At 40.8% G+C, this 144179-nt stretch overlaps 1 protein-coding gene across 1 annotated transcript; it reads right to left on the bottom strand.

The window, feature by feature from the left end:
* Positions 1-36722: 36722 nt before the first annotated feature.
* Positions 36723-142843, bottom strand: LOC132591892 (glutamate receptor ionotropic, kainate 2-like). The gene is made up of 5 exons (XM_060272614.1): positions 142573-142843; positions 78887-79112; positions 55177-55427; positions 43360-43537; positions 36723-36867 (listed from the first exon to the last, which is right to left on the bottom strand). Exons 1-5 carry the CDS (start codon positions 142777-142779, stop codon positions 36854-36856), a joined length of 876 nt encoding a protein of 291 aa, XP_060128597.1. The 5' UTR covers positions 142780-142843; the 3' UTR covers positions 36723-36853.
* Between the last annotated feature and the right edge of the window lie 1336 nt (positions 142844-144179).

The raw sequence follows: 144179 nt of genomic DNA, 5'->3' as shown, positions 1-144179 counted from the left end.
GCAGCTATTTTCTATGTGGCTTGTTCTATTAAATATCTCTCTTCTGAAGGGAAATGCTAAAATGCAAGAACAAAGAGCTGGAATTAAAAACTCGTAGGGAGTGCAGGGAGGCAGGCAGGCAGGGGTTTCTCAAAACACACACACACACACACACACATATACACAAAAGCATGAGTCAGTAAACACTTCTGACAATGCAATCTTGTTCATGTCTGTTCATAAGTTCAAGAGAGTTTATCCCCAGCTATATGAACCTACGATCGCAGGCTTTGCACATTTATTTGACATGAGAGAAACATGACTTTACACTCATACTGAAAAAGGAATCCCAATTTCAGCAGCCCATTTGCAAAGCAGGAAGATAGAGGGGTGTCACATAGGCTATTTTTAGAAAGGACACGTATTGGACTTTGGCCAGCAATGCATGGTTAAACTAGGGTTACCAGACGTCCCCGGTTTCTGGGGACAGTCACCGGATTCACCAATCTGTCCCCGGACAAGATCTGTTCCCGGAATGTCCCCGGATTCTAATTAATGACCCCTGATTCATGCCCAGAGAGTGGCGGCTATTACGGTGTCGGCAGCATCAGCTTTGACAATGCGTGTGTGCGCAAGGCGAACCCCAGGCAGCGAGCAGCACGCGCCCATACTCCACTTGGTCCCCGCCCACTCGTCACTCACAGCCTCCCGGAGCAGCAGACAGGCACTTGGGCTGAACCTCAGCACACCCCACCACGGCCTCTCCGCTCCTGCTACCTCATGGTGGGCTGTGGGGCCAGTCAGCCATGCCCCGTGCTCCTTTCTCCCCGGAGTTTGTTACTGTTTCAAGTTACTGAGTACTGTATAAGCCAGTTGGCTAAGCTGTTGTTCAGTCCAGGACTCAGAGCTGAAATAAAGAGCTGGTTGTTTTAAGAGCTGTGTTTTCATCCATCTTTCCCACTACTCAACATTGCAGGGCCTGTCAATCATGCCCCGTGCTCCCTTCTCCCTGGGCCCCCCCTGCCGACGGCGCTGGTACTGCTTTGGCCTGGGCATGCAGCAAGGTCTGAAGGGGCTTTGGAGAGGAAACGTGCATTGAAAGTGGCGAGCAGGGAATTGCCTCTTCTTTTGCCACGCTTATTTTTAGAGCTCTCCGCTTCCTCCAGTCAAAAGCAGCCTCCTCTCCTTTCTTCCAGGTGCAGCTCTCTCCCTTTCCCACTCAGCAAAACGTTTCCTTCCATTCCTGGCTGCCTCTGCCTTCGTCTTCACTCAGTAGGCTCCAGGCTTGCTTCCCTCACTCGAAAAGGCCCGTCTTCTGTACGTGGCCTGGCTGTGGCATCGTGCGCCCTCTGTCTCTCCGCTCTCCCCGCCTTCTCTCCCCTGCCACCGCCGTTGCTGCTTCCATTTGGGCACCTGTCCCTGTGCTGTTGTCTATTTTCCCTGCTTGGGTGGATGGCGTGAGCTGCCAGGCTATGAAAGGAACAGGGCGCAGGAAGACCGCCTCCACCCTGGGGAAAAGTCATAGCAGGGGTCGCACAAAGGAAGGAGACGAGGGGTCTCTCGCAAACTAGTTGTGTTCTCCCAATATTGGCCCAGGTCAATTAATTAAAACATCCCCCTTCACGAAAACGCAGGTTCCAGTGGTTCCTTAGATGGCATGCTCAAAAGTAATCAAGTTTTTCCCCCCAGCAGGAGCTTTCGTTTTGCCTTAACCTCCACCCTACTCCTGAAAACATAAGATTCTGAATTAATTCCCATAACCTTGAGTGTGAGCATTAAAGAGGGGTTAAATTAAGGCATGATAAACTGGGGCAGAGGGAGGTGTATTCTTTCAAAGCATATTTATGTAAATATGCTCACCAAACATATGCAGAATGCCCATCAAGTTGGCCATAGCGTGAGCAGAGGAAGGTCGTTATTACTATACATCCATGGACTTCACATTTTACTCTCTGCACGTTATCCTCATGGCTGCAACTTTTAAGCTGAGTACTTATGGATAGATAGTTAGTTAATCCTGCAGAATCATGAGAACTCAGCAACATGATTGCTCTTACTCTGCTGCAGTTAATGTGCGTAGCAGGCACGGTTTTTTATTTTCCCATAGAAGTAGTTTATAGCCTAACACTTGGTGGTCTAGCATTGGGATGGAGACTTAAGTTGTCCTCTACTCCCAGTGCCCAGGGTGAGAATCAAGTTTTTCTCCCTTTCAACCAGGGCCAAGATCACCAACACTTTACACTGTCCCATAGCATTTGGGGAGCCATGGAAAACTATTTGTACTCGTGTTCTACCCTCTGTTCTGTTTCTTTGGCCAAGCTTAAGTGTCAGAGCTCAAGAACTGGCTTCAGTTTTTATACATTGAGTGGTAGAATGATGAGAACTTTGAGACCTAAAAACGGTCAAAAACTCTGGGCAACCCTTTCCTTTAAAAAGGTCAACAACTACAGCATGAAAGTAAAAAAAAAAAAAAAAAGTGTCCCCGGATTCATTGAAAAAAATCTAGTAGCCATAGGTTAAACCTGGACTGAAACTCCACTACACATAGGAGCCAACTCCTAGGAACTGAGGTTCCTTCAGCCCCCCCCCCTAAAATATTTGAGGAGTCGATGACCTGCTAAATTTGATGGGCATTGCCGTTCAAATGGTGTGCATGCACCACATCTTGCGATTATGTGGCTGCTCCCCCCTGCACCCCAGTATTTTATTCAAGTTAGCACCCCTGCCTCTAGGTTCTGGTAAAGCAGATTACCACCAAAAAGAAAAATATACTAGAAAAATCCTTAGTAAAACATTTGGTGAGTGTAGATCCAGGCATTTTGGAGAAGGTTTCTTGCTGGCCCTGTGCTGAATAGACTCAGACATGCAATCAGTCTTTCCTTTCCAAATTACCTATTTTAAATGTTAATTGTATCATTTAAAGTGGCTTATCTAAAGTCATGCTGCTCACTAGCCAAGTCAGAAAAATCACCAGAGGGTCTTGATTTCCAATCTTCCTCTCTAATTATTAAACACTAATAACTGTAATTACCAATAACGTGCAGGGGTTTTTGTTTGTGGTGGCAGTGCTGATAGCGTATGCAGAAAGTCTAATACAGAAAACCAAAACAAAACCAGAAACAGAAACAAAACCCAGAACTTCTTGAATGAGATTTCTAAAGATGTCCTCTCCCACTCTTGATTAACTGCTGATGATTCACAATAGGAAAAATAATAATACCAGTAGCTGCAAGTTGGCCAGGGTAGCCATAGCCTGTTTTGCATGGATTTCTCTCTCTCTGTGTGTGGATCTTCTCTATGTCGTCAAAGTGTGCTAATATATATATGAGACATTAGAATACTGTAAAAACAAACTCATGGGCAAATGTATGTAACTATTCTGGAGCAAAACTGCAAAATCAGCATTAGAAAATTGTTATATAGTGGGCCTGCAACTTTGCATAAGTGATTGCAGCCCTACCTGAGAGAGGGGGATAAAAAAATAAATGGAGAATGAGGGAAACCTGCTGTTCTCCACTCTCCAGTTATTTATCCCATCCCCTGCATACCCAACAGGTTTTCATTGCTTACCAGGCTCTGTGAAGTAGGCTTGCGGCTGGTAAGGAAGGCACCTCCTTCCTCCTCGTCATGGGGTGGATCCAGGGGATCTTGCCCTCGCACACAGCCCCCCCCCCGAACCAAAACCTCATGTAAGTGGCAGGCCAAATGTGCAAACAATTTAATATAATAGCCCGGTCTTCTAGCATCATGTGTTGAGGACACATAGTACAATTTGCTTTGTGAAGAGGAGGAGAATAAGGGGTGCTATCTGACATGCATTGATAACAGTGTTATGAGGTTTTTTGGGAGGGAGTAGGCTGTATGCTGAGACCCTTCTAACCCCTGGATCCCGGGGTTAGAAGGGTTAAAATATGAGCCAAGCTAGCTTTCCGAATAAAGCTGGGTGATGGGAAACAAAGAAAAGGGGCTCTGTGTGAGATAGCAAGTGGGTGGGATCCCTCCTGGATGGGACCCCCTCCCTCAGCTCATGGATAGCAAGGAAGACAGAGCCAATTTGTAGCATTAAACATGGCAGTGAAATGAGCTAGAGGCAAAAAGAGCAAGCTGGGGAGAAAGTCAGAGTAATGTTTGATTTCTGTTTGAACCCATGGCTTCAAGATGCAGGAAGCAAAGGTCTCCAGGCATGCTAATGCTGTGGGCCCTTCATAGGCTCAGGTTGTATATATGTGTAAATAAACCATATACAATAAAGACACTGCAGTCTCTGCTGTGCTTCATTCTGAAGGAAACACGGACCCTGGGTAAGCGCTAGGAACCCCTGGAATCTTGGTGTGGTGTGAAAAATAGGGATGCTTGAAGAATTCAATCTTTACAAATTTCAATCTGAGCTGATCAGATCCACACTTACCAAACCAAAGTACAGATCAGAACAGTTATCCTGGGGGTTTTATGCTTTTCCAGATTTTCCAGTGCAATTTGTGGCTCAAAATACATACCAAAAATAGGTATAAAATGCATATTTTGTAAACAAAGTTTTATTTAGAATTAATTGGTATATAAAATTGTTAAATAAGATATTGGGACAGAATATTTGCAAATGCACATTTAGTGGGTAAATGCATTAAAATACATATTTAAACATGAATCTTGGTGGGGGGTTTTTGTTTTAAAAAAATCACAGATTAAGGTGGTATTGGGATGGAAAGTATTTCTGAACTGACACATATGAAAGTCACCTGGTCAGGAAATAGACTTCCTTGTTCATCCCTTGCTGTAGTTATTGTGTGTTTTTAAAAGTTACCACAAGAAATGCTCTTAAATTATAATGTGGGTTGGTTTTTGTTTGGTTTGGAGGTTTTTTTGTAATTAAGTCTAGAATAAAACTCAACTCAGGAGCAACTCTTTAAAAGTTTTCCAGTGTTTCATGTCTTCCCCTTAAATCTGAAATGGCATTGTTTGTGAAAAGTTTGCAATAGTTTTACTCTCTGTCTCTCGTGTGTGTGTGTGTGTGTGTGTGTGTGAGAGAGAGTGAGAGAGAGAGAGAGAGAGAGAGAGAGAGAGAGAGAGAGAGAGATCTGACTTTATAAAGAAGATAAATTATAGGACTCACGGAAAACTTTTCTCACAATTGTCATAGAGGGATGGCTTCATTGCACTTTGATGTGTCCATTTGTTCCCTGGCATCTGTGAATGTCAAGCACTTCATAGATTGATGACTAATACAAGGTTTTGCCATTTGTGCTGCCGCTGTGCAGTCAGATAAAATAATATAAAATAATAACATCAAATAAAATAAATCCCAGGTTTCTGGAGGCTAGCAGTTATCTGCCCAAGCCTCCATGCCAAATTCTTTTAAGGGACACAAGACATCCGTTTATACAACATCCTAAGCTGTTTAAGTGATTTAATGGCTATTGAAATTCCTAAAAGTATTGCTGGATGGTATATTGACACTACCTGGGGAAAAAAGAGTATTGTAGCTGCTGTTTTATAAACCTCAAAGCTTTAAATCTTTTATATGCATTCTGAAACATAAAGGGAAGAAGAAATCTCTATGAGACAGGGGTGCTATGAGCCTGCAAGATTTTCAATATGTAGTGGGATTGCAGGGATTGGGGGGGGGGGGAAATGTTTGCAAACTGAACAGAAGCAGCTTGGACTCTCATTGCCTAGAACAGAATTGCACATCACCAGTAGTTATTAGAATGAAAGGTGATCACTTTGGCCAGTCAGCCTGGGAATAGTATGTCCCCATTAAGAGCCCAGCGATGGATTGCAGCCATTGCCGTTGTTTTGATTGGTTGGCGTTTAGAAACTTCATCTCTGCAAAAATAGTAAACAGATGCTAGAATGACGTTAAAAACACATACATATACAACTTGATTATTAAGAACATTGTGCTCAACTAGATCCCAGTCCCCTGGGATCATTCATACAAAACTCTGTGCACATTTCCTCTCTTCAGAATGGATGGAAGAGACCTGCACCATAGTCTCTAATCCGGAACAATAACCTACAACATACAAAACGAGGCAAAATGTAATACAATGCCACAGATTGGCCACTGTGAGAACAAGATGCTGGACTAGATGCAGGAATCTCATTAAGTTATTTTGGGTATTTTTTTAAATCTTATGAGAGAGAGAGAGAGAGAGAGAGAGAGAGAGAGTTTGAATACGGTAATTTAAATAAAGACTAAACAAACAATGAATAGATGGGAGAATGGGTGTCCAATGCTAACATCCAGTGATACATAGGCATGTTTAAGGGATCTTGATCAAAATAGTAAAGGCAAAGCCAGTGTAAAGAGCTGAGCAGCAAGCGCAAATAGTCCCTTGTGCATTGTGGATTTTTGAAGGGGTACTTAATGAGATCATTAACAGATGTCATTTGAGGTGCTAGTTGTGTGGCGATACCCCGAGTCCTCCCCAAGAGAAATAAGGACACAAAACACATTGTATAGGGTTAATGGGCATAAAAGGCCACAACTTTATTGATTACGGATGTAGAGAGGTATTGGCATAGGCATTGGATCTAACCGACTATATCTGACTCCAGCCCGCTCTGCTGGCAGTCTGTGGTTAACCACCATTGGATGAGTCCTGCGATGCACATCAACTAGGAACCCACCCTGGGGCCACCATTAGGGGCGTGCCCTCTGGCCCTCACCTACCACGGCTTCGGACTTGGCAACGCCCCGGACTCCTTAAGGGAGTACCCTTCCGCATTTCGGGGGAGGTGATGGCCGCAACCTCCCCCCCGCACCTGTACCTTCTAGAATTAATCCAATGCCTACCGCCAAACCCAAAGTTGTGACGATTTGCTACGAGGTAGGCGAAAAACCACCAGGCCTGAGCCAATTTGCCAAGTGGGAAAAATTCCTACCAGGACCCTTAACGGCGACCAACCAAAGTCCGCAGCAACGTCAGCGAGGAAACCCTGCCTAGAAGAAAAGGGTGGGTGGGTGAGAAAAGCAGGAGCCGGGTCCGGTAAAAGAGGCCGATCCCCGCCGCGCGCTCGCTTAATTGTGCGAGCCATGCCCCCCCCCCCCGAGGCACCCAGATTGGATGTGCCGAGGGCGCGCCACGGCGGGAACCTGACCAATGGGCTGGGGGAAATGCTAGCCATCCCCCCCCCATGTGAAGTCCTCGTGGGCCCACAACATCTCCTCCCCCTCAGGAGGGAAGAGATTTTGGCACACTGGTATCCACAGATGTAATGCTCTGTATTACAACAATGTTCTACACCCTCCACAACATCTACAATAGCTAGAGCCAATGTTAGCTACTTTTTCGTGCAAGCTGGAAAGATTTGTTTTCCACCAAATGCTTGGAGACCTATGGAGAGGGCTTTAACACAGAGAAAGACTGTGTAGTGATGGTTTTTAATTGTGTGTTTTTAATTGACTGTTTTGTGTATGATGCATTTTGCCGTGACCCGCAATGAAATTGTTTACAAGTAAAAGTATATGATTAATTATACTCTGTTTGATTTTATGGAGCCCACAAGAGGCCAAAACATGGAGTCTATACTGTAAATTGAAATGGAGGGGTCTTTTTAAAAGACCTTTCAAATATCAGTAGTTCAATAACTTTATAAAAGGTTACAATAAATACATGAAGCCAATATTTTAAAAATTCAGATAAAATTAAATGGTTGTTTTCTATAGCTCTACTGTTTAGGAGTTTAAAAAGCAAACAGATATAAATTCAACTGCCCCCCCCCCCGAAATGTATAGCAGAACCATAATACATTTTGAATTTGCACACAATATATTTCTCATCTCAACATACCTTTCCATTCTCCACCACCACCAGAATGAAAATATGCATGGTGGGGGATGACTATAAAATGCTCTGTGGGCCACGTTAATACATGCTAACTTTATGCAAACTAATGAAGTGTTTTATCTCTGTGTAACTAAATGAGTAAGTACTATAATTACCAATAATGTCAAAAGCACGTAATCTAACTTCGCTTTGCAAAAGAAAAAATCCTTTAAAAATTATTTAATGGGTAAAATGGCCTTAATCAACCTTAACTTTGGGAGTATATATATCTTATTAATATGCTTCTCAATTACTGGATAAGATATTTGAAACCATTTTAGTTAACATTTATTTCCATTTCCATTTCCCACAACTTGTGGGAACCCCCAGTCTCCTTTCCTGAATAAAAGAGAGATGGGCAATGTTCAAGTTTGACTGTTGCTTAGTGAAGAAACATGCACATCTTGGCGTTTATATTGCAGCCAGGACTATCTGAGTTTCCACCCATCATGCAGCATAGTTTTGTTCTCCTCAGAGAAAAGCTGTGAACATATTGAGTGCTGAGTAAGACCTGGAATCATAGAATCATAGAGTTGGAAGAGACCACAAGGGCCATCCAGTCCAACCCCCTGCCAAGCAGGAAACACCATCAAAGCATTCTTGGCATATGCCTGTCAAGCCTCTGCTTAAAGACCTCCAAAGAAGAAGACTCCACCACACTCCTTGGTAGCAAATTCCACTGCCGAACAGCTCTTACTGTTAGGAAGTTCTTCCTAATGTTTAGGTGGAATCTTCTTTCTTGTAGTTTGAATCCATTGCGTCATGTCCACTTTTCTGGAGCAGCAGAAAACAACCTTTCTCCCTCCTCTATATGACATCCTTTTATATATTTGAACATGGCTATCATATCGCCCCTTAGCCATTCCTCATGAGGCATCGTTTCTAGGCCTTTGACCATTTTGGTTGCCCTCTTCTGGACACATTCCAGCTTGTCAGTATCCTTCTTGAACTGTGGTGCCCAGAACTGGACACAGTACTCCAGGTGAGGTCTGACCAGAGCAGAATACAGTGGTACTATTACTTCCCTTGATCTAGATGTTATACTCCTATTGATGCAGCCCAGAATTGCATTGGCTTTTTTAGCTGCTGCATCACACTGTTGACTCATGTCAAGTTTGTGGTCTACCAAGACTCCTAGATCCTTTTCACATGTACTGCTCTCAAGCCAGGTGTCTCCCATCCTGTATTTGTGCCTTTCATTTTTGGAAGATGCTGAGAGTTCCCGTTGCAGGTATTCAGGTTCCACGTAGCCAACCTTTGTTGCCACATGCTGAACAGACAATAGATAACTGTCCTTGTGGCATACTGGGATCAAATTCATTGAAGTTGCCTCTCATTCTTGGAACACTTGGCAACAAAAATTAGCACAGTCAATTGGGTGGCTTATTTACACACACTGCAGGGAACCCAGGGTAGGTTGAGAAGGGTAATAGAAATTTATCCAGCCCTCCTTTCCCTGCTGTCCCATTGGTATGCAAGGTAAGAGTGGTTGGTGTTTCAAAAGCAGTTTTGGATCCGACCATCTAGGAACTGCAGTGTAGACCCTATATGAAGCGGCACTCATGTCTCTAGTATTGACTAGATACACAGTCTGTTGTTTTGTAGATGCTGTGATTTCTTTCAACTGTTGCCTGCTGCATTCAAGCAAATTTGAAAGCCACAACTGCAACTAAAAATCTACTCTGGCACATCCACTTTCTATTCCTTTACGACAGCAGCAATACAAATCACGTACGTTATAATGAGACAATGGTGTCGCGAAGCCCCAGGCAGCAATTGTACTGAATCCATTTGCCAAGTGCACAGCGGGTCCTTTTGACTTGTGTGGACACCATCAAGCTCGTAACAACCACATCACAGTTGAAATAAAGCCCTTAAAAAATAAAATAAAATAAAAAAGGCTCCAATATGCATGCAAAAACAATGCTTTTAAAAAAGGAGAGGCATTTCAGCAGCAAAAAAAGGAATATGGACAGTTGACAGGAACAACTGGGAAAAGATGCACACAATAAAAAACACAGGTGAATGCTGTAACTATAGAGAAAAGCCTCGGCATCCTAGGAAAATCACCTGCAGGGACAGCTGCTTGCCCAATTTCTTGACCAGAGGAAAGTTACTTATAAAATGGTCAAATAAATTATTAGCATGCCTTCAGGCCATTCATGAGCCGTGAAGGTGCAAAGTCAGCAGCTCGCTTCCCCTACAATCCTGCTTTTATTCTGTTCTTATAGCTGAATCAAATAAAAACTCATTCATAGCTTCGAGCTGTTTTTCTTCCACGAAAGGAATGAAATACAAACTGTTCTTGGTACGGACACAATACAGCAAGCAAGCTTAATAACTCCTAAAAACTGAGATTTCCCACAAGTCTTCATATTCACAGGTTCTCTATATGCCGGGGAATATTTCTCACAGTCATAGAATGTGTTAAGAGGGTAGGGTGGGGGAGTCATATTAAAGTCACACATGTTGCTTGTGTATGGAAAAGCTAAAGATTTGAATCCTACTTAGCCAGTTAATCAAGTTGACTGGTGCCTTAGTTTACAGAAAGGACATCTGACAGAAATTTGGAAATTAAAGAGTTCATTTTTCGTGGCAGCTGTAGTGCACAATACATTTTTTTTTTTTGCAAAGAGAGCTCATTTCCTCCTCATAATTAACATTTAACAGTTTCTCGTTGTGCTTTTCAATATTCACAGGGTGACATCCAATGTTGTTGCTCATGCAATGAGACTTACACTTCCTGTTACACCTGCCGCCACTGCCCCCCCCCCAATCACTGAAGGAATTTGATCTTTGTTAACTCCAAACTGGAGTAATCTGCACCTGCCAAACTGATGTGTGAATCAGAATGCACTCCCTAGCTCTGCATCTCCCCATTATTCCAACACAGTTCCCAGATAAACAAAAGGATTAAAAAGCATTTTTAAATTAAAAAAAATCATAGTTTCAGAGAAAACACACGTATATATTAGAGGGAGAGAGGAAATGTACACATACAGTATATAAATGCTTTTTAGAAAGTACATTTCGAACAGGTTTTTTTTTAAAAAAAATCAGATTAATGTGAAAATGAAATGGAATTGATTTATCGTGGAACACATATCAAAGGGACACATACTAGAAATGAACTTATTTACCATGTCTATTTTAATTCTGCAGAGGTATAACATTTTTATTTGGTAAGGTATTGGAGATTTATTCATGTTTCCTATATTTATATTAGCTACTTAGGGCATTTTTTTTTAACGAGAGCAGGATATAAACTAAAATTCGGTAAATGAACACAAATAATACAGTAAGCCTGGAATCCTAGTCATACTGACTTGAAATGAAACTAGTGAGACTTTCATCTGAATAAAGAGCTTGAGAATTCATGGGCATTAGAGACACAGGAGTCACTAAACGGTGATTAACATTTGGAGTAAAGGCTTTGCTTGGAAGCCCCCTCCCCCAGTAGCACCCCAATCTAATCTACAATCTAGAAGCAACATGTGCTTAAATGTGTGCAGAAAAATGGCATTGATATCGGTTTTAAATTCAGGTCACTGATGCAGTGCTTAACTCTACCTGCTGATATGTTCTAAGGGGGTAATTCCTATAGCACTGTTTTCATCTGTAATAAGCAATTACAGGAGTCCTGTAATCACAGTTGGACTGGCTTTGGGAGCAGACGAAAGCAGAATTTTTGCTGCATAAAAACACATTAAAAATACATTGGGAGCACTAAATTACCTTCAAAAACTGTAGAGGGCTTTATCTAGTTCAGTTTCTTCTATGCCTGGGGGAGGTGGGACCTCCAGGCCACAAGATACCTTGTCTTTGATCGCTTTAACCTTCTCTTTAATCTGCCTTCTCTGCAAATTCAGACTCCCATGTACTTTCCTGCTTTCTGTCATTTTTGTGGATGATCATCTGTTCAAAACACATAGGCAACAGCTACAAAGGAACAGAAGAGAAAAACTTGCTGGATCAGGACAGTCCAACAGTGGCCAAGCGAGAGTAAACAGGATTTCCAAGCAATTTCTCCAAATGGCTCCCATAGGATCATAGGTCCTGTGGCCAGTTGAACAGGCCTTCAGTTTGAGTAAGGGGAAAGAAAGCATATGGATTTGGAGTGTGTGCGTGTTAATCCACAGCCATATGAACTATTGAGTGTATAAATGCGGGTGGAAACTTTTTTTTCCACAATCTGCTTTTGCTGGGAGCATTGTAACACAAAGACCTCACTTTGAGCAAGATCCCTTCACCCGGTATCACATTGTTGCTTGAATGCAATGATACAGATCCTGCTAGATTAAACTGTAGTCCAGTAATATTTGGAGGGCACAGGTTCCCTGTCCCATTGTTAGTCTTATTCTTCTATGTGGGAATGCAGAAGCATGCATAACATATTAAGCCTTCATCCTGATTTGCTTACACAAAGCTTACATGGATGATAGACTGTGTCCTGTCTATTGATAATCTGTTTACACAACAATGAACTGGGCTGGGGTATCGTTTACGGTTTATGTTGCCATTAATTGCTATTAATAGTTTGTATCTTTATTTTTAGACCTTTTTTATGATTGAGGCGGAAATTTTCAATATGGTTCAATATTGTACGCTTTTTGATGTCTTTTACTTATGACTATTTTTGTTAGGTTTGTGATTATGTAAATTTTCGCATTGTAAACCAGCTTGAGCATGGTTCTAACTATGGTAAGGTGGCATACAAATAAAGTGATGAGGAATGAACATCCATCCTGAATTGTTTATAGTCCCATTAATAAATAGTTTATCTCACACTTTTTAGTGCATTTCCCCATCACTTCCCTTGCCACAAAAAGTCAAAAAAGGTGGATTTGTTGTGCTAGGGCAACAGAGAACTTTAATCTCCAATTCACACTTTTGCATTGATCACATCACATTAAAGTTCTGTCTGTGTCAAACCTCATCCTTCTTACCCGTTCTGGATTAAATTCATATGGTCTAACATATTTAAATGTTTCCAAGCACTTATAGATGCAGTTAGATTACATGGTCAGAATTTGGTTACAATTTGGGCAGAGCAGACACCAGAAAGAGGAGAAAACCAAACCTCTTAAATTCTCAGGCTATCAAAAGAAAATCAGATTGAAATCAAGGACTCTTTCCCCTTGGTGCTCAAGACAAGGAGGTTTGTTGGTTCCACTTTGAAACAGGCAGCTGTTTGTTTAAAAGATCTTTAGGCTGCATTACAGGGCAAAGACTTCTCCAGGTGGATACAAACACACATAATGTACAAAAACACAGTTCCGACAATATCATACCGAATCCAAAATTACAAACCGTCTACCGTACTTTTACTGTACAGCAAATATAGTGCACACCCATTTCAGGAATGAGCTAAGTCTTCCCCTCTCATGAGATGATAGGTTTCCATTTTGTCAGCAGCACCGGCAGACTAATAAAATTAACATTGATCTGCATATAGCTGCTGGTTGCCAAAAAGAATCAATGGCACCTGTAAGGATTAAATTACCTGCTGCTTGGAGATGTCAGCATGCTATGCGTTTAAAATCTTTGTACACCATTTGCTAATCATATTGCATTCTTCACAAGCCTGCCTGTACTTTTAACTATAGTTACTGAAGGTGCACATTGATTCCAGCCATATTGATATGCAGTATGCAACACTATGTTAGACACTCATGAATCTGACCATAAGAATCTTGAGAGCAGAACTGGATTTGAAGAGGGGCAGGGGTTCCCCGCTCAAAGTCAGATAGATAAAGACAGGTTTCTGAAAGGCAGGAAGCGGAACCAAAGTTTGATATTTATGTATTGGCAGGATGAGCACCAGTCTGCAAACCTTGTGATCTTGAGTTGTGCTTCAAGAGGTAGGGAGGAGGCGAGGCTGGGCACCCACCAACACCCTGCCTTCTCCTGCAAAGATGCAGCTTCTGTGTATGTAGGGCCCTCTTTTTCATGGTTTCTCCTTCTTGCATGATGCCTCCTGCCTACTGACGGCCTCACAATGATCTGAGGCTGTCTCAGCCTGACTTGATTGAGGCCCAGATTCCCTCCAATTAGCCCAGTTCATTTGGGACTTAGACTCGGCCAAATCCAGTGCATGGCCTTAATAAGCAGGTCAGTTATTCTGAATAGTTTGCAACATATCCATGCAGAGGACCTTTGAGATGTGTTAAGACAGAAAATGAAGCTTGTTCTTCTGCTGTTTTGATGCTTGCCTTTTGCTTTGAGTAATAGTTGAAGGAGTGCAACAGAGGCAATTCCATTTGTCACAACAAAGGACAAAGGCCACTCTTCACCATCCTTCAGAGGCAGACTAAGCCTAAAGCAAAAAAGCACAGGGCATTTCATTCTTCAAAATCAAATTTACCTTCATTGCTATAGGAGCACAGATAGGATTATACTCAAAGGAGTTGTCGTTTTATTGGACTTTTATTGGAGGTTCTGTCCCCATAACCCAAGCCTGTGTCTTAGCCAAAAAGAATACTAATAAAACTACATAAGGAATGTCATTCCTTATGTCTCCGGTGATAAATATTCTTCCCATTAAACTATGTCACTATGTGCATGCTAAGCATATCTAGTTCTGATGTTTTGCAAGGCGTTTGTTGTTGTTGTTGCCAGATTATGGGTAAACATTGGGGTTCCTTCAAGCCTTCTGATACCTCCATCTTGTACACTGGTAGTGACATTTCGGCTAAATATACATTGGCATGCACACCTGGGCATTGGAAATAGATGGGGAGATACAAGAAAATGTGTTATTTTCTGAGGATAGATCCACATGAATGCATGTTCTCCTTTCATCCTAACATAGGCTAAACTGAGTCGGGTACTATAAAATATGGACATAGTGGTGTTGTGAATGTGCTACATTGTAGCCCGTCTATATTTAGAAGACTGTTTCTTTACAAATTCTCATTCTGACAGACATCCACACACTCTTCTTGTTAATTAAAATTCGGGGAGGAAGTCAGGTAGGCACATGCCAGCAGCAGACTGGATATTTATTTTTCTGCTCAAATCCAAGAAGACTGTTATGATGTCTAGACAAGCAATATTGTGATAAGCAGACACAGAGTAATAAGAAAAAGGATATTGTATCACATCTTGGAAGAGCTGATTATGGGTAGCATACTGACTTGCCTGCTGAAATTTGTCAAAACAGATAGGCGCACAAAGCAAACAGAAAGCCAAGTATTAAATAAAACAACTGCCTGGATTTAGCCAGGGAGAAATTCAGACTCCTTATATAAATTGGAAAATGTTATTGAAAATGTTATTGTCACGTCCCCTTTTCTTGCTTCCCTGAGAATCAAATTCAGAATAAAATTATAAAAACAAAACGAAAAGATTCATGGGCATAAAAAGAGTTCTTAGCAAATGGGGCCAATGAGTTTCTATAAAAAATTTAAATAGTGTGATACGGTTCTAGATAACTGGCCTATAAAGTCCACATTATAGATAACTCCAGTTTGCATGGAAAATAGATAATAAAACTCACAGCTGGTTACAGAGGTCTAAACAGCAGGAAAATTCCAGGTTTAAGTATTAGTAATTTAATAGAAACTCCATATCTAACTTGCCTTCAGAAAATTGTGAATCTGTTACTATTTTTCTATCTTTTTATCCATTTTAAAAATTCACTTTATCGAGTTTCACATCCTAGCTAAGCAGAAGAACCTAGACTGAAGCTATATCTGACCCAGGTTGCCATGATTATTTTCCAATGGGAAAATGTGGATTAACCAGTGAATGTGCTTTGAGTTTTCCACTGTTTAGAAGAGAGAAAACTGGGTGTCTTCTCCAGTATCACCCCTTCATACAGTTTTCTGAAATTGTTTATTTGTTCATTAAATTTATATCCCACCCTTCCTTGCAAAGAAGATCAGGGTGGCAAATTAACTGTGCTTTAACACTTAATCCTGAGCTGGATTGCAGTCCCAAGGTTTTGTGGATGAGTTTGAATATAACTTGCAATTTTTCAAACCAGAACTCTTGTTATACATAGTATACGCATGGGTATCGAGGCTCTGATCAGCAAAAAAATAAAAGAATTAATAGTAATGGTAAGTGTAATCAGAGATTTCAACTACTGAAACAATTTTAGATCCAGTAAGTAGAAGAAAGAAATTGACCAGCAAGTTGTGAATATAGCATGAATTAGTTACAGAGAGCATTCAGAAAGTAACTACAGTGAGTGTAATTCAGTCTCTACTGGTTTATAGTCTGGAGTGAAGGAAGACCTAAGGATAGTGAATTACAGCAGAACAAATTTTGGAAGTATGCAGGAAATGATGGGTGAAATTGAATGAGCTTGAGTAATGGAGAGAAATTTAAAGTGTTCCAAGATAAATTTCTGTATGCCCAGTGATTATGCATGCCATCTACCAATAAATAGAGGGAAAGTGAAAGAGAAAACCAATGAAGATGAACAGGGAAGTGGGGAAAAAAAAATAACTACAGGCAAGAAAGATGAGCATGGTATACAAGCGGATGTTCTAGGAGAAAGTATAAGCAGAGAGTTAAGATACGTAAAATAACAAACAAAGATATTAATTCCAAATCTTGCTACACACTTGGCTATCTTAACCCCCCTTGGACATGATATAGATACAGATAAGCATTTTTTGGCTTTAATGCTTTGCACACTGATTTTGGACTTGTTGCTGCTCATGCATGCATTTTCTTCTTCTTTTGCAAGGTCCACCTGAGCCCTGTCCTAGTGTCCTATATTTCCCGACTTCCATTTTAAGGAGAGGTTTTTAATATGCATGCAATTTAGACAAAGAAAAATGCTCTCTTTGCAAATTATCTTTCTAGCGGAATCTGCTGTTTTCCTCACAGTCCTAAGCAAGTTTTACATGAAATTCAGTTGCTTTCAGTTAAATTTACACACCATGAAGCACATTTGAAATCTGTGGCTTCCCAAAAAATCCTGAGAAATTGTACTTTATCACTTGCAGTGTGACTGTTCCCAGTATGCTTAAAAAACAACAGTTCCAGGTATTCTTTGAGGGATTCATATGCCTTGAATGTGTTGTGCATGTAAACCCTTACTCCCTTATTTGTGCTTAGGATTGTAGTTCTAATACCCCATATTATGTCATCTGTGCCAGTTTGGAGCAGCATTTGGTGGCGATTATTTTTAAACCAGTCAACAAAAGGGGTAATTAGCTTTCACAGATCTATTGAAACAGCTAATGAAGTTGCACCATCATGTCAATATAGTGATACCTCGGGTTACAGATGCTTCAGGTTACAGACTGTAAGGTTTGGAGCTCCCCTTTACAAATCACTCGGCTAAGCCAGAAAGGTATTTACAAGGCTTTATTTATAAATGTGCAGAGCACAGATCCCTTTCATGCTGTTTCCCCATCAGGGTCAGAATCAGGGAGTGCTGCTTGTTGGCATTGCCTCCAACATAGTAGTCTCTTCAGCTTCAAAGGATGCCTCAGATCCCTCCTCTTTAACCCCCTCCTTTCCTGGGCTGAAGGAACTGGCAGCATCTCTGTGTCAGTGCTAGAGCTGGGTGGTGCTGACCCTCTGCTTCAGCATCCGAGAGCCTTGACACCTCATGACTCCCCCCTGCCCTCTCAACCATCACTTCCTGCTCGCCCCCTCCTTCCTGTTCCCACTCAGACAGCATAGCTGCCAAGTTCTCCCTTTTTTTAAGGGAAATTCCCTTATGCTGAATAGGCTTCCTCACGAGAAAAGGGAAAACTTGGCAGCTATGCTCAGACACTTCGCTTTTCTCCCACTCCAGAGCATTCTCAGGCAGCTCCCTGACACAGACACTTCAGGTTACAGACTCCACTAACCCAGAAATAGTACCTCGGGTTAAGAACTTTGCTTCAGGATGAGAACATAAATTGCGTGGTGGTGGTGCAGCGGCAGCGGGAGGCACCATTAGCTAAAGTGGTACCTCAGGTTAAGAACGGACCTCCAGAACGAATTAAATTCTTAACCTGAGGTGCCACTGTATATTGAACTCTGAATGCAACTAAAAGCCAGACATAAAATAGTTCTGTGTCATCTGGACATCAAGTGTTCAATTACTCCTAGGAAGTAGCTGTTCTTAGATTGAGTGTGATGAAGAAAATAGGTAGAAGTGAAGCACAGTACAGTGGAACCTCGGTTTATGAACACCTTGGTTTATGAATTTTCGGTTTACGAACACCGCAGACCCATCTGGAACGGATTAATCCACTTTCCATTACTTTCAATGGGAAAGTTCGCTTCAGTTTATGAACGCTTCAGTTTATGAACAGACTTCTGGAACCAATTGTGTTCATAAACCGAGGTACCACTGTACTAAGCACTGGAGCAGAATATTTCCAGTGCTAATTCACAACTGATTCACACTCAAGGGTTGTAGGCAGCGCCTAAATCGGTTTCCTGGTTTGGATGTCATTGAGAAAATGTGGTTTAAGGAAGCAGCCAGTTTCCTCTGCACCAGACATACAAGAAGAGGTGAGGAGCTTGTCGTCCATTGACTTTGAAATAAACCAAAGCCTGTGCAGCTGTGTTTCAGAATACAGCTGTGTTTCTGATTCTATAGGAGAAGTTGAAATGCCTGTGAAAACAAACAAATTCTAGCCAGCAGTCCTGTCAGGGATGCCATGCCAACTGGAATAGTAGACAAAATTCTTCCACATTTCATAAAACACCTGGTAATCCATGAGGGGCACGTATCTCTCTGGCTATTAGCTCTGCACACAGATTACTGTTAGAAACAATTAAATGGGCCTGTATACTGAGCCAGTATGTGCACCCAAATAACTAATCCATTTGTTTTTTAAATGCACGAAGCGAAGCTTGGCTATTCGATCTGCTTTGATAAAATTCTATTAGGCAGAGATCTGATTATAGGGTGTGTTTTTGTTTTAAGAGATACTATTTTTCTATGGAACATAGTGTACACCATTTAGTGATGTTTAGATTACTAAGTGGTTTAAAAATGCCCATAAATGAATGAATGAAAGTGGCATTCTGATATCTGTGGCACCAGAGCTGTGGGGGCAGGGAAGAGGATTCACTTCTTTGTTGATATCTGAGCTCTCTCTGCAATGTTAGAGAGGAAGGTCCAGTGTATCCTATGGCCCCAAGTACTCAATGGTATTGCAGCCTTAGTTATTATGGGATATAAAAAAACAGGAAACTAACAATAATAAGTGCCCCTAAATTCTTTAAAATGGATTAAGCATAAACATGTAAGCTGTTTTATAAATGTCCCACCACAACCTGCTCAGAACTGAAATCTCTTTGCCCCTCTCTTTCAATCCAAGGCTGTTCTTAACCATTTTCAGCACAATAGAAAGCCCCATTGGTATCAGATAGAGCAACCATGCAGGGAAAGGGTGTATTTTTTATATATATTACTGATTCATTGCAGGTCCATTCCATCACTGACAACAAATATCTATCTATCTATCTGAAGAAGTATACATGCACACGAAAGCTCATACCAATGACAAACTTTGTTGGTCTCTAAGGTGCTACTGGAAGGATTTTTTTTTTTTTGTTTCGACACGGCTACCTACCTGTAAATAAATATATAAAGTAGCAATTATGATCATACTCTTAAGGTTATCATGGCCTACACACACACACACACACACACACACACACACACACACACACACTTACTTCCTGGACATTATGGGCATTCCAGATAATTTCATTTTTGACAGGATTTCTGGATTTTCATCTAAAATGCTACTTTTAAGCTCTAATAAACTCAAGCACTTTTCCACTTGAGTGAGGAGCTTTTTGTCTTTCCCTATAAAATCGCCTCCAGGTTGAGTCAGTACTGGTGTTCTCAAGTCTAGGATTGCAATGCAAGGATTTAATTGTCTGCTTTGTCCTTGACCCTGTTGGGGATTTATTTTACTTTATTTTACCAAACCAGCCTCAAAGCCCAATTGTAGATTTCCTGCAAACTGAACAATTGACATAAAAAGCTGAATTCTTTTTATCTGACATTTACAGCTGCCAAAAGTGGATAAGACCTCTGGTTGAAACAGTAAAAACCCCAGTCGAATGACCCGATAGTCTACCTGATTAGATGCCATAAAAATGTAAGACAGAAAAAATTAAAGGCAATTTCCCACAGCTATTCAAGAACTGTAAATAGAGGAAGGCCTTTCTGCATTCCATTTAAACTCAACTCCACCATCAGGAGGAACATGGAGGTCACCCACTTGCTAATCCAAAATTGAGGGTGGGGGAGGGGGATGGCAGACAAGTCTTTGCTTTGTCTTGTCAGAGTAGACAGCCAACTATCCAGGGGAATTAAGTGATCTGTGAAATGGGGAGAAATCATTTAAAGTCTCAAGCAGAACAAGAGGGAAGCAGGAGGACATTTCTCTCTCAGAATCATTCTTTGAAACTCCAGATAAACACTTCCTTTAAAAATGGAGACCCTGGTGTAAGGCTATGCTCCTGTCCCCTCCTCTGAGGCTTTCTGACATTCTCCTTGTGAAGCTTTTTGACCACTCGAGTTGTACTCCTTTTCTCTCCTGCCCTGCTCTTTTCCCCTCTGCCTGAAAGGTATCCTTCATTGTCATGGTGCTGTCACTTGTGCTGTCATTTAAAGCCCAGGTAGAAAATGGAGTTTCTCGCCTGTGTGAGATCCCTGCTGTAGTGTTAAAAGCACCCCACTTCCAGACAAAGAGATGTTCCAAGGGCAGTTCTGCTACATATGTTTCTTCTGGATAAGAGAACACTGGACACTTCATGGGGAAGCCAGATACACTTCCATAAGCAGATTGTGGAGGACGAGGATATCGGTCACAGATAGTGGCTAATATCCATTGATAGGCTTAAGTTCTGCCTCCATGATTCTGAATACCAGTTCCTGGGAATCACAAGTGGAAAGAGCACTGTGCACTCAGGTCCTGCTTGTATACTTCCCAGTGAGATGCTAGATTAGGAGGACCACTGGCTTGATCCAACAAGGATCTTATGTTCTTATCTTCTTAGCCTGCTTTAGACTGGCAAGGAACAACTTAAGCAGCCCTCACTACCACTCTTTCTGCCCCTCCTAGCGTAAAACTACCAGCTGTTTCTCTTCCCCACCCCTTCAACTAATGGACTCACTTTCTCCAAGTTCTGATGGGTCAAACCAGCTACCAGGACACCATCTCCTACATACACAACGTTTTTCAGTAGCCTCATTTGGAAAACATTTTTCTACAGAAAAAAAACAGGTGTATCACTCCTTTAAAGAACAAAAATTATCCCAATTATGTGCTAAGTATGTAAGTATAGAGAACCAACTTCTTTTGAAACTTTTTAGTATTCGTGTTATATCTTTCGTGGACATTCTAGACTTCAGAAGACACACATGCAAAGAATATCATTTCTTCAAAAGGATTCAGCTCCAATAGTATGTTCAGAAACCTTTTATCTCTAATGAGAAGATATAGTGCAAGATTGCAGAGAAATCAAAGCTTAGAGTGCAGGGAGAACTTTTGAAGAAATATAAACTAAAAACAAAAGAGGGGAAAAAAAACCTCTTGAATTACCAATAAGATATTTGGAGCTTTCTGTTTTTATTACAAATACCGGTACATAGATTGCAGGTTGTAAATGGTGACCAGAAGCAAGTTGATTGCATTGATCATGTGGAAATTACGGGATGAATTTAATGTTGCACTCTTCAAATCGTTCCATTTGTGCAAGTATTTCTGCTTGGCAGACAGAATGATCCCCCCTCTTGTCTGTCTTCTATGGGTTTTCCTGATGCTCCAGAGTGGATTTGGGGAAGGTATAGAAGGAGTGGTAGCCCTTGCACTGGCTTTTGGTAGTGTGTCAGGTTACTTGAATCAAGCCTAAGACTGTTGTATACAGTACTGATGTTTTAATTCCCAATGAGTCCTAGGAAGATAAAGGTCGTGTGAGAGAACTGGAAGGTACAATTTCACTTTTTCAGGAAGAGACCTATGGGAATAGTTGGGCATTATTCTTTTATCTTTGTTTACCGGGGCATCACAATAGGGGGTGGGGGCGGGGCGCCCTGGGCTCCACTCTGTGGGGGGCTCCACTCTGCAGTGCCCCCTCACTGATGCCCCTCACCACTCCGCCTCCGCCTGAGTAGGAAGAAGCACAATCCACAGCGCACTTTGTGCTTCTTCCTACTCAGGTGGAGCGGTGAGGGGCATTAGCACAGACGCCCCTCGCCACTCCACCTGAGTAGGAAGAAGCACAAAGCGCACTATAGAGTGGGTTGCCGGCGGCAGTGCTCCAGCACCCGGATCCAAGGATCCCGATGCTAGAGTGGCGGTGCCGGCAACCCGCTCCGTAACTTGTTTTGTGCTTCTTCCTGCTCAGGCGGAGCGGTGAGGGGCATCAGTGAGCAGGTTGCCAGCGGTGCTGCTCTAGCATCGGGGTCCTCAGATCTGGGCGCTGGAGCACCGCCCCCTGGCGACCCACTCCGTAGTGCGACACGTGCGCCGTGCGTCATAACGCGTGCGTCGTGACGTGTGATGTATGCACGCAGCCGACACCCCACCCCCCCAGCGGGGTGCTTCGGGTTTGCCACCCCGGGCAGCCAGAAGGCTAGCGATGCCGCTGTTTTTTATATTACAATTTCTAATATTTTTAATGTCCTCAGAGATCTGAACATTCCAACAGTTACCAAAAGGCCCCAAAGTGGTTTTGAACAATCATAATTGATATAATAATTAAAACTAAATGCAGTTTAAAACTAGAGTCATCATTTTTTCTGTCCTTGTAAGGCTACCAGGCATATTGTATTTTGGGGTGGGATGTCTGCCCCCCTAGAGACTGCCATCTTTTTCTCTGTAAAATTTCCCAAGAAAAGAACTACACATTATGGTCTACATTTGCTTCCCAGCAGCATTTTAAAATAGCCTTTTTACTGCACAGCCATAGAAGAGATTTTGGCTGCTTTAGGTAGCTGTGAAATGTTAAAGAAAGAAAGAAAGAAAGAAAGAAAGAAAGAAAGAAAGAAAGAAAGAAAGAAAGGAAGGAAGGCAGCCCTCAGACTGCCTCCTAATTACAGTCCATGCACGCACATGGATTGGATTGTCAATAATCCACAGATCTATGCTCCATTTGGTGTAAGGGTCCAAGGGCAGCAAAATGAGATGGTTCGCTTCAAAATGCAGAGATAGTTGGTATCTTGCCCTGTCAGATCTGGGAGTACAGAAAAGTGTAAACTAGCTGGTAGAAAAGACCCTGATGTTGGGAAAGACCCTGATGTTGGGAAAGATTGAGGGCACTAGGAGAAGGGGACGTCAGAGGACAAGGTGGTTGGACAGTGTTCTCGAAGCTACGAACATGAGTTTGACCAAACTGCGGGAGGCAGTGCAAGACAGGAGTGCCTGGCGTGCTATGGTCCATGGGGTCACGAAGAGTCGGACACGACTAAACGACTAAACAACAACAACAGCTGGTAGAAGGTGAGTGACAATGTTACCACCTGCACCTCTAAAATGAGTGAGTATCCTCTCAGGATGCAATCAAAGGAAGAAACCCATATCATGTTGACAACTTAACAAATTCAAGCCAGTCTCTGGTTGCTTATTCAACTGGGCCCAGGATGCTTTAAACTGGGCCTATGCTTTAAAAGCAAAACACTGCCTTCCAAGTTGGATACTTATTCATTTGCTTAAATATTTAAGATCCCACTTCCATAAATGGGGAAGGGGGAAGCTAGATTGTGACTGAGTGGATTCCGAGACCTGTACTTTGTTTAAAGGGCCTAATAACTTAAATAAACTACTCTTCCAGAATCTACCACATTGAGTGCTTCCGACATTGAGTAGTGGAGATGGTGAAAGAGAAGTGGAGAGAAAACTCTTCTTTTGCAATTTGGTGCTGTTCCTGTGTCTTCTGTGTTTAAGAAGTTGAAGGAGACACAGCTAGGAAGGGAGAGTGCTTTTTCTTCCAAGTTCTTGGAATTTAATGGAAATAATGCATCTCTCAAGAGGTGTTGCCACAAACTAAATTGATGGACATGCCACTTGTGCAAAAAGCCACAGCAATGGGAGAAAATATATTCACTTCTCTTGCACTCCTTCATTGAACACCATCAAGTTCCAGGCCTAAGACAAGTTTATTTATGTATTACTTTAGGTGGAATATTTCATTCCTCCTCCTATCACCTTAACTCTCTCTTGCAATTATTCTAAACTCTCTTTGTTATGCTAGATAAATGAGCTGTGACCCTGGTGCTCTTCACAAACATATAGAGCTCCAAAACAAAGCAGAAAGTGTTTAAACTTGAATAACCAGCTCACAAATATAAATTAAGACATTGACCACATTGCTTATATAGAGGTGATTAGGTGAGAGACTCTGCTTAATTGTTTGGTTCATGCTCCAAAGCCTCGAGCAACCTATAAAACAAATTTTTCCTTTGGATGTACATTGGAAACAAAGTGCCATTGCAATGATTTGTTCATTTGCAAATGCATAGGTTGAACATAGTGGGGAAGTTGTGAACACCACATGAAATATGTTCTCAGTACCGTAAAACTAGCTTTCTGTACACAGGTACCCTAAATGACTTCTTGGTACACGTCCTGAAAGATTCAGGTTGGACAATTAGAATTAGCTCTCTACCCCAACCCTCTGAGTAGGTGTGAATCAGTGACCACCCCAACAGGCTGTGGTGATATACTGTACTTATTGTCTAATTAGGTTTGATTTTCCTGACAACTCCTAGGCTACACCAAAGGGTACAGAGAGACAGGGCTCAGGATGGGCAAATACATCAATTTTGTTTTCTCTGTTTCTCATGTTTCCAATATTCAGTTCTCCATATTCCATATTATTTGCAATTTTTTTAAAAAAACTTCCGATGAAAAATCACCTGCATTTTAGTGTGAATTTCTCTCTCTCTCTCTCTCTCTCTCTATATATATATATATATTTGTATGGTAATTTCCCCTGCTATCATGCCTTTGTATGTAGGGGGTTAGAAAAACAACAGATCAATGAGAATTGCAATGCCACCAAAACATTTCCCCTAGACATTAGCAGAACACTCCCATTCTGTTCCTTTATTGCTCAGTAGGTTCATACTGTGTGCATTTTGCTTCTCCTAGATTGTAGTTTAAGTGGGATAACTTCTGAATTAATTCTGGAATTGGACATCTGGTCATAGTATCTAGTTCATTTACATCTTTTCCCCAAATTCTACATTAGCAATCATACACATTAATGAAATCCTGCATAAAGCAATCTTGAATTATATGGCTGTAGTAAGATTGCTTTTAGTGTGGTTATATATACTACACTAAAAGCAACCCTACTGCAATGAAGCAGAGTTTGTGCTTAGCAATTGCATTAAGAGTCTTTGTATGTGTTGCCTTAAATAAGCACCCGTGTACATCAAAAGTGTTATTTTGTGATAGTCTATCAGCGCCCACAAGTACATGAATATATACTGTAGGTATATAAACAAAAAACATCTAAATGAATTCATACCTACATCAAGATTGGTTCTTTTTGCACCTTTTTTGAAATTTTTTATCCATGTCAAGGGGAAACAAAAGGAACTGGAAGCCCGATGAAATGGTGCATGAATAGTGCTGTCTGCAAAATGTGAAAATTAAAAATGGAGCAGTGGGGGATTCCTAATGCAGCAGCTCCACTCTAGAAAGACACAAGACCCAGGGAATTTGGAACTCCCAAGTCGCAAAGAGAAATAGAGAAGAAAAAGGGAATTAACAGGGTAGTGGAAACATTCCTAAATTCTCCCTTAATCAATCCATCTCTCAGAAACTATAGTGCCTTTTTACGATGCCAGGAGCTATATTTCTTCTTCTTCTTCTTCTTCTTCTTCTTCTTCTTCTTCTTCTTCTTCTTCTTCTTCTTCTTCTTCTTCTTCTTCTTCTTCCTCATTACCTTAACAGGTCTTTCAAAAATTTTGACTGCATCAGAAAACTCTGCTTATCACTTAGAGACATTTAATTCCAAAGCTTTTTTAAATGTTCAAAAGAAACTGGTTTCTGATAACAATGTCTATGAAAATAAATAATAATACTTGCAATACATTAGCTGTATTAACATCCCCTGTGGCATATGTGGGAAAAGGATGGTGATGAATTATTTTTAAACTATGACCAAAATTATCCCTAATTTTACCCAATTATTTAAAAACTGGAACACAATTACCCATCATGTGACTATCTGAGAAATAGATTCCTTAAAGAAACTGACACAGTGGCAAGGCAGGAATGTTGTAATTAAAGCAACATACATAAACCAAGTGGTTGTAATTATGAATAGTGAAGATTATTGAAAAGAAAATGTAAGGCAATTAAATGATGAAATCTCTTATCAGGCTCTTGCTGCTGATGCGACAAAGATTCAAGGCAAGATTGATGTCATTTTGGAAATAGGATTAAGTGCCGCTCCCAGAGATCTCATTACAGAATAACCAATGATGCTGGCCTCTCAATGCATTTTGAAGAATGTAGGTGGTATGTTGGGGACACGGGTGGTGCTGTTGTCTAAACCACTGAGCCTCTTGGGCATGTCGATCAGGAGGTTGGCGGTTCAAATCCCTGCGGCGGGGTGCGCTCCTGTTGCTCGGTCCCAGCTCCTGCCAACCTAGCAGTTTGAAAGCATGTCAGAGTGTAAGTAGATAAATAGGTACTGCTCCGGCGGGAAGGTAAACGTCATTTCCATGCGCTGCTCTGGTTCACCAGAAGTGGCTTAGTCTTTTTCTGCGGACAAACGTCGGCTCCCTCGGCCAGTAAAGCGAGATTAGCGTCGCAACGCCAGAGTCGTTCATGACTGAACTTAACAGTCAGGAGTCCTTTACCTTTACCTTTTAGGTGGTACAGTGGAACCTCGGTTTATGAACACCTCGGTTTATGAATTTTCGGTTTATGAACACCGCGGACCCATCTGGAACGGATTAATTCATTTTCCATTACTTTCAATGAGAAAGTTCGCTTCAGTTTATGAACGCTTCAGTTTATGAACAGACTTCCGGAACCAATTACACCCATGCTTCAGTTTATGAACGCTTCAGTTTAAGTACTCCGCAGACCCATCTGGAACGGATTAATCCACTTTCCATTACTTTCAATGGGAAAGTTCGCTTCAGTTTATGAACGCTTCAGTTTAAGTACCCCGTGGACCGTCTGGAACAGATTAATCCACTTTCCATTACTTTCAATGGGAAAGTTCGCTTCAGTTTATGAACGCTTCAGTTTATGAACAGACTTCCGGAACCAATTGTGTTCATAAACCGAGGTACCACTGTATGTTGAAAACACTTACATTTCCATGTATTTATATGTTTTGCATAGACAGTGAGGATTTAAGTGAAGTTACTCCTGAAGAAATTAGTGCAGAAAGTTTTTGTTTTTAAAGCTAAGATGAAGAACTTTACCTAAACCAAATATCAGTGTATGCACTGCTCTCACATAGCCACACCCCATGCTTAGTTGGGCGACACAAAAAAGCTTAGGGAAAGACATCATGAGATATCTTGAGACAATGCAGGCAGCTGGGCAGACTGCAGACCACTGGGGAAACGTTCGGTGGAAAGAAAAAGACACACCATTCACAACGACTGTGCAATGAAAAGGGAAGTTCAGCTTTCCAACCACCAATGCTTTTTTTCAGGGCGTACTCAAGGGTATGTAGTACGGTACCAGTACCTCTTTTTGTTGTTGTTTAAAAGCATGGGTAGGTAAACTAAGGCCCGGGGGCTAGATCTGGTCCAATCGCCTTCTCAATCCGGCATGCTGGGAATCAGCGTCTTTTTACATGAGTAGAATGTGTCCTTGTACAGTATTTAAAATGCATCTCTGGGTTATTTGTGGGGCATAGGAATCCATTCATTGTTATTTTTCAAAATATAGTCCGCCCCACCCCCACCCCACAAGGTCCAATGGACAGTGGACCGCCCCCCTGCTGAAAAAGTTTGCTGACCCCTGTTTAAAAGTGTGGCACTTACTGTAACAACTTTCTAGGGGGGGGGGGAGCCCTGCCAGCCACCTAAATTCTAAAGAAAACTGCCCAAGAAATAGAAGCCTCTTTTTTTGGTGGTGGTGGGTGAATTTCAAGAGATTGCAAGAGAGGTTTTGGCATACCACCAAACGACAGGGGGAAATGGCCTCAAAGCAACAACATAAAGAGGAAACAATGGCAATAATTTGGACTCAGAAATGACAGACATTCTCAATAATTATGGACCTTGGGCAGGAGAACATCCGAGCTTTTCTGAAAGCTGTAACTTCAGCTTCAGGAATCAAAACTGATGAACATTCAGCACATCCCTAGGATTTTACCTCATTTCATTGGTAGGAAGTTCAGTTTGCAGGATAGTATCGTTTCGGACATTAACTACAAATTTCACTTAAATCAAAATTGGAAACAATGTAAGAATGTTTCAGCAAGGGTAAAGCAATCTTCGGAGAGAAACTCCATATTGTGGGAAATGGCACTCAGCTGGAGTACCAGTCCCCAAGTACATTGATAAAGTGGTGCTTATAATTTTTCTTTAAGGGTGTGCTTATATACACCACCAAATAGAACTAAGGATAAAGGAATAACACCTGAGTATTTTGCTTGTTGCCCTGGTTCACAGAGTGGTAGTTTCCTCATTTCACTAGGAACTCAGAACTTAGTCTCTAGTGTCAGGTCAAAGGCACAATGCCATATGCAAGTGCCTGTGTGTCTGTTCCTTAACCAATGGGACCCTGCCACTTGTACTGCCTTCTGGATCTGGGATATCCTGGTGGCCTTCCAGCCTCTGAAGGGAAAGTAAATTAGACCCTTGTACTTTCAGAGCTCCACATTTGGTGAGGTTTTTGCACTTTCCTACTAAACAATTGGCCCCAGCAAAAAGACACAGAGCAGAATGGACTGCAACAGTGATCAAACCAAATGTTTCAGATTCCTACAATTGAATGGAAAGTGTCATGAACTGATAATTTTGAAATTCTACATATTTATTATCCAGATGGCACTTCATAAAATGGTTTCACAGCTTCATTCACAGCCTTTCAAGGTCAGCCAGAAGAGCAGCAGCCTGATTCTTCCAATGTAACCAGTAGGTTAATAGAGCTGTTACAGAAAGCCATATAAATTCCACATCTGAAGGGAACGGTTTCAGCCTTATTTAAGGGTGCTAAAGCTCCAACAGCAGCAACAAAGCTGTGTTCTAGCTAGCTGTAGGCCTGGACAAGTGGCATCAGCATCTAGAGAAACAGCTGTGCACAGCACAAACCACCATGATGGAAAGCCAGCCATGTATTTTGGCCTAGCAGGAACTTTGCAAGTCTCTAATTTTTAGTCTGAAGCTGGTAATGGAAGAATGACTTATCAAGCTTCTGGTGAGCCTATTGAATTTGGATTGAATGGTCAGAAGATGTGCAGGTCTAAACCCCTATGCATATTTTGAGAAGGATCAGGAACCAGTTTAACTAGTTTTCTCATATGCTGGGTATGGGAGTCTTACCATGATTGCTAGGCAAAATAGCACTGAGCCATAAGATAGAAACTAAATGTCTCTGTTGTTTGGTACACATATTTTGACACTAAATTGCAGAGTTTAGGTTGCCACAAAGTAGGAGTACAAGATCATCCTGTAGTCTCAGGAGATAGCCTGCCGTAGAACAGGATGGCATTATTCCTGGATTGAATATCAGGACTGGTCATATCACTAACATCGCATATCATCAGAAACAGGGTCTTTCCTCCATGCTAGTCTCTCTTCCATAGAGATGTAATTAATTTGCCCATTAATTACATCTCTATGGATGTAATTACATGTCCTCTGGATTTTTTTTTTTTTGAGAACAACACCCATTAGCCTAAGTCAGTGCTTGCTGGTTGGGTTTGATGGTGGTGTAGCCATAATCCCATTTTAAGAAATTATGTGTAGGCTCTGATTTCTAAAATGAAATCAGATTTCATTTTAAGCTTCTTTTTTTTTGTAAAAGGAGACAATTTTAATTGTCTGGTTCCGTTTTTGAAAAGGAAGTCACATCTCCACTGCTCAGACAACAGAACAATTCCAGAAAATCCAAGGCAGTTTAATGTCCATTAATAGCACTAAGAAACTCTTCACCCTTTCAAATCATGTGGAAGTCATTCCTAGAAATCAAAGATCAAAGACACTGTATTTCTTGGGGAAATGTTTGAAATGATATCCCTGGATAGTGGAAACAGAGGCTTAGATCTCAAAACACCCTCATCTCTAAGGTGCTACTGGAAGGATTTATTATTATTATTATTATTATTATTATTATTATTATTATTATTATTTTGTTTTGACTACGTCAGACCAACACGGCTACCTACCTGTAACTATGTGATATTGGGTTATAGATCTCTGGAGCAGGTACTGATGCTGCTTTGGGCAAATAGCTATACTATACTGGTTTCTGCTCTGCTCTGCATTTGTAAACAAACAAGGTTTGCCCCCTCAAAGACACCATAATGTATAATTGCTTCCCCCCCCCAAAAAAAAGGGTCAATGGACCTATACAAACCATTACATATTCTCTGTTTGGGGGATAGGCAAGTGAATAAGAGGCATACCGATTAAAAAGAACATTTAATTATTGTTGCACCATCTGTTTCCACCCCTCTGTAGTTGTGTACACAAACCTCTCCAATTGTATAACAAATGCAAATTTTATTATACTGTCACATACCCAATTAAACTCTCCAATTGACTTTTTAAAAAGTTTATCTCCATATTGGCACCTGCTTCTCTATATCTCTTGAGGATTGGCTTGCAGTTCCTTGCAAGGCTTTGTTTCTAAAGTAGCCTTAAATATATCTTCTTCCTCTGCTAATATGTGTAATGATTATCAATGAGCGTCACTCAAATGGCATGAGGGCACAAATACTGTATTCATTACACAGTGTGACACTTTGGGTCCTTAGCTAACATAAGAACATAGAGTCTGCTGGATGAGGCCAATGGACCATCTTGTCCAGCTTTCAGTTCTCATGGTAGCCAACAAGACACCTATGGGAAAAAATTTTCTTAAGGTAAATAGGTTAGTTAACTTGATCAACAGAGACAAAGTAACATGAAAATTAAATCAACTTAAAGGTTAAAGGTTGAGCAATATAAAGTAACAGGAAGAAATTTAGGCATTCCTCTTTGCATGTATAAATGCAATTTCAGACAAAGTTGTGTTTGCTCCAGTGTATGTCATCATGCCCAGGAAGGAAACAGTGACAGGACTAAGATTCTCACCAATAAAATCAGCCAGCCTGATTTGCAAATGGGATTTTATATATTATTCCTAGCGAAATTTATGGCTATGACTGTTGCATTATGGTAGTAGATTAATATGCTTGAGCTTCCTATAACAAATGTACAATGCTAGACGATCACACGAAATGTAACTCAAATATGATATTGATAAACAGTTCCTTGGCAGTGTTGTTCTATTCATTAGACAAATTCATTGTATAAATGCAAAATAGGGTTGTCAACTATTTTTAACAGCTCCCTGCTCCCCAAGCCTTTGACAACACATTGACATGGCCTAGTTTCATATTGTAATATGGAACAACATGGAATTTTGTATATGTTTGGTTAGGTTTTGTAATACTTATATGCCGTATGAAAGGTTATAATGTAACCAAGTAGGCCAGAAGTCTATTCTGCTGCTTTGCATTGAGAAGATAGCCGTGGCTGCCTTTGTAACAGTTACTTGGGTTGGGGGGGGAGGCCTTCAAGTTGATAATGTGAGAAGATACCTTTGTTTATATGTGGGCCAGAATGGGTACTATACTGTAATACAACTAGATAGGTGAAGGAGTCAACCAATTTCATTGGTGGTTAGAAGGTCTCTATTTTGGTTAGTCACCAAAACAAGTCCAGAGTAGTCACTGACAGGTGTATAAACATTTGCAGTAAGAGTGGAAAGGGTGTGTGGGGGGGGAATCAGTTGGAGATAGTTTGAGTCTGAGAGGGCATTCTGGGAGAGAATCTGAGGACTGATGCTGGTGCTGCAGAAGATCTCAGGTACCATCCATGGCCTCTCCAAGCAGGACTGAGAAAGATTCCCTGACTGAAGCCCTGGAAAGCTACCACCAGATGCTTTAACTGCTTTGAATATTATATTCCTAAATTGTTGTAACCCACCCTTGGACCTCATGGTGAAATTTCTTGTTGTTGTTTATATTGAGTCGGATGGCCCATTGGTCTGTCTTGGTGTAAGGCAATTCCTTATGTTCTGAGGAAAGGAAGGTGGGCTTGTTGTGGTGGGAGCTTCAAGCAGAGCAGGCACCATAGAGCTTCAAGCAGAGGCCTGACCACAGGGAGGACTTTATTAAGCAGACCCTGAAATATCTGCACCACCCTAGAAGCCAGAAACAGCAGGAAGACTGTGCAGCATCTGTTCCTGGTTATGAGCAGCTTGGCACTAGGGCGAAGGGAGAATGTGGAAAGGGGTTGAACGCCTTACCGTATTTGGCTGAAGGGATCATTCTCCTGAATCTTATGAATTGTAACTAAGCACATTTGAACCTGTTTAACTAAGAACTGTACATTGAAGAAATATTTTCCTGCCCACCACCGGAAATACTTTATTCCCTTACGGAAACAATTATCTTAATAAACATATGAACATTGTTCATTTTATAAGCCTGTCTCTCGGGATGATGTCAATGCCATACCTAAACCATAGGAATGAGGCAGCCGGTCGCCATAAGGTATAAAGTGATTATTTCAGTGGCAGCAGTTAAAAAGTTTATAGTTAATGTGGGATCCCCTAACTGAAAGGACTAGCTAAGAATTTCAGTAGGCACTGTGAGATGAAGTTCCATAGACCCAAGCCCCAGAGTTAATAGAGTCAGCATAAGTGAAATATCCACATTGTTACATCACATGTGGTAGCAGAGCAATGTGATATGATAGCTACATTTCAACTGGATTACAGCTCAGTTCTATGAACTGATGGGCATAGTAATTAAATAATAATAATTAATATTCATAATTTATTATTTATACCCTGCCCACCTGGCTGGGTTTCCCCAGCCACTCTGGGCGGCTCACAACTGAATATTAAAAACACAATACATCATTAAACATTGAAAACTTCCCTAAACTTCCCTAAATGTGTAGTGCAGGATTGTACTCATTGTTATACTGGGCCAGTTTCTGATCTGTGCTGTGGTGCTGATGTCAAAAACAAATCCAAAACTAGGATACAATGGTATCCTAGTAAACATACTCTGCAAGGCGGAGACTGGGACAAGGATAGTGAAGATTTCCTGCACACTCTCTTAAAGTCTTTCAGATCATCTTAGTGACTGCAAAGCTAAGTACTTAGGGTGTAATCCATAAAACGTTAGGTGGGCTCAAGTCCAATTGAAAGCACTGACACAAGTAAATCATGACTAATTTAAATCACATTGATGTCAGTGGGATTTCGGCACAACTTTTTATGGATGGGCGAGATAGGACAGGAATTGCAACCAAGACACATTTGTTTCATGTCACTTCTTGTGGTAAAAGGTGAAGTTCCCCATATCAGTTTCATATGAGAAATGTAGTCTCATGTAGGGCTAGATTCAACAAACTCCAGCTGGGGCAATCCCTTTGTCCTGGGTATCACTTCACCTCTTCCAGATCTACTCTAGAGGGTCAGAAAACCCCCCACAACAGAATGTAGTAGGGGGAGAAGAGATTGTTTTATGGGGCAACACTGAAGAACAAATTACTTAGCAATATATTGCATTCCAACCCTAGTATTGACCATGAAAAGGATACTGTAATTAAGACATAGGAACTATTAGTTCTGGTTTGACCATGCTAAAACAGGCCAAACGTGCAGGATATTGTTGAGACCGTGCTGGTTCTGTGGCAGTTCCACACATTTCCACACAGTGTTCTGCTGCAATAATCTGGGGATTATAAACTAGATCAAGGATTGTCAATGTTTGGGGCCAATGGGTGCCCCTGGAGTTTTGAGAAAGTGTCACAGACACTAGTCCCAAAATGGGCTCCATGGAGGTTTGGCATGACACAAAATGGCTGCTGTGGGTTGTGTGGCATTACAAAATGGCCACTACAACTAAAAGAGCAGAAAAAGATACAAGGACACAAAATGATGTGGATGTGCCTACCCAAGCAATGGGGAAAAAATGGCACATATCACCAGTCTTTGCAGAGTTCATTCACAGAGAGAAGCTCTTTGACCTTATCCCAGGTCTTTTGTGAACTCCATCTGGGAGCATTGGCAGACTCCTGAAAGATGGTAAATTCCCGATGTGACAATCTTTTAGGCATTTCTTTGTTGAAGCTATCTTCCTAGAATTGACAATCAGACCACAAGTAAGTGATTTGAAAATTACATCCATGGCTCTGATCCAAATCTATTTCTCAGACCTCCCCATTTGTGTCAATGGAGCAGGCAGCCTTACCTGCCTTTCACTTGAAGTGAATGTGCACCTTGAGGGCAATGGAGCTTTTGCTCATGCAAGTGCTCTCAAGCCCACACAAGGAACAGCTGGAAAGGTGAGGCACCAAGATTGATCTCATTCTTTTCAGGAGGCTGGTTTGTTTGGGGCTATGTGCACTTTGCAATGGAAACATGAAACATTTTAACAGAGAAACCTTCTGAATGCCAAGTGTGCCTTGAATCCACAAAGATTTCTGTTATCCACAGATGACTCATTGTTTATACAAAAACAGTGTTTGGATTCTGTTTATTTAAAAAAGAAAAAAGAGAGAGAAATGATATTTTTTTCTGGAATAAAAAGCTATATTTATAAACTGTGGGTGTAGGCAAGTGTCCCTACATATCTCAACATTATACATTTTATTTTCAGGATACAAATTTACAATAAGACTAAGTTAAAATTATTAGGATGGTATCACATCTGACTGAGCACCATAAGGGCAGCTGAAACATCTGTGTGTCTTTAAATGTCATTAGCATAGGTGTAACTGCACTCCCCCCTCAAAAAGAAAAGAAAGAAAAGGCTATGGGGGTAATCATCAGGTGCTTGTCCTGTGTATGTCTTACTGAAATTAACAAAAGTTGCGCAGGACACATTGTGCAACTGGTATTCATTCCCAAAAGTCTAGTACCCAATTGTTTAAAAGTATTTAAAGGAAGAGTAGCAAAAGCATTGTGCGGTAGCTAGGCCCCAATCCTGAACACACTTTTTTGGATGCTAACATTCTTGATTATAATAAGGACGGGAAGTGAGTGTTTGCAGAACAAGATTCTAATACAAGTACCAGTTTCGATGGCACCGCACACACATTGCTCAAATCACACAGCATTCCCAAGCCACCCTACCCAGAAAACAACTAAAAACTGACAATTTTTTAAAATGTGTGTGTGATTTTTTTTGTTTTTGTTTTTAATGTTGTGCATTGGATTCAAACAGCAAACTGTGTGCACTTCAACTGTTATCACAATGTGGCCAAGAGGTCTGTGTCTTTCATCATTTACACACATCAGTTCATGACAGTATGTTATCAGGCTAGTGGAAACCAGGGGTGTGGTATAGTAAGCGGTATTGGTAGTGCACCTAGATTTTATATTATCTAACTTGAAAATAGTTCTCTTCTAAGATTCCCCCCTTTTATTTTTATTTTACCTTGATAAAAATAGTTTTCACCAAACGTTGGTGGTGCGAACGCACTACCAGTCGCTCTTGGCACCACACCCCTGACTGGAACGCAGGTTCTTGAGATTGTTGATTTAAAAAGTATTACAAAAAATTTCCATACAAAAACTATTTTCATAGAAATCTTGCATTTCCACAAATAAACCTGAACATTTTTTTCCCCTTGCTTTTCTGGGGGGAGGGAAAAAATTGCTCAAGGGTTTTGCTCATTTGAACACTGTTGACTGTATTGAGAAATGCAGTCCATTTCAAAGTCCTCCACATTCTGTCCTTTTTATTATTATTATTTTTAGACAACCCATCCTATTTCCACCAGTAGCAAGAATTCCACAGGCTCCAGTGAGTTCAATTCGAAGCAGGAACATGAGTTTTCCAAACCCTCTCAGGCATTTAGAAAGAAGAAAGGGGGAAAGAAAACCCCACGCCTTCATTGTGTCTTTGCTTCACAGCTAGACAATGAAGAAATTGCTCAGAGACAAGCATCATAAGATACATCTTTCCTTTTAACTGGGGGAAACTTTGTGTATCATCTGAAGCACAGCCCCCACCTTCTTTGGGTTCTCTCACAACAGAGTTCCAGTATAGGTGAAATATTTAATTTTCTACTGCTTGACTTAAGAGTTTGTTTTTATTCAGGTCAGTGTCACAGAGACAGGTCAAGCATCATCTGTCCATTCTTCTCTTTCCAGGTTTCCATTTTTGTTGCATTGATTTTCCCACTGAATAAGCTCGTATCAGCTAGCTGGAACAACATCATGTAGACACTGGCCAGCAAATATAAGATCTTCAGTGCTTGGCAGTACACAGCAGCCTCCTTTTCTCCCCGCTAGTGCGCTGAGTTACTATTTTTCACAGAATCCTCCGGTAGTTAGTTTCTTTAGCTGTTCATTCCTTCTCCAGCCCCTGGCGACGGATGAACTTCAAAAAGGAGCCTGCTAGTTCTCACTGCGGCTGCGTTTGTAGCCAGCCATAAAACAAACAGAACCTTTCATTCATTAAGGAATGGTGGAACTCATGACAAATGGTGGAATGCTCACCCACCCCCCACCCCTCCCCTCCCCTTATAAACTTGGTTGATCCGTGACACTTGTGATTCGAGTCTGGCCTTTGCACCTGCTTAGATCACAGAGTCTCTAGTTCATAGACACAGCGGCATGAGGTAACTCATTTTATTTTTGAACAGCTTGCATATTTCCACAGGAAACATTCTCGCAAAAGTTGGTTTGGGGGAAAAAATAAAAAGGGAAAGGGAAACGACATCAGTTTGTGCTTGGGGTTGCTTGGTCTCCCAGCTCTATGCCATGGTTTCTTTACCTGGCAACCTTCTGTCATTAAATGTGTGCATGTTGATAACTTCTTCTGTTTTCACAATAACAGGAGCCTGTGGTTTGTGTTTTAACCGACGTTGACACTTCAGAGACATCCTCAGCTCCTCGACCATGGCACTACAGAAGGACCTCTACAGGGGAAGTTTGCAAAGGAACAAAAAAAAAGTGGAAATAAAGTAAGAATTATTATTATTGTTGTTATTAATGCATTGATACTTCAATATCAAAATTAAAATGTGCTTCAGGACTTCTTACCATATGAATGAGAGAGGAATACTGGAAAGATGTCTGCTATTCCCCCCCTCCCCATTAATTTCCACAAACCTTGAAAGGCAGGCCCGTTATTCTTATTTTTAGCTGAAGTTTGGACCACCCATGTGTGTCCATGGCTTGGCAATATCGGCTTCTCTGTTCCATTAACAACCCAAGTCTATGGACCAGTGAAAAAATCTGGCCGTATCACCTAGAATCTCGGCTAATATGGTCTTGTCAAGTCCACAAAAGTTTTCTATGCTGCTGCCAGAATCTCATAACAAAATTGTCATCTTTTAAAGATGCATCTCATACAGTGTGTGTGTGTGTGTGTGTGTGTGTGTGTGTGTCAAGCTGTTCTGGCTTACTGAAAACCCTTTCCTTTCCAAGTAGTGTCTAATGATTAACACTGCATTAAAAAAAAAGTTATGTCAGAATAGATCATTCATACATGCATGTAGCTCACTTGATGACTTAATGATGTGATGACTGAATGAATCACAGCTGAATTATTTTATTTAAAATATTGTGTTTGAAATGTACAAGGGATCTCTCAGTGTGCCCCTCCTACCCTGCAGTGAAAGCATCTCATCAACCGATATTGCAAGAATCATGAAGCACTGAGCACGCACGTTAGCCTCATTTGCTCTTTGAGAAATGCTCTCAAATTATGCTGCTTTGCATTTTCAAAATAACATCCATTTATTCTTAATCAATTTCTAAGTCACAATGTTAATTCCATGTCAAGTGGAGTTAAGTTCATAGTAAACAATAGTAACAAGAAACTACAGTTGAACATAGATGCAGTGGTGCAGGAGATGGTCATCACACTTGCAAAGGACAAATTACAATATGCAACAGTATTTTGTGCTGAATTCGTTTGATTTAAAATACTAAGGTATTTGTTTATAAAGGAAGTGAGCCAACTTAAGACTGAGAATGAAGCAATAAGACACACCTATGTCAGACAGTTCATATCTGGTGTGGGTTGCTGGAAGCGTCCTTGCAGAGCAGTAACAATGATGTATTTTCCCTATTTCTGTATCCCAAACTGCTGACCTAGAGCTCTAAGTACAAAATGACATGAGCAGCTAATTCCATTCTGTCCAAGATCCCTTCACACATTAGGCACAGCTAGTTTTGGAATTTGCCACTGAGCAAAGGGACTGAGGGACCTGCAGCTCATCACAGCTCATGACAAGCAAAGTGAAAAACATATGTGCTTGACACACTCATCCTTTACATTTTCAGGTGTACACCACCTGGAGTTACCTTACGAATGCACCTGAAAAACCTGTAATGCTTGAACTGGTCCCTTTTGTTGGGGCTGAAGGGTATGAACCTCTGTGTTCTCAGAATACACTCAAGTCCTGTTGTCAGACAAGCAGGTTTATAATACATTAGCACAGTCCAATGCTCTGAAGAATCTCATACCTTACTTTAGTGCTCTGCCAAAAATTTCTTCCTTTCAACTATTCTCCATCAATTAATGAGAAAAGAAACTACATTCTAAAATTACCAAAGGGCAGGAAGATTTTGATGAAATTATCATAGGTGTGCAGTTGTTGTTGTTGTTGTTGTTGTTGTTGTTATACTTACTGTACTTTTGAGCTGGCCAGGGAGTGATTATAAGTAACTTCCTTTAATTTGACAAATAAAATCATGATTGGCAAGAAGTAGCTGGTATAATGCAGGTCGACCTTTATCTTCCCCAGCTCTTAGGAGATGTATATCTTGAGACCGACCCTGAGGTGAGTGACACGACCCATGACATGACCCCATGCAAGCAGCAAACTGCTCTGGCAAACTAGAGAATATTATGAGAGATCAGGACGCTCGAGTCCAGAATCAGAGGGTAGTTTAGTCCTTCCCTCAAGCTAGTTTTGATGTAGATCTATTGGAAGCCACAATGTTTACCTGCAGAAGAAAGCATGTAGGTAACTGTATGGTGCCTATATGTTTTCTTCCTCAGGGCAATAATGGATTGGGTGCAGAAGTGACAGCCCCACCAAGAAATAGCACAGGAGGAAAAGGTTAAACATGCCTTCCCCCAGTGCTGTTCCTCTGAGCCAGTTCAGTTTCCCTATGGCAGCGTTGAACTACATGCAAACATTCATGCACACTTCCACACTTCACTTGAGCTGCACCTAGAAAGTGTGGGTCCAAGCAGTTTTCCAGTTGCCCCATGATTTCTAGGCACAGGTTTGAGAGGTTTTCCATTTTCATAGATCGAAAGCCAGAAGCTGACGATTACAAAGCAGAGTCTCCATTTTACCTTCCATTAACTGATTTTGCCTATCTACAGAATGGAATTTCTTTATTAAAAAAAAAACCCACACACCACATTATGGTTAATATTCAGCACAGAAATATAGAGAATGAGAAAATATTTTCTGAAATATTTTATGAGACAGGCAACTTAAGACTATTTTTGGAGAAGATGTCTAACAATGTAATCAAATCTTTTTTGACAACTTCAATTTGCCTTTCAAACTGCATTATTGTTAGAATAACTCCGAAAGGTTGCCAGGTAGAGCATCAGAAATCCGTTTGTAACTTGAGCTTTGTGAATATGTACAATACCCTGCATTCTACTTAGTCTAGATGAAATAACCTTTTGCCCTTTACTTCCCTTCTATACTACATTGAGGTTACAAGAATACCAACCTTTATTGAATTTTGATACGTGCTATAAAACAGCAACTGGCTTCCTGTAATGCTTCCAGAAAGTAAATGTTGCCTGAAAGTCACTCAAGATGTAATCAGATAGCAAGTAATTTTAACATTCTTTGGCCATTAGTATGTTAAAATTGCTACAGTAAAATGAAGCATTAGTCATTCATTTATAATCGGCATAAAGGAGCTTGCACTAAAGTTTTAATCAGCAATATCAATGCATACCCTTAGCCCACACACAGCTTGCCTGGTGCTCAGCTCCCTACACACACACACACACACACACACACACACACACACACACACACACAAAGATGGAAGTGGTTTCCAGCAATATCAATGCATACCCTTAGCCCACACACAGCTTGCCTGGTGCTCAGCTCCCTACACACACACACACACACACACACACACACACACACACACACACACAATATGGAAGTGGTTTCCATCTATCTGTAATTCTTTAACATCTCTACACAGGCAACAGTAGCCATAACAACCACGCCTTCTATGAAAATGGAGAAATCTATGTCATTAAAGATAATGTCTTAGGGATATCAGACTGCATTGTCCACAATGACTGGTACCTCTCGAGACTGGGAGTCTTCCTCCAGTCCTATCTGGAGAATGAACCTGGGACCTTGTGCATGCAAAAAGCAGCTGCTCTACCACTGGTGCTGGAACAGAGTATCTTTACTTACTGGCATGCGTCCTTGAAAGGGAGGGGCAGGAAGGGGCCAGAGCAGATCAGGGAAGGGAGAGACTGCTTACACTTCTTGCCTGAGAGCATGCAAGGGGAAACATCCCCTAATAGCAGTGTGATCCTAGCTTGGATCTTTTAGATCCAAGGCCAGCACACTGAGCTAGGCCAGTGACAAGGGACTAGTCACAGGAGGTGCCAAAGTATCCTTCCCTTTGGCCCCTCAGGCAAGCAATGCTGGGAGGTCATAAAGGTGACAGTGGCTGCTACAGCCACTTCCCACTTCTCTGGTGACAGCTGAGCCAGAAAAGGCTAATATTTAAAAGAAGGGGAAGGTGGTGGATCTTGACATTTGCCATGGCAGGTCTAACAGCACAAATGCAATGACTGCTACCAGGTATAGAATCCAGCATCTGTAGGGTAACATAAAGCATGTTGCAATTGGTGAAGGATCATCGGTCAGACTGATGGGAGAGTTGCCCATCTCACATTACTATTCCCTTTCACTTGTTACTGCAACTCCGTAACCCTTGACTCCATGTCCTTCCTTCCATTCCAGCCAAGAGCGTTGGCGATTCATATAGATTAGGTGTCAAGTTTTCATTGTTTCCCCTCCCTTTACAATGTACTCAAGTTGCTGCCCAATGAACTGGATTTTCTGGCACACTGGACACCTCTGGCAAACGTAGTCTACCCTATTCGTTGCAGTGTCTTGGCAGCTCTGTACACACAGCAGGGATCATGTTATTCTGTCAAGCGGCTTTTTAACATGTAGGAGATCTGATGCCCACCTAGCTGGTACACACATACAATGGTTTTTACACGTCTCTCACGCTGAGTAAACGGGGAAGCGAAGTGGCGGCATGCACCGCAACTGTGTATGCACCCAATCTACACATTCCACGAGTCACTTCATGGGTTAATATCTACAGCTGAAAAAGTGGAGAGTTTCATATGGACAAATATTTGTAGTGTGTGTGTATATTTTAGAGGGCTTATACCTCATACTTCTAAATTTAAAAAATGAATATAATCCTATTTATGTTTCCTTGCAAATTCATTATTAAATATCTATACAATTTTGCCTCCAATGATTAGGTGTGATTGGGCATTCCCACCAGTAACTGTGCATCTCCAGTGGCACATTTCCATCATTTAAAATGCTTTACCAACTATATTCTATTTAATATTGCAAGTGTTAGATGCCACCTCAATGGTTCCTATTGTGCCTTCTATACGATAAACGTCATTAAGATATTTGTGCATTTTGTTTATATAATGAAGAAGTATTTCTGGTTCAACATTCACTTACAAAGAAAATTAACAAAACATATATCTTGCCTAGTAGATATTACATAAAAGAGGGGAACCTAGCAAGGAATTCGTGCGCTTCTCTGTCTCTTGCTTTAATTCTGAATTGGCCTGCTATTATTTTCCCCCCTCTGGTTTTCTTAGAGAAACATATTCCAATTGTTTGCTCTGTTTAACATCTGTCTCCTCTTTACTTTGATGGAGTTCACACAAAATTGACTGTCAAAATCTAGTATGAATCTACAGGATTTGTTCAGAAGTTCATTACCTCCAGCCTTGCATGTCAGATATTATTTGAAGCCTTGTTAAAATTTCTTAACACAGTAATGGCAGTAATCCTGCAGCTTATAGCTGATGTTATGGGTCAATGTTCTAACATCTACCAGGACACGTCAATCAAAGTGCTTTTCATCTTCCTTCCTTCCTCCCCCCCCCCCAAGTTGACTAGGAATAGATGTACAGTCCTGGCCTTAGCCTCCTTTCTAATCAGCTTCTACTTCCAAATACCATTTCCCCAAGGATATTTAATAGGGAGAGATAGTTAGGAGCTGTCAGTCTAGGTCTTTAAACCCAAAGGTAGAAATGGACCCTAAGGCAATATTTAAATAGAAGATATACCATCTCTGATGTGAAGCATGGAATGTAAGGAAAAACTTGGGAAGTGCGAGTGCCAAAAATTAGTTCTGCTTTGTAGGACTTTGTAGGTTTGATAACTACTGTATCTGTATCAGCTGCATTTATGTTTTAGAACACTGATGCCCATTTTCATAATGTCAGGTGATCTGACAGATATTCTAAAGAATTTACCAAATATGGGAATTAGAAGCACTGAAAGAGCATATCTGAGAGCCAAAGAATGTGTTGCGTAGATTGACCCACCCTAAATTTCTAATCAAAGACACCACTTTCTATTCCAACTCTAACAATGAAGCAACAAATCTTCATGGGATATGAGCTGATACTCTTTGGGGCGTTTCAAAAATTATACAACTATTTTCACTTAAGGCTTTTCTTACCCCCTTGAAATTGACTATACAGTGAGGCAAAGTAATTGAGAAAATTGACTACCCTCTTAATCCATATAATATCAACGGAAGAAACCCACCTCCACAACACAATAGTTCTCCTACAGCAATGCCACAATGTTCAGGCCTGCAGATGGTTGACAACCTGGGGAAGCTGCAATGATCTTTACCAAGAAGATTTAACAGGAGATTGATTCCTGACTAGTTCAGATAACTTTCTAATTGTGTTTTAATGTGATTGTGGATCATCGGCTCATGACCTTCAGGGACATTTTCTAAGCTATCATTGGATATTCCAGAATGTTTGGGGGCCCTTTTTCCTACACCCTGCCAAAGCTTTGCAAAGAAGAATAAGGTACCACATATCCTCCACTGGAAGATACTAGACCAATGCCTAGAGAACTACTGTATGTACATTAATCTTCTGGTCTGCCAGTTTCCAGTCTCTGTCTTTCTTTTACTAACAGTTTTATATGTGAGGAGGAAAGCTGTGGCAAGGAAATTTTGGATATACCTGGCGTCTTCTGATGTCAACATTAGAGTGCAAGGCAGCTAAATTGATGCCATTAGTTGGAAAGATCTTCTTACTGACTGATGCACAAGGATTTGTCACTGCTGGACAACTTTTGATCAACTGAAGACCTTAGCTGACTCACCTGTAGATCTAGGTTGGGGTTGGTGGGACTGCACTTGTGGAGTTCCATTCTTGCCCCTCAGAGAGATCTCAGAGGATGATATTGGGCAATTGCTCACCTGCCCCGTGGTCTCTCTTTCATGCGGGATTCCACAAGGTTTCATTCTGTCATCTCTCCTTTCAACATGTATGTGAGGCCACTGGGGGAAGATAATGAAACAGTTTGGGCTGTGGTGCATCAGTAGGTAGAAGACACACAGCCCATCTTTTTCTCTCTCTCTTTCTTGACAAAGCAGAGTGATGAGGATACTAATGCTTCCAGGGCCATACATGCAGGTCTATCCAGAAAAGATGGAGATTAGACTGAACAAGTAAAAGACGATGTGGTGGTTATGGCAGTTTTCTGTGGTTCTGGATTAAACTTTTTTTCTCTCTCCCCCATCTCTGAAGTTCTTCCATATTCTCAAGTGTGCTCCTGGCTGCATTAATGATGGGTAGAGTATTTTATCACAGGAAAGTGCCAAAGTCTTTCACATTCCACAAGGGCAACCATAAAGCCATTATGAAAATATAGCTAGATGCATGTGGTGGCAGAGTAATAAATAACGGGACAGTGTAAAAACAATTGTCTGTCTGCTTCAAGGTGCACATCTAAGAAAAGATTCCAGTTCACTCAACGGGCCATGTTTTATCCCCATTTAAAGCAAGACTGAGAATATGAGACACGCCTGTAAAGGTTAAAGTCTTTTGTATCTTTAGATGTGTAGTGTGACAATTTATAGTGCTACTACTGAGCTTAATATTTTGCTAATTTAGGGGAGTGATGTTGAGAAATTCATAGACATTTATGGACTGTGTTGGACAGAGGCATTCTCTTTTGAAATGTAATGCTACAATGTGCCGAGAAACGTAAAAAACAAACAAACCCAATGTAAAAACCTTTCTTGGGAAATCCTACTTCATTTAAGAAGCTCTTCGGCAATATTTAGCTCTGCATAAGCATAAGCTCCCCATTCACTCCAGTAGAGGGGCAATTCTGCACATACGTAATTTTTTTAATGCTTGGCTCTTTCTGTGTCCCTAATGAAATGGAGAAGCATATCTTGTGCTAGGGTTAAAAGCTCCTATGCTGCCTGCAAAATATTGGTATTTTACAGCATTTATCAGCAGTCTATTTATGAATGCTAAATTGCAATGCTATATAAATAGGGGTCATACTTCCTAAATCCATGATGGAGTTTTCTCATGTATGTTATAGATTAGGTTGATAATATAAATCAAGGATGCTTTATAGAATCTTTCCTCATTTTGTGTTGAGAACTGACTCTTTATCAATCATGCCTTTATAAACAGTTGCTCGGCACACCATTGGAAAAACCATGCTAAGGAACCAGGCAGAAGGGCAGTAGTACAGTATGTACTACTGTATGCACAAGAGTGACAGTAATTTATGTTTTTAACTTCGTTTGTGGTACGCTTGCTAAACAGATTGCTGTAAGACAATGTAGCACCCAATTCTGTTCTCAGAACAACAGTAAGCAACTTCTTTCTTTGCAGCTGCAGAGAATGTAGTCATATCTGAGACAGGAGACAGTACATTAAGCTGAAGTGAGTCCCCAGGAGGTTTAAAAGAATACAATTTGGTTTATTTATCAGACACCACAGAGCAAGCAGTTAGTTCAGTACTGATAGTTACAATGGGAACAATAACAATCCTTGGCATTTGTATAGCTCAAAACCCTTCATGTACTATATCTCAGAAGATTTCAACAGTACCATCATGTTACAGATGGGAGAAACGGCAGCTAGCCTAAGGTTGTTCATTGAGCTCATGCCTGAGAATCTAAGATTTAAAGGACTTCATGCTCTTGACTAGGAACAATGCTCTTGCTCATACATATATTGAGTGGATTTTCTGAACTGCAGTATAAAATAATTATTCTTATTCAGAAATAACTTTCCTGAAATATGAAATGAATGAGAAGCAGACTTTGCTGCATTTTTTTCCTAGTTCCATTCTTCAATATACTTTTACTAATAAGGACAAGAAACCAAAAGCTGGAACTCCCAGAATTCCAGCATGAGAATCAGTACACGGTGCTCCCAGAGTTTGGTCACAACAAGCATTATGATCTCAGCAGTTTATTTTCAATTCCTTTTCTAATGATCCCTAACATGGAATTTGCCTTTATTTCACAGCTGCCACAAACTGTGTCAACATCACCTGCATCAATCTATCTGCTACAACCTTAAGGTCTCATTCCTGGTCAGCTATCACCAGTTCAGACTCCACAAGCGTAAGTGAAATTAGGATTTTTCACTCAATGTGCATCACTTTACAGTTGTTTACACTGCATTTGCCATTTTACTGCCCATTCACCCAGTTTGGAGAGATCATTTTGGCGCGCCCACAATCCCCTTTATTCTACCTGAATAATTTGGTATTATCAGCAAACCTGATTATTCCACTGCTTACTCAATTCTAGATAAATTATGAAGAAGTTTAAAAGCACAGGTCCCAATACTAATTCTCAGGGGAACCCACTTTTTACATCTCTGCATTGGGAGAATAGACTGTTCTTTCCTTTCCTTTTCTTAACCTGTTAATGATCCATCAGAGGATCTCTCTTCTTACTCCATGACTGCTAAGCTTTCTCAGGAGTCCTTAATGAGGAACATTGTTGAAGTTTTTTGGAAGTCCAATGTCACCAGGCTCACCTCTATCTAGATGCTTGTTGATACTCCCACAGATCTCTGAAAGGTTAATGAAACATGACTTACCATTGAAGAAGCCATTCTGGTTCTGCTTCAGCAAGACTTACTCTTTTATATGCTTCATAATTCTATCTTTGAAAATGCTTTTTGTCAATTTTCCAGCAACAAATTTAAGCTAACTGGCCTGTAATTTGCTAGATTCCATCTGTATCCCTCTTTTTAAATTGCTTTATGTTGGTCACTTTCTGGTATGGAAGCTGATCTTAGAGCCATATTTACATTTTTGTTGTAGTAGTAGTAGTAGTACAGTAGTAGTAATATACTACCTCATCCTTTTGTCTGACAGGGACTCAAGGTAATCTACCATTTGAGTTCTTTAAGCACTCTCAGATGTATGCCAACTTGGACTTAGTGATTTCTCAAGTTTTAATTTGTCAGAAACGCCTAGAACTTTGCCTTTAGTACCGTCTGTTTGCTCAGCATCTCACACACCCCTCCCTGTGTAAGTTAATTTGGGCCTCAGGATCTGCTCTTTGTATTTTGCTGTATGTTTTTAACATGCTACTCAATGGGCACAGAAAGCAGATCATCTGTTCAGGCTAGGTTCAATCCAGGACAGTTCAAGCTAGGTGTCCAAATGTGAACTTCTGCCTGGATAAATCTATATTACATGAATAAAAGGATATTATAGCCTAGTCTCATACTAACCCTCACGTGCCCACACGTAGCAAGAAAGAATTACTCTGAGGCAACCAAGCTGAGAAGCATTTGTAATTGGGAAAGAGAATTTTTAAAATCTTCTTCAGGCAGTGTGCCACTGTCTAACATAGATATGGCTACGGACAGGAATGAGGGGGAAAATTCAGTTCAGTTTGCATTTTAGTGTAAACTTAATTTGCAATTCCCCAAACAATATGCAGACAGAGACTCGCCTATCCTTTGAAATTTGCACTTCTTCAAATTTGGTGATGCAGTTCATCAACCAAAAAGTAAATGTGTATTTTAGGGGAAAGTGTGTGTAAAAATGCATATATTATTGAAAACAAGTTGCAAAAATGCATTATAATTATACTAGGGGACATAGCTTGCCAAAATGTGTGTTTTAGCCAAAACAGCATACAAATATATGTATATTCTGAGGAATAGGTACTGGAATGCTGTTTAATTTTTGTTCGTAAAATAAGAAGCTAAGAGAAACCAGAACTGACATACCCGTCTAACCTTATATGTGACTTAGCAGGCTAGATAGTAAAATAAAAATAAAAATCAAATCTGTGGGTTAGTAGGTTTTGTGGTCTTTTTTAAGGCCGAGAAAGCATGGTTTCAATATTTGAAAAGCAGGTTGCAGGGTGGGGTTGAACTGCTACACTAGTTAGGGAACTAGGCTGCTGCTGCTTACTGCAAGGAAGAGGATAACAGAGAGAGCAGGGCAGTGCAAATACACTGATAGGAATGCTGGATTGGCTCCATGAGTGCTGAGCTCCTCCCTGTTGCTTTGCTCCTCCTCTCATTCCTGGCAAGCAACAGTGATCCACCTGCCTGGATGCTAGCACCTGACAAACCACTGCTGATATTAAGTCTGGTATTTTATCTGTTATTATGATTTTATCCTGTCCTCCTTCAAGGAGCTCAAAGCATTGGGCATGTTTCCCTTGCAAAGTAGCCTTGATTATTAGAGAATGTCTAACCCAAGGTAAGGTAAGCAGGTGGGGCTGTGGTCTAAACCACAGAGCCTAGGGCTCGCAAATCAGAAGGTCAGCGGTTCAAATCCTCATGACGGGGTGAGCTCCCATTGCTCGGTCCCAGCTCCTGCCCACCTAGCAGTTTGAAAGCACATCAAAGTGCAAGTAGATGAATCGGTACCACTCTGGCGGGAAGGTAAAAGCGTTTCCGTGTGCTGCTCTGGTTCACCAGAAGCGGCTTAGTCATGATGGCCACATGACCTGGAAGCTGTCTGTGGACAAACGCCAGCTCCCTTGGCCAGTAAAGCGAGATGAGCGTCGCAACCCCAGAGTTGTCTGTGACTGGACTTAACTGTCAGGGGTCCTTTACCTTTAACCCAAGGTAACCCCTTCATTTCATAGCTGTGTAGAAATTTGAGCACCGCTCTCCTTGTCAAATACAAAGCACCACACTGGCTCTCTGTGTTAAAAGTATGGCATCCACTTCTTTGTCATACAGTTGTATGTGCGCTATGTAGGCATTAATCTACACCACATCAAATCAGTTATATTAACAATAAACAGATTGGTAATTGTTTAACGTGGGTTTGGTTTCTCAAATTGCTTAGTCAATGGCCTCTAAGTGCCAACATAATGTTACAACCAAGGAACGGGTTGTTTGCTAACAGAAGCAATTATAAAATGCAAATGGCTCTGCACTTATTGCCAAGGTTGTCTTAGAAAACAAATGTCTGCCTAATAACGTGTCTCCAAGAAGATTACATAATTATGTGTTTGCATTATAAATGATAAGGCAAGAAGAAAATGTTGGGCTTCTTTTCTCTATATACTGTATTTGCACTTGTTTGTCATCATGCTGACAAATGCATGTGTGGTAGGAGCAAGTGAGCAGGCAGACAGGTGACCCAAGCAGGCCTTTCTACTTTCCCCCTGTCACTGCCACCAAACTACCACCACCAAAAGGAAGCCTGCAGATGCAGACTTCTTCCTGGTGGTGGTGTGGCAGGTGCAATGATACAGGAAGCACTTGGAGGAACACCGCGATAGAAGGGAGGTTGTGGGGGAGCTGGGCGATTGTGCACAGGGGAAGGATGTTGGGTGAGATCTAAAGGGAGGTGAGTAGCAATGGGATGGGTTAGGGGGTAGGCAGGCTGGCAAGGAATGTAAAGAGAAGGAGTAGCCTCTTGTTGTTGTTTTTAAAGGGGGGAATGAACCAAATCTTTTAGGACATTGGCCTGGGTCTGGGTTGCTGGTCCGTTCCTCCAGTCGGAGGTGTGCAATACAGCACAAAGGAAGCCACCACCCCTTGACTTCCAGTACAGATTAGAAATCAAACACCCAATTAAGAAATTCCCATTTGACATTTCATGTTTATTCAGTCTCCTCTTTTCTTGCATGTTCTGCTTCAACTCAAACCATACATTTGCCAAGTTGATTTTCATTCTGTCAACCCATAGGTTTGTGTACAGCTCTTACCTAAAGAACATTTAGCACTTAAGCACCCTTTGTTTCATGGTATATAACAAATACATTCAAGTTTTCCTCAACTGTAGACATAGTCCATAGGTAAGAGTGCCAGCTTGGCCCCACAACCATGGGTGCCATGTAGCTTGCATGGCCCTGACACCATAATTTGTGGGTGCCTAGCCTTCTCATGGGGAATTCTGTGGGTGCTTGGACACCCAGGGCCCCAGGGAGTTGGCACCTATGTCCTATGTTTGTTTGTTTTAAATCACAGTAAAATCTTCTGCTATTACTGTTCTGATGCCATTAAATGCTAGAATCCTGAACTAGAGATCTGCTAGGAAAGCAGTTTTTGTAGGGATCCCTTTCCACCAGAGTAGACTGCAGCTACATTCCAGGGATATTGGTATCATAACCAGACCATATCTTCAGAAAGGATATTCTGCTCATTTGCTATACCTTCTTCGATCAGGGAATTATGAGGGAAAGGTAAGGGGGTTTAATTAAATCCTAAAGTCCCACCCACTAACTCCCCCAACTAAATTTGAAAGACCCTACAGATTTCTAAAAATAGTAACTACAGGGCAGCACAAAAGACAAGGACATATTTCCAGGATACAGTCTGAAGGCACACAAAGTTAGCACATTGCTGAAGTTAAGTAGGTCTGGTTAGTGCATGGATATGTGACTGCCTGGGCTCCATGTGTTTGTCCCCTTGGGTATCATGATGGGAAAAAGTGAAAGATAAATGTTCAAAAATAATAAGGACCTTCAGCCCCCTCTAGCCCCCCTAATTGAAGCACTGATCAAGGTTGTTTTGAGTACAACTTATATCAGAATTCAGTCTTTATCAGATCTGAGTGTTTGCACTGATCTCACAGTGAAATAAGACCCTGCTGAAACTTTTCAAACAAACAACCTAGAAACTATGTCACAGGTTGGCAGGTTCTCTCTGATCAAGTTAGGCTTGTCTTTTCTTTTTTTAAAAAAAGCATTAAAATAGACATTCCTTGCTGTCTAAAGAAAGCTGTTGTCAAAATGAACATCTAAAGTGTTCACACTGATGTCTGACTGTGTTTCTCACCCCAAATATGTATTTCCCCCCATGATTTTCCTTCCTTCAATAAAACCTGATACAATAAATAAAAATATAACGATTTAGCTGCCACTTATTAAATCTTATCATGCATATGTGTTTACTTCCTGAGCCAGACTATTTGCCTACAACTTCTCATTAATGATGTTTTGTAATGGTATAGCAGAGCACAAAAAGTATCCTATAGATTGCTGGTCTGGTCCTCTGTGCCAGCACATAAGACTCTCCAGAACAGAATAAAGTGACAGAGGACCATAGATGGATAGACAGATATTTTAGAGCACACAAACAATACAAGCACCAGATCGGGGGAAAGTAAATTCATGTCATATCCTTCATAAGATTACTGACTTGTTTGAAATGTGCAGTTGCACATCATGTCATATTTGGCAAACATATTGGCATTGTTGCCATACAATAATCATGATTTAAAGGAAAGGCGGTATTCCACAAACTAATCACAATAATCTCATCCATGGCAACAACACTTGTACATTTCACACCTGTAGTGGCCAATACTAGTGCAAATCAGAAACCTATGGTAGCATGAATGGAATGTAGTACCGCCTGAAGTAGGCTGTTAAAGGCCTTTGTGAAAATGCAAAATAGCTTTCCTATTGTTGGTTCCTTTGGCCACCAATAAGTGCAAGACCCTCTCATTCCATGTTCCCCAGCTCCCCTTCTGTTGGTAGCAAAAAATATTAGGATGCTCTGGAGCTTGGAGAACTGCAAACACTGATGACATGTTTGCCTGTTTCCTAGGCTTAATTCATGCATCTACTTGCAAAATGACAAGTTGTCATATTTCTGATAGGGCAAACCCAGTCAACTTACATCTTGAAGGGGAAAGTTTATAGATGCATAAACCTGACTTGTAGTGATGACTGTTTCACTCACATGATAAGCCATTGAGAGCTAGTGTTACACTGATGGCAAAAATCTTGAGAATCAAGAAAGGGTCAGTGAAGTGGTAGATGCAAAGTATTAACATTTACAACTCCATTCATAATTCCTGTCTTTGAAACTGATTCCACGTGGTGACCAAGACAGAGAAATATTTGTGTGTACTGGCTTGTCAAATGGATATGCTTTCAGAATATTGTTTGATAAATCTAATGGGGTGCCCATAAGACTGTCTAGTCCTGTCGTATTCAATGAGTTTCAGTTACTAAGGCTCAAGGATGTGGACAAGATGTTTGGATCAGTCAAGGTGGACCCTTACCCCTCTTGTTTTCCTCACTTACTGGGGTCTGGGAAGGTCATGGCCAGTAGAACCTCGTGGAAACATGATGCAGTTTCTAGACAGTCTTCAAGTCCCAAGTAGAGAACACTACAGTATCAAGTAATAATTATGTTCTGGAAGCTGATCTGTAGGACAAGCCAATGCACATAATATTTAAGCCACCACATGGAGCCAGCTTTGATCTCTCTTCATTGGCTGCCACTGTGCGAGAAGCAGTCTGTGGCTAAAAGTACTCAGGCATGATCAAAGCACAGTCTCCACTGATGAAATGACAAGGCTGAAATGGATATGCCATGTGTCACTCATGGAATTTGAATAAAGTGGAAGCCAATAGTCCAGGTAGAATTCCCCATTCTCACAACCACATGCTCACACCACTAATCTCCATGCAGAATAATTCAAACATCCACATCTGGGTGTAACAAAAACAGAGGAAAGAATTCACCAAGGTGCCTAATATCAGAGATGCTCAAACAATACAAGCGAAATTTTAGTACAATGTCTGAACTGATTTGTAAAATTAAACCACTGCAAGAGGCTGCAATTTTCCAACTTTGTATACTTTTTTGGATGCATCCAGAAATCATCCTGTTCACAAAATGTTTCAAAATGTCAAGTCAGATGCATCTAAGCCATTTAAAATGCAATTTCATTAGGAGTACAAAACTCACAATAAAAATGATCCAACTTTATATATAAATTAAAGTTTGTTTGTTTTTAAGAAAATACAGACCAACTGATACAAAACATGCTGCCACTCATATCTGACACATTAATTTTTCTTTTAAAAAATGGATAAAGCCATTGTGATGTACATCAATTATTTAAAATGAGCAGTCATTTTCTAAAATAAGAAATTGGTCTCAGTGATTAAAAGGAAAGCTGCAAAATTAGCTTGACAGAATTAATCATCCTACATGATTAGAGAGGAGCTGAATTTTTACTTAATAAATTCTTACTAAAGCACAGTTTAATGAAACACATACATGTTCAAATAATCCATAAGGAACTTGTGACCTCACCCAGTCTTAAGGTTTAACATCAAAAATTCCTCTAACAATACATTATATATATATTTTTAAAAATAAGATATGCATTAATGCTGAAAGTAAATTGGGCCGGATCCTACACACATTTACTTGTGCCAGTGAAATTAGCAGGGTTACGTCACAAATAAATGTGGTCAGGATGGAGGTTACTCTATGGGTGCTTCCAGATTGGGACTTTACATCATGAACAGGTTGCTCAAATCCATTTGTGTCTCTCTGGCATGGAATCATATAGAGTTGGAAGGGACCCTACCATGCAGGAATATGCAGCTGTCCCATACGGGGCTCAAACCTGCACCACACTGTAACCACACATTCTCATTTTTTCAGTCATAGGTATGTATGGTTAGCCTGCTACTTGCCATCCAGACCAGTGAGTGGAGTTTGATAGAATATATCTGGAGGTATCCCCTTTCCCCTAAATACATAATCTCCTACTCTCCATTGCCTTGTTATTCCTGTTCTGGGCATGAACAGATGTATTCATATTGTGTGCATGCACCTTAACAAAAAAATCCAGGAAATGTGCAAGAATAAATGTTACCAGCCTTATTTATCACACTTCACAATGAGGAAGATGAGGGGTTTTTGAGGGGAGGGGGTTAATAATAATAATAATAATGTTTACCTGACCAAGTCTTACACAAAAGTGTTAAGAGGTTTTTAAAATGTCCTCTGCATTATATTATTGCTAATTATTATTAATTAGTATTAATCAATAATTTATTATTCTCATTCCAATGTAATATTATCATCACCCCAATGTATGCTGCATGATAACAGTCTCTGAGGTAATTCACCCGCATCTACTGTGTGAAGACCATGACCTAGCAGCCCTCCCTAATGGTTATTGAAATTCAAACATGCCTTCCCCATGCGGTAATGAGTGGAGCAAGGGACCCTTGATTGTTGGAAACAACATGGGTATATTGTGCATTAAATACCACCCACTGAAACAACCCCACCCATGTGATAAATAACCTCCTCCCCACAAAAAAATAATACTACAGCGGTACCTTGGTTCTCAAACTTAATCCGTTCCGGAAGTCTGTTTGACTTCCGAAATGTTCAAAAATCAAGGTGTAGCTTCTGATTGGTGCAGGCGCCCCGGAAACAATAGCCGACTGCCACATCAAACGTTAGGCTTCTGAAAAACGTTTGAAAACTGGAACACTTACTTCCGGGTTTTCAGTGTTTGGGAGCCAAGGTGTTTGGGAGCCAAGGTGTTTGGGAACCAAGGGCACCACTGTAATCAGCTCCCTAAAACAGCCTTGACTTCTTGGTAGTGGGTCCATCCCTGTGGAACATCCTCCCTCCAGATGTCAAAGAGAAAGAACTACATAGCTTTTAGAAGACATCTGAAGTTAGCCCTGTATTGGGAAGTTTGTAAGGCAGCCAGATGGGTGGGGTATTATTATTATTATTATTATTATTATTATTATTATTATTATTATATTTCTTACTATTTATATTTCCATATAGCAAATTATTTTTACTTATTAGATTTTCTGCAGGAAGCAGACATCTGAATCAAATGTAAAGGGGAAAAAGATAGGGTGGGCAGGCATTCTGATGTCATTGTCTGGATTCTACCAAAACAAAAACAAAAACTTGCATGCATGAGCAACACCGATTTCACAATACACTGCCATCTGGAAGCACCCTATATCAGTGCAAATTCAGAAGTCCCAAAACTATTAAAATTAGTTATGTATATTATCCATAGCATCTGAAAAAGGGGTAAAAATCTACACACATACGGTTCTTGGATTTACTACCAATTGGAATAAAAGTAACGGTAATAAAAATAGGAATGTAAAGAAGTCACAAGCTCCTCAAGTACTGTATGCATGACATATTTTCTCCAAGTTGTAAAAATGTATATTCAAAGTAAGGCATAAAAACAGATGACATAATTTAGCTCAGATTTATATATTACATATATACACATAAATATTATTAAAACATAAATTATATGGATGCTTATGTTTCAAAAAGTGGTCATCCATCCACTTGTCGATCCAGTATAGAGTAGGTTCAACATTCTGAGTTTTAAAACTGGAATGTGTCCAAGTTACAAGGTATAAAATCATAATCAGTAGTAAATCCTTCATATAGTGATCTAAATGCTTTTCCAGATGCTACCAGCATACGTTTCAAGAGTAAACATCTTCCAGAAAGGACATATAGAAAGAAATTTTCTAGACTTCTGACTTTGGACTGAAAGAAGGTTGTGCCACTTAAAACCCAGATCTATCTGTAGAAGGTTAATTGTTTCCCATTACAGATTTCGCTTTCTTCTTCATCCATAAAATTAACTGCAGTGAACTTCCAGGAGCAAAAAGGTGTCTTTTTTCAAGCTTGAATAAGAGGAGAAATAGTCACTTGTCCTGAAAGCTGGCTACAATTAAAAATATTGAAGACAAATTAAAAGTTGTATAAAGATGACAGCTCCAGTGCTCATTCACTATGAACTTCAATGATGTGTGCTAGACTATTAAAGACATCAGAATGGCTTTTCAGTTGGTTGCCCAGAGGGCTACGAGTACATCATCATGGTAGAATTAATGGCGAAAAGGACAATATTTACCTTTTCCAACTGGGCATTTTTTTTGGATTTGTACAAAAACTCCCCCACTGCCACAAAGACGGAGAGAACCAATCCTGCTGCCAATACGATGAAGATGCCACCAATGTTTTGTACTCCAAGGGCACTTGCATCTTTGCTCTCCTCTTCCGGGCAACCGTTGCCTCGCCACCACTTCTCCTTCATCATGTGGAGCTTGCCTTCTTCTTGCAGGTGGAGAATTGCGATGGTGATTTTGTCTCTGTAGGGGGACCCTGCGAGAGGGAACACACCGGTTAATGAGTCACGCTCGCAAAGGCTTCATCCTGTTTCATAGTTATAAGTGGGACACTCTGACAAAATGTTGCTGTGGGGAATGCTTCTGCTAATTATAATAATAATAATAATAATAATAATAATAATAATAATAATAATAATAATAATAATTCCCCAGCCACTCTGGGTGGCTTCCAACAAAACATTAAAATACAATAATTCATCAGATATGAAAAGCTTCCCTAAACAGGGCGGCCTTAAGATGTCTTCTAAAAGTCACATAATTGTTAATTTATTTGACATCTGATGGGTGTTCCACAGGGTGGGCTCCACTCTATTTCACCCCCATCCCCTAAAACACCCTCCACAGTCAGCACTCAGTCACCACTGAGTATGCTTGGTCCTTGTGAGGGTTTAGGGGGCAAGTGAGATAGGATGGCAACAATAATGCCCAATACCAGCTGCGTTAAACTCTAGGATTTCTGCACTGGTTTCTATTCAGAGCTCTCACTTGCATACTGAGGCCCCGTGACCACCCTGCTCCCTAAAGTGCAAATAACTGGACAACACATGGGGTTGCATTTAAACTTCCCCTGGGCTGCAATTGCAACCAAGGGTTGCAATTGGTCAGTTGGTTCCGTGCCCAGGGGAATGCCCACTAACCCCTGCTGCCATTGGCCCGGCGGTGGCATGAAGACGATTTGGCCTGCAATAGGCTGGTTTACCAGGGGGGGCCTGGGGCCCGCCCACAAATAATGGATGGATGAACTTCTGTATATGGGGACATTGAAAGATAAGTTCACAGTTTGAACCAGGAAACTGCCTATTTAGACACTGAAATTTTATCATTCCCCCTTTTTTATATTTATGTGCCTCTCCCTCCTCCTGTACCAGATAAAACCTTTCCATTTTTATACAGTTTCCCATTTCTGCCCCCTCTCAAAAGTGAATCAGTTTTTTGTGGCCGATGGGCCACAAAATTTGGCTGTGGCTCTCTCTCACACATACACATTCCTTTTAATCTGCTGAAAACTCTCTCATGCATGGGTGTTGTTTTGGCTACATAAATGTGACCATTTCAAGACTTGAGTATATAGATTTGAAACTTGCCTACGTAATACTTTCACTTTCATATAAATATTGCTACCCACTGTTTCTTTCTCTTCTTGACATGTGATATAGGAATGGCATTCTTTACCAATAAACTTGTAGGAGAACAGGTGATAGAAGCTCTAATCCAGAGCCTCAACCACCCAGTAATGTGTAAAAAGAATGTCATGCCTCATGAAGGTAAAGGTAAAGGGACCCCTGACCATTAGGTCCAGTCGTGACCGACTCTGGGGTTGTGGCACTCATCTCGCGTTATTGGCTGAGGTAGCCGGCGTACCTCAGTGTCCTCAGTGGGACAAGAAGCTACAGTTAGAACTGGATATGGAACAACTGAGTGGTTCAAAATTGGGAAAGGAGTACGACAAGGTTGTATATTGTCTCCCTGCTTATTTAACTTATATGCAGAATTCATCATGCGAAAGGCTGGACTAGATGAATCCCAAGCCGGAATTTGTGGGATGGAACACTGGGGCAGACAAGTCACAACAGTTCCTAGAGTGTCCACTAACAGGAACTCACCTGGAGGGACACCTGACTACAGGTCAGTTCCTGTTCCCTCAGACATGCAAATGAGTTGGATTAGACAAAAGCCCTAGCCTGCAATCACTCTCTCTCTTAGCTACTTCCTCCCTCGATGAGGACACATCTCCAGAGAATCTCCAGTTAGCATGGTTCTCACTCTAGGCCTGCAGCCAAGAGTGAGACCAAATGGAGTCTTACTTTACTAAGTAGTCTCTAGATGTATATATACTTGTAACTTTTCTAAGCAAGCCTGCCTTTCTGAGATTATGCTGTAACTCAGGATGAAACTGTAAGTAAACTCTATCTTATTTTATAAACACTGTGTTGTGTATTTCTTTTAAGAGGGACAAAGGGGACCTTTGCCAGGAAGTGTAATATTGAACTATAAAGTGTAATATTGTTATAGAGATTCTAGCGAATCTAACGCACATGCTTTGCTGCGCACAAAAGGGGAATGTCACTCTGCTGATATTGGAAGCTTGCTAACACAAGCTTGGATAGGATCTATCTAATAATATATCCTAATCCACATCCCTAACATTCCCATAAAGGGTTATTACGGCCCAGGACTGCGTATTTTTGTGTATTTTTGAAGGATTGCTTTGGATTGTGATTTTGAACTGAGTAGGATTTTTTCAGTTAGAACTTCCTGGTAAGCACATGGTCTATTGTTCTCCAGTGTGCCTAGGGGATTAGCTACCCCTCCCCTCCCTCAGAGTTTACAGCACTGAGAACTCAGAGGCAGTGAAGATTATTTTGCATTTTGAGATATTTTTAGAGATTTTGATTTTGGAATTTTTGGCAAATTTTAGAATTTTGAGATTCCAAGATGGCTTTTGCAGATTTTGATAGTGGAGTTAAGCCAGGATTCATGGCTCTAGATGATGACAATTATGTATTTTGGAAACAACGCCTGATAGCATTTTTAGATGCAAGGAATGTTTTGGATGCCATTGAAAAACCTATGCCTACTGGCGAAACAGAAGAGGATTTAGCCAAGATAGCAACTTGGAAACGCATGAACAGCGAGGCCAGATACATAATTTTGAGTGGACTTCGCAACAGGCATCTAACATCAGTTAATAGCAAAGATGATGCAGCTAAAATCTTAAAAGATATTGAGCGCAGGTATGGAGCATCTACTAAGAACTCCTACAGGAATTTGATGAGCAAATTAACTGCGCTGAGGATGAATTCAAGAGAAGAATTCACTGACCATATCAGCAAATTTAGTGAAATTGTTCAGAGGATTGATCTTACTACTAAAGCCCTTGATGAAGAAACAAAGGTTTCATTTTTGATAGCATCTCTAGGACCAAGCTTCAGTTCATTCAAGAGTTGCATGGATCACAAAAGGGACCTGACTTTTGAAGAACTGATTGATCATTTGAGAGAGGAATGCAGAGATTACCTTGATTCTTTAGAAAGGAATACAGGGAGAAAGGACACTAATTATGCTTCCAAGCATTTCCAAAGGTCCAGACAAACGCCAAAGGAAATAATTTGCTTTAACTGCAATTTAAAAGGGCACATGGCGAAGGAATGCCGGGCACCTAGGAATAAATCCCGCCCCTTTCCACCAAAAGGCGAAAAGAAGGGGGGTCGTGGGCGTGCAATGATATTGCAAGAGAGAAATGTAGCTTTCCAGAGCTGTGAAGGAAAGCGCAATAAGTGGCTTCTGGACAGTGCAGCAAGCAGCCACTTCTGTTATAAAAGGGAATATTTCAATGAAATAGACAATAATAAACAGTCTGAGATTGAAATTGCTGATGGAAATGTTATAAAGTCAATAGGTGCAGGATCTTTGAACTTGAATTTCAAAGTGAACAATGAGTCTTTTGATACTACAGTGAGTAATGTTAAGTATGCACCAAAGCTGAACTGTAATCTAATAAGTGTGTCTAGCTTGGACAAGAAAGGTTTTGAAATTATATTTAAAAATGGACAATGCAATGTGATAAAAGATGGTGAAGTGTTTATTCAAGCCAAACTAATCAATGATGTGTATGAGATTGATATTTCAGAGAATGAGTCTGCAAGGGTTGCACAACCCAGCAGAAAGGATCAACCAGATCTGGAACTCTGGCACAAAAGGCTTGGACACAGGGACACCAACGTTATCCTGAAAATGCAGAAGGAAAATCTGGTAAAAGGTCTACAGGTAAAGAATTGCAGTACACCAATGCCAAACTGTACAACTTGCATAACTGAAAAGGCAGTCAAGCCTTCCTTCCCACGTTGTACAGAGAAGAGAAGCACAAAAGTCATGGACACTGTTCATAGTGACCTATGTGGTCCGCTGAATGTACCTTCCCTAGGAAACAATAAGTACATTCTGATATTTATAGATGACTTCTCAAGATATTGTGTTGGATATTTTCTAGAGGAAAAGAGTCAGACACCGGAATTGTTCAAACTGTACTTAAACATGGTGAAGAACAAATTCCAGAGAGCTCCTTCCACCTTAATTTCGGACAATGGTGGAGAGTTTTGCTCACGGCAGATGAAGGCCATCATGGCACAAGAAGGCATAGCACATGTAACTACAGTTGCTTACACGCCTCAACAGAACTCCATTGCTGAGAGAAAGTTTAGGTCTATTATGGAGATGACAAGGTGCATGTTAAAAGAGGCCAACTTGTCACAGAAGCTATGGGGTGAAGCGGCGAATACGGCGATTTATTTGCAAAACAGATTGCCTACAAAGGGTGCAGAACGCACACCATTTGAACTTTGGCACGGGAGAGTCCCAAGTCTGCAGCACATACGTGTGTTTGGAAGTGTCTGTTATTACCACGTGCCCAAAGAGCGCAGACACAAGCTTGACTCCAGAGCAAAAGCAGGTATCCTGGTTGGATATGCTCCTGGAGGAAAGGGATATAGAGTTCTAGATCCAAAGAGTGGCAGAGTAGACCCATACCATGTGGTTCATTTTGATGAACTAGGAAAGTTTGATACAAAGAACACTGTTATTGACTGTTCTAGAGAGTCACCAGAGGAAGAGTTTATAAGTTTTCCTTTAGCACAAGGAACTAATATACCTTCTAGTGTCACAACACCCCCTACAGGCGACACCCCAGAAGACGCAGAGGTCCAGACCCCTGGCGGCACCAGAGACGAAGAGGAGGAGCTGTACGTGGACATGCCAGCGTTGGAGGAGGATGAGGATGCTGATGCGGTTGCACAACCAGAGGTCAGATGCTCATCCAGAACCAACAAGGGCGTTCCGCCACTACGACTGTCCTACTTTGCAGGGTCGGCGTCTCCACCAGAACCTTCCACTTGGGAAGAGGTAGAGCAGATGCCAACCACCGAAGCCAGTCTCTGGAGGAAAGCCGCGCAGGAGGAGATTGACGCACTGCACAAGAACAAGACCTGGACACTCACAAAATTACCTGCTGGTAAGAAAGCAATTGGGAGCAAATGGGTGTTCAAGGTTAAAAGGGGTTCAGAAGGGGAGGTGCAACGTTACAAAGCAAGACTAGTGGCACAAGGTTTTTCACAGCAATATGGCCACGACTATGACCAAGTCTTTGCACCCACAGTGAGATACAGTAGCGTAAGATTACTTTTAAGCATCGCAGCATCAAAAGGGATGGAGGTGAAACACATCGATATAGCTACTGCGTTTTTGCATGGGGAAATTTCTGAAGAAATTTACATGAAGCAGCCTAAAGGTTTTATAAAGCCAAATGAGGCACATTTGGTTTGCAAGCTTCAAAAGGGACTGTATGGTTTAAAACAAGCAGCCAGAGCCTGGAACTTGAAATTGCATGGAATGCTGGTGAAACTTGGGTACAAGCAAGGTGAAGCTGACAAGTGTTTGTACACTAAGCAGAGTAATGGACAATTTTCTTATATTCTTGCCTTCGTTGACGACCTTTTAATCGCAACGTCAAATGACAGGGATTATAAAAATGTAGTCCAGCACCTCAACAAGGAAGTGCAAGTGAAGGAATTAGGACCAGTTGAGTATTACCTCGGGATTCAAGTGGAAAGAGAACAGGATGGTTCATTTCTACTCAATCAGAAGCAAAAGATAATTGAACTGTTGGAGAGTATGCAATTGCAGGATGCAAAACCCGTCGACACCCCGATGGCTACAGACTTCTTAAAGAACCAAGAGGATTCGAAGCTGCTGCCAAACAACACAGAGTATCGTTCAGCGATTGGTAAACTTTTGTATTTAGTTACCACGTGCAGACCTGATTTAGCCAATGCAGTAGGGATTCTCAGCAGGAAAGTGAGTAGTCCCACTGAGCATGATTGGGTTGGTGTGAAGAGGGTGGTTCGATATCTTAAGGGTACAATGGATTGTAAATTAAAGTTACCAGCTGTCAGTGACCCTAAGCTCATTGGGTACACTGATGCTGACTGGGCGGGTGATAATTCTGATTATAAATCCACAAGCGGGCATTTCTTTATGTATGGGGGCGGAGCTATCACATGGGGCAGTTATAAACAGAAATGTATAGCTTTATCGTCTACAGAATCGGAATATGTTGCGGCTACAGAAGCGTGCAGAGAGATTTCCTGGCTGGACCAACTCCTAACAGACTTTGGCGTGGAGAGAAAGGAACCTATAAGCCTGCTGGAGGACAACCAAAGCTGTCTAAAGCTGGCGCAGAATGAGAAGTTCCTAGCACGCTCAAAGCACATTGGGGTCAGGTACCACTACGTTCGCCAGATGATGCAAGATGGACTTGTCGAACTGTCATACTGCTGCACTTCAGAGATGACAGCAGACATCCTAACAAAACCCCTGCCAAGACAGAGTTTCCAGAACCTGCGTGTCAAGCTGGGACTCTTGGGTGGTTGAATAAAGTTGCTTATGTTTTGTTTTGTATGTAATGAATGTTGTGAATTGCCTGAGAAGGGGTTTGTGGGATGGAACACTGGGGCAGACAAGTCACAACAGTTCCTAGAGTGTCCACTAACAGGAACTCACCTGGAGGGACACCTGACTACAGGTCAGTTCCTGTTCCCTCAGACATGCAAATGAGTTGGATTAGACAAAAGCCCTAGCCTGCAATCACTCTCTCTCTTAGCTACTTCCTCCCTCGATGAGGACACATCTCCAGAGAATCTCCAGTTAGCATGGTTCTCACTCTAGGCCTGCAGCCAAGAGTGAGACCAAATGGAGTCTTACTTTACTAAGTAGTCTCTAGATGTATATATACTTGTAACTTTTCTAAGCAAGCCTGCCTTTCTGAGATTATGCTGTAACTCAGGATGAAACTGTAAGTAAACTCTATCTTATTTTATAAACACTGTGTTGTGTATTTCTTTTAAGAGGGACAAAGGGGACCTTTGCCAGGAAGTGTAATATTGAACTATAAAGTGTAATATTGTTATAGAGATTCTAGCGAATCTAACGCACATGCTTTGCTGCGCACAAAAGGGGAATGTCACTCTGCTGATATTGGAAGCTTGCTAACACAAGCTTGGATAGGATCTATCTAATAATATATCCTAATCCACATCCCTAACATTCCCATAGAATTAAGATTGCCGGAAGGAATATCAACAACCTCAGATATGCAGATGACACAACCTTGATGGCAGAAAGCGAGGAGGAATTAAAGAACCTTTTAATGAGGGTGAAAGAGGAGAGCGCAAAATATGGTCTGAAGCTCAACATCAAAAAAACCAAGATCATGGCCACTGGTCCCATCACCTCCTGGCAAATAGAAGGGGAAGAAATGGAGGCAGTGAGAGATTTTACTTTCTTGGGCTCCTTGATCACTGCAGATGGTGACAGCAGTCACGAAATTAAAAGACGCCTGCTTCTTGGGAGAAAAGCAATGACAAACCTAGACAGCATCTTAAAAAGCAGAGACATCACCTTGCCGACAAAGGTCCGTATAGTTAAAGCTATGGTTTTCCCAGTAGTGATGTATGGAAGTGAGAGCTGGACCATAAAGAAGGCTGATCGCCGAAGAATTGATGCTTTTGAATTATGGTGCTGGAGAAGACTCTTGAGAGTCCCATGGACTGCAAGAAGATCAAACCTATCCATTCTTAAGGAAATCAGCCCTGAGTGCTCCCTGGAAGGACAGATCGTGAAGCTCAGGCTCCAATACTTTGGCCACCTCATGAGAAGAGAAGAATCCTTGGGAAAGACCCTGATGTTGGGAAAGATTGAGGGCACTAGGAGAAGGGGACGACAGAGGACAAGATGGTTGGACAGTGTTCTCGAAGCTACGAACATGAGTTTGACCAAATTGCGGGAGGCAGTGCAAGACAGGAGTGCCTGGCGTGCTATGGTCCATGGGGTCACGAAGAGTCGGACACGACTAAACGACTAAACAACAACAACAACAACAGCCGGTGTACAGCTTCCAGGTCATGTGGCCAGCATGAAACGGAAACATCATTTACCTTCCTGCCGGGGTGGTACATATTCATCTACTTGCACTTTGACATGCTTTCGAACTGCTAGGTTGGCAGGAGCTGGGACTGAGCAACGGGAGCTCACCCTGTCGCGGGGATTTGAACCACCGACCGTCAGATCGGCAAGCCCTAGGCTCTGTAGTTTAACCCACAGTGTCATGCCTGGTAGCATCACTCTAATCTTCTCCCAATCTGACACTGTCGTCTGTCCTCCCCACCCCCTTTCCATAGAGATGCTACACTTTCTCAATTGGATTTTTCCTTGATTTGTTTCTGTCTCACAGTGCAGTATGAGGAACTTGGGCTGGCTTAAGGCATTTTGCTGCCTGAGACACAGAGAAGAGGGGATCTCCCACTATTCCATGTATAGAAGGTGACCAGACTGGCGGCTGGATCTTATTTCAACAGTGGTGACAAAATAGCATCCTTCACTGAAATAAGGAGGGCAGGCTAGCTTAGGGGGCACAGAGCTGGCTGCACAGCACACACAGCTAAGTCCACTCACTACCTGCTGCCTTGCTTTGCCTAATAGTCAGGTGTTCCCAGTGTAGGTCTGTGCCTAGAGGCTTTTAAAATTGTGGCCTCTCCAATTCTATCAGCAAAGAGCATTCTGCTACCTCAAGTCAGCATGTAGTGCCACTCTTCCACTCCACCTCTTCCCCTCCTTACTAGTCTTGAAAGACCATTTATTATGTAGAGGGTTTGTTCGTAATTTTAATGAGATATTGTTGTTGAGGGCTTTTGGGCAGCAGTGCCTTGAGAGTCGGCATTTTTACAAATTATATGAATTAATAATGTGAGCAAAGAAGGGTTTTTATTTTTGGCAGAGCATAATCACTGACATAAGCACTTTTCATGCTGAGACTTTGGATGGAAGCAGCACTATTTGCTTAAAAACCCATCATGTGACAGCAGGGCAGCAAGTATGCAGAGAGGTGGTCATCAACAGCCTTTAGCACTATGTAAAACCCAACACTACCAACTCTCTATAACCATTCAGGAACCCAGAGCACTTGTAATGTTGTGAATGGAAGCTAAAGGTGGTTGTCTAGGGCAGGCATAGACAAACTCGGCCCTCCAGATGTTTAGGGACTACAGTTCCCATCATCCCTGACCACTGGTCCTGTTAGCTAGGGATGATGGGATCTGTAGTCCCAAAACATCTGGAGGGTCGAGTTTGCCTATGCCTAGTCTAGGGGCTGCAATTGCTACATGGATTCACATTTTGTCCCATGTTTAGGGAGAAAATGTGAAGTTCTACACTTAGGCAGGAAGAACCAGCTGCACAAATATAAGATGGGAGATACCTGGCTTTCCAGTAGCACATGGGGAAAGGATCTAGGGGTCTTAGTAGACCACAAGTTTAACCTGAGTCAACAGTGTGATGCAGCACCTTGGGTTCAGTCAGTCATCAGCTACAAATCTATCTAACAGTTACCTCATGCAGCCCACCTTTTACCAGCTTCTCTACAAGAATAACATGGGGGCCCTTGTCAAAATCCTTACTGAAATCAAGATACACTACATCCATAGCATTCCCCTGACCCACCAGGCTTGTAACTCTATCAGAAAAGAAACGAGATTCGCCTGGCATGACTTTTTTTTTTTTTAGAAACTCACCACCCTGAAGCCAACAGCACTTAATTAGATCATATACACCTTAATCCAAAAATTATTCTAAGAGCCACTGAGATGAGTCAGTAAGTAGTGTGCAGCACATTTAGTGCAAACCTAGCATGACTGGCACACTCATGCCCATAGTAAGATCTAATGCCAAGCCATCTCTTCCCACACATGAACATGTGGTATTTCGACATAATCCCAGTATATACATCAATATCTTTTCTAACTAGCTGCATCTCTCTAAGGATTCTCACACATGTTTTTTTGAAGGTCTCCTAAAAACAATCTGCTGAATTAGGCCAATGGCATGTCTAATTCAGCAACCTTTGCCCATAGTAGCCATCCACATGCCTGTGGAAAGCCTGCAAGGAAGACATGAGCACTCTGTCGACTTGCAATCTCAGCAACTGGTATTCAGAGGCATACTCCTACTTCTTTAACTCTGAGAGACTAAGGATTGAATTCTGGACCTTTTACCTACAAGACAGCTATGAGCTTGGAGAATGACGCAGTGCAAGGTCACTTCTATTAGATTTTGCAGGGGAAGGGAACAGATGTTTTTACCCCCATCCGAACAACAGGTAAAAGATCTATGCTCTGCCTACAGACTCTTCAGGCACAAAATCACATTTCTCGAATCCCACACATACACAAATCATAATCCAGTGATAGGCAGTAGATACTAACAGAAGCCCCTTATTAGAATTATTTGCAAGGGTTAGCAGTTTTTCGTGGATAATATTCGAAAGATCTTTCAGAAACATTTCTAGAAATAATCTAGTAATGCAACAACATAGAAAGATTTGCAATGCCATCAAATTTTCCCTAAAGTGAAAAACAAATTAAACTAGGATAGATATAACTTGAATTTATAAGAGTAGTGAAATGTTTTTGGAAGGTTTTTGCACATTTCTAATGAGAGATACCGGTATACCTACTGATGTATAACTAAGCGTCTCTTTCCTGCTTTGCATTTGCTGATCTATTTTTAGGCATGTTCATGCGGATAGGAAACATGTTTTCTGTGTTTGCAAAAGTCGTAGCACACACGATAAATAAGAATCAAAATGATGATAATATGTAATTAGAGTGTAGCAGCCAAGATCTGACACAGAAGAACCAAATGGATCAGGAAGACCAGCGTACAAACCTTTGGAGGTGCTGGATCTAGACCCAAGCTCTGGCCTAGAGTCAGACAGGAACCCTGTCAGACCAGTGCCTCTTGAGTGGGAGACCCCGAATCTGGGACCTCCAGAGACAACACCCCAAGTCTGAAAGACGCCATTACACCATAAGTCTTATGCTTTCTGTTCCTGGTGGCTTTTCACCAGCACTGGCAATGCTTAAAATGGGTGGCTGAGGGACAATGGCACCAGAGGGCATGTTTCAACTGAATTGTTCATGTGCAGAATGATGTCTGCTTGCACAATGGAATTGTTTTCCCCTCTCATTCCCCCATGTGCCCCACATCCCATATCTGCTCTGTAGAGTGGGGGGAAACCCAAGAGCAGGTTGGGGAGCATGTGGAGGGAGGAGGGGAGGAAAGACCTGTTATGCAAGCAAACCTCATTACTCACATAAGTACCCCACTTACAGCTATGCTGAAGTCCACATGGTTATTCCTTTCAAGTTCTCCATTCTTCATGAATGGAACAGAGCCTGGAAGGGTTAGTTTGGTTCACAATGGAGTAGGCCTCAGTTGAGGTCCAGACCTCAGCTTCTTCAGGCATTCCTTTCACCACAGACTTAAGACTGCAGGGAGAAGCAAGTGGCAGTGAGAGCACTAACCTTGCTTCCTTTCAGTAGTTCAAAGGTGACTGATGCAAGGCCACTATAGGCTCTTGTGCCCCTTCAGACCTTGGAAAAAGCATGAAGGCACAAGCAGGGGTTTGGGGGTGGGGAAGAGAATTAAGTTTGGCTTTCAGTGTAAATCGACCTAATTTGTTCTTCCTGAAACAGTAAGTGAACTGAAGTACTGCTAACGTTTGCAATTCACACTACTCTCAATTTTGTGATGCAATTCTCCAAATAATGTGTATAGAAACAGGTATAATAGGAGAAAGCATGCACTTCTGAACTTTAGATTTAAAAAATGGGAAACTGAAAGTGACAGATTTTCAGACACAAGGAGCCCATGGGGTAGTTTAGACCCCTCCCCCCTCGCTGCAGAGAATAATCTTCCAACTCGGAGACACCAAAAGAAAAGATGCGCTGATCTCTGCTTCATATTCCAGGGCTCTTGTTGTCTACCTGGAAATGTCCAAGGCAACTTGAGCCTCACTCTACTCACTTAAGACACATGTTGTACCCTGTGGACACCCACTTGTGCCCAAATCCAGAATGTCATTCTGTGTAGAGAACACTGGAGACCACAGGAGTTGGGAGTTATCCCTATTTGCATTGCTTCTCCTAGAGTTTGTTTTTCTTTGGAGGAATGGGAGATTATAGATGCACAGACATAACTCCCCGCAAGGTTCATTTTCTGGTTCAGATTTGCTCCTCTGAAAGCTGCTTTTCCATGACAGAAGCAGCTGCTCAGGTTTTGTCACACACACATTTAGGAATAAATATCAGGTCTAAGAGGTAAAACCGTGTTTTACCCATTGTGGTCCCATGGTTCAGTGCAACTTTCCCCTTTTCACCAATAGATAGAAATATATTACGCTGAAAGCCATTACTCTAATATATAAATACAATACAGACATTAAATATTCATTTGATCTTAATTATATTAGCTCAACATTCCCCATAGATATTTCTGACAATGTGTGTTATCCTAGATTTAATTAAGGTGCTTGGGGAGCAAAAAAGGATCCTGAAGGGAGACCAAAGAGCACATTTATAACACCTCTTATCGTTATTATAAACTTCAGGCAAAGGGAATAAGCTATTGGGAATGCATAAATGGTGCATAATATAAAGCTGAAGGAATCCGCAAAGCCTACGTTTCCACTTGCTTCAACTTACACCCTGTCCCCATGCCTTTTTGGTCCTGGGGGGACTGTAGCAAATTTTCATAAAACTGATTTGAAAGCAGCTGAAAGAAAATGTAATTGCAGTAATGCTGTTGCTTAAACTACTGGGAACACTGTAGCTTTGTGAAAATATGCACACAAAGCACCTGGGAGCACAATTTTGTTGCATTTGGGAAGAGAGAGCCGCTAAACATCTGTACTGTTTTTTATTTTAGCACACAGGCTGCAAGCCAGTCTGCCATCATAGGCAACAGATGAAGGCTCAAATCATTCATAGTCTGGCTCATAGCCACCAGATTCATATTTTGCTTAATGTTTGGTTACTTACGATGCACTCATTTGGATAGAGCCGTTTTCTCTTTTAAAATAGGATGGAGTATTATTGTGGGAGTCTAAAGCATGCTCTCACTCCTTACCACACATCTGAGAGCAATTCAGCCTGTATCAACCAATCCTGCCAAATTACATCATTCTTTAAACAGTGCTTGGTGTTGAAGCTCACTGCATGGCGGGTATGCAAAACCAAATTATACAGCATGTGTAATACATACTATGCTGATTTTATGAAACACTTGACATTCTTCCAAGTGATAGAAAACATCTTTGCTCTGTAGCTTTCTTCAAATACCTCTTCTGTGTGTGGCAATGGATAGCTGTCAGTCACAAAGGTTTAATTCGGCTCTCTGAAATCCACCCAAAGGCGAATGCTTCCATTTTTTTGCTATGATTATAGAGGAAACCCGTTTTGATGAGTCACTCTCTTCCTAAGTGTCTTTTTGTGTACTAAGTTCTTAAGCTCCTCTAATAGAGTGGTCCTGGACTCTAATAAAGTGATCCTGGAAATAGTCACTTCTTTAATATTAGGTGTCATGTCATGTCTCACTTTAACTTCATAGACCAACAAATCAATGTGCTCAGCAAAGTTTCTCTTAAAATGGCACTTAGTCACAACCGAAACAACTGGTGTTTTGAAGTGCTGTAGTGATTAGCTGAGGGCAAGCTATCTACTACTACTATATACTACTACTGAAGATGAATGCAAAAATAAAATAAAAATATACTTCCATTAAAGGAGTTGCTTTTGCAAATGCACGTACAAAAAAATACATGTATACCAAAACAAAAGTCACATTTACAAGCAGATGGCCATGGACAGGGATGTCTCAATAGCTTAGAATCATAGAATCATAGAGTTGGAAGAGACCACAAGGGCCATCCAGTCCAACCCCCTGCCAAGCAGGAAACACCATCAAAGCATTCTTGACATATGCCAGTCAAGCCTCTGCTTAAAGACCTCCAAAGAAGGAGACTCCACCACACGCCTTGGTAGCAAATTCCACCGCCGAACAGCTCTTACTGTCAGGAAGTTCTTCCTAATGTTTAGGTGGAATCTTCTTTCTTGAAGTTTGAATCCATTGCTCCGTGTCCGCTTCTCTGGAGCAGCAGAAAAGCTTATCAAGAGCAATGTTTGCCAAGTGAGTTGCAAATGTACGAAGCAATACAAGTAGATTGAAAATAATAGGATGGAGATTGCTGAGTCCAACATTTCTCCTACAGTCTGAGGATGTGGAAGAAATATTAACTGTGCACAGGTCACCCCCCCCCTTCAGTATATGTGGAGCTGATTCTGTTCACACTCAAAACAGCAACATCTGTCACCATAATTGCATGACAGTAAATAATTACGTCTTGACTAGATTAGCTGCTCTGGCATATCTCTGTCAAATGTCCAGTCTTTCTTCAGTGATTGCACTGAGCTTAGTGATTGCAGGGCATCCTGTGTAGTTTAGCTGATGTATATCCACAATGAAACCATGTCTTTTCTTGTACTTTGCATTTTTGGGGGGTCTGTGATTTTTCATACATATTCCCTTTGTAAGCATTTATGTGCCTTTCCATTGCATTTTTCTGCAACTTAAACTGTGCCTCCCGTATCCTCATTATTTTCCCCTCCCAATTCTTTTTTGCAAGGCGCATAGTTTGCTCAGTAAAATAATCCCTAATCAGCTCATCTGCCACATTTCCCAGTTTACATGTAACAATTAGTTTCCTCAGCACGACAATATGTTGCAATATTTGTTTCCAGGTATCTCTTCACGCTGGCACAATTCATAGAGATCGCTAGCTGCCACATGCACTTTAAGCGCACACACAAAACTTGAACTCTGCAGATAAACTGTGTTTGTTTTCATCCCACAGACATGAATCAACTAGTGGTGGAAGAATATGTCATTTCCAGCTTCTCTCCATTTCACATTTTTTACAATCCCAAATTCAGTTTTCCTATTATCTACAGCAATTTTCAATTTATTTATTTTTTAACCCTCATGAAAATTTAGTCTCAGTATTTTAGTGTGAATTTCTCCTACTAAACATTTTGGCTGTAGTTTTGACTAATATAGACATTATTGCAAGTAATTTCTCCTAATGTAATGCATTTAGTGTTATCCTCACTGACATATGTGGATTTTATGCACACCAACCCCTAATATATGCATTTCGGTACACATCTGTCTTACAAATGTGCACTGCAAAAAATAGCAATATTTGGAGGTGTATGAATTTGAAAGGATGGCTGTATTTTGGTTCATTTTATAAAAAGCTTTTATTAAATGTATATACTGACAGTCCTCCTAAAAGAGGCCAGGGCAACAAAAATCTTTTGGTTTAAGAAGTAAGAATCAGGTAGTTTCTTAGCAAAATGTGAACAAAATTAAATTTGTCCTCATCCTCACCCTTACCCTCAGCATAAGATTGCAGTAAGCAGGCTTATACTTAGCTATATTATTTGTTCTCTGCCTAGTTATGTTATTTGATTTCTGCTTGGTGCACTCTGATGTATTCAGAGACAGAAAAGTCCCTTTCACTGACAGAAAGAGTCCCATCCACCTCTTGCCCATCCTACATGATTGCAATCATGCAAGGTAGAGAACAGGGTTGTCTTTAGGCTTATCTCCACCCAAACATCCCCATTCTTCCATTGGGTGTGTATGTTGGCTATTAAGGCATTATGAAGCATGTCTTAATAGCTGGGAAGTATAACCTGCACTTTAGGCCCCGGTAAGGGAAAGGAGAATTTTGTGTGTGTATATATATAAGTATGGAGAATGTACCGGTACTAGAGGAGAAAATAAAGCTGACAAATACCTAATCCTTTTATTGAAACTGCTGAAAAACTGCTAAGAAGCAGAAAAATATAAAATATCCTAATGCAATATGGGCTATAGCTTTCAAAATAATCCTTTTATGATACCTTTTGTCTGGGTGTTTCCATAGAAATACAGGTCATTTTTTAGTTAATTTGTTGCTCTGCTGGAAACCTCTGGTTCGACAGTTGAGTTTAATGCAACAGTGTTTGTGAGGTTTATATATTTCAGATTCTGGCTACCAGCTATACTTGTCTATCATCCATCTAACTTTGGCCATATTGTCCAACAAGTTCTTTAAAAAAAACATGATTTGGAAACATTGATCCTGATCTGTTTTCTCAGTATTTTCTGGACTTGTTTGTTTGTTTACAGTGGGGTGGATTAATTATAATTCATTTATAATAAATATAATTTTCATTGGTCATTCTATATCTCCTGTTTTGTGTTTGTAAACCTTGACTCCTAGAGATGGGGCATGGTAGAAATTTATTGTACAACCATCACTGCAGATACTATCTGAAACTCTGGTACCAATCATTGAGCAAAATCTTCTGTTCCCTCTTTCCTCCTTTTTTTGGGGGGGGGGGTTGATGAACTAGTGTGGACCTACTATTTCAAATATAGCAGCTCTCTGAGGTTCCAGTGACAGCAACAACAGTGATGACTTTCACAACAGCTTTGGACTTATGCAGAAACTGGTTATAGAGTTAATATAAATGTCTGCTTATGAGATATTCCTATAAAAACCATACAGGAACCAAGATAAGCAAGAAAAGGAAGGCACTTGCTTTCCTTGCAGTATCAGTCTGCCTAAATGAAGATGCAAATCTGGAGCAGTGTTTGAAAGATGGGTACTTGGGTAAATAATGGGAGGAATTCTTGAAAAGGCAAAGCTAGCATTACACAATTCAGTATCACAAAAGCATGAAGTTTGAAATCACTCCCGGGAGGTAAAAGACAAGTAATGCCGGCTGGGTAACCAAAATGGTTTATTATTGGCCACTGCATAGCATTTAAATATCACACAAAATTACACGGTGAGTTTAAAGCCTACTTGAAGCAGGGACTCCTCACACAAAGGTAGAACAGCAGCATTGTAATGCATTCATTACTGCCTCGGATAAGGATAAATAATTCATGAAGTCATATTCCTAGCAGAGATATGAAGCAGCAGATCATTAATTATTGCCCGAAACCCCTTTTTTCTGTGGTGAAGCCTTCAATTTAAGGGAGTGGAGTGTGAGATCCCTCTTTCTAGACGCTATGTCCAATGAAATAATATGAAGACGACAGGTCTTCAAAATGAGCTTATTCCAAACGCCATTTTAATCATGTGCTTCTCAGATGACTGACAACAGAGAAGGAAAGAAAAATCCCCACAAACAATACTAGTAATGCTGCCAAAATAGATGCTTTCATGTCTGCCAGAGAAAAGATTCCTTGAATCAAGGAAGCCGACCAACCTCTTTGTCTGTCCAATCAAGTTTATAGCTCTCTCTCTCTCTCTCTTTGGTAGAGATGACAGCAACTAAGCTGGAAACTGACAACAACAGCTGGAAAAGAAATAATAAAGCAATGTATAAAGAGAAGTAAAGTGGAGGTCTACAGCAGAGACCTTCACTCGATCACAGAACCTCCATAGATCACCATACAAAATATGGTGAAAATTGAATTCTAGACAGACACAAGTGATGTGAAAGCCTCGGGGTTTTAGTCTAAACTTTTGAACTTACATGAGTATGTTGGTTTCAAGGGGTTTGAGCCAGTGTAACTCTGCGGGAAGGCTGTGTATTTATTCATATTCTTTTTCTTCTGATAGATGCTGAACAACTTTTAGATGGCCTGACAGCATGAAGCTTTTCTGACAACGTTATTTGAAACAAGATGGAAGCAACATTCTTAACAGAGGCAAGAGTTTGTCCACAAGGAAGAGAATAAAGATTTTAGACCCTATCTATCTTCCACAATTACTTATATTTTGGTTCTTTTTCTTCTAAGCACTTTTGCCATGATCATGGTAGGGTCAATCCATGGCAGGGTCAATCCAGAATTGCTGTTGACCAATTTATATTGGGGAGGGGGGTCCTCTAAAGCAAATGGAAAATGTCCAGGAATCAGCTTTGTAAAACTGATATATTGGCAAGGGTTCCTGTCCCTGTGTTGGAAAGCTTATGTGCAAATGGATTCCCTTCAGACTCATCTGATGGTGTGTGGGCTCACAAAGTGCTGCTAATGTATGCATCAGCATCAAAGGGGTAGAACAGAAGAGAATGCCCCAAAAGGCCTTAAGACCCCCTCTAGAGGAGGACCCCCAAAGCAACTGGAAGATTGGTGGCATTTATGCACTTGAGGTACCTCCAAGGAGTTAGGAAAGCCTAGAAAGCCTTCACAGTTTAAATGAAACATGCAAAATCTCTGCATGCTACTTGTTGATCCTAAACCTCTGCTGCCTTGTGGGATATCTTGGGAGAAGACAAGACTAAGGAGTAAACCCTACACATATCCAAAGTGGAGTCCCTAAGACAGTTGGATGGCGCCATGTATGCCTCCTTCCAACAACTCCTGCAGACAAGCTGTTGTCAAATGTATTTCCTTTGGACCACATCAGTGAGGTCGAGAGGGGAGGGTCTTGTTGTCTGGGCAGCCCAGGGCCACCATTTACACTGCCCAGACTTGCGCCCCAGGGGTACTGCAAACACAGTGGTTTGTCTTCACCCTGGGAGGTGCACTCCACTGTTTCTCAAGACAGATGGATGACAAGAACAACTTGCTGAGAAGAAGAGCAGATGACAGCAAAGGTTGCAAGGTTTTTAGCTGGGGCAATTAGAATAAGATTCACTATTTGGATCATTTGGATCCCTTCCAGTCAGGATTTAGGCCTCATCATGGGACTGAAACTGCCTTGGTCACACTGGTCGATGATCTCCGGCGGGTTAGGGACAAAGGTGAGAGCTGTTTCCTGGTCCTGCTGGATCTCTCAGCGGCTTTTGACACCATCGACCATAACATCCTTCTGGACCGTCTAGAGGGTTTGGGAGCTGGGGCACTGTCATACAGTGGTTCCGCTCCTTCCTCCTGGGCCGTGTTCAGAGAGTGGTGGTGGGGGGTGAGTGTTCAGACCCCTGGGCTCTCACTTGTGGGGTGCCTCAGGGTTCTGTCCTCTCCCCCATGCTTTTTAACATCTACATGCAGCCGCTGGGAGAGATCATCAGGGGGTTTGTGCTTGGTGTTCATCAGTACGCGGATGATACCCAGCTCTACCGCTCTTTCAAATCAGAACCAGTGAAGGCGGTGAAGGTCCTGTGTGAGTGCTTGGAGGCGGTTGGAGGATGGATGGCGGCTAACAGATTGAGATTGAATCCCGACAAGACAGAAGTACTGTTTGTGGGGGACAGGAGGCAGGCAGGTGTGGAGGACTCCCTGGTCCTGAATGGGGTAACTGTGCCCCTGAAGGACCAGGTGTGCAGCCTGGGAGTCATTTTGGACTCACAGCTGTCCATGGAGGCACAGGTCAATTCTGTGTCCAGGGCAGCTGTTTACCAGCTCCATCTGGTACGCAGGCTGAGACCCTACCTGCCCGCGGACTGTCTCGCCAGAGTGGTGCATGCTCTAGTTATCTCCCGCTTGGACTACTGCAATGCGCTCTATGTGGGGCTACCTTTGAAGGTGACCCGGAAACTACAGTTAACCCAGAATGCGGCAGCTAGATTGGTGACTGGGAGTGGCCGCCGAGACCACATAACACCGGTCCTGAAAGACCTACATTGGCTCCCAGTACGTTTCCGAGCACAATTCAAAGTGTTGGTGCTGACCTTTAAAGCCCTAAACGGCCTTGGTCCAGTATACCTGAAGGAGTGTCTCCTCCCCCATCATTCTGCCCGGACACTGAGGTCCAGCGCCGAGGGCCTTCTGGCGGTTCCCTCGCTATGAGAAGCTAAGTTACAGGGAACCAGGCAGAGGGCCTTCTCGGTAGTGGCACCCACCCTGTGGAATGCCCTCCCACCAGAGGTCAAAGAGAACAACAATTACCAGACCTTTAGAAGGCATCTTAAGGCAGCCCTGTTTAGGGAAGCTTCTAATGTTTGATGGATTTCTGTATCTTGGTGTTTTGTTGGAAGCCGCCCAGAGTGGCTGGGGGAACCCGGCCAGATGGGCGGGGTATAAATAATAAATTATTATTATTATTATTATTATTATTATTATTATTATTATTATTATTATTATTAGACTATTGATTCAAAACCCTAAAATGTATTTTATATAATTGACTTTTTATTTCTACTATTTGTATATCATATTGTTGTTCTATTGCTGTGGCCGATGGCTGATGCAAATAAAGATTCATTCATTCATCCATTCAGCTTGCTGATACGGGTGATACTGAGAGGTAGCTCTCAATATGCGTGGCAAACTAGTGAACACAGAATGAAACATCTGCCACAATGAAATTCCAAGTAATCTTCATTTTGTGTGATGTGTACCACAGATTCTGGAGTAGATAGACAGGAATACAGCTTATATATTGGTTTGAAAATAATCTTAGGTGGATTTATTTATTTATTTATTTAATCCCTAGTCATACTGAACACATCTTATACAGTAGGTGGATCTGTTGCTGGTGTGAAAAGTCAATCTGTAATTTTGATTTCTCCAAATACACTATGGTTGTAATCAAGTGACATAACCACATACACATTGGGCATTCTTACAGATCCATAGATTTCTCTACCTATCTAGGCATATCAGCCTAGATAATTAGAGTGGGTTGTAGTGTGCAAGCTGAAACTAAATGTACCACAGCTTTTTATTATTCTATGCACTCTGGCTCACTCTGGCAATTTATTTCCCTCTAGCTTGTTTGCTTATTTTTCCTTGAATGGTCTTGACAAAACTTATTCACATTTCTTTTTATTCAGCCCAAAAAGACTCCCAGTGGGTTCTAGATTACTTTTTTTTTAAAAGCAATCATTGCTCTCAGATGTACCATCTAAAAAGACATGACACAAACGGAAAACAGCTTGGGAGGGAGAGGGGGGGGAAGCAAACTCATAGTTACAAGGTCTTCTGATGACCACCTGGGGCAGAAAAATTGAAGATGATGTGCCAAAAAATACAGTTTCGCCTTATACTGTATCTTCCTCTATTTCTCCCCCACAGCTACCTATTGACTTGCACATCCCAGGCACTGATATGCAGACATGTTTATGTGTATACACAGTATTTAACTTCTCACTTGCGTCATCCACCATCTATTTTCTCAATTCTGAATATTCCAGTGAAGAATTTTATACATGGGATCTGGATGCCTGAAGGGAATGTGCTTGCAGAACTTCTCCTTGTCACAAATTTTGCCACTTCCAATATTACATGCTACTTCACAAAATAATACTTATTTATATAGTAGGCTGTCATTTACTGTGCACCAATGTGCAGCGCCAGATTTAGGGTGGTGCAGGCGGTTCTCTTGCACAGGGCACAGAGCTGAGGGGTGCAAAATAGCAACAACAACAACAGTACCTATATTTATATAGGTACCTACTGAGAAGATCTATTAAAAAGTAACGCCCCCAAATGAATTGTTGACAAAATAAGAAATATTTGGGGGTCACCAGATTTTGTCCTCATTCAGGGCACCATTTTACCAAAGTCATCCCTGCACTGTGCATCTATTCTACAGGCGTGTGAAGAAAATAATAACCATTACTCAAATGCATTGACTAATATATTCAATATTTCATTAATAAATTAGCAACAAATTATCTATTTCCAACATTTAAGGCAAACATTTCTAATAAAATGAATTGTTGGGAATAATTTATCTTTTTATATCATAAGATTTTTACATGTTCTGGGATGTTGATGGCTGGCTTTCCTATTGGGAGCCCTAAATTCATCACTATTATAACACTGTTCAATTACACACCGGCTATTTTAACAGCATGGACTATGTATTTGAAAATAAAATTTGCCCTCATTGAGTTATCAAATTTGTATAACAGTTACCAACATATGCATGGAAATTGATTTTGGCACACAATTGTGCATAGGTGCCAGAATATCTTGATCATTCCCTCAAGCTAAGAGCAGCTAATGTTTGTTATTTGTTTGTTTATATAATGGGGTGGGAACAGAAATGGAAAATGCTTTAGCTTTACTGTTAATTTTATTTTAATGGTCAGATCAAGAGTGCATTGTACATTAAAGACACAGATTTACCTGTTTCTGACTTTTGAAGTTAGGAGTGGCTTTGTGGTTTTTGCAGGTGGGTGTGTTTCTCTAAGCATCTTAGGTGAAGTGGGTTATTTTGTTGTGCTTTGCAAGGGCAAATAAAAGATTTGATATTTGGAGCTCAAACCCAATCTCTAGCCTATACACAATTTCTTGAGAATTTATTTTTACCTTTTGACAAGACATGTCCCCCATAACAACCATTTCGTGACAAGGAAAGCCCCCCAATGATAATCATTATATCGTGGGGGTCCATAGTTTCTCAGATTACCTAATGTGTCCAAAAATGTTTGGGATCCCTGCTCTATTGTTCACCATGCAGTTCTGTCTATGGTTATTAAATGACCGTTCATTGAACACTATGTATGCTGGTGCCAAAACGTCTGCTTATATACATTATTTACACAACGGGCCTTGCATGATTGGCTACTTCAGGGCTGCACCTGTAGGCCAATCAGGTTGCAGATTCACTTCTGCCATCAGCTTGCACACAGATGTTCCAATAAAGCAACTGGACTAGTCTGGATGCTATCCAGGCATGAGTTTAGATATTCCACCAGCAGGGTACATCACTGACAATATCTGCCTAGTACTCCCTCAGTCCAAACATGCCACACGACTGACCAGGAACTTATTCATTATAACACTAGTTGGAATAGCAGGGATGGGGAACCTGTCACCCTCCAAGCACAGTCGGATTACAACTTCCACCATCTCCAACTAGTAGCCATGCTGGCAAGGGGTGATGGAGTTCAAAAACACTTGGAGGGCTGCCCGGTTTTCCATCCCTGATCTACAGTAACCTTTGATGAAAGTTCCCTTTTCAAGAAAAATACCGTATTCGCTTCAGAAAACCACAGACTTCCCTAGAATGGGCCTTGAATTTTACAGGCAACCACAGACTTGCTATATTACAATGGTGAGACAAATCTGATGCCAAAAACATATACCACACCCATACTGATGGGAAAAAAGTACTAATAATGATATGGCGCGAGTGTTTGCAGCTCTTCATATATATCATCTCAGTAGTGTTCAACATGATCACACAGCTATATAAAAAAGTAAAACTCAAGCAGGTCTTCTCCTAATAGCACCAACCTTCAAGAACTCCCGTCTTCGTAGTATGGGAAGCACCAAATGTTCTTCCAAATAGGGGTTGAAGACTCATGGGCTTTTCCTCTCTTAAGAAGTGATTAAAGTAAGCTACTAGTAAAATATTCATTGTATTATATGGCACTCCCATGATTTAGCTTCTTTAATTTAGTTTGTTTCCTTTTGTAACGTGCTTATATACTCTTTGTATATTAAGCAACATATAAACATATTAAATATGCATCTATTAATATAGTAGCACATGGTGCTGTTATAATCCAGCTAATACCCAGCAAAGGGGGGAAATTGTGCTATTCCTGCACATGCAATTTAACAAAAAGAGAAGAAAGGCATGCTACCTACCCATAGGAGTTCCGACACCATAACCTTTGGAGTCTATCAGGCCACCAATCTGTGTCAGGTTACAGTTCCGCTGTGTAACAAACTCAATGGTAGTTGACTCCATTAGGAAGGCATAATCAGAGGTGAGGACACGCTGGATACCTTCTTCGTTGCTTTTGACAAGCACCGACTGTCTCCTGCTATTCATAAAGGCCCACATTTTTTCATACGTGGCTATTCTTGATTTCTGAAACAGAAATGGCAAGATTCATAAGCACAATAGAGAGAAAGTGTTCAACAAAGAAGAGAATTTATTTGAAGAGAATGGTAATAATTTCAATGGATCACAGATTCAGAAACACAGGCTGAGGCAGGCTCTTTATTGGACCAGGCAGCACACAGCTCTGCTATAAATTTGCATTTCATATACTAGGATCAAATTGCTTTAGCTAGTGTGGCTTCAGCCAAAAGTCCCTAAGAAATATCATCTTGTGAAACTAAAGCTTCTTCGTTATAAATATTTTGCATTCTGACAGGACAACAGTCTGCAGGATTCCTCGAGGGAAGGAAATGAAGACAAATATATGCATAATGGAAAAAAACTTTTTTTATGAAAAGATCTTTCCTCATCAGGGTTAAACATACTGAATAAATATTCCAAATTGAAGAAACCAGTTTGATGGCTAATTCCATTGCCCTAAACACTGACAAAGTAGAAAATATGATGGGAAGCAGAAAACATTAATTTGATTATGATTTTTTTTCATAGTAGTTTATTATTTGTTAGCTATATTTTCAAAGAATGTCAACAGTTGGTCATCAGAATCCAAAGCCCAGAGTACAGTGATATAAATTCAACATTGCACAGGATAGTGCCCCCAGACCAACAGGATTCACAAAATCACATCATATGGTGATTCGACTTCACTTACTGTTAACAGATATGACTTTTGCATATTGAAAAGCCTCCATTTGAGACAGATAAGGTATCATATGAGAGGATATCACATGGGATGGCAGTCACCAAAATGAGGAAACATTGCAGTTGAAATCTAACATAATAGAACTGTGTTGCAGGCTAAGAAAAATTAACCAAACTGATCACTGTAATGGTAAAAACTATCTTTCATGTGCCAAAGAGGAAGAAGAGTTTGGATTTGATATCCCGCTTTATCACTACCTGAAGGAGTCTCAAAGCGGCTAACATTCTCCTTTCCCTTCCTCCCCCACAACAAACACTCTGTGAGGTGAGTGGGGCTGAGAGACTTCAGAGAAGTGTGACTAGCCCAAGGTCACCCAGCAGCTGCATGTGGAGGAGCGGAGACGCGAACCCGGTTCACCAGATTACGAGTCTGCCGCTCTTAACCACTACACCACGCTGTAGTATAAAGAGTAAAGAAAAAGTGTTTTCCTTGTAAATTACTTGCTGATGAAACCTTGTAGCTAATGCAATATATATACAAATAGTTTACAATTTAGTTGTCACCAGGCAACTTTAAACTCCAGCAGTTCAATGTGCTTGAGATCTTCACAGCATTCAGTGTGATAATATTACACAAAGTAAGGTGAAAGTCTTCATACAGATGATCCCATCACTATTATACTAGAATGCTGCAAAGCAAAGACTAATTCTCAGTTTTGAAGTGAAAAGAACTCTTCAACTTTTAAAGGCTCACTGGAAGTTGGTAGATCTAATAGCTTGCGTACATATTACCTTTCATTTTAATAACAGCAGCAAATACCTAAAAACCCCTGATGAAAATTCACAGCAGGATAGCAAGCTATTTAATAAGCACATCGTTACAGAGGAAAGGGTGGAAAATAATGGAGGAAGAGGCTCAGACTACTGCGAGTTGACTTGAGCAACTATCTATTAAAAGTTTAAATATGTGATGCTAATACCTGTAATAGTAAGACAGGAGGTAAATATTTGTGCATGGATGTAGTAATGTAGTAGTAATTTTGAATCACTACATCCAGTCATACACCTGCATAGACAGAAATAAAAAGGTATGGCAAGTGTTCTCCCCTCCCCAAACAACTTGGGAAAAATCCTGGCTGTGAGTCAGTAAGGGAGGAAAGGGATGATAATAAGAATGCCTCTAATAAGAATCCCCCCCCCACAATTTTTGAACTATCAGGAAAAAAGGTGATGATAATGACAAAGGAGATAACAAAATGCCTCTGCACTGAGCCCACCACATTTTTTTAAGAACCCCTGCTAGATTGCATGCAGCCAGACAAGAAAGGGTTACCATATCCCCCACCCCATATTCCACTGAGCCCCCCTCAAGTGGCTGCCTGCTATACATGCCAGCAGACAATGAAATAAACCCACCAGCAAGAGGGGGATTCTGACATTTCTTCCAAATTTCAAGAAGCTCTTTAAGAGAAGCTGCATGGTGACTGTACCATGTGGCCGGCAAGGAGCAAGATGAGTGACAGGTGATCCCTGCACTTCCTTCCCCACCCCAAAACACACATTTTTTAAAAAGTCTATGAATAGATGACTGCTGACTACTACACACCAGCAGACAGTAAAATAAGAGAAAGCCGCAAACAAGTGCATCCTGTGCATCTTCACATCTATTTGATTCACAGGATTGAGATTGAATCCTGACAAGACAGAAGTACTGTTTGTGGGGGACAGGAGGCGGGCGGGTGTGGAGGACTCTCTGGTCCTGAATGGGGTAACTGTGCCCCTGAAAGACCAGGTGCGCAGCCTGGGAGTCATTTTAGACTCACAGCTGTCCATGGAGGCACAGGTCAACTCCGTGTCCAGGGCAGCTGTTTATCAGCTCCATCTGGTACGCAGGCTGAGTCCCTACCTGCCCACTGACTGTCTCTCCAGAGTGGTGCATGCTCTAGTTATCTCTCGCTTGGACTACTGCAATGCGCTCTACGTGGGGCTACCTTTGAAGGTGACCCGGAAACTACAACTAATCCAGAATGCGGCAGCTAGACTGGTGACTGGGAGCGGCCGCCGAGATCACATAACACCGGTCCTAAAAGACCTACATTGGCTCCCAGTACGTTTCCGAGCACAATTCAAAGTGTTGGTGCTGACCTTTAAAGCCCTAAACGGCCTTGGTCCAGTATACCTGAAGGAGTGTCTCCTCCCCCATCGTTCTGCCCGGACACTGAGGTCCAGCGCCGAGGGCCTTCTGGCGGTTCCCTCGCTATGAGAAGCTAAGTTACAGGGAACCAGGCAGAGGGCCTTCTCGGTAGTGGCACCCACCCTGTGGAATGCCCTCCCACTAGAGGTCAAAGAGAACAATTACCAGACCTTTAGAAGGCATCTCAAGGCAGCCCTGTTTAGGGAAGCTTTTAATGTTTGATGGATTTCTGTATTTTAGAATTTCTGTTTTTTTGGAAGCCGCCCAGAGTGGCTGGGGGAACCCGGCCAGATGGGCGGGGTATAAATAATAAATTATTATTATTATTATTATTATTATTATTATTATTATTATTATTATTATTATTATTTCCATGCTACAAAAGGCTTAACTTGTTGAATTTCTGCCTACCATACAGCTGTTAAAGTTTAGGGTGGGGGGAAGATTGCCATTTTTTCTGTTGATTAAAAAAATGAGTAGATTTTTCCATACTGAACCATTTTATGTTCCCCTCTCTTTTCTTTTTCTGCTATTTTGGAGGTAGCAACCATTTTATGGTGCCACACCATTGGTGGCAGTCATTTTGTGGTGCCCTTGGCACTTCCTCAAAATTCCAAATGTGCCCCCCAAATTGTTGATGACCACTGTTTAATCAGATGAGGCTACATGCAGAATAAATGAAAATGAAAAGGATCTTTCATTCTGGATCTTCTCATGTTAAAAACACAAATGCCAAGATCCTAGCTGAGCATAAATCTGTTGTAGTGTTTATTATTTTATACCATATTTTAAGGTGTGTGTGTGTGTGTGTGTGTCTGTGTGTGTTTTCTGTGCCACGAGCAGAACTCAGCTTTGGGGTGACAACAGAAATGCAGAAAATAAATAAAAATGAAAGTGCTATATTATCAATTCCTTTTCAGCGAACTCAACTCCAGAAAGCAATAGGCAAGACGAGATGACAAGCTTCTTCTCTCATGTGCTAATATCAACTTTGCACCTAAGCACAACTCCAGCTCTGGGACAGGGATTGAGCACAAGATTGACACTGCAGACCTTTCTAGAGTTGAGCTGAACTGGCATCTGTAGCTTCTGCCCCCAAGGAGGATTAGCGGTATATGTGGGATAAAAAGAGGAACATTTATTCTGAATAAGGATAACCTAGTATCCCTGCTGAGATACAATTCAAGGCTTATTTCAATTTGCCTGGGGACTTCTGTAAATCTATCATTCAAACACTTCCAGGACCCAGTGGTAATAAAAATAGAATTTTATATCCATCTGCAAGAACTCGCTGAGATGGTGCCAAACTATCATATATACTATTGATTGCAGGGACATTTGAATGAGAAAGAGCAGAGAAAGAAGAACATATAATGAATGGGGATTGCACACAAACAAAGGTTTGTTGTGCGAGCTGTGGTCTGACAACAAATTGTGCTTGTATTCCTTTTATATCAATATTACTCTGTAAGAAAATACACTTGAGCTGCATGCTGCACAGCAGTTTTCACAGGAGTCAGAATGATTCTAAAGAACAGGCGAAAAAGGTCAGTGTTCTAAAATAACAAGAAAACCTATGTAACAACATACATGTGCAACTAATCCTCCCCTTTTTTTGGTTAAAAGTCTGTCTCAAGTGTATACAACTGAGTTTTGCCCCCAAGGAACAATAAGTATGCCACAGAAACCCAAAAGAAGCAATAAATGGACTGAAGCATTTATAGTGCATTTAACAACTCAGTGACAACAACTAGGAAACAACAGGGGTGTTCAAGCTGCAGCCTATGCCCAAAACTTTCTATTGAAAACTGCAGCATTCATCTCTTTTGAAATCATAAAATTCTAGCCCTTGTATCTGCGGGTGATAGCCAGCATAAAATCTCTGAAATGGGGCATTTTAAGGAGGGAGGGAGGGAGGGAGGGAGGGAGGGAGGGAGGGAGGGAGGGAGATGGCCTCAAAGGCAACCTCACATGTTGTTAAATTTGAACACTGTCCTCCACCCGAAGATCACAGGGCAGCTCACAACATGAAAATACACAGCAAGGGGGAAAAACATACTAAAACAAGAACAGAACAGAACCAATAACCACCCTCTCACAAAAACACTTTAAAGGCCATAGAATGCTCAATCAGCCCAAGGCCTGGTTGTAGAGAAACATTACCTATGGTGGATCCACTGGATCCAAAGCTTGTGCAGCAAGTCACAAGTTGCAGCGGGAGCTCTGGGCCGTTTTGCTCTACAAGCTTTCGGCAGGCATAGCCAAAACAACCTAGCTTCCCTGACCAGAGTGAGCTGCCTGGTTCCCGACGTGGCATTAAGCCCTGCTGTGGCATGGCCAGGGTTAAGACTGCACCTTAAAACCCCTACTCACCATCAGCCCCCATCTGAAAACTTTTCAAAAAATATATAAATTGCTTTGGTGGTTAACAACTATCAAGCAGTGTATACATTTCATGAAATAAGTAATTAATAAATAAGCCATCTTGCCCATCCTTCCCTTACTTACCAGCAAACTGAGACATCAGCAATAGTGGCAGCAAACAGAAAGCAGGAAGGAGAAGGTTCTTCCTTTCTCCTCTTACACCAAATAGTTTCTGGTCACTTTGGTTTTGAGATTGATACTGATCACTGTTGCAGACACATCCTACCAGTTACATTTGCATTTCCAACATCCTTAAAGCAAGAAATTCTGATGACTTCATCTACAGGCTGCTTTGATGAAGGATCTGATCTAACAGGGAATAATCTGCTCAACTAGAAATGATATCTGGAAGGGGAAACCTTGTGGTGGCATAATTTATTAAGCTTATTTTCTATTGTAATGCATGAGGTAATGCAGTTTAAAAGTGAGATAGTTATGATTTGTGACATTTCGCGGGGAAGAGGGAAGACAGTAATGACTCCGAAACTCTGAAACCCATTCCGACTAGCAAGACAATTAGAGGTGAAGGGAATCAAAGAGTTCAGCTACTTGGTGCTTCAAGCCGAAAGATATCACAATGACACCCAGAGGAGAGACTGCTTTATGGCTTCTTCAGCACTCATAAATTAAAGATCACGGAAAGATAACTACGTGTCAGAGATCATGAATGTAAACATAATGAAAGCATTGAGCTTTCGCATGGCTGTGCGAATTTAGGACGGCAGGAGATGGAGGGAAGAGTCTTTAAAAACTGTTCTGATATTCTTATGCATAATGGTATTGCGGTCAATTTTGAAGTGCAAGAGCTCACCAGGGCAGTCCCCATTGCCACACCCTCAAAAAGTCCAGGAATGGCAGAAGCTGTGCTCACCATGTGTATCCACTGACAGTAATAAAATAGGAAGTCAGCTCCATGTTCTGTCTTTCTTGGTGCCATAAACAATAGTAAAACCAGTATCATTATCACCCCATTCACTTGAAAGGAGAATCCAGCCATTACCCTAGTGATCTAGGGGATGCTGTCACAGGTTCTGCTCTGAAAAAAGTCTTAAATTGCGCTCTTCCATGTTTCCCTTCCAGTTCACTGCCTATGTGTTTTGTATTAAATAAATGAGAACATGCTCAACACATGCTTTACCTCTGTAATCTTTAATTGTAAAACTAAAGATCAGGCAGTAGCCATTCCATGATGGAACAAAGGCACAAGTGATGGCCATCAACTCAACCATCACAGGTGCTTTTCTCCCACTTTCCAATTTTGCACTGATAATAAAAATGTAGTGAAGGGACCATTTCAGATTTCTTTGCAGTCTCTCTTGTGTAGCATCTGGTAGGCCTGTTTGTGTGTGTGGATTTGATATCTGCACTGTACAATGTGATACAACCACAAAATAATAGGATTTGGGTATCAATGTCCATACAATTTTATATTACACAAAACTGTAATGGTTCCATCTAAGTACACCCCCTTTCACCAAATTCACCAGGCATGGGATCAGTTTGCACATTTGTTCTTGAGGCAGGAGAGGGTGCATGTATCATCACATCTACAAACCATTTTCATGGGTGCGACACTTTCACTGAGAAACGTACAAAATACTAATTCAGAATAATGCTAATTCACACAACTTCTCTGACGGAAAACAAGATGGTGAAGTCACTGCATATTCAAACATTTCAAAAACAAAAAGTGCCAATTAGGTTGTCGTTCTCAGTAAATATATTTAGGATTGAGTTTGTACTTGACTTGTTTTATTTTTTATTTTTTTTAAAAAAATAATAATCTTAAAATCAAGGAAGAGAATCATTAGTGACTTGTAGAACTTTCCATTTGCCATTGCTTTTAAAAAACAACCTCAAAATGCTCTTCTCTACCACTTCAATGCCATCTCCCAGGTATGTATTCCTCCTGAGAAAAGCTACTAAGAGCAGGGGCATTGGGAGGAGGAAATGGTGGGAAGCAGGGCTACCTTCAAATGTAGGCATGGTTGGGCATCTGCCAAGATGCCACACCCTATAAGTGGCTCAAAACAGGAGCCCCCTGGGCTAGCTCTTCCTCCTTACTGCAGCAACCTGTTTCTCAACTCACCTCTTTCTTTGTTCATCAGCTCTCTGGTAGCACTGGCAAGGAAGAGGAAAAGCAGCAGCTGGTGACACTGGCAGTGAGAGGCTAGATTTACTGAGCTGGGGGATTTACTGGAGAGTCTCTTGCCTTTGAATGGTGGGAAACTGAATCTGTCAATGTGAAGGTTGCCTCAATCCCAAACTTAAATTCATTTCCCTCAATTTTCTCAACAGCTTGCATGTTTTTAATTTTTTTAAAAAAATGCAAAGAGTCAGCACAAAAAATTAAATGCATTTGTGTGTACTTCTCTTAACAGATGTGCTTTATGCATTTTCCTCAGGGATATGGAAAGCAATTTTACTGAATATAAAACATTTGTGTAATTGATTTTTATTTGTTGCTAAGTCACTTTGAGACAGTTCTCTTTGTACAAAGCAACTATAAAATATATTGTACTATTCTAATCTACTTATTATTACTTTCACTAAAGTGGGTGTGTTTGCACATCAATAGCAGTGTGTTTCTAAATCCCTGGTGTCAGGAAACAGCAGTGAGTAAAGGCTCTTTGCCCCCTTGACCTGCTAATAGGCTTCCCATAGGTGTGTGGAAAAGGATATCCCTTGATCCTAAACACTTGCAGTTGTATCTTTGCCTGCCACACTGGCATAATACCTGTGGCATACACTTTTCACGTTTCATCTTAAGCATTCATTTGCTGGCTGCAAGTCTAATAGACACAATTTTAAGGAAGATCATGCAACCAACCAAGGATGGATTTCTGCACACCAGTAATATTTCAAACAATATTATCTTTCGTTAGTTTTTCTTTAAAAAAAGAGAGGGTGAACGTAACCTTCCTTTCTGCCTGAATATGATTTCCATGTCACCAACAACTACAGCACCATAGTTTGTCTTCAGTTTTCAAGGTAAGGGATCAAAGATGAAAGATAGCCTTTCATTTTATCTGACTGGTCGCCTCCATTCCACGACCTCGGTTCCCCCCCCCCTCTCCTTCTCTCTTTTATCAGAACTGCTGAGGCCTGTAAAGCTTTAAGTTAACTAGCCGATTTTGTTGTGTCAGCATAAAAGTGATAAAAACACACACGCACACACACACACCATAGTTCATACAGTGTTCTCTCCCTTTGTAATGGCAGTTTTCATGGTCCATAGAGCACAAATGAAGAAAGGTAGAAAAGGTGTTCCTGCCAAGAATGGTGCTACATGGAATGAAAAATGCAGCACTGGGTAGAATAAATTCCACTGTGCAGCCCAATTGTTCTGCAAAAAAAAAGAGGGGGTTGTATGTTTGGCTTTAGGAAGCCCAAGATAATTAGTGTAAGTATTCAAAATAAATACTTGATAACACTAATGAATTCACAGTTAATTCTAGATTACTTCACTATCAGTTTTCTTTGTGACAATGTTAAGTAATCAGATTTCTCCAAAGGGGAAAGCTGTGGCTCGGGTTGCATCATAAAGCAAACTTCCCATGATGCTAGTTTAGAAAGGTATCTGCAAAAAGGAGTCACTGACAGCACAACACTTGTCTACAATCCTGCCATGTATTCAGTCTTATTTGACCTGCCTGAGGTATCCCCAAAACTGCCATGTGGCCTAGCTGTAAGTTCATTTGTGGGATCTGTTGCCTATCCAAAGGCATTTGCAGTCAGCAATCATGCAGGCATGCAAAGATGTTAACATATGTATCAATAATGCCCTGTGAGAAGTAAATTGAACCAATCCTCCTAGGTTTCTTAGTCAGAAGGAGGAAGAAGTGGTCAAACACATAAAACAGATAATTTCCTTCCTTAGCACATGTGTCTTCTCTCCCACCCAGATTCTGTAGGAAAGCAGAGAGTAGGGCTAGGATGTGCCATAACTCTCCTATCATAGATCCCAACAACTGTAGTAATATGGAGTCAGTTTAGATGCAAAGTGAAATGTATGGTAAGGACAATCAAATCCACACTTTCAAACCATCATATAGCCCCACCTGCATTCAGACATGCCCTGACAGTGCAATCTGCTTTGAATTTAGCTGCTACAGCACTTTGCGTAAGTCAGAAGCAGTATATGTAATGGATAGGGATTTAATCCTCTATTTCAGAAATACATACATTATGTGGGAATGATCACAAACCATAAATATGTTGTTCACATATATAAATAAATCCTCCCCTCCCCTTCCTTCTGCTTTCCAACTCAGCACTACCACCTGCCATGCTATGCTGCTTTTCCATCCAAGGGGGTGGGGTGGGGTGGGACGTGGGGTGGGAGAGAGAGAGAGAGAGAGAGAGAGAGAGAGAGAGAGAGAGAGAGAGAGAGAGAGAGAGATGTACCCCTATATGCTGAAGGGTCCTGATGAGTCATTTTGATCTGAAATGAAGCTGGAGGTGATAGGGTTTGTTTTCGGAACCCCTCTCCTCTGTACATTCAACTGTTCAAATTCAGTTTCCAGAACGGCTTTTGGCTTACAAATAAAAAGCCACATATGTGTGTGGCTGGCTGTGTCACATCTAGTTTGGGTCTCAGTCTTAAGTAGTGACGTCACTGAGGTTCAGAATACAATCCTCCACAATTGTTTAATGCTGGTTTTTAATGCAAACTTACTTTTCCAGGCCCGGGATTTTTCTTTGGCCCATATTTTTTTTTCTGTGCCAAATAAATTTTTTCCGTCAACACCTACATATGCTATTGCTGTCTAAGAAACAGGGGAAAAGGAACAATGTTTGTGGGTGGGTTTTTGTGCATCTTTTAGCTTGCTTCCTGCAGTGTTCCAGGAAGCTGGGGGGGGGAGGCAAAACAGAACCACTTCCTTCCATCCATCCATCCATCCATCATGGAAGTAGCAGGAGAACAATGGCAAAGACTTGTTAGATATAGTGCCAATGGAAAGTCTCTGATCTGACTCGTGTGAAAATAAATCCTCTTCACCACAAGAAATAAGTTTTTAACCTTTGCTTGCAGAACTTGGTTTTTAAGCATTTAGTTAGCACACTATGAAAAACACTGCCTATATGCCTAAAACATTTTTTAAATAACAAAAACAATGCAATTCAATACAACATTTTATGCACATTAAACTTATAACTTCAACAAGACAATGGGGAAGAGAGGGATTCCCTTTCCCTAATACTACTGCAGCAATATCAAGTGATGTCGCAAGGTAAAAGGGGTCTGGAAACTTGGAGGAAGACAACAATTAACTAATTTAGAATTCTCATTAAAACAATTTTTCCCCTGAATGTTTTAAACATTGCTCAGAAACACTAGTCCAAATCAAGTTTTGATACGAATATTAGGATTTGTTTTGATACGAATATTAGGATTTGAAATGGATTCGTATACCCAGCTACCCACTGAGTGTAATATATATGGCATAGTAAACATTCCTTATATTATTACACCTCTGTGGCTTGCCTAAAGATGAATCAAGAATAATAGACATACAAGGGAATTATTGGAATATAGAAAGCTTGTTTTCATTGTAAATCATAGGGTAATATGCTGACCATTTAACAAATGCAGGATTGCTATTGCCCAAGTAGTATTGCTATTACCCATCATGCTGAGTGACATAAGGAAGATAAATCAAGAGAGTTGTTTTTGTGCACTGACAAAGGTCTTTTGTTTTACTCTCAGAGGCTACACAATACCACTTGCCTTTAAAGAATTCTTGGTTTCCAGATTGCTTTAGAAAGGAGAATGAAATTTTCACCTCTGCTCATTCTGCCTGCTGTCAAACACAAATTATAATTTAGGACTCAGCATGAGAACACTTAGCCCCCATTATTAGGTTTGAAAGCAGTTTCACCCCATATGGCAGAAAGACGATTCTTATAATGTTTTGTTTCACACCAAGAAGCTTGGACTACACACTGAAAATGCTAGCTTAAAAGAAAGCTTGCCTATACCTGACAGCTGAGAAATTGTCACAAAATTTCAGGCTTAAGGAATGGAATAATGTATACTGGCAAGAAAGCTCTGCATACAATATTCCATGGTAAATTGTATCATACTCTACTAGAAATGCTCTGGCATGCTGTGTTTTGAAGGACATTAATCATGGAGAGATAGCATTCAAATTCAGACCACCTTTAGTTTTGACTTCATCAATGTTTAGAAGAAAATATGATGGAAGAGGGTGGAGAGGTGAGTGGAGGAATACTTCTGTCTAATCCAACCTTCTCCAACCTGGCATAGGTGGTGTGCATGCGATTGCTCTTTAAGTTCTGATTTACAAATTTATCCAGTTCATTTCGGAACTCATGAAGACTGAATTCATCAAATATCCCTACTTCTAAAGAAAACTTGTTCAAGAATGATCTCCACATGGCCCTATCGAGTCTTAGCTAAACAATCATTTTTGTCCATGAGAATTTCATTTCATTCAAATGCAAACCTTTGGGTCTTTCCCCTTCAAGCAAAGCCTGCGATACCATTACTGAAGGAATGCCACTGTCATTTTTTTTGGGTGTCATACTGGATCAGACAAGGATCAATGCAGAAACAATTTATCCTGCCTCAAACTTTGGAGAAAGGCAAGTGTTTGATGATTCTAGAACAGGCATATCAGTAATCTTCTCACATGCTAAAATGATATCTTCAAACAGCATGTTGAAGCACCTGAAATATTTTTATTACACAATTAACTCCACATTAATTCCACTTTAAGCTTCCTACACAAGTGCATATGCATGAAATATTCACAAACTGTGATTCCCCTTAGCTATACATTTCATATTTAAAACACTTGTAGAACAGACCATGAGGAAGAGCATTTTTCTAAGTATTAAATGGCCAAAAAAAGAAAGAAATCAGTTCGAAAGTTTTAGATAGCTCTAAAGATCAATGACTCTATTTTCAAATCAATCAAATCCTTGGTGGTGATTGCTGCACAAAATACCAAATAAACATTTTATATTGTGAATCATCCTGTGATCTTCAGCTGATACTACTACTACTACTACTAATAATAATAATAGTATTTGTAAATACAATGAAAAATGTGTTGAAACAATTTGGACTAAGTGCCAGCTTTCTGTGAGTCAGCTACATCTTCTTTTGATTGGGTGCCTGAATCCAGATCCCACCCCCATTATATTAGCCCTAAGCACTTCTCTGTCACGGAATTGATTTACCTAATGAAACTTGGGTTTAGGAGCAGTCAGCGAAATGCAATGTAAGTGCATTATTGTAAATCACTTCAAGATGCCTAATGGAAAGTGATAAGTGAAATTATATTATTATCATTATCAGGAGCAACAACAACAAATACCCCACAAGTGTCCTGATACACCCTGTATTTTCGTGTGAGAGGACGGTGGCCATTTTGAAAGCCGCAATTTCATGTCAAGATCTCACCCCCCGAAAAAAAGCACTTTGGGGGGCATATTTTTGGGTGCCCTGAAAAAGCGTGCTTTTGGGCCCTGTGATCTCGCACAGGAAAACGGCCACAAAGATGTGCGTTCTGATTTTGGGAGTCAACATATTAGTGTGTAATAAGGCAATTACACTAAAAGGATGCAAAGAGACAACTGTCAAATTTGAAATGTAACCCACTGTTATTGATGAGTTTAAATGTTATAAGTGTTACATGTTATAAGAGTCGAAATCTCAGAAATAAATAATAAAATTAAATTAAAACATTGTCCAGTAGCACTAAGTTTGTTCTGGGTAAATTAAAGCAACTGTACTAAGTGGCTCAGGCTGAAGCAGTTTTCTGGCCTCAGCCACAGAGCCCCTATGCAGACTGGCACAAGGACAAGGATTTCCTGCCTATTTTGAATGTCCTGCTAAACCACACAAGGAGCCTTCAAGGTCCAGCAGGACCCTGCCTTTTTCTGAGAACTCTTGAAGAGTTCCTAACCCCCGTCCCTGCACCATATACCATACTTTTCCATCTATTTGGGGGGACTTAAATTTAAGAAAAGGGGGAGGGGACATAGCATAGAGTTGTTGAGCTATTTAAGGGGAGGATTGCCCAGAGTTGTTGAGATTGCCAATAATCACTCACCTGCACACGTCCAAAAATCCGCCTCTCCTCTGTCCCCTCACCAGCAGAAGCTGCCAATCGCCCGCCCAATTGCCGCAGCGTCAGCCAATCAACAACAGCCATTGACACAGCAACAAATAATACGCCCAATAGCTGCTGACAGCCGCGGCAGCAACCGATCAAATGTCCACCCTATGCACTATCCATGTATAAGATAGCCCCCACTTTTTAGCATAATTTTTAAAGAAAAAAAAAACCCTAGTCTTATACACGGAAAAGTACGGTATCTATTTTGCCTAATACCTAAACACAGCCTACTGTGCTTTAGCATTATCAGCACTACCCGTTTAACAAAGTGTTAATGCGGAGCCTGGCTGACCAAAAGAAAACAAAGAGACTAGGAGTCAGACTGACATGTCCTTACCTCACCCACTACAGTAATTTATTACTACTCAGCCATACCCTGTGGCAAGTGCGTATGTTTCAGAACAGTGCCTCGTGACACTCCAGTAATAAGCATAAATTGTTGAGTCAAGAGAGCACCCAAACCTTGACTAAGAGGATTGCCAAGAACAGAAGGTCACATCCTCCTCGAAGGGTCTACAACATCATTCAAATAATCACAGCAATTTTATACAAATGGCTTAACAATTGATATTGGAAAAGACTGAAGGATAAAATGGATAGAGAACAGAATGAACTGGAAAGAAAAATACTGAGCAGAAACGAATACAGAATTTTTATTTATTATTTTTGCTAAATATAGTTAGATCCTCTGTTACATTTTTGGTTTGACAAGAGATACAACAGGATCACATAATTCCTGGTGAAGGGGACATGTGTGCTGGTGGATGGTTCTCCTAGGGGTTGCAGCTCCCTGTCTAAACTGCCCAGGATTCAAGCATTATGATAACAGATAACTATGCCTACTTCCTAGGAATAGAGTGTATAATACAACCATCCTGCCCCAAGGCTTCATGTTAAACAGAAATGTGTGTGCGCACCTCACTGCTAACCCAAGGGTTTATTTGTTCATTGTGACACAACATTGACTGTTTATAACATGATAGAAGCGTGAATATTCCACTATTGGACAGAATTCAGCAATACTTTCAAAAGGCGAGCAAATCACTCTGACTTCGTGGAAGCTGTCACTGAAAGAAGGGATGAAACTTGTTACTGAAATAAGGGATGAAATCCAACTTTTGCATTTTGGGGCACATTTTTTTGCAAGAAAGAAGAGTTATAGCTCCGATGTTTGTCAAAGCTCCGATGTTGGTTAATATTTTAGATTTCCTAGAAATCCCAAAGTTGAAGGATTTTATTTTTTTCTTTTTGGGTGGTGGGTGTTGTGGCTGCTGTCATTTTTTTTTGTGGCAGATGGTATGCCCAACACACCACAAAAAAATGTTTATCAAAATGGGATAGTTTGACTTGCCTCCACAGTTACTTACAGACTCATTATTAAAACCATGTTTATGGAAGACAATCTTACTTGGCTACAAGTGATCTCCAAAGAAGAAGATGATGATGATTTTGGGAACTTAACATGACAGAAACCAGGCACAAAGAGCTTGGAAGAGCTATAGTAAGATCTGCCTGACCTGCCACCAATATTTTCTCAGGTGTCAAAGGCCAAGATAAAGATAGAGAAAGAATATTGCACAACTTATGGGCTGCCACAGAGAATTACCAAAAGCTCCTGAAAAATCAACATATTACACTGATTTCAACATGAATGGAGCTTTAAAACAGGGTGCTGGTGGTGGTTCACCTAGCCCCAAATAACAGCTCTGGTGGTGAGGTGTCAAGCAGCAAATCAGGAAAAGGAATAGTGGTGGAATGAAGAGAAGGGGGGAGAGTTAGTTTTTCCTGCATCCCCCCCCAAGGCTACAGATTGCTTCCAGGGAACCTTGCCTTGGACTCCAAATCCAAAGCAACATTCTGTGCAGATCCTCTTGAGGGGAAGCTCACCTCAGAGCGGTTCCATCTCAACCCAAATTTACCACCCTCGCCTTGGCATTCAGGTAAATTGGTTGCACAGCCTTATTGAAAACTTTTGTGCCAGTGAATATTATATGAAAGCAATTACAAGTGAAATAAGTAGCTTAGCACTGTGAAATCTATTTATGGCTTGTATGTAAATCTGATCTTTCATAAGGAAGATGGATATTCAGTGTCAGAAATAGAACAATTCCCAAATAGCATGTGTAAAACAGTATTATGGGCAGATTTTCTCCATCTTTATTGGTTTTAGAGACTCAGATGAGCTTCATCCTCAAACTGGTATGTGAGAAGGTGATATGTTTTCATTTGCATCAATATTAGGATAACATTTTCCTATTTGTATCAGTGAGACCCGATTTGATCAAGACATAATTTCAAATATCTGTTCAGCTGGCCAGCCTTAGAAAGTTTCTGCTGACTTCTTTTCTATATAATTTTTATATAATTTATAACCAATGATGACCTAGTATTCAACTCAGTGATGTTATGTGCATCACTGAGATATGGCTGGCAAAGCAATCTACAGATTAAAAGTGTCACAGATAAATAAAAATTAACAGACGTTTCAAAGTATTACACTAGATGGATTGTATGATTCACAAAGGCAATGTGTTTTATGTATTATTTGGGATGAATACATCAGGTATTGCTTTGTGGCATCGCAGTTCTTGGAACACAGAGTGTTGATAATTCTATAGAATTTCACAAACAATGACAACAGATATTTCTTGCAAGAAAAACACTATGTACCCGAAGACAGCAGTTTCTGTGCTTCTCTTGTTAAGCTGTCAATCAACAGGTCTATCAATTGACTGTCAAAAAGTCAATGGGCTATTGATCTGACATCTCGCTGATGGCAAATCAAGGTTCTGAGTGAAAGCCAGAGGCTGGGAAGTTCAATTTAAATAAGTACATTCATTAGTTTAAACAAAATCAAAAGTTAAAAACAACAACTGCCTCCTATTATCTTAACAGTTTGTTCCACTGCATGCATTACCAGTATCAATGACATACCATGCATTTTTAAGATAATATCTTTATTTTTTGTCTTCCTATCTATTAGGATATGCACCAAAGTGTTGCCAGGAACATATTAAAGCAGCTGACAATGAACTGTTTCCATGAAAGGTCTGTACGCAACTTGAATTGGATCCAAACTTAGACATGCTTAGAGTAAACCCATCAAAAGCAATGGGGCTTAAGCCAGTCAAAATAGCTTATAGTCCACTGATTTCAATGAATCTATTATAAGCTTGACGAAGGCTACAATCCAAACCGCTGATCAATCACACATGAGGGAGGCATGCCAGAGCGGTTAGAGGTCATCCTCCACACAGCCCAAAAGCAGTTCAGCCAGTCCCTGCACATGGAGAGATGCCAGCATTCCTCCTCTAGTCTAGAGCTCTCCATTCTGCCTATCAAAAGTATAGGCAACTGGAAGTACCACTAGCAGGATTCCAACTAGCTGCTGTCTACAGAAAGCCTGGCATCAGGACCAATCTGGTCATGACTGCTGCTCCAGCTTCAGCTTGCTGTCGCATGGATCAGGGTTTTGTCTCTTCCCTGCATGTGTGATAGGGCTGTGGCTATCTGTCATGTCCTGCTGGTGCCTAACTAGGGGTAGGGTCTCTCTATAAGTATGGATCCAGTTTTTTATATTCATTGGGTTTCTGTATCTATTACAAACAAATGGGATCTATGTATATCATTCTGTGCAATGGTCACCAAATATTTTGGTCCACTCACTGGGTGTATGTGTCTATTACAAAGCCATGCCCACTACCAAATGCACCCAGAGAGGCCACTTTTCTAAACAGCTGGTAGGTGTCAATTCTTGCAGATTGTCACTGACATTAATTAAATTTATTTAACACCTTGGCTTTGAGGAACATGCCACTGTCTCACAAATTCCCAACCTTAGAGCAATTGTGTCTCTGCAAACAATTCAGTGTGGGATTTAAAATCAGAAAACGCCTTGGCATCCTAGCAAAATCATCAATCACTCAAGCTTCACCTTGTGCTTTCTGACACTGAGTCTTTTGGATGAATAATAATTGATAGCAATCTGTTCCCCTCATCCAGATGGCAGAAAATCATAAGGATTTCCAAGTGAGAGAAATCCAGCTGCACCTCAACCAAGATTTCTGTTTTGAAGTCGACCTATTAAAGTGAACTCCACAGTATTACAAGAGAAAGAAGAACGTAAGCATTGATCTGCACCAGCTTCTCACAACCTGGTGACATCCAATTGTTTCTGGACTCCCAAGTCCCATAATCTCTGACCATTGACCATGCTGGGTAGAGCTGATGACAATTGCAGTTCAAAACATCTGCAGGGAAACAGGTTGCGTAAGGCTGATCTACACTCAATTCTTTACTTTAAGAACAAATGGAGATGGCAAACAATCTTTCCTTTTCAGGGCTATTGATGAAAATGATGACAAAGATAGTAATTTTTACAATCCTGCTTGCTCCTTATAGCCCAGTCTGATTATTGCACTTAAATGTCACAATGAATTGCAGTGGTTGACACAATATCCTGCCACTCTGCTGAAACTAAGCTGGTCTGGATATGGTCAGTATCTAGAAGAGCGGACACCCAAGAGCAACAGGTACACCCCACTCCTGGGTTCCATGGCGGAAGAAAAGTGGCCTATAAATGTAATAAACAAATAACTAGCTGCACTGAACCAGTATCATTACAACACCCAAGATGTGGCAGCAGTAGCTAGAATTAGAGCTTCAGGGCCAGAAAAAAGCCATGAAGACCAGATAAGTCACTCAAAGCCATTCAGCAGCAGAGAAATGTCTAGAAATTGTTTGATGTGACTAGACCAGGCATCCCCAAACTGCGGCCCTCCAGATGTTTTGGCCTACAACTCCCATGACCCCTAGCTAAAAGGACCAGTGGTTGGAGAAGATGGGAATTGTAGTCCAAAACATCTGGAGGGCCGAAGTTTGGGGGTGCCTGGACTAGACTATGCATAAATAATCTTGCTGCAATTGTACACACTCAAGGTTCCTGTCTTGCACCATTTTGTCAATGTACAAATGTGACTTTGACATACTGCTCATGTTCCGATACTGGAGCTATTTTTTAAAAAAGATAATTTAAGTCTGAAATTCAGAAGAAGTAACGCCACGGTTCAAAGCAGTAGGAAATTTCTACTCATAGACTGGAGTGGCTAGTGCATGATGGTCCTTGACAGTGTGTGCTTAAAGGCAAATGCCTGTCACAGGAGAATGTACCCTTGGTGGTCGCCAATAGTGTAGATTGGATCACACCAGAAAGGAATCCACAGGACTGTGAACCCATCTGGGCCATGATCCGGCACATACCTAATCAGGTAATTCCACTTTAGAAACAGAGTTCTGCAGATTCCTCCCACATTCCTACCGTAAGGATAGACAGCAGGGCCCAGGCATTTTTATCTTAAACAATTACTTAAACAATCCTTAAGAAATCCCTCTACATTGTTCAGAAACAAGTGCTTCCCAATTCTGTTTCATCTTTCTCACAAATTTTCCCTTTGCCACACCAAGAATGTCTCATATCTCCAAGGTTTACTTAATTTCAATATATCACAGACCTGAGCACTTGGTACCTTGAAGCTCAGAATTCATTAAAAAAAATTGCCCACAGTGCCTCAGCAATCTGATCTGGTAATCTTTATGCTTCAGTGTAAAAATTATAATTCTGTTTAAAATGGAGAGCTTAATGGGGTGGGGAGTGACATCATTCTTATTTTAGCTAAAAGCTTCCCTATTCACCTCATATGCTTTGACCCTCACCATCATCTTCTTTGATGAATGCATCCATTAAATATTTGCTTCGGCCAGTTATTCCTCTGCTTCATTTTTTTCCAGTCATTTTTTAATACTATGAAGTTTAATTATAATTAATAATTATGAAGTTTTTAAATACTATGAAAATGTCTTATAACAACATTAAAGCAAATTTATCTAAATAAAAATCATTCAATAGTACACGACTACCCTCTATGATGGCAGCATGGGCTTGTGTGGGTGGACAGACAAAGCAGTGTTTGTTCAAGGCGATCAACTGACCAGAAAAGGATTAATATTAGCTCACCCATAAATTGATACTTCTTTGAGGTTAACTGAATGACCCCCCCTGCCAAAATGGTGATTAAGCTATTCCTTCCTGACTCTGCTGATGTCTCATTCTGATTTAAACAGTACATACCAGTTGCCTTTCTTTGCTCTTTTTCTCATATCTGCCATGAACTGGAATATTTAGTGCGGAAGAGAAAGATAAGTAAGCTAGCAAATCACTTTAATTAACAGATATGATATGGGGATAAATCTTAACTGCTAAGTCCCGCTCCCAAGTCAGAACTGTTTTTATTGTTTTTAAGTTTAACTTTTATTTTGTCGTTGCATTAAAAAAAATCCAATTGTAATATTGTTTTTTATTTTGTGGGAAATTTTCACAGATCTGTCCACTACCCTGGGATCATCTCATGAAAGGCAGCTAAGAAATATTTTAAATCAATACAATTAAAATAAATCCGTGCAATCGAGAGGCATTTAACTGAAGATAGCAGCATTACTCAAGCTTCCCCCCACTACATGAGAGTGAAGCATGGCCACATTCCCTGATCACTCTGTCACATTTTTACTACCAGCTCCGTTGACCACTACACAGTGGAGTTAGCTTCACTAGCTGGATTCACACAGAAATTTATTCCATTTCCACATTATTATGTGTGCTTTCACATCATATAAAAGCTACTTCTGGAAATACTTCCATTTGCAAATACCACTGAAATGAGCACTAAATTTTGAACTGTATTCCATTCTTTTCCTGGTGGTGTCTTTTATGTCGTGTGAAAGCTCAATTATAATACGGAAACTGACAGGGAAATGTTGGGAAAATGGAATAAACTGCTGTGTGGATGAAAGAAAGGAAATTGAGAGTTCTCACGTGGTATCACCAATGCATGCTTTTTTCCAGAAAAAGAGGTGCCAGAACTTGCCATGAGCTGCCTCCGTTGTTCTCTTACAATGGCAATGGCACCCAACTGAGAGGTGCCAGAACTGAGTTCCAGTGAGTTCTGGCTGGAAAAAAAGTGCTGGGTATCACTAATATGTGATTGACTTCATGGACAGAGATGCATGTGTGCCTATAGGAAATATGCTTTCATTTTGTCTCCTCCCAACATATGCACATACCATTTCCCAGGCAAAAGTAAAATAAATGGGAGCAGCTTACATACATGCAGCTTTCCCACTGTACAGATATGAACATTTCTCTGCTTAAAATATGTAAGAGGGAAGGGGAATCCATAAAGTCAGAAACAGCAATAAATAAAATAAAGTGCATTGACGAATCCTACATCACAGTCCAACCATGTACATTCTGCAATTTTGCATGGATCTCTCTCCTAATGTAGTATGACTATTCATTCCTATGATGAGCTATCTATTGCTAAGACCATCAACTCTTATGTTCTTGATAATACCGAGCCTACTTGATCCTGTCGTGTAACTATGGCAGCTACCTAGTCCTCCCACTCAGAGATGCTATTCTACTGTAGATGATGTCAGAGCAATTCCTGTCTCCAGTCCAGCATCTTTCCCGTGACATGACAAATGTCTGGGCTTCCTAGACATTTAAAAACATAAATTATTCTGGCTCCCTTCTCTGTGCTTTTGGAAAATGACATCCTTCTCATACTAAATCCATTTTTACATTTAAATTCCTGACACAGCTCTCAACATAATGAATGGATGCTACAGAATGTAATTGGAGAGATAGAGGTAAGGCTGCGAGGCTTTTCATTTCATAAAGCACCAAGTACAGGATCGTCTGCACTCTCCAGGAAATATGTGCATGCTTCCCAACATTCATTAGGAAAAGCAAAGCCTGAGCATAAAACAATGCAAAGCTGCCTTGTGAGAAAAAAAATCAGTTACTTCTGATGAGGCATTCATTTAGTTGTTTATGCCCCACATTTCCTGGACCCATGGCAGCAAATAGCAGAAGCTATTTCACAATCTCACAAAGACCCCAGAGTACAAACTGCACGTGTTCTGCAAGGGTGAGCACAGGTTTAAAAGAGTGCACCCCCTTTAACATACAGTGATCTGGAAAAGGGTCGATTTCTGTCTATCTTGGAGAGGGAGGCTGTGTTTGAAATGTGCATGCACAAATTAATTTAGACCTGACTTGAAAGGTCAAAAAAGAACTTCCAGGTCAAAAATCTGGGAGTGGAGGAGTGTGCTTAAAAGTGGTTGATGTTAAGAAGGGGGTGGCGAACCTCTGGGCTGAGGGCCAGAAGCACCTCTCTAGGCCTCTCTATCTGGCCCACAGAATTGTCTTGAGGCCACCACGCCCTCATCCCAAGCCCTGTTCCACCCTTTGTACCTTGAATGTTTTTGTGAGGCTGGAATGTGCTCTTGAATTCTGAAAATGCCATGGAACAATCTGTTGATGACAACCCACTGTGTTTACATTATTGCTTGTTCCACATGGAGTTGTGCATATTTCTCGCTTAAGGATTTGTCATAATTGTGAGACTTCTACATGCATTTTGGAACTGTGTAGAATGAACATGCAAAGGGGAATACTTGGAATGACTGTACTTAGCCCCACACACACACACACCATTTGCCATTCTCATTGCCCTCCATGACTGTGTAAAGCAAGGAACCTCCTGTACACATGGAGACCACCACACACTTTAGAAGCGTGAAAAACCAAGTGACTGGGAAAACAAGGGAAAACAGAGACAGGTAGCAGTGAAACTATCTGGCTGAAACACATTCTCATTTCATTCACTTGAAATCCGCTGAATCAAAATACCTCAAAACAGGGATTTCCTCAGGAGTCAAGAGGGTTAAATCCCCTTTCCACACCTCTTCTGATCCCAGTAATTTAAAAGCACATTCCCACCTAAATTATGCTCGTTGCCTTTTTTAACACCACAGGTTAGAGACAAGGATGCATTTAACATCACATGCAGTTTAGCATCTACAGAATCACAGAATTGTAGAACTGGAAAGTACCCAAGACCCTGAGGTTCAACCCCCTGCAATGCAGGAATCACAGCTAAAGAATCCCTGACAAATGGCTATCCAACCTCTGCTTAAAAACCTCCAATGAAGAAAAGTCCACCACCTTCTGAGGTTGTCCTTTCAACTGTCAAACAGCTCTTACCACCAGAAAATTCTTCCCAACATGGAAGCAAGATTGAAATGAGGGGGAAATGGCATGATAGCTGCTTCTACTTCTTTACTGAAGAAGGGAAAAGCAACTATGATCCCTATAGAGAAACAAGAAGGCTCAGGTGAAGGGTGATTTTTCTTTTGCTTTTCTCTGAAGCCTTTGGTACAGTTCCTTGGTCAGAAGGCTGTCTAGTAACGAAGGCTGATTTTTGTTAACAGTTGGCACAGAAAAGCCTGAACTGGATTGGGACAACTATTACCACCAATATTTACTATTAGCAGTACTACTGGCTTCCCAATCAATGGGTTGATTCCCAATGGGTTGGCTCCAGACTAAATTTGCTATGCTTAGGTTCCACTTAAATAAAGTTATTATTTAAGTTCCATTGGTTTCAATGGGAATGTACACAACTAACTTGAGTCTGCATCCAACCTTATCTTCTGCTTCTTTCAACCCTTTGGATTATTTCACCCCTGCTTGGAGTGGCAAAGCACTTCCAGAGAAGAAGATGGAAAGATGAAAATTCTACAGTATAGGCTGTTTTCGGTCCTTAGAGAGCTACAGAAGCCTTCCTTTCATCTTAAAGATCCTTACCATTAAAGAACACTGTCAAGTGTGCTTGTGTGGAGAAACAAGAACAGCTCCTATCTGTTATATTGTCAGAATGCTGTGGATCGAGAGAATGTTGTTGAACCAACTGTTAATGCCAAATGTTAATGGGAGCAAAAACATTATTATTATTATTTTAAAAAAGCTACGAACATACCACAGTAGGTCTGTCTCTCAATTGTCCCAACAGTGAGCAGACACAATGCTGTTCTGATTAGCAGCGAGAAGTCGACCAGGAGACCAACTCCAAATGCAAGTTTGCAAGCCCCGGAGCAATAGGAGAAAGAGGACCAAAGGGCAGTCTGGCGATTCTGACAGAACAAATATTCAAGATGATGTGCTTCAAACAGTTTCCAAGGTAACTGGCTGTGAGCCTGGAATCTATAAATAGGGGTACAAGCTGGTTTTCAGCTCCAAGACAGGAAAGCAATCAATGACATTAAAGAGATAGAGAGAGGAGAAACCAAAATAAAGGAATATAAAAATGTAAGAACACTCAGCTCAATTGCCTGGAAAATCTGAAGGAGATATTAACACTAGGCGACTGGAAAGGGGTGCATTTGCAAACCAAAACCAAAACGCAGAGCCACATTTATTTTTGATAAGTTTAATACTTCTGACTCTTACACAACCTGTCGGCTACTGAATGTGCAAACCAGAAGCGCTGGGCAAAATGCTAGCAGCAGCCTATAGTTACAGATGAGGCCAAAGTAGACTCTATATGCAGATGTGTAGAACGTGCTCCTGACTTCTTTCTTTCCTTTTCAGAACTGACTGAACAACCTCAGGAGGCTGCTATCTTGAGTTATTGGCTCCTTTCCCCACCAGGTTCTTCTACTCAGAATCAACACAGACCTTTCCCCCATGGGCACAGTACCCAGCTTTGGAGAGTTCAATGAGTTTAAACAAAAAGCTTGCTACACACCACTTCTTGTTTAGATCGTAGCCTCCCAAGGTTCAGGATAAATTATTGATCTTATCATCATCATCATCATCCCGTCCTTCATCCGAAGACCCCAGGGCAGTTGACAACAGAAAAATACAAATACATTATAAAACGAAAATAAATCAATAATCCCTCTTCCACACATTTAAAAAGCCATAGAATGTTAATCAGCCAAATGCCTGGTTGAAGAGAAACATTTTTACCTGGTGTATGTATTATATAAAGATGTTATCTATTTGATAACCCATAATATATTTCTGTCATAATTTGGCAGGAATGTTAAAAAGTAAATCCAGTTCCCACAAAACATTATGCGTCGAAAGTTTATGTGCTGTTTAGAACATTTATGTTTATGTGCTGTTTTGAAGATTGATCTGGCAGTGCACAGGACTGTTCCACATGAAAACACAGGCAACCTAGTATAAGCTATGTATTTCACATTAGTTCCCTTTGTGCCTTACTCACATGAAAACAGTTCCAAATGATGAGGGGCAGCTGGGCTATGCTTTCACAACCCTGCTTTGGATTACCTCCAGCTTCCTTGACCCCGCACATAATATATTGAGTAAGGAGATCTGTGATGGGGGAATCTAAGCACACAGACCTTCCTTCCTAGGGTTCCTTCCTTCCTTCCTTCCTTCCTTCCTTCCTTCCTTCCTTCCTTCCTTCCTTCCTTCCTTGGGTTACATGGAAGCTGTGCAGGTTTCCAGTTCTTGTGGAGGTCTACACATGTAGGCTTCCTTGTTGCAGAGGTCTACACCCAATGTTCAGGTGCCGGCGGGGGCCGGAGGCAGGCAAGAAACACAGCATGAGAAGCACGGTCAACAGAGCTGTCCTGCTTGGAAGCTTTTGCAGGTTGCCTCAATGAGATAAAAAAGCAGTAGACACATGGCCCCAAAAGACAGTTTACACATTATTATCAGTCTTTCCTGTAATGTTCATGCACAGTAGGGCTGTTGTTAAAATATCCATACCCTGGTTTCTATTTTAGAAATAAAACACTTGCAGCAGCTTACAACATATGTACAGTGGTACCTTGATTGTCAAACTTTATCTGTTCTGTGAGTCTGTTCGACACCCGGAACGGTTCAAAAACCAAGGCACAGATTCTGATTGGCTGCAGGAGCTTCCTGCACTCAATTGAAAGCCGCGGAAGCCACGTCGGATGTTTGATTTTCAAAAAACGTTCACAATCCGGGACACTCACTTCCGGATTTACGGCGTTTGGGAGCCGATTTGTTCGGGAGCTAATCCATTCAACAACCAGGTACCACTGTATTACAACAACAAAACTAACCAGGTGATGACACGAGGGCACTTTGGGTATCAGTGATCTAGATAATATATAATCCTGGATTTCAGTTACTACCACATGCTTGAACAGGTTGGATGAAATCTCTCCAATGTGCTAGGGTTCAAAAGGACCTCTTTACCAAAGGTGTTAAAATAACCTCCTTTAGATTTTAAGCCAGTGTTTTTCTGGCTGTTTTAAGTTGACAGAAAAGGCAGGGGGGAGATTACACATGATACTGTATTCACACTTTCAAAGATCGTGTCCACATCCACAGGATGCAAATGTTTAAAAGTATCTTGAACAGCAGGCAAGCTATCACAGGCAATGCTCTTATTGATTCTGCACTAATTGTGGCATCCTACTTGAAATGAATATAGATGACTTTATCCCCAAAGTGTCTTGCAAACTGGTCACAGCAAGTCACCAAGTGACATTCTTCTCTATCTCTGGCCATTCTGAAAAACTTCACCAGATGATGGTGCGAAAATGCAATGGTGGCAGGAAAGGGGTATTACTGTGCCACCATCACCACCTTGTAGCAGATTCCTCTTCTAAGATGCACTGCCGCAAACAATACTGAAGCCCAACAGGCCTAGCCACTGCCCATTATAATTGACAACATATCCCTGAATTCTGTGCAACACACACACACTCAGCAGGTAAGCCAGTGAAAAAGGATGCCCCGTAAGAAGAAAGTTTTTAAACCACAGCTATATAAAAATATACAGATGGATAATGGAAGATCTGAGGGAAGGGCACTAGACAAATCCCCAAACAGAGAACAGCACTCATCCTACACACTATTAAGAGCACATCCAGCCAAGCTTCAAAGAGAGATTAGACAGGCACCATTCCTTATCCATGAGATGTTTGTCCCCAGCAAATGCATGTGCTTTGTTCCATGCAATGCAATTTGGACAGTTAAAGAGCAGTCATTGCACTGGATTTATCTGAAACCTTATTGCTTCAAAGTAGCTGACAGATTGCTAGAGTCTGCTTGCTCGAGCTCCTGCCAGGAGATAATGGACAGCAGTGGTGAGGGTCAGTAAAAGGGTGTTAGTAATAATAAAGGCAAGGAATCTATGTAGAAACGAAAGATGAATCAGAAAAATTTGTGCAGCAATTCTTTGAAAACAGGGAACATCTTTTCATGCAGCGTTCCTGCCCTGCTCTCCCTTCCTAATATCCACACACACCCCATGCTTGAAAACTAGAACTGGGCCAAAATTTCTGCTGTGAACTTTTCCACAAAACTTTGAGAAGGCCGGGGGAGGGGGGGGATGACTACACATCTTTGTGAGAGGCAGGAGAAAAAAATACCATTTTTTTAAAAAAGAGACAGAGATATTCGCTTGAATAGCAGCATCAGCATCATAAATTAGCCAGAGTTACCTGATATCCAAATCTGGAAACTCTGACCAAATTCCGATTAATAAACCAGAGTAATGACAAAATCAGATCACACAGCTGCACAAGCATACAACCATGGCTAGCTGCCTTACTTACAGTACTTCACACTTTTTAGGGCTGAGACAGAAGGGGTAGCCTCTTCCATAAGGCCTTTCTTGAACATTGCCAAATCATGCCAAATCATGACATAACATTGTTCCAGGCACATTGTTGAAGAGGCAAACATGGCAGCCGCTTAGCCAACAATGAACCTAAAATGACACCATTTTAGGCCATATCATGAAGTATCACTGTTCAGGTGTGGCAGTGTGAAAAAAAACATTGCCATAGGTCTGTCTGAATATTAAAAAAAAGAACATTCACACATTTTTGGTGTGATGATGAACCACTCATAGGACATAAGCAATGCAATTTTGAAAACGTGGTATTGGACCGAATGGCTTCTTTCAGTTGGTGATCAATGAGGAACTGCTGTGGTGAAAACAGCGACCAAAGCTCTGTTTGCACTTTCCTATGGACACCTGCCCTTTCTGCGGGTCTCAGCCAAATTCAGAAATCAATGCCATCCAGGTTATATGCACACAAATAATATCAATATCTTGGTGTTTTTGTTTCTATCACTTCCTTCTTGCAAAGAACTGCTCTATTAGGAAATGTTTGACTCCCAACAAGAATAAATTAAAGGCAACAGAGAACTGTCAGAAGGAAAGGAACTGAAGACATTAATATGTTATTTTTATTCCTGGCTCACAATCTCTTTTCTCCTCTTCTCATTCTTCCCTCCCCCTTCCTTCGCTCTGATAAAAACAACTGAGTGAAATATATCCATTTTGGCAGCTTTCAGGCTTTTACTTTTTATCATGAGCTTAATGGAGTGAATGGCAATGAGTTTTAGGAGTGTCTTCAAGCTAGCTTCTGAATATTTTGTGCCACAGCAGACTTTAAATCTCAGGGAAGCAGCTTGCTATAGGCCAGATATGAACCAAATTGAGAAAACGGAATGGACTAAATAATAGCACAGCCTTCTAAAGACACTTAGGAGCCTCTTCTCTCCCTCTTCTAGACCAAAACTAGTTGTCCCAATAGTCCTGGGATGAGAAAAAAAATGCACAAAACAACTTGCTAGATCAGATCAATGGTCTAATTTGTCCAGTCTCTTGTAGTCACAGTACCCAAGAGACACACAAAACAGCACACAGTCCATCATGCCTCTGGCAGTGGAAGGAGAACGTAGTCATTCTGTCTAGTAGTCATTGATAGTCTTTGCCCTCCATGAATTTGTCTAATTCTCTTTTAAAGCCATCACTATCACTTGTAGGAGCAAATTCCACAGTTTAACTATTGTTTAACTATTGTTAACATTGTGTTAACAATAGCTAAAATAGTGTTGTCAGAAGCGTAGTCCCTCTGAAACATAGGAGTTGAAGGTACGAGGAAGAAATGAAAGATCAGTACTTCTCCATTTCTCAAAGCCCCATCCAATATTTCCAACTTCACCTGGGTTCACATTTCTTCTGTGAAACTCCTCTTAACGTGGAAAACTCCAAAGGGTTCAAAAGGCAACAGACTCTCACCCATACAGAGAAGTTCAGAAATCAACTGCAGGAATACAGCCTTTAAAATTCCAAATTCACCCATAATCAACCCTTAATTTATTGAGAGCCTCTTGGATAAATTCAGAGAACATATACTTTCTAATGCTATAACTGCATTCAAAGCATATTTGAGAGCATAACACACACACAAAAGTATCATTGTTGCTTGCTTTATGAATGTTAGATAACCAGGGGTTCCCAGTTTGGATATGCACTGATTTCGCAGTTTCATTTTTATGTGAAGACACTCAATCAGTTATTGGCTAGCTTGAAGTTTGATAGTAAAAGTGAATACGGTCACTGTAGCTAGCTTTCATTTGCAATTCCTTGCATTAGCAGTCAGGTATGCAGAAAGGTAAGGAATGGAATTGAAGTAATACACACTAAGATGCATATCTTAGGTTAGAGTGGAGGAGCAAACTTGAGTATCGAATTCACATTAGGTTCTTCCTATGTTCTTGCCACAAGGTAAAGGGTCTTCTTTAAACAGAAACATTCTTATACTGTAATATATAAAGTTGTCATTTATTAGCCAGTTTCTGACTCCAAGGGGCTTCAAGAAGTGATAAAGCAATGAGGTGGGAGGGAGTGTTTCATTTTTTGGTGGGTGCGGGAGAGCAGAGCTAGTGGCATGTTCGCACAATTATGTTTGTGGCAGCCCCCCCCCCCTTTATCCATTAATATTTAAAGATTCACAATAAGAACCAATTTTGTAATGTGTAATGACTGATGATTTGTTATTATCAGTGTGTTTCTACAAAGAAATCAAGTCTTCTCAGGCAAAGCAACCAACACCTACCCACCATAAACCTCTTGCTGCCTTTTAAAAATTCAAAAACAGCAACACCCCAACACCATAAAAGCCCTGCTGGATTGGACCGGACGCCTTTCAAATGGCTTTCACCACACCTCTCATCACCATTGGCCATGTTGGCTGGAGATGATAGAGCCCCTCACCCCAGCATCAGATTGACCGACAAGTTCTACCAGTCCATCACATTAGGGCAGTGTTTCTCAACCTTTTTTGGGCCACGGCACACTTGTTCCGTGAAAAAAATCACTAGGCACACCACCATTAAAAAAGTTAAAAAATTTAACTCTGTGCCGCCCTATATTATAATTATGACTGTAAGAAACACTTGCCAAATATTGCTTTCCGGAGGGTCAGTGTTGCGTATTGGCGGCCGCCAGGCTTATTTGCACTGAGCTTTGGGAAAGAGGAGGAGAAATATTGCTTTCCGGCGGGTTAGTGAATTGTATTGGCGGCCGCCAGGCACGTGACAATGAAAATCGCCCTTCTCGTTGCCACACGTCACGGCACACCAGCCAGCGTTTCGCGGCACACTAGTGTGCCGCGGAACAGCGGTTGAGAAACGCTGCATTAGGGAGCTGCCTTGTGAAAACTGGCTTGCAACATCCTTTTCAACAGCTAAGTGTATCTGTGAGAAACATGCACTATGTAGTCTTACAGGAGACAGCCATATAATGGGTCAGCCTGCAGTTTCTTATGTTGCTTTCCCCCATAATAGATATAAATCAATTTTCTGTATTTGGTTCAGTGAAAACCCAGTGCTAAGAATCCAGCTTTGTGGATCTGCGAAACTAAGTACAAGTGACTTAGAGAAAAAGCTCTCTAGAAACTAATTTCTCTGCTCTGTGGGATAATCTATTTGCAATATATATTATCAAATTAAATGGGCTTTAGCAGTAATAGGGAAGCACGGCTCTGCATGGGCATGTTTGGAGAGGTTGGGGGAGCCAGCAGCCAGCATTCACATGCAATTTGGGAAGAGCTACCTTTTATCTAATCGGGTATTGATTAGTTAACTGTGGGCAAACTCCGATGACAGAATGCTTTACTATCAAAGGTTTGAGCAACAGCAACAGTGGCAGCATCCCCAGTCAGAGCAGCAGAAAGGCTCACAATGAAGATGTGGCACTTGGCGGGGCTGCCCATTTCCCCAAGTTCCCCCTGTCAGAGACTGCCAGATTGCTTGAAGGCTATGACACAGAGATAGTGGGGAGATAATAAGCTGAAAGAGAGCAATTTTCTAAAAGAAAAATGAGATGAGGGTGAACATCCAGCAGCTGCCAATCAGAATTAAATGATACTATGAAGCTGCTTACCTGACAGTCTATGAATGACAGTTCTTTGAAATTCTTCAATCAGACATTTCATTCATAAAACATCATTTTTTTAAAAAAAGAAAGATATAAAGTACTAGAGACGTGTGTCCCTTTTTATAATGAATGAAACTAGGTGATTATATATACATGCATACATACACACACATAGCCAGCTTTCTTGATTAAGTTCTCTCTCCTTCACTGCAGAGTGCCAATGTCTTACAGAACAATTTAAGAAAAATCTTCTGATGTGGTTGTTCTTGCTGACACCAATGTCAGACGAACTGGCTAACATTTTGAAGTTCCTAAGTGGAAGGCACACTTCCCTCCCTTTTAATTTCAGTAAATCCAGGGGAAAATGCACGACTGAGAGTTAATAACATTCTCTATTATTTGAAGAGGCAGGTAAGCCCCACCCGACTGCAAGTTAAGCAGCAATAATATTGTGTTTCATCTTCAAGAGCGACTGCTCTGCCTTCATTCAAAAAGAGTACCGTTTCTTCCATGAAGATTTGTCAAGTATTTTACCCACCCCCACAGTAACTATTAATATCTGGGTGTTTCTCTCAAATCACTGACCTTCTGTTCTGGAAATGCAGTAAAATTTGAGAGGCCAATATAGTCACACACTTTAAATATTATTGTACAGAAAATGCAGGATCTCTTCAACGGACCGTGGTACCTTACTAAATAAGGTGTTTTGATTTCTTTCTTCCACTTTATATCGCAATACTGTAAGGACCAATTTTCATAAAAGTCCTTCCCTTCCTCTGCATTTCATAGAACATTCAGGTAAGTTTTGGTATTGATCACAGAGCCTATGTTTCACATTTTCTTTTAAAATATTACAGCTATAGGTCTCCCTGAGTGTTATGGTGATTACAGAGTTCAGGGAGTTCCCTCCCCACCAAATCCCACAAACATACATTTATGAAACTTAGTAAAGATGACAACAGTGGCAACAATCAGATTTTTTCAAAAACTAACCACAGTAGTCACCCTAGGAAAAATGGGGGTGGGGGGCTACATCTGGGAAGTATAAACGTTGTCTCTCTGCCTCCTGCAATCCCTCACACATGAAATTAAAGAATAACAACCCATTACGTGTAACTTGTAGTTTGACCTTAAGAAACAAATAATTTGAAATAAAACCAACACATGGTTGGGAGTTGTCCCTATGCCCATGCCCTTACAATGTACAATATTGATTTCTTTTCATTTTCCATTACAACAGTTAATTATTTCACCTTTCTTTTGTTCATAGTATCTCTGAGGCTGGATTTATCCACACAGTTATTTAATTGGTCCATTACTATATCTGTCCCAAAAGTTACTAAAGCAAATAGGTAATAGAACGATCAAGATGGCCCCCACAAAAAGTTGGGGATGTTAATTGTAATGTGGCCATAATGATGGACTGTAGCTAAATGAGATACTAGCTCCACAATGTAGAGAATTGTTGGCGATTTCTTTCATGTTCTACCACACGCCAAAGAGCCTAACCACTTTTAAATTTACAACAACAATTTATTATTTATACCCCGCCCATCTGGCTGGGTTTCTCCAGCCACTTTGGGCGGCTCCCAACTGAATATTAAACACAATAAAACCTCAAACATTAAAAACTTCCCTAATGAAAAATGGTTTGTACCTCCCTACACAGTATTCAACAGTATAGGTAGTAGAAAATCTGTTTTGCATTGAGAAGAACCCAAATTCAATCCCCATAGTCTCCAGGGCAAGCTAGGAATCTTCTCTGCCTGTAACCTTGCAGATCTGCTGCCAGTCAGTGAAAGCAGCAAACTAAAATTTAAGACCACTGTGTTAGGTTAACTGCATGCCCTCTGTCTAGAAATCAAATTATAATTTCAAAAAAGGATTTCAGATTTGTTTGGTTTGATGGACCTTACTCCAGGATCCATTACATGGCATTTCTTTCCATATCTTTAACTATTACTAGCTTTAATATTGGGATCCTGAGTCTTACCTTTTGGTGAAGTCAACTAATATAACGGACCTGTCTGGATTTTTAAAATGTATCTTATTAAATACAGCAGTACAATAACAGAATGCAGTGTACTCATCCTAGAAGTCTAAATCAATTTTCTTATTCTTCATTACCCACTTTCTGTTTCTTCTCCAGGCACAGCTGACAGCCCAAATAGGAAAGACAAACACATAATCACTTCTCAATCTGACTCGGAATTAACATACTTATTGGGCCAAACCTGCTGCAAAAATATTGATGCTCATTTGCTCCAGATTTGGAAAATATCTCTCAGTATGGAGTATCAGATGCATGTAAACACTTTCATCATTTATCTGCTCTGCACACTGTAATGGTTTGTCTTTGAGGGTCAGGTATATACCGTATTATCTTGGCATGGTACATTGAAAAACATACCAGAGATAGGTTTGCTGCAGGAAAGACAACGGCTCATTAAAAGATGGAATGATTTTGTTGTTGTTTAGTCAGGTCCGACTCTATGTGACCCCATGGACCAGAGCACGTCAGGCACTCCTGTCTTTCACTGCCTCCCACAGTTTGCTCAGACTCATGTTGGTAGCTTCGAGAACACTGTCCAACCATCTCATCCTCTGTCAGCCCCCTTTTACACTATGTCAAGTTGCACAAGAGGAAATATGACCATGTGCCATGTAGCACCCCTTCTCAAAGAGGGGTGGTGGTGGCGGGATTGCAAGATGCATTGAAGTCCACTGGCAGAATCGACTTGATTTTTCTCACACTGTATTTTATTGCTATTATGCTATTCTCAGTACGGAAGAGCTGCCAAGAGCAACACATAAACATTGAGGCATATTAAGACACAATGACAATCAGACCAAAATAAAAAGCACGGAGACAAAAGACCTCTGGTGTAGCAGTCACACCTTCTGGACTTGCAGATCTAAGAAGGAAGAGCAGCATCAAACATCTAATATGGTCTGGATAGTATTAGTGAAGTGGCATTAGGTTATTAAGCCAAATGGCAAGCTGTGGTTGTTCCGTGCCAAAGCAAATATTGCCAAATGCTCCCTACCCTCCTGACTCAAAAACAGTACTTCCTCCTTTTTTTCAGCTGCCTACAAGCTTCTGAGCTCATGCCAACGTTGTTTATGCCATTTCTGTCTAGCTTCTATTAAAGTCTTCCAAAAAAGCAGCATGTTATCAGCTGCAGAGCCACATTCCTTGTGGCGTACAGAAGGCGGAAAAAAGTACTCTCTCTAAAATGCCCAAATTGCATAATTATAGAAGAGTCTGCGATGGCACTTAAACAGGTCCTGAACTATTCTGTAAATAACATGTGTTTTAAGAGCTAATTACTCAACAGTCTCTGATTACAGGCTATTAGGTAAGTATATAATTAGGGAGTCCTTTGTATTTTTTTCCTGTAATATCATGATCTAAAGGCATACCTAAAGGTACTGCTTTGTTTCTACTGTGGATTGAAATGGTGAAGGCCATTCACCCACTGACCCTAGTGAAGGTGGTCATAGCTGAATGTGCTAGAATGCACAACTACAACTGATAGTGGTGGAGCTGCAAAATAGGCAGAAAAGAGTAGCCAAAACAATCAAGAGGCTGGAGCAACTCCCCTATGAGGAAAAGTTGTAATGTTTGAGAATTTTTATAAAAACCGTGAGCAAGTAGGAACATGTATATATGTTTACATGGAAAAGGTAAGTACAGAGGATTTTTTTCTCCCTCTTCCGTAATACTAGAAACCTGGGGTTATCCAGTGAAATTGAAGATTCAGGATTCAGTTAAACTATGACACCTACTACTTCAAGATGTAGTGATGGAAAAATTGGATGACTTTAAAAGAGGATTAATGGAATTAATTCCGTTATTAATTAATTGGAAGATAAGACTATCGCTGGGCACTAGGCATGTGCCAGGGGATGAGAATGGAAGCATCTGCTTTAGAATTTAAAAGTGTAGTGTATTATGTCTGAACCTTGAATTGCAATAAGTTTAAACTACTGTTTATGAGACACGCCTAGATCAGAACCATAATTCAATAAACTACAGTTTAACCATTATTTGTCCTCATTATATGTTGCATCAAGCATCCTTCTGTGACTTAACAGATGCTTCTGATCTTCTTTTACGGTGAAGGGGGATTGGTTGAGCTTAAGATTTGAGCAGGCTTCTTGAATAGCTCTAAAACAAATATCAGTATTATGTTTGAGCCTGACTAACTTGTAGTTATGCCCTTTTTGTCACAGCTGTACTACATGAGCTAGCTCTTGTATCACCACTATTTAAAACAATTAAATAGTGTCAATTTGAAACATACTTAAAATGCATATCAGATGTCATTTTCTCTTGCAATTCTTCACTAGGACCATAGTAACCTATGGACACATGGAACATATGGAGTATAGTTTTGAACTGCAAAGTAAACAATTAACCCTCACCTAGGCAAGTTGTGCTTGTTAGCTGTGCGTGTGCAGACGGAAAGAAGAACGGCACTGGGAAAAGTGAAGAAGGAAAACAAATGTATTGCAAGTAAATCACAGAAAATTCTTGCCACAAAAAGGGTTTCTGTTCCGAAGCCTAGGTGCTTTGGTGCACATTGAGCTAGCCTGTGCAGACCCTTTCTGTAAATGTCTGCTGTAACTGCCCACTTGTTTCATATCAAAGCTCTCAATTCCATGTACATTGAGTCAAACCACTGGATTATCTATCAGTAGGTCTAGGTCAGCACTGTCCATACTACCTAGCAATGGCTCTGCAGGGTTTCAGGGGAAGGTCTCTCACTGTCCTACCTGGGGATGTCAGAGACTGAACCTAGGACCATCTACCGTATGTGCAAAGCAGATGTTCTACCACTGAGCTACAGCCCTAAATCTCCTTATTCCTAATTTAGAACTGGATGTCAAGACCTATGCCTATGGCCCTGGTGCAAGAATTTTCAAGATTCTATTACAGCGCATGCAAGAATTTCACCTACTGATTACATTTCCCTGGCATTTTAATTCCGTCCACTATAATTGCCATGAAATTACAGATATGATAACTATACATTTAAAATGGATAACTAAGTATATACTGTAGTGTATTCTCAGCTTCCATAGTGTAACCTACTGTGAACCAAAAACCTTTGCTTAACCAACGTCAAACAGTGTCAGTGAAACTACTTGAAAGCAACAACCGTAATATCTAACCAATCTTGCTCATCTTTGCAATTTCGCCAGGTATGGATTAAGAATCTATTCTACTCTGACACCACAATCAAAGACGGGTTCATTAAGTCTTCATTAATGAGACAGACAAAGCGCTCCCTCAGCTGGTTAAGTGATTCAGTGAGCTATGCGAACTAGGTTACCAGGCCTAATGGGAAAAAGGCTTTGGAAAGAATATAGCACATGACCAAGTTGTCTGGTGTAGAGCCTGAAGTGAAACATAACAAGTGATGAGCCCCCATATGTTATGAAGATCACTCCAGGGAGAGAAAGTCAGGCTGTTATATGCACAATGTTTCTCTACCATAAGAAGTTGTTGGGGGAGAAGGAAAAGGAGAGAGAAGAGACATGTTTTTTCCTTGGAGCATTTTTCCACCATAATTACTTTTTAATTATCCCATCCATCTTCATTTATGGGATGAGGATACATGCACATACGTTTACACACACACACACACACACACACACACACAGACTTTTTTGTATCTTTAAATAACAACTTTAATAGCTATTTTTATTTTCTCTGAAGAATTTTTTTTCCATGTACAACTGCTGTATACATAGGATGCTGATTGCAAATGAAAAGAGAAACACTTCAAGGAATATTTCATCTCTCACATCAATTAGGGATTTTTCTCTTCACCTCATCCCCAAGTGCATATGAAACAGGGCTACTGAAAATAAAAACAGTATTTTCTGCACAACTGGGATGTTCCCTAGGAATCTTAGTATGCAAGTTAAGAGGGGCAAAATAACATTAGAAAACAGCAATAAATGCCCCCCCCAAAAGATAAGCACTTTGTGACATCCATTACCTAAGTCAGGTAGCGGTAACTTTTTGACCTCCATACCATCAATATCCTTAGTAGGTACATTTCACTAGAGGCTTGTTTACTTTATCTCCTTTTAAAGTACTAAATATGGAAGAATAAAGAAGGGAAATACATATTTCCTTTCTACAGAAGTAATAGAGTATTGGTAGGATGAGACATACTACAGATGTTCTATGGCAATTACCCATTTAACATGAATACTTGAGTGATTACTCTGTTGACACTGAATGGTGGTGAATAATTAAAGCTGCCCATCATTTGATTTGAACCAGCAATTTCTACTATTTTAAAAATAAATACATTTTTAGGCAGCATTTTCAATGTCGAAAAATTTTCTGCTGCTGTACTTTGGAGGGCTAACCCCATATGACTTATTTTTAACTTGTTAACTGAGACTGGAATAAAAATGGAACAAGGGGATACCATTTGTTACATAAGCAAATGCATTTTCTAGCTATCCATATGCTTTATAAGTGTGAACAGAAAATAATTGTGATGTTGCATCAGAAACAAATTGGCTGGAGAGTCCTGGCACAAGGCGGGTTTTAGCATAGCTTGGCAGTTAGGCAGACAGCACTAGGTGGACTGTGAAGAAGTTTCGCAAAGGACTCAAGAAAAGTGTAGGTCAAAGGAAGCAGAGAGAGTAAGAGATACTCAAATAGCAGGAAATGTTGACAACTGAAGAATCAAGAAGCCTACCTGGAACTTGAAATCAACTGAGATTAATGTTAAGGAGACCCGCAAGATATGAATGGAAAACTCCAACACCTGCCTTTGGCAGAGCAGAGACAGGAGTAACAGAGGTTGGAAACTGACCAGAATGAAGACTTCTAGTGAAGATGTCAGCAAAGCTGGAAAGGTACTTAAGAGCAGTGAATCCTGACCAGAGGGAAGACTTCAAGTAAAGCCTGCGAGATGAATTAGGAAGGGTCTCTAGAGCAAGTACCTAGTTGTCTTCTTAAAGCAACACCAACATCCTTATAGTTTATGCAACATATACTTAATGCACGTTATTAATAATAATAAAACCTTGAATCTAAAAATAAATCAAGTTCTATTTCACAACTTGCCTACAAGTAAACATATAATTATTATTTTTTACTAAATTGTAAATTGCATTTCTGAGTGAGAATCTCTGCTCTGTTTCATCACATGCCTATATCCAGCTGCCATGTTTGTAAGATGCAAATGAATGTTGGCAGTGGAAATAGAAAAGGATAAATAAAGCTGGCATTTATGTAAATGTAAGGTTTCAAGTGGAGGCAACTGGTGAGGTAAGAAAGCACTAGGGTCACAAATAAAATGAGGACTAAGCAGTGGGATGATCTTGGGAGATTAAAATGAAGTGTGAATCACCAGGGCTGCCTCTTCCTGCTTTAAGGTATTTTCCAAAGCTGCCCTAAGAAGAAAATCGGGTATTCAGGATAAGCTTGTGTTGCAGTCAGGAGGGATGTTAGCTTCCTGTGTTGACCCTTCCTCTCTTGTGTTAGGCAAACTGTCTGAATATTCAAAATGGTGTATGTTATGTACAGTGGTACCTCTGGTTGTGAATGGGATCCGTTCCAGAGGCCCGTTCGCAATGTGAAAAGTCTGCAACCTGAAGTGCTGTATCTGCGCAGGTGCTTGGCGCAATTTGGTGCTTGTGTGCATGTGCAAAGTGTGATTTAGCGCTACTGCGCATGCATGGGCGGCGAAACCCAGACGTAACGCTTTCAGGTACCTCCGGGGCGCAACCTGAAAAAAGTAACATGAACCAAACGTAACATGAGGTATGACTGTATATTCATTTTCCTTTGCCAGAGAGAGAGGGTGTGTATGTGTGTAGGTGGATAGGGAAAAATGTGTTTGGAGGAATGCTATGATGTTATGGCCACCTACCTAAAACATCGCCTGTCTTCCTTTTCCAGGCTGTGGAAGGGAATGCAACCTCAACAAGCTACAATGTAAAGGCTAAGATATCCTACTACATACTAGAAGGAACATTATGAAGCATGATCCAGTAACATGCAAGAGATGGTGCAGTATACATGCAGAAGTATAGTGTCTAGATCAATGGAAATAATAGCACCACTCTAGACCAGGGGTCCCCAGACTATGGCCCGGGGTCCACATACGGCTCCCAAGGCTCTTTTATGCGGCCCCCAGGGACCCCCACCGCCTGCTGCCACCGTCCGCTCTTACTAGCGTGGCGCAGCTGCCGACTTCTGACCTGGAAAAGCGACAGAAATAGCTTGCGCGCACATGCAAGCATCATTTCCGGTGTACTTCTGGGTCGGAGGAGGCTTTTGCACATGCTCACAAGCTATTTCCGGCGCTTTCCAGGTCGGGAGTGTGCCAGAAATAGCCTTTGCGCATGCGCATGGGTGCGCACAGCCGCGCGCTCCCGCGCCCTCCGGCCCACCACACAATCGGCGTGGCGGGCATCCAGCCCAAAGCCGGGTAAGTTTGGGGACCCCTGCTCTAGGCCATAATTTAAGAAGGATGTTGACAAGCTGGAACGTGTGCAGATGAGGACAACCAAGATGATCAAGGGTTTGGAAACTGAGCCTTATGAGAAGTGCTTGAAGGAGCTGGGTATGTTTAGCCTGGAAAAGAGGAGAATGAGAGGAGATATGATAGCCATATCTTAAGGGCTGTCACATGGAGGAGGGAGCATGCTTGTTTTCTCCTGCTCTGGAGGGTAGGAACTGAACCAATGGCTTCAAGTTGCAAGAAAGGAGATTCTGGCTTAACATTTGGAAAAACCTTGTTCAACCGTGGAACAGACTCCCACGAGAGGTGGTGATTTTCACTGGAGGTTTTTAAACAGAGGTTGGATGGCCATCTGTCATGGATGCTTTAGCTGAGATTCTGGCATTGAAGGGGGTTGGACTAAATGACCATTGGGGTCCCTTCCAACTCTAAGATTCTATTATTCTATGACTAGCCAAGTTAGCAAAACTAAATGAAAAAGGGATCATTAATTAAGCAGCCAGTACTTGGTTTTTATCAGTGATCAAAGCAGGGCCAGAAAAACAATGCTATTATTAGCACACTTTTAGTATCTCCAGCCTACTGTAAATCTTTTATTCCAGGTTTTAATACCTTGTACATAAAAAAAATCCTCTCTTGGCCAGAAATTGATGGACTTAATAGGGCAGATCTCAACCAATACTTTCATTTTAATTGTCTGAAAAACTCATTCATACCTCACGGGTCTATTTTTAACTTTAATAAATGTTCTGTAAAATAGACGAACTAAAAGTTTATGACTACCAAATTTAACTGCTTTTCTTTTACTCCAGAATGCTTCATTTCAGAATATACATCGTGAGCTATCTAAATTATATTACACCATCACATTTCTTTCAATATTTTGAAATGACATAAACTGACAAACAAAAAACAACTGGCACAACTGTGATACCCTCCCAGCAACATGGGGAAACTCAGCTAGTTTTGGATTTTTGTTTATTAGTTTAAGTTTATTATTGTTTATTAATTTTTTTGTTTATTTGTTTAAGTAGCTTTAATAATTAGGGGTTGTATCCAGCAATGTTCCTTACTTGACAGTAAGGTTTTCATTAGCAGAATGAGGAGGGGAGAAATTTTGGGAAACTCCCCACTCCCTGAAAACTCCCGCCACTCCAAAATCTGCTCCAGAAGGTTGAAGGGCTTTCTAGAGTAGATCTAGGGTGGAGTAGGAATTGCTGAAAATTACTCCCATCCCTGTTCTGCTGATGAAAACATCAGCCGAGTATCACCATTGTGCAAAGTGTTCCACTGATTTCAGTGTGGGGGTGGGGATAGTCTTAGAAAACTGTGTCATAGATTTTCATCAAATCATTCTCATTTTCTGTACTCTACAATTCACAGCTTATTTTAGCCAAGAAACTTTGTGGCGCCAACCGAAACATTAAAAAGTCTAGAAGGGTTGTTAAATACAACTGTTCTGAGATGTTCAGAAATAACAAACATAACATATTGAGAACCTATTTCTAGTGGTTTGAAGGATACTCTGGCAAATCTTTGTGTTGAAAAATGCATGTTTGGCAGTAAATATATGTTATAAATATAAATATATGTTATATTTAACTTATATGCGGAATTCATCATGCGAAAGGCTGGACTAGATGAATCCCAAACTGGAATTAAGATTGCTGGAAGAAATATCAACAACCTCAGGTATGCAGATGACACAACCTTGATGGCAGAAAGTGAGGAGGAATTAAAGATCCTTTTAATGAGGGTGAAAGAGGAGAGCGCAAAATATGGTCTGAAGCTCAACATCAAAAAAACCAAGATCATGGCCACTGGTCCCATCACCTTCTGGCAAATAGAAGGGAAAGAAATGGAGGCAGTGAGAGATTTTACTTTCTTGGGCTCCTTGATCACTGCAGATGGTGACAGCAGTCACGAAATTAAAAGATGCCTGCTTCTTGGGAGAAAAGCAATGACAAACCTAGACAGCATCTTAAAAAGCAGAGACATCACCTTGCCGACAAAGGTCCATATAGCTATGGTTTTCCCAGTAGTGATGTATGGAAATGAGAGCTGGACCATAAAGAAGGCTGATCACCAAAGAATGGATGCTTTTGAATTATGGTGGTGGAGGAGACTCTTGAGAGTCCCATGGACTGCAAGAAGATCATTCCTATCCATTCTGAAGGAAATCAGCCCTGAGTGCTCACTGGAAGGATAGATCCTGAAGCTGAGGCTCCAATACTTTGGCCACCTCATGAGAAGAGAAGACTCCCTGGAAAAGACCCTGCTGTTGGGAAAGATGGAGGGCACAAGGAGAAGGGGACGACAGAGGATGAGATGGTTGGAAAGTGTTCTCGAAGCTACAAACATGAGTTTGACCAAACTGAGGGAGGCAGTGCAAGACAGGAGTGCCTGGCGTGCTATGGTCCATGGGGTCACGAAGAGTCGGACACGACTAAACAACTAAACAACAAAATATGTTACAAGTCCCTGCTACTCTGTTTCTGTTTACTTTGAACAGAGGCAACATGGTGAATGTACATCTATGGGCATAGGCTTCCTCTCTTCAGACATTCACACTCAATGCTTGGACATCCAGGGGCGGAAGAAGGGGGTGCAGTGGCTGGTCTGCCCTGGGTGTCACTGCTGAAGGGGGTGACAAAATTCCAGGCGGCACTCACCGCGGGGTCGGTAGAATGCCCGAGCCACGTGTCTCTCCTGGGAGAGACACGGTGGCTTGGGTGTGTGCAGGCTCCGTGCTGCCCAAACAGTCCACCCGCTGCCTCCCCCGCTGTAGGGCGGCTGAGTGGGAGGAGGCAGGCAGACTCCGGAGGCTCCGTGGTGTGCCCCACCCTTATGGGTGGCCCATCCCACCCTTGCCCTGCCCTCACCTCACACCTATGGGGGGCTCACATTGCCCCGGGCGCCCAAGCAGCTTCCTCCGTCTTTGTGGACATCAGGGTGGGATGAGCAGTGCGCATTCACTTTCGCATAATTTCTTGGCTCTCAATTTACACATAGGATACACAAAAGGAGCTTAAGCATGCAACTTGCTACTCACTCAGTGAAGCCTAGACAAGCAAAATCTTGTGGTTTTGTGAGTATTTAGCCACTTACCTAACATACTGCATATTAGGAAACAATGTCAGGCTCTAGTATATAATTAATATAAATGTACACAATATTCCAACATAGTTCTTCCATGGTAGATTTCAGACCACTTTTATTTCAGACTTTTCCACTCTTTTCATTTTTTTTACTCTTACCGATGGATTGTGGTTTTGAGCAGCAGCAGCAACAACAACAAATATACATCCTTCATAGATTTGCCTCAGTAATAAAATAAACACAAGCTAACAGTAGTTAGGCAAATGTCAGGGCAAAATTATACTGTATACAGAGCCTAATTAGCTAAAATTGCATATTTAATAAATGAGACACCTACCTGCAATGGTAATGTAAACACAACACTGAACGGGGCTTGGTGATATACTGGTTCTTATGTAATGGTTTCCAGTATGGTAATAAAAACAGGTGTTTTATTCATGCATTGTCAGACTATGCTTAAGTGCTTTCTTTCTGGAGAGGGGGAATCTATGCTACTATATATTGTTCACAAAGCATATGCAATAAAGAGAGTAAGAATTTGCCCTGATTTGTTATGCATTATAAATATAATCCTGATTAAAGCAAAACATTTTCATACCCTCCAGCCAGGACACTCCAAGATCTCGAATGTGCGTCTTTTGGGGCTGGGCCCCGGCATAACTCACGTGAGACCCATTCAAGATCACAGCCCCCCAAGACATTTTTCAGGGTCATGCTCCCAAGTGTTTGGGCCACACTTGAGATTACAGCCCTGGTTTGCCAGTGATAAAACAAATAAAACATCTTAAAAGATCCCAATACAGATGCAGCGTTTATCCCCTGAAATCCAGTTTTATTTTTTTGTATACACTTGGATATGCTTTTAAACTGCAGTTTTATTGGTTTTAGGTTATACAGTGGTACCTCTGGTTACAAACTTAATTTATTCTGGAGGTCCGTTCTTAACCTGAAACCGTTCTTAACCTCCCACTGCGCCGCTGCCGTGCTATTTCTATTCTCATCCTGAGGTAAAGTTCTTAACCCGAGGTACTACTTCCGGGTTAGCGGAGTCTGTAACCCGAGGTGTTGTAACACGAGGTACCACTGTATTTTATTTTCACAATATTGTTTGTATTAATATTGTATTACAACTTAAGTGACTTTAAAAATATGAAGTGCTTTATAAATGCTTTTAAAAATAATGCTAATAAATAAAAAGCAGTTTCTCTCTCATGTTTCCAATCCTATGGTTCAGTTCACAAAAAGTCAGTGTTTTAGTGTGATTTTCCCCCTCACCGCACGTTTTTTGAAGTAATGTTAAATGATAAATCATTTTATCATTTCCGAGCACAATTCAAAGTCTTGGGGCTGACCTTTAAAGCCCTAAATGGCCTCGGTCCAGTATACCTGGAGGAGCGTCTCTACCCCCATCATTCTGCCCGGACACTGAGGTCCAGCTTTGAGGGCCTTCTGGCGGTTCCCTCGCTATGAGAAGCCAAGTTACAGGGAACCAGGCAGAGGGCCTTCTCGGTAGTAGCACCCACCCTTTGGAACGCCCTCCCACCAGAGGTCAAAAAGAGCAACAATTACCAGACCTTTAGAAGGCATCTTAAGGCAGCCCTGTTTAGGGTAGCTTTTAATGTTTGATGGATTTCTGTATTTTAATGTTTTGTTGGAAGCTGCCCAGAGTGACTGGGGGAACCCAGCCAGATTGGCGGGGTATTATTATTATTATTATTATTATTATTATTATTATTATTATTACATTATAAATCATTTTCCTTATTGTTTTGGGAAGTGCTAATTAGGAAGGTTTTTTATAAAACAGTGAACTAAACAACATTTCTCTCCCATTCTTACCTGGCAGACACTTGTCTAACTCCTAGCATGTTGGAACTGAAAGACAGCCATAATTTTAAGTAAGAATCACCACAAGATATACAGAATTAGGTTGCATCAAAGACTTCTAATGTATTCCAAGCAGCCCACATACCTGGGCAATTCAACCAAGTCCTTCACCCAGTATTCTCAGGCAGCTGCCATTAGCAGGGATACAACCCTCACCACCATGATCAGAAACTCCCTGGCAGTGTTTTACAAATGTTTACCCACACACACCTTTTGCTGCCTTTATGGGTACTGGGCTGCCACATCTTTTTGCCTTCAAATCAAAAAAGCTAGCTCCTGCATTTCAACCCATCCAGATGGGAAGGTCACATTTAGACACACAAATAATTTGCCAGCAGATGGTACGGGACTAGATTTTCAATGTAGGAAACTGATTACAAAATGTCACAAGATCCCAATCTAAAGTTCCCAGCCCATTAACAGGGCTTTCAACTTAACAAGCAGCATACTTCAGACAGAAAAATAATATTTTGAAGAAATCTTTAAAATGACATTATCAAATCTGAATACCTGAATATTCAGTGCTTTATTGTTTCACAGCCAAGAGATGCAACATTCAGCCAAAAGTATTAACAGCGCTGTCCTTGAGCAATCCTTGGGCCAGTTACCGTCTCTTAGTCTAACATACCTCACAGCATTGTTGTGATGATAAATGGGGAGGGGCACAACCATGTGTGTCGCTTTTAGCTCCTTGGAGGAAATGTGATATAGATCAATAAACGAAAACAAAAAAATAGCAGACAATGAGGCAAATAACATGGTATCTAGCGAAGGTTGGATAGCACTGTAATGAAAACAGTTCTGATAGTAATGAACAGAGGTTAGAACATGAATTACTATCTTCTTGCATCCCTATACAAAGATAGTTTCAATATATATTCAGCAACAAACTTTTTCAGAGGCATTAGAGTGGAAAATATGCTCAGGTGAGTTCTCTGATACTTTGCTGATAAATAATCTTAGGTAACCTGATTTTTTTTTTACAGATTTCAAACAAATCTAAGAATTGTATCCCAATTATCAAAACTGAGAGAAATTTTAAAAAATGGTGGAAAGCAAAAACCATCTTTGTGTGGTCCTATTATATTGAAAATAAAATAGTATTTTTTTGCTTGCTTGCAATTTATATAATGTTTCACTTGATAAAAACAACAAACACCTCCAAAGTGTTCTCAACTATTCCTCCACTTCCTGTTTTCCACCTTAAAATTAAGAACTTGTTTAACACTGCCTCCAAGTGTAACATCTCACATTGACAACTATTATCCATTATCTGTTACCTTTCTGTGCCCACTCAACACCTCTCTATTAACTGAGTTTTAAGGCGTTCTTGTCCCCGTGGGACAGTCACTCTAAATCATCATCCATTGATTGAGGGTGCAAGACTCTCAGTTCTTAATCTGTGGCTCTTGGACCAAAAACAGTCTAAAACAATGATATTTGGAAAAGGAAAATGCTCTGGAGAGATGAAGCTATTGTGGCTTCCAATTCTTTGTTTCTGGCACTGGTACAACTTCATTCCTTGATTAAAAAATACCTCCAAAGTAGCATTTTCACTCCTGGATAATGCAATGGTCACTGAGGGAGCAAATGTCTGCTCCTCAGATATCCAACTGGATGAACTCGATTGGCAATAAAAGGAGGTGCACTATTCCAGTTTAAAGTGCCCTAAAGCTCCAATCATCTACTACAATTCCCCAAACAGATGAATTTCTAACTTTTTAACCATTGAAACGACTTTGGCAGAACTGAAGTAATAAAACCCATCATATTCTAATTTTCTGACAGCTTGATAGAAGCAGCGTTCTTAGTACAGATAAAATGAAATGAAGCACTTTCTTCCCCACAGGAAAGTCTTCCACTCATATTCGTTGATGCCAACTAACCTTCACATCTGCTATTTCCCCACTGGTCTCTAGAACTTGGCATGATAAAAACCAGAGTGCCCAATGAGGAATTTCCATTATAGCATTCCACTTCCTTTTCCAAACAAAAGGTAAGGTGGCATATTAAAATAGTTTGGGGAAGAGGGCTGTATCTTCAAGAGAATGGCTGTGTGCAAATTTCCAAGATGATTATGTGATCATTCTTCAAGTGCAAAAACAGCATGTGCAGAGAGAGAAGGGGGTTTAATTCCTTTGTGTTAATACAAAATTAAGACTGCTTTTAATGCAGATTAGATATATGTTAATCAAATAAAGGATCACTCCAACTCTCAGGTGAGAAAGAAATCTATAATGAAATGCACAGAGCTGTAGCTGCACACTTTACAAATGAACTTGAAACCAACCACTTCTGACGTGTTTGTCAGCAGCAAAACTCCCATGTGGTGCAATGGAATGCCTTGTTATATTTCCTAGCACCATTTTTCTCTATTAAGAAAAAGAAAGAACAACACAATCAGCTTAAAAAAATTAAGCTGTGGAATATACAAGCAATGAAATGCAGCTAATACTCAAAGATCACACAACTATTTTGTCTAGGCTTTAGACAAAGCCTATGCTTTCTGTTCCTCTGAGCCATACTCCCAGCCGTCTAAAATCTCCCTTGCCTTCCTATCAAAAGTGTGTAGCACCATTCCTGTTCTTCCCATGGAAAACCTCTACCAACTCTTTGTCTACCATTCCTTCACATGTCCATTTTCCAGCCAATGCCTATTTTGTCCCACATTCCTTAGCCACTTTCTTCTCCCTTAGCACACTTTTCCTTTCCATGTAGCTCCTGACCTTAAGTATCGTATGGCTATTTCAAAGGCTGTTTCCTGGTTATTCCCTTCTTGCCTCAAGCCCCAGAGCGTTATGCACCATTCACACCAACAGAGCGAGTCAGTGCCTATGACCACGGGCAAGCACAACGTAAGGTAACAGTAAGTATGCAAGAAAATAACAAAATCATCACTGCTTCCAGCTTCAACAACAGAAACTTCAGCAATAATCTGCCTCTTCATCCATTTTCATTTCAATGTTAACATGGACTTTCTTTTTAAGTTCCACACACTGGACTTTAATGCATGCTCTACATTTATTCAATGAGTAAAAACTTTATAAAATATTTGATCCACAAACAAAACAGTGTTCTACACTAGCAGCTTTACAACCCACTGTATTAGAGTGCTGCTCAATGGTAGAGTTGGACAGGCCAAAATTTGCTGCTCTTGAATAGCCATCCTTTTGTGAAAGAGGAGCGCTGCAACCTTAGAGTTACTAGCTGCTCAAGTCAAGAAGGATTAGAGAGACATGAAGGCTGCAATCCAGTACCTCCTTAGCTGGGAAATCCTATATCTGGGAGAAGAATGAATGAATTAGCCTATTTCTGGACCATGCCACTTTTGCATTTCCTTGGGTCAGTTTCATTTAATTTCTGCATTCAATTGCTATTTTATTTTTTTAAAAAATTAAACACATATTTTCAATTAAGTATTTTCCTGAATGTATTTTCTATATATAAAAAAAAAGAATGTAGAACTTGGAAGGAAGTTCCGCTTAAGTGTGCATACAGCTTGCAGCCTAAAGTATTTCCCCCACCCCCAATATCTCTCAGTGGTACCTCGGTTTATGAACACAATTGGTTCCAGAAGTCTGTTCATAAACTGAAGCGTTCATAAACTGAAGCGAACTTTCCCATTGAAGGTAATGGAAAGTGGATTAATCCGTTCCAGATGGGTCCGCGGCGTTCGTAAACCGAAAATTCATAAACCGAAGTGTTTGTAAACCGAGGTTCCACTGTATGTATAGTTAAAGCTATGGTTTCCCCAGTAGTGATGTATGGAAGTGAGAACTGGACCAAAAAGAAGGCTGGTCGCCGAAAAATTGATGCTTTTGATTTATGGTGCTGGAGGAGACTCTTGAGAGTCCCATGGACTGCAAGAAGATCAAACCTCTCCATTCTGAAGGAAATCAGCCCTGAGTGCTCACTGGAAGGACAGATCGTGAAGCTGAGGCTCCAATACTTTGGCCACCTCATGAGAAGAGAAGACTCCCTGGAAAATACCCTGACGTTGGGAAAGATTGAGGGCACAAGGAGAAGGGGACGACAGCGGATGAGATGGTTGAACAGTCTTCTCGAAGCTACCAACATGAGTTTGACCAAACTGCGGGAGGCAGTGGAAGACAGGAGTGCCTGCCGTGCTACGGACACGACTAAACGACAAAACAACATATATATATATATATATATATATATATATATATATATATACACACACACACACATATATATAATAAATAAAATCAATACTTTATTACGGCCATAGGCCCAGATCAAAATATCAACACAAAACAATGTACATCATACAGCAGAACAAAACAGAATAAAAGAAAACAAATCGAATTGAATCAATTCCATTCATATAAATCCTATCCCCATAAATATTATAAATTACAATTACAATGTAAGAACAACATATCACTTAGTTCATCTGGTCACCACTATAAATCAAACACTAGGACGAAAAATCAATTATCATAAAGTAACCCATTTCCCCTCTTATAGGATAGAACTGCAATCAGGTATCGAGCTACAAGGAGTGATCTACTCGGATCATTGTCCTCTAACAGATATATTAACTGGGATTCCGAAGTCTTATCCAAAGTTTCTGATATTAAGGGGGATAAAAATCTGGTCCGAGGGACCATGTGCAAGGGGCAACAGAATAATATACGATGGAGGGATTCTATGGATCTTGTTGCCACATGCACACAGAACTGAACTCTGGCCTTTCGAGAACCTACTATTCACAACATTAGAAGACAGACATTAAATCTTGCCTTAATAAAGGCAAATCTATGGGCTGTGACTGATAGGGATGTCAAATAAGATGGAATCTGTGGGGAGGGCACTATGCCGAGGTTTGGCGGTGAACAGGTGCCACTTCCCATTACATTATGACATTTTGCTGGAGGTCCACCTCCTCTAGGATACACACACACACACACACACACTGGTCATTCAAAAGCCAGCATGGGTAACAAAGTTTTAAGCACACACTTTAGCCCACATGTGGATCATGTCAGTTCAAAGCAGAACTCACATAGACTGAATTATTGAAACATCCCTGTAAAAAAAGATGTTATGGCTAAGTCAGAATCCATTAACTGTTGCAATAACTGTAACTGTAGCATAATGAAAATGCAGCAAACAAGACTATCCCTACAAAGTGGAGAAAAGTGACTGCCAGAGGAACTGAATTGAAATGTAAAGTTTGTTCATGCAAATCTATGCATAAAAATCAGGTTTGCCACATGCTTCTAACAAAATATGGGAACTGTATTGAATTAGTGGCGCATGCATTACAAATTTGCACCTGTCACCCTAACTTAATTTAATTTTTCTTTTTTTAAAAAAAAATTACTGGTAGAACCTGGGAGCAGGGAGCAACAAAACAAGCTTTCCCACTTTTGGCACAGCTACATCTCCCATGCTGGTGGAAGATAAATGAGATACCTGTTTTTAATATGATCAAGCAAACTGAATTATGTGGGCATACCAAAATAGCAGGCATTACGCTTCCTTTCCAGAGAGAATGGCTTACTATTGCTGCCAATGAAATTTGTTTCATATGGAAATAAGGAAAGAATAGACTGGTGTGGATAGTTCAGACTCAGGAAAGATATGAAACAAAGTTAAGCATAAATAAATAGGTGTTTTCTAATGGACAGAGCTAAATAGTAAAACTGCTCAAGAATATTCATTGGAACCAATGCATTTTCATAAAGGCACTTCTGAAGACAAGGAATAGTGAACTGGTTTTGACTGCACTGCTATAAGGATGACATTCTTCCACTGTTAACAAAAAGGTTTCCAAGATTTGCAGTGCAACCCTTTGCATGTATCTCTTGCTCTCTTCCCCCATCATCTGACAGAAAACATCAGGAATAGATTGGCCCCATTCACTCCTTTTGTCCCACATCTGTATCAATGCCCTCATCCCCTATGTAAGTGATAAATCTCAGGAATGCAATGCCAATGAAAGCTGGATTCCTCTGGTTGGTGAATCCTTTGTACCTGACTAGCTCTATCTCCAGAGATAGAAAGAGTAAGATTTTCTGTGTTTCTGATCTTTCCCTTGAATGCCTTTGATGAATAACCTGTGATAGCCCATCTTGTTTTGCATGTCAGCCAAAGCTGTCTTTTAAGTTTATCCGCTATAGGATATATGAATATATGTTTTCTCTCTTTTTAAAGTATCTTCCTATCTTGCTTCTGCTTTCTGATGCTGATTGAAAGAAGTCTGTTCTGGTAATTTGGAGTTGGTTAGATTCTTCCTAGCCATGGGATTTGGTCTGCTCACGTTACCTTGCCTGTTCCTTCAAGCTCTAAGCTATCACGGGCAGGTGCTGAAAATTGCAGATTGGATACTAGTGGCATATAAAAAGACAGGAGTCTAGAATATTGTCCCCCTCTTTCAAATCAATATAAGTACCATACATCTGGATTTCTTTCCTGCTCGGACCTAAGTAGACTAGAAGAGAAACTGGTGTTAGAACTACCCAGAAAGGTAAATAGCCCCAAAGTGCCTCACAGCCTGACTTATCTCACAGGATCAGTGATGATTTGCCTATATTGCAACAGCCTTGATGAACTAATTGGGAGTTGCTTTTGAGTGACATGTACAGATTGGCACTGCTAATGTACTATGTTCCATTGTGTTAAGAAACAAAATTATTACGTGAATTTTGAAATAAGCAACTGTGAGATTGCCAAACAAAACACTATTGTTTGCTTGAGATGAAGATCAGTTATTAGGAACAATTCAACAGAGCATCAAATGTTCAGCTCTTCAATCTATTCTTAAATACAGATATTGTTTAGGAACTGAAAGAATGACGAGAAGACGATTCCAAAAGGAATTACAGTTGTTGTTGGGGATTCTTCTTTAACATCCTAACCCAACTTAAAAAGTGAGCAACACCACTAAATTCAATAGTTGATGAAACCATTAAATATGACTTTTTAAAATAACCATCTAGAAACTTCAATAGAGTGAAAGAGTAATTTCAAATATGAATTACTAAATTGTCATGCTGTGTTAATGCAATTGGCCATTCTCTTCATCTTTTTGTCACCTTTTATTGTTTACATATGGTGCCCTGTTATTGCTTTCTTCCATCCTTTGATTCTGGAAGATCTATTTCTATAGCATATTGTTTGTTCCAGTGTGATCTTGGGGTGAGGTTGGAAATTCGATATTTTTGCTTTTAAAATCCAGAGTACAATCAAGTGTCACCTCACATGCAGCGCACACAGAGAGATTCCTATAGATTCAACAAGAGAGCCTTAGCTCACTCTTCTCTCTGATATGCAAACTGCAAAGGCTTTACAGGGAGCTATAACACATTATAGAACACTAATAATTTGAATCATGCAGAAAAAGGAGGACTGCATTAGGAGAGACTGAGCCTGACTTAAATGAACCAAGTGCTTTCTCAAAAAAAAGAGAGAGAAAGAGAGTGGAAAGAAAATGTGCCATGACTATCTAAAGGTAAAGGTAAATGGACCCCTGACCATTAGGTCCAGTCGTGACCGACTCTGGGGTTGCGCGCTCATCTCGCATTATTGGCCGAGGGAGCCGGCGTATAGCTTCCAGGTCATGTGGCCAGCATGACAAAGCCGCTTCTGGCAAACCAGAGCAGCACATGGAAACGCCGTTTACCTTCCCGCTGTAGCGGTTCCTATTTATCTACTTGCATTTTTGACGTGCTTTCGAACTGCTAGGTTGGCAGGAGCTGGGACCAAGCAACGGTAGCTCACCCCGTCACAGGGATTCGAACCGCCGACCTTCTGATCAGCAAGCCCTAGGCTCAGTGGTTTAACCACAGAGCCACCTGGGTCCAATTGTCAAAAAGAGCTCTCCTTCCTGTTACCCTCTCTACCTCCAAAACACCCTTTCCTAGTAGCAGCAGCCAATGAAAAGAGGAGATAAGAACACTCTGCTATCCCTTCCCAAGCTGCCTGTTGACTTGGTACCTGCAGCAGCCACAGTGGTGTATGGAGATGTGGGGTACCCTTTCCCCTCCCTGTTACCTCGAGCAACTGAACACCAGTATATAAAGTGTGATAGCCCTTCAGATGTATATTCTTGTCAATGGTGCACTAACTAAGGCATCAATGGGGAAGCAAGGCAGACTCCTTTTGCTCTTGCTGAGAGAAATAAGGTCAAGGAAAAAGTGTTTGGGAAGGGGAGGGGCTGACAGAAAATAAATTTTGTGTATAGGAAGCACCAGTGGAGAGAGAAGCCAGTAATTTTCCAGCTTAGACAAGGAAGAATTTGAAACTTGCAATGCTCCCCTTTTACAATTCCACAAAGATTTTTGAATCCCAGCTCAGGGGAGCATCTCCAAAATCTTTAGCTATAGGAAGAATGCACTTATATTCCATTCCTGCATTTTGAGCATGAGTGGGGAGGAAGACAGATCTATGGGAATTCACTTGTGGAATTTAAACTACACAAGTTTTCATCTCTAACATGGTGACTGTTATTTATCCTGGAATAGAAGATTGATTTTTTTTCTTTAAGAATGTCTTCTCTCTTTAATTTTTCTGTAAAAAAGCAGGCATATATCTACCAAATCACAGGCCATCTGTTAAACAGCAATGCATATTTCTGCCATTAAATTGTCTTGTTAATATTTTATCAGCACTGAACGAGCAGGGAAATCCATTCTGAACAGTCTGAGTTAACTAAATATTCATGATAAATAAAAATTTATCACAATATTCACCTCAAACATTTTACTTACCACTTACTGATCTTCATTAACCTGCCCTTTCGATTCAGAAACAAATGTGAGTAGTTTTTGTCTGAATAAATTCAGGATATATACAAGCTAGGGAAACCACACTATTTTTAGTGGAAAACAGAAATGTACAAGATGGTTCTCCGTTCAATGTTTAGCAGATGCAAATTCAGACAACAATATCAACTACTGGACTACTAGACTAATTTGCTGAATATGTACTTTCAAGCACTACAAAGCTATAAGCTAGAATCACACAACACTTGCTTCTCACATCAAAATCAATTATGTGCATAAAATAGCACATTACTTAGATGTCGGTCAAACAACATGCAAACTCCCTGCCCACAAAGGTTAAAAAATAGAGGTATTAACATTCTGCTCTAAATCACAGTGAATAACACAATTTCTCCCAAAAGTAACTTCTCCATGTACTCACTCAATGTGACACCTTTGTGCCATGAGTTTATGAGCTCAAATTATTCATATTTGGTACTGATAATTTAAAATCCAATTGTCCACATTAAAAGTTCACAATGAAAGCAGAACGCTCCAGAATTTCATGTCTGATTTTTACCGCATATTGCTCCTAGATAGGTACTAGAATTCTAAATCTGGTGATAAACATATCCATGTCAAAGGCAGCTTGCACAATGACCACAATACACATGTCTTGGGAAGGTGAGATAACAGTCTGTGACAAGCATTCTGTTCAAGTCAATGAATAACAGTGGGGAGGAATGTTTTATCTAAGCTATAAAACTCACGGTGGTATTCAGGGCAGTGCTGGCTCTGAAAACATATATAATAACACAAACGTGGGGATAATGCAGCTGGAAACCATCCTTCTTACACCACATGTGAACTGACAAGGTAAAATCAGAATTTCTACTAATATAGATGGAAGCTCTTCAAACTTCTTTAGCTGGCTAAAGCTTAGACAAAGGCTCTGAATAATGTTCAATTCATCAGCTGTAAGACAGATTGCTTGAAAATACATTTCATTCAAGGAAATGGCTCATGCTGCATTGGATCATATTTCACAACCATGGTAGTATACATTCATGATTATTTTCCAAACATTCTCGTAAGTGGAAATTTAGCATGTTGCAATAATTCTGAGTAAGGTAAAGCAGCCAGTGAACACTCTGGCTGCATGAACTGAAAGTGTTGCTAAGAATAAAATGTTTCAATAGACCAAAAAAGCTGAGTATTTTCATCACACATGCACAAACAAAAGATGCTAAATCAGGACCCTAATGTCCCATCACCCAGTGATGTATTTAGGCCACTCCAACAACATGAAGGAATTATTATAGCACACAAAACAGACACACAATATGGCCAACTACATCCAATCATACAGCACATTTTCTGATACGCACAATATGCAACTCAAAGCCTCTTAGTCAGTGTATGGTCAACAGATCTATGTTTGGGTATAATTATATTGCCGTTGCATCCAACAATTATCACTATGCTAGTTTCTATGCAAAGTACCACTACAGATTTGAAATTCTGCAAGAGCCCATTTTGAAAACATACACACATTGGGAGAAATTTGAATTTTCATTGAGAGCATTGTGTGAAGAAAGGTTTGAATAATTCCGATCTTGGGCTCCCCTTCCCCAGATGCAATTTGGAATGGGGGGAGGAAACATGAATGGACACAAGGAAATGCCATTCAGGAAGTGGTAGAGTTTATTCCCAGTGACAAGATAAAGGTCACGTGCCTAGAGCACAGTCTATTGGCTGAACTGGCTCTACTACAGGTGCCAAATAATACTCATTCCGCATTTGTAGTGTGGCAGCACCTACACTTTGGAACTCCTTGCCTGTTGATATTAGGCAGATGCCTTCATTGAACTCTTTTTGGTGCCTGCTAAAAAAACCATTTCTGTCTAGACTAGCCTAGGCAATTTTAATTTGTTGTAGTATTTTAACTTGTGTATATTTTAAAGTATGGCTGTGAGGGTTTTCTTTGTACAATCAAGTACAGTGGTACCTCTGGTTAATAACTTAATTCGTTCCAGAGGTCCGTTCTTAACCTGAAACTGTTCTTAAGCTGAGGTACCACTTCAGCTAATGTGGGCTTCTGCTGCCGCCACGCCGCTGGAGCACGATTTCTGTTCTGATCCTGAAGCAAAGTTCTTAACCCGAGGTACTATTTCTGGGTTAGCGGAGTCTGTAACCTGAAGCGTTTGTAACCTGAAGCGTTTGTAACCCGAGGTAGCACTGTACTGTATAAAATTCATGAAATGAATTAATATATAGGCTATTATAGGGTTGCATAGGCTGGAGTTGTTGTGTGATACATTATCTACACCCGAAGGAATTGCACAGCAGTTCCATTGCATTTTGTTTCTTTAAGTCGTATTTTCTGAGCTCCGGGGCGGGGGGGGGGGGGGAGGAGGACAGCAGGGAACAGGGAAAACATATGAAAAGGACATTTTGATCACTACACCATGTGGAGCCCCATAAAAAGTGAGTGAACAAGCTGCTCCACGGTAAATGCCCAGTATAGAAGCAGCCTAAGGGTAGTTAAAATAGCTATGTGGGGGGGGGGGGACAATTTAAAACATGAACTCAGTTACTTGTATTGAAAAGCCATTACATAAGTGACACAGAAAGCAAGAGGAACAATATCATACAGACATACTTAGCAGTAGGCACCATCCGCTACCAGGATGTGACTAATTTAGAATTGTCCCCTACCCGTGAAGTTGTTTGGTCTCTTGCCAGCTACAGGGAAAGCAGGGAGGCAAATGATGCTCATGTATCTCTTTATGTTCCTCCTCATAAGAACTGGCAGCTTCCCATTCAGGCAGCTAACTTGGGAGTAATACTTTTACAGTATTCTCTTCCGCACCTTGTTTGTATTCAATGCTGCCACAGCATGAGCAGAACAGGCTTCTGATTCTGAAACAGGACTTTGCTTTAATCCTCACCCACTTGCAGCCCCTTGCGAACCCCCAAAATCTATTCTAAGGGGTTGGGAGACCCTCTGGAGCAGAGCAATGAATACAACTCCTTCTGTCCACCCACAGCACTAATGCAAGCAGCCTAGCATGTTACTAGAAGCATGCATCAGTGTGATGTTACATTAGTGTCCTGGGGCTACCTTGTAAACAGCAGTGAAATGATACAAACTAGAAGACGTACTCAGCAAGTTAAACAGGCAAGGATGTTCTGGTAGCATGCTTTCTGCTTAGATTATTTGTCAAAGCCATTCAAGCTTCTGATTACATTCCGATCAAATAAACTTGCACATTTTCTCCCTTGACTATGATTCAGCTAAATAATTTACACAGCCAAACTCCCTCAATAGTTAATGAGTTTTGATGTTCCTGTGCCAATAAAACTATAAATTAGCTATAACAGATGCCTGCAAGAAAAGTATTGCATGGTTATTCCGAACTAATATATAAAATTCAGCGCCCCTTTTGTCTTTGTTCTTAGCCCATTCTTGCATGTTTTCAGTTTCTCCTACCTTTTCCCTCAAGCTTCCTTTGTCCTTCACATATGCTTCTGTTGAGGTCCTTTCATATTGTCCCTTCCCCCACTTTGACCACCTTCTTTCTTGGTCCCTTGCCATCTTCCCTACATCTTTCTAATCAGCCTAACCCACAAAGCTACTGATATCCTGAGGGTAGACATATTGACAACTTTTCCTTTCCTCAAAAAATATGGACTACAAACATTCTGATAGCTTTGTTTCCTGAGCAGTTAGAATATGCCAGGCCATCTTGCCAGCTCAGCCATGCAGTGTCAAAGGGATTATTGCCAAAAGCAGTTTAGATTCTGATCAGATTCCCAGCTGTTCTTCAGAATTCTGTAATTAGCAGTGAAGGGTTGAAAAGCAAAGGTAGGAAGGAACTGAAAAACTTATTAATTTATCAGATTTTTGTGTGGGTTTCGGTGTGGGTTATAACAATCATTAAAAATATAAACAAAATATTAGAAAAAGCAGTTAAAAAGTGTTCCAGTACAGATGCAGGCTGGCATAAAGATCTCCACTTAAAAGGCTTATTGGGAGAGGAAGGTCTTTCACATGTAACTAAAAGACAAGAGAGACAGTGCCTGTCTTTTATGTGATGGGAGGGAAATCCAAAGCAGACATTGTAAATACTAATTATGGGAGGTGGAGGATTAAAATAACTGCTTTTTATCTCAATGTTTATGATGTTTCAAAAAACCACTTCTTTTATATCAGACCGATTTAGGTAACCCTAACCCTACCACTTGCCTACGTCCTTGATTTGAGGTGACTGGAGAGATGAGTCAAAAAGTCTACCCACTACTTTTCCCTACACATAATGCATTACAAAGAGGTATTTTTAATCATCAGAATTTGGGGTAGAGTGTGGGTGGGATGGGATAGTTCAGAAAGCAACAAATAGCTCAAACTTCCAAATAAAATGTGGATAGTAAGTTTTCAATTTCTGATTTAGATTCTTCTTGAGCAAATGTTAGCTCTTCCAAAATCTTGGCTATGTTTCAAAGACAACTTTGATAAGCTTTTTACAAAGAAAAACTACTGTGGGAATTACTGTCAATCACAGGGATAGCTATTGTGCCTCACAGTGGTTGGCTCTAATAGCTATTACTGGGATTTCATGTTTTCATTTAACATTAAGAAACCATCTGGTGTCTTTATATTATGTTGCACTGTATGCTACTGTTTTGCTCAATTCTGGCAGTTAGTTATTTTATCTTGCTGTAATGAGATATAGACATAAACACAGAAGCAAGATCAAACTCAGTCATACTTGTGCATTGTCAATAAAACTGAACTACCAACACTGTTTCATCTTCATTGCCAAATATACCAAGTACATTTGTACAATGGTGAAAGCAGGCAGTGAAGCTTTCATAGGAGCCGTGTGTCTGCACACCAGTATCTGCAAAACAAAACCCAAGCTTGAGAAGCGACTGGTATACGGAACATATCAGACCTTTGCATATGAAGGCAAAATATCTGAAAGGGGGGAACTTTGCACGTTCAGCTGAAAGTGCTAAGAATCTTCCACATGAAAGGGAATCCCAATCATACAAGATTCTGAATCATATGGTGGAATTGTAAGTACGACCAGCTGAAAGGATGAAAATTCATCTCTCATGGGAAGATCTGAGGCTATCAGCTTTGGGGATGGTAGTGTTGGGCGCAAGGCTAGTGTAGGGAGCCGTGCTCCCCACTCCATGTGTGGAGATGAGCATCTAAGCAGAGCTTAATTGTCCAAGATGGAATAAGGAATCATTTTCACAAAACTCCACATTTTTTTTTAAAAAAAATCTCAGGCAGTAAGCTTCATAACCATATTTTATAGCAACATTTTGTATTGAATAGCTCCCTACAACTTTTCACTCAACTATTATCCCTTGCAGATGACCACAATGCCTGGAGACGGACAGACAGATCGTGCATCCATAGCAGTGACCAGAAGAGGAATGACCACTGGGAGGAGCACAGAGAGAAGAAAAGCCATGGTGCACCTGCTGCAGCACAACTGGGTGTCTTAATCTGCCACAGCTGCAACAAAACATGTATCTCCTATATCAGCCTCTGCAGCCCCAGCAGGGGCTATAACCTTTCAGCAGTTTTACTTCACCCCCAAAGACACACTCCTCCACTGCATCCCAAGACAGACAGATGCCAACCAATCTTATTATGATAGACACAATTGCTATTTAAACCTAGACTCAAGAATTACATCGGTCATATGGTCAAGTTCCCAGGACAGTAGGATCTTCTTTCATCAAAATGTGCACACTCTCCCAATCCTCTTTTAAATATCTCCAGGGGCAAGAGATTTCCTGGCGCTTGATCAATCTCATAAAGCACTAACACATCCAGTTAAAATGGTAAAAAATGGCAGAAAAAAAATAGAAAAAACGTAACTACAGAAGACATTACTGAAAGCTCAAAGGTCAACATTTTATGACTGGACATGTTTCTCCAAGTTTGGAAGGCTACACTAGTTCCTTTTACACTCATCAGGCCTGGTCACTTCAGTGCTGCTAAGGCTGTGAAAACAATGTAGGAGGTGGCATTTACAAGTTAACGACCTCAGCAGCCACAGCAGGCGCTGTGATTCTCCTGCAATTTGAGGTGCATTCCATTGTGTCTTGAGATAACAAGGCCTAATCCCTAGAACTGCTTAACCAATTGCCAGGTTTCCCCACCCCCACCCCATACCCTTTTCATATTACCAAACTGGACAATATGCTAAGAAGGCATTTTATGTACATCTCTTCTTTTTGAAAGCAGTTGGGGGAGGGGTGTGTAGTGTACAGGTAGGGTGAATTAATTCATTACCACTCCATTGTTTTACCAGCAAAAATCTGCTCACCTGCCATTCTGAGTATGCAACACTGTTAGTGTGTTCCCCTGTTGTTTCTTATACCAGGTTGTGCTAGGTTTAGTAACTACAGCATCTTACTTCAAAGACAAACATATAATAAACTTCCCCAAGCTAGCTGGTATCCTCCAGGTAATTTGGACTGCTGGCATTATCATACCTATCAGCCATGGTGGCTGATGGAAGTTGTATTCCAAAACATCTGAAGGGCACCAGGTTGCAAAAGACTAACATATAGTGTAGGTGTAGGTGTTACAGCAACAAGACTTTCTTAACTCTTGAGACATGAGGAACTGAGGGCATGCCACACCATGAGATCACAAGAAAAGCCCTGTTGGATCAGGCCCATCTTGTTCTTAGAGTGGCCAACCAGATTTCCATCCTGGGAGCAGGACCTCAGTACAACAGCAATGTCCCCACTTGCAGTCCCCAGCAACTGGTGTTCAGAGGAACACAGAAGGTGCCAACAGTGAAGATAGAACAGAGTCATACATGAATAACCGGCCACACTTATAATTGAAGACTAGTGTTTCCCAAGCTAATTGTTTGGGAAAGTTCTTCCATTACTCAGGAATGACTCTCAAACTCTGTAGTGCTAGAAGGCATAGAATTCCATCCAGGGGTTGCAAAGATGCACCAGAACAAATCAACAAAGAAAATACAAAGAGGTGAAAAGAGAAATAGGAAAAGAAATATGTGCAGAATGCAATCTAGAAGATATGGAAAAGAAAAAAGCAGCAGCATAACACCATTTGGGCTAGAATATTTTACTCAGAAAAATTGCCCCCCCCAAAAAAATGCTTTCAAGTTCAGCCTGACAATCAGAAAGAATACAACATCAAAGTCTTCCAATAGTATCAGGCAGACATAAAATAAAATCAAGTCTTGTAGAATTCTTTGCTAAGAATTAATAAATACTTTGTGTCATAATCTCTTTGTGCCCTGAGACTTTAATCATATTGTTTCGTTTTAAAATTAAGGAAACCAGATTCTTTAAACTTTCTCTAAATTTTGTTTTGACAGCTTCAAATATCCCTGCCATTAAGGCAGCTTTGATTGATTAGTTACAGTTAACTCCTACAAACTTATTACCTCTATTTCTCATACAGATTTTCAGAAGAAAAAAATTATATAATGCTACCTGCATGGTAGCTTGTTTATGGTACTTTCAGTTGCTGAATATTAATAAGTTCCAAATTCCATAGTTCCATCAGTACTATGTTAATGTTTACATAACATAACACCTGGGTCTCAACAAAAATAAGGAAACACAAGTGATTATCCATGACATCTTGGAGAGATCTGAAAAAAATCTGAATTGCAACTAGTGGCTCACTGAGGAGAATGACCACTCATCTGGGGCTCCAGATGGATGACGTTTGCCACATGGCATGGCTGTGGTGGGTCCATGGAGGTTGCCATCTTTCAGTGAGGCTAGGGAAGGGGATGGTCACCTGGCGACACCCACCTCTGGCCTCAATGACCTCTCAGGTATGTGTTGGCAATGCCTGCAAGGCGAATCAGGGCCAGGGGTTTGGGGGTTGCACCCAGCCCACCCTTGGTCTATTTAAGGGGGTGGCCAAGTGCAGGCCATCCTGTTGGATGTTCGTCACTGGATTTCCCACCCAATCTGTTAGGGACACGCTCGGTGGGGAGTGGGTGTCGGGTGTATGGACTTTGCTACAAGTTACTTGGTCACTGTATTCAGGGCCAGGGAGGAATTTTCTCCTGCAAGCAAACTGGCCAGCTTGCAGGTTTTCACCTACCTCATAGCATAAGGTTACCAGACTTTTTCCAATGAATCCAGGGACCCTTTTCAACTTCAATGGATTTTGTATGGGGACTGATTTGTAAATCCGGGGACTGTCCCCGGGAAATGGGGACATCTGGTAACCTTATCATAGCAACCATCACAACTTTGGTTTATAAGGCTTATAATCCTTAATCGCAGGGAGGGGTCCAGGAGGGGTGACTCTGTCTAGGAGCCAAACAGGGAATGATGGGCCAACATATTTCACCCAATGGCAGCCTGTACAGGATCGTGGCACACAATCCATGTTAGAGGCTACTTCCCTACACAAGGTCAACCCCACCAGGTTCCTAACAGGTACCAGGAGGGCTGCCTGGTGCTGGATACATGCCCAATGCCTTAGCCAAATCTACGCTTTCCTGTAATCAATCAAGTTGTGGCTAATTCAACCCAATACCAGTCTCCTGTGTCCATTCTTGCGGGCCTCCCTGCACCTGCCGCAGCCATTAAGCTCCTGTGCTGGCAATTGCCCATCTTGGCAGCATTCATCCTCCCTTTCCAAATGCCAAGATAATCTTAGGTTATGTGTACATTCAAATCTTACATAAATTAATATAACAGTACCAGTGAATCAATTCTTACTCTCAGTACCTTCATGGAGGCTTCAGCTGCTCACTTTCTCCTTTGATCAGGTTCTTTTTATTTAAGTATTAATAAAAGGAACTCACCCAAGTGCCTGGTCCCTTTTCTTTTGAAGACCGCTTTAAATTTAGAAGGATTTATCAGAGGAAATCCATTCATCACCCATCATTTCATTTGTATGCTGCCTTTTCAAAGTTAAAGCCATGCTCAAGGCTGCTTACAAAAGTAGCCATAAACAATAAACCAGGCATAGGCAAACTCGGCCCTCCAGATGTTTTAGGACTACAGTTCCCATCATCCCTGACCACTGGTCCTGTTAGCTAGGGATGACGGGAGTTGTAGTCCCAAAACATCTGGAGGGCCGAGTTTGCCTATGCCTGCAATAAACAAACATCGAAAAGTATACAACCAAATTTTAAAAATTCCACATAAATCATAAGATACAAAATAAGCATACAAAAATAGCATCGAAAGCAGAAAAAACCTCACACGCCCTCCTCCAAAAAACAATACTCCAAGTGGCTCTCACAAATTTTAAAATAACAGAAACTCATTTGTAGGTCCTTTTCCTTCGCTCACACCAATGGTATAAGAGACAGAGTAAGGGGCAGTGGCTGGACAGGCAGTGCACTCTCCCATGATTATGCTGGCAGACTAAAGAAAAGCAGGTACAAAGAGCTACCACTACTATCAGTGCATACCATAAGGACATAAATGAATTGGAAAGGATAACAACTGTTCAGGCCACAAACTGAAGTGGGAGACGAGCTTGAGGTTACTGCAAACCTACCCCCTCCATAATCATATTGGATCAGCAAAAAACACACACAAAGGAGTGAGTATCCTCTCATTCAGAGCAACTTCACAGCTTCCACAGAAGTGGTGAATGGGGAAGCAAGAGTGATCTGAGCTTCCAGTCCTCTCCTAGGACTTCTACAGAGTTGCTCTCTGGAATGGAGCACGTGTGTCTGAATCTGCAGATGAAGGGCGGTATATACAAATTTATTAATAATAATAATTGAATGGGGTTTTTTTGCCCGGGGTGGGGTGGGGTGAGGCAACTATGTACTGAATATGGTTCTTAACTCTTGGGTATTCCCCATAACATTTGTGAATCTAACTTTTAAAGCAATACAAGAAATCATGTGTATCAGAGTCTAGCAAGGCAGTGAGTCTCTGAAGATATTGTTTCATCTCAGACAGTGGGGTGGTGGTGGAGTTAACTAGCTTTTTTCTTCATACTCTTCTGATCTCAACAGGAGTTAGGTGACCGACGAAGCTGAACCTGTTCTATCAGGAGCACCTGAATGGCTCAGCTGCTGTGTTTGCATGTTGAAACTTTGCTGACCCTCCTCCTCGATCTGTTGGTAAGCAGCAACTGAAGGTCAGGTGAGCATCACTTGCCTGACTACACCATTTGCTACTGCTAGTAACATGGTTACATTTTGAAACTGAGAGATTCCTATGACAGACCTTAGCACCTGGACTGGTTTGACTTTCATTAGTACACTGCAGCAAATGAGATAGCAGGAATACTATTTTAGTGCATTACGAGCACAAGAAAAGCTAAGTAACAAGTACAGCCTTCCAGGAACAGGTGCCTTAACAGCTTTTAGAACAAGGAATGGCGCTTGACCCTATGGCTACACTCAAAGGTAAATGAGACTTAATCCCAGTTAAGTGGGTATAGGTTTGTTTATGCAGAGAAACATGCTTTGAATTAAGGTCAGAAGCCTTAATTCAAGAAGCTAGTGTTTATCATTGTCTTAAAGTATACTATAAGAAAGCTGCCTTTTTACTTTCCAATGATTATTATTTTTTAATGCATGAATAGGACATCATACTTTTCTAAACCTACCAAAATGTGATAATCTGGATGACTAAATTAATTTCTCCACCTGCTAACCATCTGCGCAGGAAGTAATATCCCCCTCCAGTTAAATGGCAAAGGACCTACCTTGAAAAAGGTCATCGTCGCTCCATCTTCAACTGCTCCGTATTCTATCTTTGTTTGTTTCGCTAAATCGTCTGCTGAGTCGATGGGGGACTCCATGCGCTCCACTGTCAGAAAGGCGGCTAGATTAGCGGTATACGAGGAAATGATGATAAGTGTGAAAAACCACCAAATGCCTCCCACTATCCTGGTGGAGAGGGCTTTGGGCATGAGCTCGGAACCTAACGAAAATCAGGGGGGAAAGATGAATCCAGTGCATAAACATTGTATTTCTCATTGTTAGAATTCAGTTCTTTTAAGTTTGTTTGTTTTCGTCACATGGGTGAGAATGGAATCACTGAGCAAAAATAAATAAAGTGACAGGCATACATTTTGCCTATACAGACGCAGAACTGAAACTGAAAATAAAGCAAAATTCCACTCAAAAGGGAAGGGTAAAAAAAAAAAGCTTTAGGCAAATCAAGCATTTATGGGACCCAAAAATATAGCAATGGGAGGTCCAAATCAATATTTGGCCATGATCTAGTGCATAACCAGATTATTATTTTTAATGAGCTTTAAATCAAGTGACAATGAAAAAATAAAATGAGAAAGACACTTGAGCTGTTAAAAGAGAACTAAAAACAAACAGCAGTCCTGAGCCTCCCAGTAAAATCTTGCAGCAGCTCTTCAAAGCATTTATGAACCACTAATCTGGCAGCTCATAAAATGTTTTGACTTCTGTAACAAATAAGCTGTTGCCCCAAGGAATCAGGAAAAATGTATCAGAGAAACTCTGATACAAAGAGGGTGCTACAAACCTGAAAATATTGCAGCCTTAAAAAAGAAAAGTCACCATAATGAATCTATATGTAGCAAGCCAATGGTAAAATGAAACATCTCCCATCTCTATAGTTAGCCCCACAGCTTAAGATAAATGGGGTGGTCAAGCTACACATTTCATTTACTAGAGAACAGTAGAACTATTACTCTTACACCTATATTATACGAAGACAGACTATAAGTGCATTGCTGGAGTTGCCTGATCATGGCACTAAAAACAGAGGGGGGCTTTAGACATTAATTTGTAATGTACATAATGATTGGTGCTAATTTAGAGCCTAATAATCCTATAGGAGGCACATAGCCTCCTTTTGTGCTTCATCATTAAAAGCCGAATTTTTTTCTTCTTAATTTGCAAAAATATAAAATTGTAAGTTGGCATGCATGAAATTCTTAAGAATGGAAAACGGAATATTTTAATTAACTAATATTGGCAAGGCATATATATATATATATATATATATATATATATATATATATATATATACATACATTTGTTCCACAATATGCAAAAGAATGTTGCAAGGCATATATGCAACAAGGTGTTTCAAAAGAAATATATACATAGTGTCATTATGATAAAGGATTAGAAATTTTAATCAGTTGGCAAGGATTTCTTTTTCATTTTACTTGGGTAAAATGGAATGAAGGCAAGATGGACTATTTTATTCCTGATTAATTATACTGTTTATTTTGCATCAGTTAAGGAACTGGTCCAGCAAGGTAACACATCTTCCGATGAATGGAGCTTGTGCCAAACTCAACATCAATTACAGAACAGAAAAAGA

This window comes from Zootoca vivipara, chromosome 3, assembly GCF_963506605.1.
Source record: "Zootoca vivipara chromosome 3, rZooViv1.1, whole genome shotgun sequence".
In the NCBI taxonomy this organism is placed as follows: domain Eukaryota; kingdom Metazoa; phylum Chordata; class Lepidosauria; order Squamata; family Lacertidae; genus Zootoca; species Zootoca vivipara.
This window is presented reverse-complemented; position numbering and strand designations above follow the sequence as displayed.

What these genes read in the sequence shown, in the direction of transcription:
- LOC132591892 (XM_060272614.1), bottom strand. Translation starts at nt 142,779, where the DNA reads ATGCCCAAAGCCCTCTCCACCAGGATAGTGGGAGGCATTTGGTGGTTT. An exon ending in CGACGATGACCTTTTTCAAG is followed by an intron (nt 79,113 to 142,572) that starts GTAGGTCCTTTG and finishes TTTCTGTTTCAG; the next exon opens with AAATCAAGAATAGCCACGTA. An exon ending in TGGTGTCGGAACTCCTATGG is followed by an intron (nt 55,428 to 78,886) that starts GTAGGTAGCATG and finishes TCCCTCTCGCAG; the next exon opens with GGTCCCCCTACAGAGACAAA.